The following is a 109545-nucleotide window of genomic DNA, read 5'->3' as shown; positions in this document are numbered from 1 at the left end:
GCTCAAGGGAAACGGTTACGCGGTGTTGCTGTAAACTGCTCTGAAATAAAGAGGGGTAAAAAATGCCTTGTGGGCCACAACCGTGATTGTGCTGGATGACTTAATAGGTCCTTTCCATTTTTAGCTTTCCTAGCTGTGTATTTTCAAACGGCTTTTACAAATACTTCTTTCAGAGAGTCACACACTGACAGGTGAAATTCAAATAATCCTAATCTCAGCCTAATGAGCGACACACTGCAGAGAGGAAACGAAGCTATGGAAGAATAAATCCTCAGGAAGAAAGAAAAAAGCCTGCATGGGAGAACACTCTCAATCAAGATAGTCACCTTGCATCTTAACTTGTGCCTGTCAGCCCGACCGAGGCACAAGCAGCGCGGTCCACAAGACAGGGCGCTGGTGAGTGGCATGAGACCCAACCTCTGGTCCTGTGTCTGCCATTGCCAAGCATACGATGCCAGCAAACTGCAGCATTCATCTTGCTCCTCTCTTTCCCACCCCATCTCTCCCGCTCTGTATTCAAAGCAGAGACTTTTCAGGACAGGGACTCCTACTAACCAAGCCTGCGGATGGGGCCCAGCACCAGGGCCCTCGGGCGTTTCGGTAACGACGATCATTCGTCAGACCAAAACCTCCTTCCCTCTCACCCTTCCCTCTGCGTTATCTTGGCTCGCTTGGGAAAAGACTCTGGCGTGCAGAACAGGCAACACCCAGGCCAGAACTGGAGTATTTGAAATGGTACCAAAACTAACTTCCAGTTAGTGAGATCAGGTACCTCTGGAAGCCTAGCCCGGGGCTACTTCACCCTCCACAAGCCTCTGCCATCTCTGCCTCCCACCTCACATACAGCTACTTTGGGCTACCGGCTGCAGTACGGCCCTACCTTTCAACAAAGCTCCAATTAAAGTCCCTCTGTGAAGCCTCCCTGAGTTTTTGCGTCTTTGCTAGCTCAGCTCTAATAGCAGCTTTGAATGCAAGAATTGCTGGCCCATTTCGGGTGTAGTATTGCCCCTCTCTTTCCCCACAGGTTTGTTCCTCTCCCCTCCTGCAGTTTTCCCTCCTTTAGCCTTGCCTCAGTCTTGGACAGGCCTTATGCTAATCTCTAAGCTTGGTTCAGACTTCTCCCCTCTCCTCTAAGTCTTCTGTAAGCCAACTTCTTTCTAGATTTCTTCTCATTTTTAGGTCTTCTTCAAACATCTCCACATCTTTGCTTCCTGCCCCCTGCTCTATTATTTTTCCACTTTTCATACTTGCATAAAACTTTGCTTTTTGAGGCAGACCATCTCTTAAATGGTTTCTACTCTATTCAGACCTTCTACCTCAAGTTCATTAACTTAATGAGATAAAAATAATCGAACAGAGAAGGCTATCAGACTTTGAATAATTGGCTTTTTAAATTTATTGCTCTTGTGGACAAGCACAGACTAAGGCTCTATTGTGTGAGATGCAGCAGAAGCACAGCAACATAAAAAGATGCTTTCTTCTTCCAAGAGACGGTGTAAATGGGCTGATTGGAAGGGGAAGAGTTCCTCTCCAAAGGGAATTGGAAGTGACAGATGAGGAGGGGATAAGCCATAAAGAGCCTTGGAAATGAAGACCAAGAGGCTTGTGTGTAACACAAATGACACAGGAAAACTTCAAGTCCCTGCTCTGCAACAGATTTCCTGTGCGATCTTGGTCACATCACTTAGTTTTCCTGTGTCATAGCTCTCCACTGGAAATAGTGCCTCACTGTCTGGTAGAGGTATGACGAGAATAAATCCACCATGAACTGTGAGATGGATTTACAGGCACCGCAGTGTCAGGAACCAGGTGAGAACCAAACATGAAAATTACAATTTTGTTTACAATATTTTTTGCAAATAAAGAAGTCACAGTATAGGTTATATATAGTGACTATTAGAGGCACATATATTAATCTATTCAAATAATGTCCCTATTTCTCTATGTCATTAAAAACATAAAGTATTTTGTGATCATTTTGGTTTTACAAACAAAACCAAAAAAAACCCCAAACACTAAACAACAAACCACAAGCCAACTGGATTTAGGACTCCCAGTACGTTTTGCAGCAGTATCCAAGGCCACAGAGCAGACACGACATTCTACAAACCAGCCACCTCTTGTGAGTGCCGTCACCTGCTGGTTTAGCACAGCTAACCAGTTACCAGCTGCAACAGTACAGCATTCAGCAGCTACTCCCCCTTCACAAGGGGGACGCGAGGCAAATGAGCCCTGCAGTTTAAGAAAGGGCCATCAGGAATTAATCATGACCAAGCACTGAGTTTAATGAGAACACAAACTCACGGCACTCAAAACCTCTGCGCTCTGGAGCCTCATTCACGCAAAGGGGAGTGCCGCTGACGGATTCCGTATTTCGCCCCAGCCACGGGTACCCTCAGTCCTCCTCCTCTTTGCAAATCCCCCGGCAAGAGCTGAGCCCTCCCCTGCCCTCGTTCCATCCTCCTTCAGGAATTGGGAAGAGGCCTGTCCTTGCTTGTCTCTCCCCCAAGTGCAGCCCTGCTCCCTCCTTCGTCCCCCAAACCCCACAGCTCCAGGTGCAGGTGGACCCAGCCACAGCACGGGACCCCCCCCCGACTCGGGACACATGTGAGAGTGAGGTGGGAGAAGGGCTGGGGGAAGGAGTAAGTGGGGGGTCGGGTTGAGGACTGGTCCCCTTGCAGCCAGCCTGCCTCCCACTCCAAGCACTGCCCCGAACCCCAGACACCCCGATGGCCCCAGGGAACCAGCCAGGGTCTGGAGTGATGCTGTCAGAAAAATAAAGTTATCTATTGGAATTGAAAATAAAACAAGCAAAATGTTGCCAGCATGTAAAGGAGAAAAAAAAGCCCAGATGAAAAACAGTTTCCTTAATAGCTGCCCATTAGTAAACATTTTTCCAGCCATATTTGCAACCTGAAATTTGCACAATTCTGCTTATGCATGAGAGGCTGGCAGTAAAATAGGCTAGAGACGAAAAAGCCTGCAAGTCCCTAAATCCTCCCTACATTTCACTTGAGGGACGCTAAGCAGCACTAACAGCAAAAAGAAATGTGTATCTGCAACGCTTCCACTAATTTAAGATATTTTATCTGTATGGCAGGAAAGAGATTAATTATTTTCAACCAGCATTCGCTTATTGCAATGTGGGATTAGGCAGCTATTGAAGTGTTACCACCTGCTGGGAATTTCAGAACTTCCCATATAATCCTCCCCCTTTGACATTAAAGGGGGAGCACCTCAGGTGTGCATCACATTTTATCAAAATCTAATCACTGCTGACCAGTCAGAGTGGTCAGGACCAAAAATATGCCACTTCTTGGAAGACGAGTTTAGCAAGGAAAGTATATATGTGATGTCTGCCACAGCAGGGGGCTAGAGCTGACATCCTCAAAGGCATCTTTCATTCTTATTTACACATCAGACAATTTTACATTGTTATCAGATAATGGCATTATTAAAATTATGCATCTAAATTCACGAGGCTGAAACTGGCACACTGGATTCTCTGTGTGCAAGAAAAAAACCCCAATAATTAGCTGGTAGAGCTTATTTTCATCAACATTTGGGGTCTGCTCTCACAAAATCCTGGGATTTCTCAGCTCCTTTTCATATCAAAACAGCAATTCAAGAGCTAGCTGGCCAGCAACATCAGTCCTTTGAAACCTAAGGGCTGCAACAGACTGAATGAATGGATGAGATTTACTTTGGAAAATGTACAGTGAAAATAAGTTTACTAAGCATAAGAAGATTTGAGAAAATGTCCAAGCAATAATAAATAATGAATGCAAAGAATGAAATACATTAGATCACCCCTTATGGCATAAGGGATGGAATGCAGTCATCCATTCTTTCCTTTCTTCTCTAGATTTTTTTAAAAATATATATATTTTTCATTGTTTCTGGAATTCCCCTTTTGGTGAAGTTTACGTTAAAGACCATAATATGGAGAATAGGTGTCGCACAGCTGAAATAATTAGAAATATGTTTGAGAAGCAGGTCTGAAATACCATGAAGCATCAGTATTGAAAAGAAAATTGGGAAACTGTCTCCTATACTCCACGCTGATTTTGTCATATCCTCACACGGTTTCGTCTGGTCTAGCGACCGATACAAAGTAGAACTCACTAAACATACTGAAAAACGCTAAAATTAATCCTATTTATCATAGACTCGGAGTGAGAAAAAAACACTGCAATTCCTTTAACGTGTCAGTGCTACCTGCGCTTCGGGAGTGCTAAAACACCAGGCGGGACGGTCCCTGCCTCAAGGGGAGAGGCGATCACAGGGAAAACCTAGGCAGAGGGCAGGCACAAAACCAGAACCTGAAGTCACACGGGTGTTTTTTAAACACCTGAAGAACCAAGCGTGACGGCGAACACAGCACGGTCCTGTCAGCACCCCGCCAAGGCGACCTGCCGGCTGTCCCCTGCCTCTGCCCACTGCGGTCCGTGCCCATAGACGCCACCCGAGACCGGGGCTGCCCGGTCTCCCCCACGGCCCCAGCCCCTCCGCACCCGCGGCGAGGCGAGGCGAGGCAGCCGCCGCCGCCGCCGCCGGGGGGAACCCACCCGCGCCCCGCGGACGGCGCCTCAGCGAGGCCCGGGATCCCCCGCGCCCGCCCCGCCGCCAGGGAAAGGTCCGGCCGGGCCGCGGGGCAGGAGAGGCGGTTCCCCCTCCGCCCGGCCCGCGCTCACCTCCGCTCCGCCGCCCGGAGTGGCTGCCGCACCGGCGGGACGGACGCGCAGGGACGGGGCTGAAGCGCGATCCTTCCCGCGGAGGAAACGCCACCTTGGCTGCCCCTCGGAGGCGGGCGGGCGCTCACTCACCTCCGGCTCCGGCGGCGGCCGGCCCGGCCCGGCCGGCGGCGGGGGGAGGGTTAAATGGCGGCGCGGCGCGGCTGTCAGGGCGGCTGTCAGCGGGGCGCGGGGCGGCGGCGGGCGCCGTGCGAGGGGAGCCCGCGCCCCTGGCGGCCGGGCCCGGCGAGCCGCGGCGCTGCCCTGCCCAGCCCTGCCCCGCCGGGGCCGCGCCGCCCTCACACGCCCTCCCGCCCGCCGCCGGGGTGTGGCGGCCCCTGTGGGAGAGGGCCCTGCGGGAGAGACGCGGCCACGGCAGCCGGCCGAGGGAGCCTTGGCTTTCTGCGCCTCGGGATCGGCCGCCGGCCCCGGTGAGGGCCCTGCCGGCCCCAGGCCTCCAACAGTTCTCTTCACGGTGCGGTGTGGTCTGCATGGCCCCAGGGTGAATGGTCGTGGTCTTAGCTTCAGTGATGTTGAAGCTGGAGAGCCGCAATGCGAGTTGAGGTGACACTCGAGAGGCAGGCCAGGCTTTCAGAGCTGCCCATGCCACCATTTCAACACAGATGTGTGGCTGTCTGCATCTCTTGCATGTCTCCGCAAGCTTCCTTTCTGGTCAGTAGAGAGTCCTCATCAAAGAATCAGTCCCCTCCTGCTGGGAGTTGGTAAAGGCATCAGTCCATGCACAAGCTTGCACATCGGAGCTGGCCATCAGTGTTGGTCATTGTCTTGTGAAGAAAGCAGCGGGCAGACAGGGGGCTGCTTTCCAGAGCCAACTTGCAGTAGTGAAGACGGAGCATCAAACAATCTCATCAGTGGGGAAGAGCAGCCCTGGCTCCCTAACGTGCCCATCTGCAGCTGAAGTTCGTGTATGCATGGATATTTGTCATGCTCAGTGTTTACAGATAATGTTCAGGGACTATTGTGACAGGATAAAACTATCCTCTTGCAGAATGACTTCTTTAACAGAAAAGTTTCCATCTGGTTTTATGCAACAGACTTATCCATTTATCTCAAACCACGGCTAAATTTATTTCCCTGTCGTGGAGTCTGTGATTTCAATACAGACCAATGGATACCCACACGCCCACAAAGCTACAAAAGGATGTCAAGGGGCATTTAAATTGACTGATGTTACGAGTAAAGAATCTTCCCGCTTTCCCTAATTCATCTACAATAAGCGTGGGCACGATGTAAAGGCCTGACAAAGTAATTGTCAACTTTTGGTGTCCAAAATTAAAAACAAACCAAAGTTTTTTCCCTAGTTAACTTTAATCATCTATATGACCAAGAAAAGACAACTTCCACAGAACATCAGTACAGTATCTCTGCCCCACGTGAATGCTGAGCCTGAGTAGCCGATTAGGGTTGCCGCTCTTGCCAGCCCCCCTCCCGTCATCCCCTGCCTTCCCGCTTTCACTCGAAAACTGATCACCCGATCAACCTGTGCTAAACCCCTTTTCCATATGCTCGCTGGGGTCTGCAGTGGTTAACTCTTCACAGGCACACTGCCATCTGGAGTACTGTTAAAAACCTTCAGGAAGGCAAGATAAACGCTTGCTGAGGAACTCAGACTGTATTCTGGACAACAAAAAGTGAAGTATTCATGTATCACAAAGATTTTCTCAGCTGTTTGTTAACATTTTAATTTGAACAGTCTGAATTCCTAATATCTCCTGTTTTGTTTTAGTACAGGTATGTACAGACTCGGCTATCTTTTTGGTGTCTGTAAGATTTTGTTCAATGTTTGATGTTTCCTAGGAGAAGGGATACATGTTTGTCCAGTTTAATAAGTGAAGGCCACTGCATTTTGCTGTCAGACACTTACTGCGGAAGATGCAGCTATACGACCTGTTCCGTGTTGTGCGGTGACGTAGCTCAGCTCTTCCTTTCAATACATAAAGGGGGCTTATAGGAAGATCAGAGAGAGGCTTTTTACCAGGGCCTGTAGTGACAGGACAAGGGCCAATGGTTTTAAACTGAAAGAGGGTAGATTTAGACTGGACATAAGGAAGACATTTTTTACAATGAGGGTGGTGAAACACTGGAACAGGTTGCCCAGAGAAGCTGTGGATGTCCCATGATTGGATGTGTTCAAGGTCAGGTTGGACGGGGCTCTGAGCAACCTGATCTAGTGGAAGATGTCTCTGCTCACGGCAGGGGGGGTGGACTAGATGATCTTTAAAGGTCCCTTCCGATCCAAACCATTCTGTGATTTCTTTGAATGCCGAGGAGCTTCCCATGCCTGGTCCTGCTCTGCGCGACTCATCTGGCAGCAAGAATTCGGCTCCAGGCAGCACCACTGTGGAGGGAGGGGCAAAGGTGCACAGGTGCACAGTCGTGCCAGAAGCTCCTTTCGTACTGACCCCGCAAGGTGCCAGCTGACACAAGCGGATGCGCCGTGGTACTGGGTTTGGTTTGAATGAAACAGGTAACAATGAGAACAATACGGTAAGGAGATTACAGGTGATGGGGAAGCACAGAGGAGAGGAAGCGTGCAGCACATGGCTCCCTGCTCCAAAAGGTCTGCTGAAGTCCCAGGCCTGAAACTCCGGTCTCTCTTGCTGCCTATATGTAACATCTGAAAAATCTTATATTGGTGAGTGTTTTGCCAGGCGTTTTTTCCTCTATGAACACAACTTCTTAAAAATTGATCTCTGAGAAAAAAAAGTCATTCCTTCATTGTAATGCAGAGGAGAAAGTAAAGAAATCCACACAGCAGGAAAGAGTTTGGCACATGTGGCAAGACATTTTACTCATATTGCAGTATTTTGCACTTATTATAGTGCCTTTGATCCAATGGCCTTGGAGTATTTTCTGAGTTATGAGTGATCTTTGGTCTTCTTGTTTCCCACTCCTGATGAAAAAGGCTTTGTCTTAATTTTTCTGCCAAACTGATTCGCTGAGATTATGTTCAAATTCTAAAGCCAGAAACAAAACCAAGACTGTGGCTCAGGTCACTGTGCTCCCCCTCCATGCCTTCTTTTAGACTCATCTTGCCTTTGTGTCAACATTTCCAAAAAGGGACACAGTCCAAAAAACAGTGATTAAAAACCACAAGTCGGCCCCTATGATTACATGTTAGAAATTGTAAAGACCCCAGATAACAGGAGGATGGGCACGGGATAAATACACAGGCTACAGTATTAAGCCCTTTGAAGCACACTGGATTATGTTTGTACATAACACCTGCTGTGATGCTAAGGACTAAGATCTGTCTTTGTTAACGTGCCATCCAAATTTCATCAGGAACCTATTTTTCATTAAAATACTTCAGTGGAGCTGGTCTCTGAGGCATCTGGCTAGCGACGGATGAAATGCCGGGTTCCTTGCCATTAAAGTTGGTCTCCCTGGGGAGTGAGAAGCTAACAACAGAAGGGACAGGAGAAAGAAGGAACAGATGAATACTCATTTAGTCCACAACCATAGTGTTGAGAACAAAATGAATTTAGGCAATGCGGGATACAAAGAGAGGGTGACCTTTAATTGCCGATCTGTAGTGCCAGCTGCCGGTGCGATAACCAAGCGGGGGGCGTGCAGACGGAGCCCACCTGAGCACAGACCCCAGCTAGCCGCTGTGCTGAGGTGGCTCGCATGGCTGAAACGTTAAAGGCAGCCGTGACAGGAAGGTCAGGCAGGGAAAAGCATCCTGGCCTGTAAAAATGGGATCACCTGTTTTCCAGCTGCTGACAGCTGTGCAGGAAACACTTCCACGTGTAGTGATGGGCAGTGTCGGAGGCTGCGGGCAGCTGCCCGTTGCTTAACCAGGCCAGCGCAGCCACGTGGACTCCAGCCACGAGCCTGATTTTACCCCAGCCAAATTAAGGGTATTTATATGAAGGTCACCACCACCAGATCGGCTGTGTTGGTGGTTTTCAGTGGGCATAAGGTGGTGTGTTGGTTTGTGGCCCTCTCCTCTGCCAGCACAGTTGGGTTGGGAAAAAAATGTCTTTTTTTTCCATTGGCATAAAACCAAGATCGTGTCGTAGCACATATTGTCTACAGACCACCAGGTGTGAAAGCAGAATGGCTGGCTACCAAATTCCCTCTCTGCTCTGCTTAGGGGGGAAGAAATGCGACATTGCATTTGATTTCTCTCTGTGCAAAATATGCTAAAAGTCTCCTGTTGCTGATATTAAAATGACCTCAAGCTTCCTAACAGGAGCAGTAATAATATCCTGACTCAGGAAGAGAAATGTACAAGCAAGAGAAATCTCTATTTGTCCTCATCTGCACTGGCAAAGAAGAATTAATTGTGAAACCCCCAAAGTAGTGCTGGCTGGGATACAAGCTAGTCATCTGTTATGGATGAACAAGGTAAGGGCCAAAACAGTAATGTAAATATTTGGTGGTTTAGAGGGAAACTTCAGAAAGCTGGAAACAGGGAGAAACTGAAACATGTCCTTTTAGAAATGATACCTCTGCATTGTTCAAGAAAATTTCTCAAGCTATAAAAAAAAAAGGTTGCACTGGCTGAAAAAACTACAGTCTTGATTGGAGAACTAACAAGAATATTAATACTTGAACTACAGAAGGCATTTAAATAAATAAAAATAAGTAGAAAAATGTAAAATTGTCAGTATTTGGTAGAAATCAGAAGAATAATACTGGTAAAGAAATAAAAAGAAGATGAGATCTGCAGCCAGTAATGTGAACTGATGAAGATTTTTCTGACTTTAATATATATTAGAAAAAAAAGGTAGCTATCCTACTGATGTACTGCTGTGTGAAAAAATTGACTTGTCAATTGGAATGCAAAAGAAGGACTGATGTTTAGTAAGTATTTCTGTTCTGTTTTGGAGTGGAAAACAGATGATAGAGCCATATTCCAGGATGGTAACAAAATACATTCTATTCCAATGGAAGCCTGAAAATGTAAAATAAGAGCAGCTCCAGTTAAACAACCTAAAATCAGCAGCTCTGTATAAACTTGCATGCAACAATTTGTAACGTTATTTTTTTTCAATCTGTTAGTCTGGAAATGCTGCGGAAGTTTCAGACCACTGGACAGATACTCATGTGCAGAGTATTGGTGGTTTGGTTGGCTTGGAAAGTGCAAGCAGCCCCAGCTGATACAGACCTGTCAGCCTTATCCTGATTCCAGACACAGGGATGGAAAAGCTGATAATGAAAAGGGAGAGTATCATCACCAATGCCACTTGATGAAGGTTGGTGGAAAATGTATTTCAAATAAAGTTACAAGTTTGGTGAGTAAAGGTAGCAATGTTATAACATAATAATACTTTACATTTCTGTAGAACATTTGGTTTGGTAACCCCTGACATTTCCACAAAGGACACTTCTGCAAAATTAGTACAGCGTGCATTAAAAGGATTAGATGTTAACTAATTGATCTCAAAATGTCTTTTTAATGTCATCTTCATGCAGGATGTATTTACCTAAAGATTTAAGCACGGATTAGGCTTTAGCAATTTAAAACTTTCATCAGAGACCTAAAAGAGGGTGTAACACTATCACAGCTGAAGTTTTCAAATACCACACAAATTGGGAGAATGGTAAGTCCTGAAGACAGGTCACTACCGCTGAGCAAATTCTGAGTAAGCTGGGCTTCAGCAAACAATACACATTTTAATATAGCTCCCATGAAATTACATATCTGAGAACAAAGACTGCAGGACATGCTTTATAGGATGTGCAGCTCCCTCCTGGGTACTCATTACTTTACAAAGATTTGGGGATCATACTGAATTGTTGGTTAATCCTGAGCTCTCACTGTCACATCAGTTAGTTCGTGCTGCTACCCACAGGTTTTGAGCAGAGAGAGGTGTCACCTTACTTTTACAAGTCTTTTGCCACTATCTCACCTGAAAGCATTATGACCAAGTGCAAGAGATATGACCTGGATCAAATTGCTACGAGGAAACACAAAACTTGAGGAAAATTGGTGAGAGAATAGTTACCATTGGTATCTTATCAAAATAAAGAGATGATCAAGTGAAATTCGTCTGTCGCTATGAGAAATAATCGCACAACCATAGCACGAAGGACAGTCCCTGAGGAAGCAAATCTGCAGGAAAGCATCTGTAAGCTGCCGGGGAAGCTGCAGGGCAGGCTTAATCAGATGAAGCCCTGAGCTTTTCCATCAACACTGTTGGTTAATAGCCCCACTGTGGTTCAGGCTCATAGTTTTTATACTGTGCTTAGGAAAAGTCTAGCTTTGGACTCCCACCAGGAAACCAGGCTGCAGTGCACTTAGTCTGATGCGGTTTTACAGGACACCACCCTCAAACCCCAATTTCCTTCTTTCTTAAGATACCCAAAGGAATGAGACTCTAGCAGAAGTCTGACATCTAAGTCACACCTGAGCTACATGGATGGGGAGTAAACCGAGCACAAACATAGGTTCAAGCACGTGTGTGATAGCGTGGGCATGCAGTCTATGTACGATGGCTGGGAGTATAAATATTAGAGAAACAAATTACCTCTGCAATTAGTACTTTTGCAACAGGTGTTCTTGGTCCAGTGCTGGTGTTCACAATTTAAGGTGGTTATTAGGTAACTATGGAAAACCTTGGGAAGAGAGAAAATAGGACAATGTGGTGGGCAGAATGACTCCCAACGATTTCTCTGCTTAAGAAACAGTTTCATTCCAGGACACCTAGCACAAAAGGAACTCACACTTAATAGAGGATTTACTAAGTATAAGGTCCAGTGGCTAGAAGCTGAAGCTAAACAAACTCTGATTACATACACTGAAAACATTTTTACAACAGGTAAACAGTCACTGGAATAATTTGCCAAGAGCTATGGTGGGGTTTCCCAGAAGTTGCAATTTCTTGTTGTTCCTAAAAGAGGAGTTCTACTTCAAACACAACTTAATTAAGGGAAGTCCTACAGCCTCTGTGACCCAAGAGGTCAAGCGAGATGGTCATAATATTCTCTTCTGGCCTTGTAACCTATAAATAGATTAGAGTCCCGGTGGAAAAAAAAAATCATTTTTATCTCAGGCTTTCCCAAAACACTGTGGAAAAAACAATAGGAAAGCAGAAAGATCAGAAATAGTCACTTTGCAACAGTTGTGCTTAGTTTGGTATTTCTACTGAAGACACCAAAACATTTTGTGATCTGATCCCAGAACACCTTTTAAGCTCTTCCTTCTTGCTGTCATAGCTCAGCCATACCGATTTTCAGAGCTGTTAACTAGTCAACGTTTGGTAATTGTAACAAAGGTTGGGTTTGAAGTTGGTGGGAGTTTTGCCATTCTCATTTAATGGGTGGATCAAACTGGAGTATTTTTGCAATTTAAGGACACGCCTCAAATTCTCCATCCGATGTGAAGTGAAACTCGGCGGAATTATGCCACACAACTACCGAGTCTGGCTGAAAGAACAGACGTTTCTCACACACCATGTCAAATACTGTTATATTTAGGCAACATTTGAAAAGAAGTCTACCTACATTAAGTGAATCGTTAAATAGTCACAGTACAAATGCCATACCAGCAACAGATACAAATTTATTCTGTGCAATTGTGTTGCCTTTATTGTTCTTTGCAAAAAGAGAGTACTTCACACAGCATGTATCCTCCTGCAAATTTTTTGGCTAAAAGAAAATAACAAGTCCTGTCTTTGAGTTTCTGGGAGGGTTCTGCATATATGAAGCAAGGAATACAGGAGCACTGATTTGTTTGACTGTTGAATTCAAAAATACAGTGAAACAGCATTTAGATTGTATCAGTCCCCTCCTTTACTTACTCCCCGAGATCATTTTGATGGTAATTCATCATCAGCAAAGTGAAATCCTCCAAGTACATAAGATATTTTGAATTGAACAAAATAATACAAAATGCATAGGGCCTAAGCCTTATGCTCACAGCAGGACTAGATCCACAGAAGTGCTGCGACTATTCCAGCATTACCAGCCCCTTTTACCTTGAACTTGCTGTCTATCATTGCTGTGAGCATGGCAGAGCAGGGTTTAATGTGCTCTTTCATCAGTGGGAATTGGAAGTCATGGAATTCAGAGTCCAGTGGGAAAGCAGGAGACCCAAGATCCTACCTGGTCTTTGGCCTGGAGCAGGGCTATGAAGCAGGGTGGTTCCCATCAGGTCTACCTCTCACAAGCGTGTGCTAACTAGTAGGCTGTGTGGTTTTCTGAAACTTAGGTTTCCTCAGTCACTACTGAAGTTTTTGTGTTTTGGTTTTTTTTTTTTAATATTTGCATAATACTTTAATTCTAAACCACAAAGAAAAATTACTCTCAAGCCTGCTGGCCAGGACAGCTACCTGGAAGGTATGACACTTGGGCCTCTGCTCCAAAAAGTATTAAGTATTCCCTTAAAATAAAGATGTTGCCAACAGACATGCCCAGAATACCCTCTTCGCATGAGCACTTGCGGCTCATTCTTGGGAAAAGAAAATGATAGTTGAAGTCTTCCCAGAAGATGAAGACCCGGAAGTAGAGTGTCGTGCATTTCACGTGAATGCCTGAAACACTGAGAATTAGGATGAAGTGGGAACTGCTAGAATAGGAGAAGCAACATAATTGTCAGATTTGTGAATATAGCTTAGTAAAAAAAAAAAAAAAACAAACCACTGGAGAGGGGGTTCCTCCCAAAGAAAACAATTATTTCATATCAAATCCACAAATAATTTTGAATTGGCCATTCCTGCCTTTTCAGCATGTATTTTGAAAGAACTGTCCCGTTGCAAATGAGAGTCTCCCAGGCTTGAGGAAGCAGGAACTTCTGCTGTCGGCAACAGGCTCCTGCTGTCTCCCACTACTGTCCTCAGAATTTGGTGACAATATTTCCACTAATGTTACAAGAAGCACAGTCAGATCCTTTGGACAAACTGTAAAAGTCATTTTTGAAGAACAGAGCATCAAAGAGTTTAGCTAATCAATATGCAACCAGTAGTGATTATTAAAGACACACATCTAAAGACTTCCAAATACACACACATACATATATATCTTTCAGACGAAAAAAAAAATGTTTGCACTTCAGCAATATAGTTCAGATTAGATCTATGTTTCCATAGACTGAATATAATATTCCTGAAAACAAGGGCAAAGGAGAAACGGAAAAGATGTACAGATTCCTGAGCGGCGTTCTTTTCCTGTCAGAGGTATAAAAAGGTCCGTTTTTTCAAATGAAGAACATAATCATCACTTAAGACTGCTCCATAAAAAGACAAGCACTTTTTGAACAGACCTCTGAATCAAGCCTCTGTTCAAAGGACTGTATAACTGGGCAGCCCTGGCAAAATGAGATAATGTTCATTTATCATGGTACAAATATTCCAGGAATAATCAAAACATTAAAGGAAATTAGGTTCATTTAAGGCACCTTCTTGTATTAAACTGGAATGACCTGTGAGAATGTCAACTCCTATTTTCCTCTCTTATAATCCTCCTTAAATAAATAGATTTTTTTTTTTTTTGCTGGTATTGCCAATGGAAACAGGACTGGGCAATGACAGCTTAGGACAGTGTGACGTACCACCATGATACCACACACCCATAAACATGTCACTCCATTTGTTCTCCTGACAGCTGGCGCTCACTGTGGTATCAGAAACATGATTTGTTTTCTTTTCAGCTGGGAAAACACATTTGGATGTGTCAAATGCCTTTCCAATGCTAGCACAGGATAGATGCTTGGCTTGGACTCAGACTGGCTCCCTCATGCAACTGGTGCTTGAGGAGACATCTGTAGTTTTGCGATTCTGGCCTGGGATGGGTCACAGGCTACTCACCAACAGAACCAGAGCATTCTAATTACATTTAATTCTGCCTTTTAATTTAAAATCAAAACTGTTTTGCACTCTTTTGGGTCCACAATGAGACAGCAAAAATACGATGTACTTTAAAAACCTGCCCCATGGAACCACAAGATTTTGATGTGTAAAGATTTTAAAGCTGCCCAAAACATTTAGGAAATAAAAAACCAAAACAAAACAGAGCAGTCTATTTAAGAAAATCTTTTCATTTTTATTATGTTCTAGTAGTAATTGTCTCATTTTCTCACATATGTTTAAATTCTAAACCAGCTCTACAATTTACCCTATAGGTTTCTCCCCTGTAGGGAAAAAAAAGTCAAGGAAAAACCTTGAGAAAGAAAAGCTCGAGAAGGTACCATCATTCTAAATAGACTGTATTGTTATTGCTTAATTAATGAAATTGCTTAATAATGAGATTCTCAGGATTGGAGGAACGGACGCTGGGAGATTACACTTGGCATTTCCTTTCTGGTTTTGTTCTTTCTGCAGAAGACATGCCACCTTGTGAGGAGAGGTTCAGGCCCATAAACCACCGGTCTCCCTTGACAGATTTGGGTATTGGGCAAAAGAAACAGTTGTCACAAATCAGCTTTTTGATTCTGAATTTCTCACTTTTCAGTCCCTCCTTAGATGCATGATGCTTGGTGTACCTCACGTAGATCTCTTCTGTGGGTTGTGGAAAGGATGAAGAAAAGCAGCAAGCCTAAGGCTCCTGATGAGATGATACAAGGTGGTTAAGAGAGCAAGAATAGTGTGGAACCAGTTCCTTCAGCTGTGTCAAATACATTAGTTTTAGCACCTTCATGAAACAGAGGAAAACTGTCCTAAAGAAAGCACTGCATAGAAGTTTGCTCGTGACAAGGATAAGAGGACATAATTCCCTGGATCTAAATGAGCATCCTATGAACCAAAAGCATCATCACGGTAGGAATCTCTGTGCTGAAATCCTTATTGGCAGGCTCTTAACCCTTGTCTAACCTATGGTAACGCTGAAAATAGTTATGAAAATATTTCTGGGCTCTAAAAAGCCTTTTTCTTCTTCTTTGTAATGTTGATTTGGCCATTACAACCACAACACAGTTACCTATATGTTGTTCTTGCCCATACCTTGAACGAGTTTTGTTATTTGTTAAAACTGGTCATTTCAAAATGCCAAAAATTTAAGTGATGTGGATTGTAAACATCCACTTACTTACCATTATTACCACGACAACAGATCTTCAAGTAATGTAACAACTCCACTGGAGTTATGAAAGCTGAGACTATCAAATTGCACTCAGTGTGAACACAGGGTGAGGAATACCAAACATTAAAATAGCTCGTGACTATTAAGTACAGGGAGATAGTCTTCTTCCTCCCTTCACTATTGAAAGCACATTAATTTTCACATACGAGATATAAGCAAACGAACTGTCTCTCCAAAACAGATAACAGGCTGATGAAGCGAACAAATGATCTTCCGTTAGAAGTACAAGATGAAAACCAAGCACATTAAAGCACAGTGTCTGGTAGAGTGTCAGGAGGCTACTACACTCTGCTACGTAAAGAAAGGACAGAGAAAGGGCACCCAAAGTGCAACACAATGAGACAGGAAGGAAGATGGCAAGGAAAGAGAAGGGAGGAAGTCTGTGCTAACAACGCTTCTATCTGAGATATTAGCATGAGACATGACAAAATAAACACCCTTTTTTCTAGATTCACATAACATATGTTAATCTCTCCTGCAGCAGGTTCTTTCTGTCTGAAAGTAGAAGAACCCCAAGATCCTCTCTTGGAAAACGGTTCATCACTTCAGGGCAAAGGGGTTATTCTACACTGGTTTGTTTCTTGTACCTCAGAACACACCAAAGTCACTTTTCTTATCGCTACGGATACATCTGTCTGCTTTGTTGCTTTAGACAAACTGAAATTGGAGTATGCAGCAACCTCTCTTCTGGGTGCCGACCCTCATGCCAGACTACAGGGATATTCTCTCCGCTTTCACTTGTGTGGAATCCTCATCAGACGTCTCTTGAAATGAGAAACTACAGAGCACATCAAATAAAACTTCAAACATGAGCTAGCCAGCTTGAGACAATTAACATGCTTCTGACTTCTGGTGATTCTTATTTCCTTTCAGTTCCACCGAAGAGGATTCAACACTTGAAATACCTGAGAACTGTAAAGCGTTGCAATGTTCATCACTGTTGCAGCTGACTAACAAAATAAAAATTCTAAAGTCCGTTGTTGGAAGGGTTCTGCTCTCTGCTCTCGTTTGACTGTTACATAACAAATTGTACATGAACTACATTAGCTTTGTGTCAGAAATAAATTTGGGTAGAATCTCAATCCTTCCACTGAATCATCTCTGCAAAGATGGCCCATCTTTTCAGCAAGAAGCAGCCTAGAGGAAGCAAAAGAAGATGTGCTGTATTACTTGAGAACAGTATTAGAAAGAAGATATTCTTAAAACCAACAATTATTACTTACCTTTCTTTGGCTAAGAGAACAGACATCCCCACCAGCTTAGCAAATTCATCAGCTGTGAGTGAACCCTTTTCAGACACCTGTCAAAAAACAAACACACAAATAAACTATGGCATTAAAAGAACAATGAAGTTCTCTCAGCTACTGACTCAGGTCTAGCCTTGTGAAGTGATAAATTGGTAGCAAATCCCTTGTGAAGACAACTAGTTTGTCTGCATTTTAAAAAAGTATGAATAATTATGACTATTTCCCCTTAAAAATGGAAGTAATGGAAGTCAGCTATACAATCTAATATGTGTATGGGTGATTAATTATCTTTCCTTCCCAAACCACTACTCTCATTAAGGGTGACTTCGGTTTCCTTTGACTTCCATGTCATTTCCTGTCTTCACCAGCCTTTCAAAACTGCATCTCCCTCCTGTCTGAAATCCTGTGATTTCCTTTCAATTCTGCTCAGAATTTTCATGTCATTGTACATTATACATTAAGTACAGGGTGCTTTTGGCCTCAAGTCTGATCTCACCTTCCCTTTCCCTTACAGGCTAGCCTTCGTCATTCAAAGCCTCTCCCTTAACATTTTTCTATGGAGTCAAAGTCTCATATTACGAAAATAAAAGAAAAAAAGGCACTTCAGTAATAAATCCACCATCTGTTGCTTTTTGTGGTTGACCTCATTTGTTATCAAGATAAGTTTTTTCCTTTCCTTTCAAAGAGATAAACACTCTTACTGAAAGCAACAAATTAATCAGAAATGAAAAATAATCAGGAAAAAAACACCTAAAATGGACTAGGTATTTTTCTGTAAATATAAGAAAATAAACTGAAAGGATTAACATAAATTGAAAGATTTAAGCATTTTAGTTTTGATAACTTAGGATGGTATCTTTTAGATCGCTATATACATTTCTCTTAGCTTAAAATCTTTTTGATGAGAAAGCTATACAGTAACAATCATACAAAACGCACTGAAGAGTCTACCTCATGTATCAACTGAGAAGGTGTTTGTGATAGCCCTACTTTTTCTTGATTGCCCAAGTCAAAGTCCTCTTTGATGTTTAACTTCAGATACACCAAATCAGCCTTTACTCAACTTTATGAAAAACAAAAAATTACATCCCACTGAAAAAGACACAGGAAAATGCATCAAATAACGGGATAGCAGGACTTTAAAGAGTCCAGAGGTAGAAAGACCATGAAGGTTTACCACACTGAGCAATTTATACTACTTTTTTTCCTGATGAAGCTAACTTAATTCTATATGCACTACTCTCCAACTGAGCGTTCTTCACAGCAGCAAACTCGGTACAAGATGCTACACATACAATGTGCTATTTTCTGAAATAAACCCAAATCAAACAACTGCCTATATCAACATTTAAGAGGTACTTTCACTGCCTTCAAGCACATTGTGTACAGTGTCTGAAGTCCTCTTCTGTTAAGTGCTTAATACATGCCAGGAATTTCATCCTATAGCGCAAAAGATTTGACGGTTGAAGGTTAATGAAGTTTGAAGAGAGATGGAAAAGTGATTTCTTCTTTAAAGAGAAAGCAATGACTAAGATTATTGCCTGCACAGCACTTCGAAGATGAAAACTGCTATTTAAGTATTACTGTTAGAAGATTTGGAAGTGGAATATTTTGTATTTCAAAACCTCAAAAGGAAATCCCATACCTCAAGTTTTTATACCTAATGTGTTTAAATTTCTCCAGCACAGTCAGAACACTGAAGGAAATGAAGTACACTTACTGTCTCTAAAGCAGAAGCTACCATTTCCTCTTCGTTATGAGACTGGAGTTCAATCACCATCACACCACTATCAAATATACGAAGCCTAAAATCAAGAGAGAGTCCCAAAGTAACTAAAAACCCTGTGCACATCACCTGTGGTCACACTTCTAATGCATCCACACCTAAAACCACATTACAAAACAAAAACAAACTCTGTAAAATGTAACATTAAAAGCATTTTCAAAACCTGAAGAGACTGAAAAGAGCAGGGCATATGTCTGGGCTAACTTAAACACTTTTCCCAGCCTGAAGAAAAATGTATTGGAAGTAAAAAGAATATTGTCTTCCTAGCAAAGTGAACCACGGCTAAAAATTCTTATTTTAATGTAGAGTGGATGTTGGTGCATACGGCAGCATCCTTTCAGCAAAGGATGACTTTGTTTAGAAAACCAAAAAAGTCTACTGCAGATAAAATATTAAGTCATTGAAGCACCATGGTCTGACTTCTGAGTGCCATGTTTTATAAATACATCTGTAAAGCTCTTACCTTAGTGGTAATTTCAGTGACTCTAGCATCTTACAAGCATTTACTAAATCTTCTGGTGACAGCAACTATTAAAATAGTAACACATATTTATTCACAGCTTGCATTTCAAGTATACAGCATAACACCAAAACAGTTTTAATAAGTACAGCTATAAAATACAGCAGGCTACACAATATTGTTAGTTTTCTTCCTTTCTATTGTCCAGGCTACTTTCTTGGCTTCTATGCTTCTTTCTGTTCCCTTACTATGTGTTCTATAATAATTCTTCTTGCCTTGTTTACAGAAAGAATTTATGTATTTTGTAAAAAAAAACAACCAACCAAACATACAAAAAAGCAAACAAACATTTACTGTTCTTTAGTATTCTCTGTCCTTTCAGTTTTCTTTCCAGATAAGGATGGATTTTCCCTTTTACATGGTATTATAAAAAGCAGCATACATTATGACAACTTATAGAGGATACATAAATATTACATGGAAGAAGGAGAAACGAAAAAGATAAAAAAAACTGATTTTAATAAAGGGCTGACCACTTCATGCTGTTAGACAGGTAGAGTGAGAAATTGGTAAGGAACATTTTTACCCTTTTTCATTAATTACCTTACCACTGAATACATTTTACAAAATATTTGATAGAACCAATTTCTCACCTCCAATCCTCGTGCACGATTTACCAGACAGTACACTTCTGTAAGTGACATGATCCCTCCTCGCTCCTGTGTTAAGCACAAGACTGGTAAGAGAAACAGCATTAATCTAGTAAACACAGTATCTCAACTTGAATTTAACTGATTAAACAGGTAAAACAGAAGAGCTAAATGGTGGGCTTTAATGGAAAAAAACCTACCCAGGCAATACCATGTATTTCTAGCATGAGAGATTAAGTTGTTATATCTTTCTCTAATAATTTTAAAATGCAAAACACTGGTAATACATCCAAAGACTGTGAATTACTTTGATTTTAAAGCAGATAATAAATCACAGGAACAAGGAATTTCAATATATTAAATCTATCAATCAATTTACCCCTTTTACTGTTCAGACACACTCAGTTTTCCATTCTGATCATAGTAGGTAGCATATAACTTTCACAAAAATACTGTAATATGTATGCTTTTTAGTAGACACATCGCCTACTAAGTTGCAACAATCTAACTTTTTGGTGAGAATACTGAATTCTGTAATAGCTTCAGATAAAATAAAATGAGAGATATTACTAAGGGGAGGTAATCTATGGAATAACTCTGTGCTATATAGGCAAAGTATGTAATTTTTAAGCAGTTTAAATACTGACTACTTTCAAAGTATTTTTTCAAATATTTGAAAAATATTTTTTCAAAGTCAGTGTTGTTCCACCCCTTCTCTACAGCAAGGGATGAATACAGGGCTCTTCAAATAGAAGAAAGACTGCTAGTATGAGTTTCTAAGTATCACTGATAATTTGCAAATTAGAAGTTGAGATGCCATTACTCCAAAGAAAAATTCTTACTTAAACTTTCTTATTCAGAAGGAGGATATATATTCTTTCCATAAACATTGAATATGAGGTTGTGCTGCTAAATCTGAGACTTTAAAAAGGAGCACGGTACTACAGCCAAAACACATTTACAACAAAATTCAGCAACACACGGAAAACACTGGTGCAAAATTAGGTATTTTACCTCTAATGGGGTCTGCAGTATTCCAGCTAGTTGCTTTGCCAGTTGCATGTGGTAATGTGTACCAGATCCGTATGTTTCCCTAGTAACGGGATTAGCTATACCCATACTCAGTAGATAGGACTTGAACCTAATAGTCTAAACAAACAAACAAACAAATAAATTTAGAAGTACATCAGCTAGTGACTGATTCTGGTTTTTAAAAGTCTTTGATTTATTACTATAAGACAATTTTGGTGAATAAATCCATCCAGTTCACTACCAATAAAGTCAGTTACTAGCAAAAAGAAGGTAAGACTTAATATAATTTATTTTTGACTAGCAGAGGTCAAAAATACAAAAGTTTACACAAAGGCAGTAAAATCTTTGCTTTTAAGAAAGGGTGAAAAGAAAAGCTAACACTAAACAAGTAAGTCACTTTTGATTTATGTAGACTTCAAACAAAAAACCCAACCATGAAGTGTTCTTTTTAACATTACATGTATCAAATGGGTAGCTTTTTGCTTTGCATAGGAACATTTCTGTTGACTTTAAAAACAAAACTCATGTACCTCATCCTCAGTGATGTCACCTTGTTTTTCTTTAATTTTATTAGCTATTGACTTGGATAACTCCACCATTTCTTTAGCCTATCAAGAAAGACACATAGATCAGTCAACTGTCAGCTCAACAGAGAAAAGCATGCTTAAAAGTGAGAAAACAAGCATAAGTCTACTTATTGGATAAACGACACACACCATACCTTCTCCATTAGTTTGCTAAGATCCTCAAAAGCCTGAAATGAAAAGCAGACACTGCAGATCAGTATAATTACAGCATTCAGCTTCATGGATACAGTGAGTTGCCTTTGTCCACCCATCCAAGCTATTCGTAAGAGCTGCTATCCCTTTAGATTAGTATGTTACAATGTGAGATACTATATGTAATTGGCTGATATTATCTGTTTTACATCAGGTCTTAAAATCAAAATTATACAATCCATAAACAACAAAGAGTGAAGAAAAAATCAGTCACACGCTTTTCTAGTATGTGAACATTAGTTCAATATGATAGGAAGGAACAACGAGATACTGAGACCCAGAGAGATTAAACCATCCAAGTTTATTATGTTCTCATAAAAGCAGGGGCAACGTTTCTTGGTGGTGATGGTAGGTCTTCTTTCAGCAGTTAAGCCTCACTCAAGGAGATCTATTGTTTCTGGCCACCTACAAGCCAGCTGTAAAGCTACAGAAGTACTCCTCCTGACAAGACAATTTTACTTTAATCAGTAGATGTTACTAAGAAACAGGCATTTCAAATGGGCAAGGAAGAGGGTGTATGTTTTCTCATGTATGCTTAACTGAAGAGACAAAACCTCTGAAAATGTGTGGCAACATCACTTTATTTAGGTATCACACACATAGGAACAGTGGTGCTACCATAATAAACAAAAAACAGTTAAAAAAAATGAAATAAGGTCCATGAGACAAATGATCAGATTTATATAAATAAAGATAAAAACTCGACAAAAAGCATCGTCTGAAAACTCTCGTTGTTGAACCTAAAAACGAAAATACTTGCTAGAACAAGGGAAAAAAAAATATTTGTACATTTTTCTTTTCTAGTCTAAGAAACCTTTTATTTCCACAAAAAAAAAAAAAAGGTAATAAACTGGACATCCATCATAGGACTACGATTATATCACGTCTATTAAGTTTAGTAAACTGCTACAGTCTCAAATACAACTATTTTGCAACAACCCACAAAGGCATTTTTAGGCTTAAATAAAATATACTGTAAAAAAAGCTGAATGTATACTGAAATTCAAAAGTTTTAGTAATGACAACCAACTAGCACTAAAACATTAATGTAAAAAAAAAGTTAGCAACTATATTAATGCAACTGTATTAAAAAGCAACTCTAATTTCTCCCATCCTCAGCAACACACATTCAGCCTTCTGACCCGCTTCTCTCAAATACATGACAACATGCCCAGGTGGTCAACATTTTAAAACAACGCTTTTTGAACAACTGGTGTGAGAAAAAATCCTAAACTTTTTCAGCTAAAGCTTGCCTGACAGCAGCACCCAACCCCTCCAGCCACAAGTAAAGAAGGTTGTTCAGTTAGACTATGTCAAATGACCAGACACACATCTTGCCTATGGCTTCTAGCTACTGCTTCTATGCGATCCCTACCTTATTCTGACTATTACCCCACTAAGAAAGACACATTTCAACAGAATTTGCGCACGAACACACAACAGTTCCCATCTACATTTAGGCATCTGAGAAGCTTATTGGTCTGACATTTGACATGCAAAGATGACAAAGAGATGCCTCCAGGAAGGGACAGGGTTTGCTTTTCATCTGAATCCCTCCAAATGGCACCAGTGTTTCTCCACTGACTGGCGAAGTCTAGCCTCTAACACTTGGTATGTAAGTATCCAAAATTAAGTGGGACAAAGCTAGGTCCAAGGGGAGAAAAGAAACTATACCACTGTATAACAATAATCTACCAGATAATCTATCAGAACAAAAGCTTCTCTTTGGAATATTTCTTCTTACTTCCTACTCTGCCAAATTCAATAATTTACAATAGATTTCCCAATCTCTAGTGTAAATCAAAGTCCTTCTACTGTACTTGAATATGATATCAACAAAAAGTTGTCTAACAAGGCTTTTCCCAGCTTATTTCTAATCTCTATAACCTGCATGAAAACATCATTCATCAAAAGAACCCCTGATTTAGCTAAATAAACAGCATGCTGTGTCTAACTCCTCCTCTGCCTGACTCACCGAGGGCAGGCCTGGAAACAAAGGGGAATGTGCACACACCTAACAGGAACTTCCTCAGATAAACAAAAGGCTAAAGAACTGGATTCTTATCAGCAGTGAACAGCAGATGCAGGAAGCCTTTTCCTGGAAGCCAGGGCACCATTTTTTAAATTAAGTCATTTATAACATTTAAAGCTGGAGGAAGGCAGGATTTTACAAGTCACGGTTTTCCTCCGTTCATACAACACATATAAATGGATTTATTTTACTCTCTGACAAAGCTACTAAAGGAAAAAATAACCAGACAATACCTTTTGAACTATATACACATGCATGTAACCACAATACCTTTTGAACTACACACAGAGCTTCATTCATTACATTCCTCATGAACAGAAAGGAAAAAGTTTAATGCTACCAGTATCTTGAAACAGCACGCAGCCTGCAAAGGTACTATAATTTCCTTATGTGTCAGAGCAGTGAATGCCTTTTTTATTGTGGCACACCGAATCCCATAAAGCTTTGCCACAAGAACGAATCTGTTGCATGTAGTTTATGAGTACCTCTGTATTAATCTCTACTACCAAGGCAGAACCAGACTATTTTTGAGGATATTGCTCCCAGGTATATATGAAGAAATTAAGTGCCTCTATTGTCCATCAGTATTAATACTTGGAATTCAACTATTGTGCTGTTTCTGGGGAAAAGGATGGTCTCCAGTTAGCCCAGGTATTTCGCAAAGATCCTTGTAACACCTTGCTGATGCCTGGACTGCAGGACACTTTACTGTAATTGTAAGTCTAAATCTGACATTTAAAAACTGAATATTTGTAAGATGAAAACCTAACCACCACAGTTATGTGCAGACACTTGGATCAGCGTATTCTTCTTAATATATATTACATTTTAAATTGAAACCAAAATTAGCTGTTAAAAAAAAAAAAGAGGACAGAAAAAAACCCTGAACTTGTAATAGCCTCTTTCTGCAGATAGCTGCCTTTGTGTTCTGCTTCCCCCGATGAAAATCCACTGAACTCAGGTTTCTAATCCTATCATAATTAATTTTATAAACACACACAGTTAATTTCAAAGAACAGTTTTCTTGAAAGGAACTATTTATTAATGAAGTACCTTTACACATACTGGTCAGTTAAACAAAGTAAATAACTATAAATTATACACTCTTAATCAATTCAGAGTTCTCAACAAAAACAATAAATAGTCTCAGCTGCCCCTAAAAGAAAGTGTGAATGAATGTAAATGGCTCAGACAGGTGGTTGACCTTGAAACTTCAGTAGTATTTACCTCGGAAATGTTTTTGTCAGTCTCTTTTCTTTTTTCCTCTAATTTCCTTTCGATCCCTACAATTCCTACAGCCCTTATTCTTCCTGCCTGCAAAAGAAAATAATGGAAGAAATCAAAATAGGAAATGCTAACTTTTCTCATCCGCCTCACTGTGAAAAACCGTACATTGGAAGACAGGAAACGTTGCCCCAAAGAGCTGGTACCATGCACACAATATTTCATATATTTCTTTAAAGTATTTTTTAAACCAGTGTAAAAAAATAAAAGTGTAAAGCATTTGCTGTAGTAGACAGATAATGAGATTATTATATTGAAGCTATTAATATGAAGATGCATAATAGCCTGATCCAGACTGAACATTCCAGCTCATCTCAATTAAAGCCTCCCAAGTTCCTGTGAACATATGTACTAGAGCTGTGGAAATGCGTGAGTGTATCTAAACACGATTACCTGAAGAAATCTAGCCTGAAGAAACATAGCCACAGCAACGCAACGCTAAGTGCAGTCTAATTTACCTTGCTGAGAAATATCAGAATTGACGTAATGGTGAACCTTTCATTTGATGCCAAATGTGTTTTAGAAAGGCTGGTACCTAAGTGGCAGTGGTGCCAGCCCTCAAATCTCTGACTGCAAAGCTTAGTGCTAGTGTTAATGATTTGCTATGACTTAAGAAAAAGAACAGGAGGTAAGGTATTTTCATGAAGTGATTCTTGACGAACGGTACAGGCTTCCACATAAGTCCAAATGTACCTATGTTTATAGGTACTACATTTACAAAGGAGGACATATGTGATTTGACGTTGAACAATCTTTAAATCATCCTATTTCATTCATATAGTACTACATGTTCAATATATCCATATATTCAACATATTCATATATAGAAACAAATATACAGAAACATGTTTATCAGTTTCTAACCTTGAAGTATGTAGACAGATAAAGAAGGCAATGTAGCACATGACAAAGAGATTTTCTCCATAACAACTGTCCATTTAGAATATGAATTTAAATCAAACATTTATATAAATCTTTGGAAACTATGTAAGTTACACATTATATATTTGACTTCCAGCCACAAAAAATAAAACAGAAATTACAATTAAGACCAAAAAAATCTTTCAGTTTCGTTAGATCTCTCACGCTGAATAAAATTATACGCAAATACATATATAATATTTACATAATTCTGTGTGTGACTACCTTAAAAAAATTGAGCTCATTATCAACTATTCAAGTCTAAACACACCCAAGGAAGAGAGGACACTGTTCTATATCAGGTGCAAACTGCAAAGGAGAAACTAGTTTATGCCAGTGAAGAAACAGGCAGAGCACAGTTGAATTCCCACATGTGCCCATGGTGTTGGTTAGAGAGGCACGACAGATGCAGTATACAGGGGCAGCAAGAAGTGGAAACAAGAGATTATATACAGATGCTGCTCAGAAGCTCTGCACATACCTGTGGATCCTTGTTAACCTGAATGGGCTGACCAGTAGGCATGTTCTCCCATCTCCTTTGTGTGATTTCTTCTGATAATCGTCTATAGAACTGCAAACATTAGAAGAGTTACAACAGACATTTCACAAACTGAAATACCTCTGGGTATTTTTAGCATATTGGTGGCAGATGAAATAAATGCCACTGTAAGACAAAGCATGGTAACACCTACACATCCACAGTACAACATCCATTATCTGGAAATTCTTAACATACAATCTTCAAAAATATACATGTTAGAGGAAAGGCCAGGTAGTTACTAGTTAAATTCACGAGTGAAGTATTTTTTCAGATATTCAAAATGTTCCAAAACATGCTAAAGTTAAAAATGTTGAGGTTTGCTCAAAGACATGCTTTTAAAAGGAAGGAAAATTGAATGATGCAATTACTATTGATCTGTTAATTCAACAATATAAAGACAACCACACAGATCAATTACACTTATTTGTTTGCTAATACCAGAAGGTGGCATTAGTTAATTAGTTAACAGTAAGTGTATCCCACTGACCAAAATACAGAACGAAAATCTATTCCATTCTTATGGTTGTTCAGAGTCCACAGGAAAGCATTCTGAAGTCATAAAGAAAAGATCTGGAGTGTAACTGATATGCCAGGTAACCACTACACATAGTAAGTTTGATTTTCAGACATGAACATTAACATTAAAATAAATAAGGTTAGGATTAGGCAAAACACAAATACGATTATAACTAGGCATAAATCTACACTCGTTCTAAGCTGAAAACTGCTCACAAAGAAATGGAAGTGAGTCTGATCAAGCACATGCATTTATAAGACATTTATAACTCATTCAAGTTGAAAATCTGGTTTTCTGCAGTGAACAGGTATGGCTTTTTTTATTGTTCAAAGTTAAAGTTCTCAGTCTCTTCAAGTGAGGATCTTACATACTGTGAAATTTCTTGACTGAGTGTAGTTTCTTTGTTTAGAAAAGAAAGTTTAGGATAAGCCGCCTTTTAAAAATGTATTTTACATTTATATTACATTTTTTTTAGAATGCTCAAAGACTTTGAGATTTGGTGTAGGGAAAAAAAAAAAAGATTTAAAAAACATAAAATGAAACAAAGCTCTGAGGCAAAAGAAAATGCTCAGCAATAAAATTAGAGAGACTATTAGGCATAAATTGTTTGATTCCTGTTCAGTAGAGGGTTAGCTACAAAGAAACATCTTTTACTCTGTTAAACATTTAACTGATTTCAGAAATGTCACTTTGGAAAATCCTGTGTTCCATTTAAAAACTAAAAAAGGAAGTATAAGATTATATTAAAACTACTAAAATAAGGACAAAGCCTAATAACGCCTCTTGACATTTTTTGAACTCTATTGGCATTATTTAACCAAAGTATAGAACTTTGAAGGCTCATGGTGTTTGTCTTCAAAAAGGATGTAGTGAAAAAGCTCCACCTCAAAAGTAAACATGGAAAGATCATGGAAAATTATCACTACCGCAGCAACAGAAGAAAAGCATGTCCAAAGATCTGATGTGCTGGGCTTGCATGGCACAAAACCTACCTCAATCTGCCCATGTTCTTTGAAAGAAAGTTTGATGTAGGAGTATTTGCTGCTTTGGAATGGACCAGGCTCTTTGTTTGAAGAAGCAGGATGAAGATGAACTACTATTTTGGCACTAAGAAAAAGTTAAAGGAAAGAAAAGAGGCAGCTTTCTGTAATATCTAAAAAAATTATTTCAACAAAGCTAATAATTTAATCAAAACCTCTATTAAATTTATCTCACATAAGAGCTAAAGTACATCAAATAATGCTTTACATTTGTGCATCAACATTTAAGTATTTTGACTCAATATTATAGTGGATCCTGCATAAAAACTACTATAACCTCTAAACCAGCAGCATCTCACAAATTCCATCAATTCTCAAGAAATAAACCTAACAAATTCTAATATTTCAAGCAATAATTTCTGAAAAATCTTTTAGTTAAGATAAAAACTAATCATCAAGTAGTCACTTGCAAGGCTTTTGACTTGCAATAACTACTGCCAAAATACACTATCTTTGTCGCAGGAAAACAAAAGGTCTCAATATTATGTTTAATCTATCCCACTTGTATATGTCACTTGCGAACACTGTATGTTAATTTGTCCAAAACCAACATTCAAAGGTAACATGCATGGAAATAACAGTCTAAAATGACACCTATCACCAAAACAAACCTTGAGATAGCTTTATTTTAGGAACATAACAGACTGCTATCACAGCATGACTGCAAGTTTGCCATTCCCATCTCATTTTACTGATACTTTTTTCATGTGTCTTTATTTACTGACTTCTCCAGCATTAGTGAATTACCCGATTTCTTCTGGATACCCCCAGCATATTACCTTACCCACCTGACTGTAGGCAGCAAGCAGATGTCAATTACCTATATATTTTTCCAGTTAATTTTTTTTCTCTTTTTCCTTGAGAAACTTCTTCATACACATATCATAATACTAAAGTAGTTATTCAAGTAAGTGGAAACACTTGAGTTCCTTCTAACTATTGCTAGCATTTCCATGCTCAAAATCAATCATATGGTCATGAAAAGTTATATAACGTGGCATCTGGCAGAGTTTCTATCCCCAACCAGTTCTGTGGCACAAAAGACTAAAATTAGCTTTCAAATTTAGATTTAGCAAATCACTGTTGTCATTTATGACTCATCAAATGAAAATGGCAAGCTAGAACACATGCTTGCGATTACAAGACAGTTATTTAATAAATCACCTCAAACACTGCTTTGTCATGACTCTCTTACACATTTGATCTCAAGTGAATAATGCAAGTCCTTGTGGCTGTCAATCTGGAAACGTGGACTGCAAATGAAACCTACCATGAATTAATATATTCATCTCGGGTTCCTCACATAACATGCATGGGCAAGCTATCCACCTAAAAAAGACAATGACTATCACCTTACCTTTTTCCTACCCCAGCTGCTTGCTCTTCAATAAAGACGATCTGAGACAGAGGTATAGCAATGCAGCACTCCTGGAATAATCAGTGCAAACACAAGTGAAACTGAAGCCATATCCTGACTATTCATTCTCTAAAACGAAGTGTTCTCTTTCTCCATTTCACAAACAGTACAGTTTTCTACAGATGCTGCCTGAGGTGCTCCATATGAAATATGATGGCAACAATAGAAACAATCTATTAAAGAGAAATATAAGTAGAAAACTCAACACAAAGTTGAAACTGAGTTCCAGATAACCAAAAAAGCAAACTTAAGTGTCAATGCATTTTCTTTAGGCATCTCAAGCTAGATTCATAGGACTTGAGAATTTAACAAATCTTTAGTATCTAAGTTCAAAATTTAAACACTAAAATTTCCACACTACTGCAGCTTCTCCCTGTAGGTGCACAATGCTCACAGGTTCTTAACATTTTTGCACTGATGTTACTTTGGGAGCTAAAACAATATCCAAAAGCACCAGTCTTTCAAGTGTTCAACATCAAAAAAACTAGACTATCCTCTGAGTGGAACAGGAATTTCTCCATCTGTCCCACACCCAAGGACTTAATCCAGCAGTTGATGCATCTCAACACACATTTATTGAACTCTGCTTTAGAAAAAACAAAGCAGAGCAAGAAACAAGACTGTATCCATCTGTGGGAGACTAACCTACCCAGGCTAAACGCTTTCTACCTGCATTTGAAACAGAAATTGCTCAAGGGAGCTATTCAAAGCATCTAATTAGGTTCCTGGTCTTGTTTTGGTGAGTGTCCTTTGGTGAATGTTGTCTTCCACACAATAGCTTGGAGATAGGCACAGTCACCCAGCATACAGAAAACACAGGCTGAACCTCTCTTCCATCTGCCATGAGGGTGTGTTAACTCCAGGTTACAATGAACACTGTTACGGGGCCCTCTCAGTCCCTACTACCAAAATGGTTCCTCTTTGCATGAAATTATTAAATACTCACTAAATTGGAGATTAGGGAAGTATACCTACAGGAACTCTGACTAATTTTCTCATTGGGAAAAAACATGGATTGTACTTCCTGTTCTAAAAACTCTTAATACAAGCTATTTAGATTCTTCTATGGCTTCAGATTCTACAGCCGTTACATAGAACAAGTTACTGTTTGTAAAATGCCCACATAGCCCTGGGACACTTTAAATCCAGGCAAAATGATACTTCCGTTAAAAGAAAAAGTTTTTGAAAATGACAGAAGAGTCCAACTATATATAGTATGTACACTGTCAAAATGATTGATTCATTTAGTTCACAGTTAGAAAGTTATGAACTTATTGTAAGCACAAGGACTTAGAATGACCCCTTCCTGGTGAGAGAAACAAGAGGAAGGGACACAAAGAGAGATGTGTTGAAAATGCCATGAGTTTATTTGGATATTTTTTTCCTAATGTCTCATGCTCACATTATGCATCACTTTCTGATTTAAAGTGTTGTACAAATCTAGCTATGTAACAAACTTAAAAGAATTATTTTTTTGTCTTTTGTAAGTCACTGTATTTTCTATCCCGTTCAACTGCAGATGGTGTGTAACAGCAGCAGCTATAAAACACATCTGTCTGTTTTCATAAAAAGGTTTGCTATGTTAACCTAATGACAAGTGCCCCATTTATTACTAAAGTTTGCTGACATCATAGAAAGGGACTCTCTCAACAAGTTTATTCTAGGTAAGCTAGCTAAGGTTTCTAAGGCTTATGTTATATCACAGCTGAGTTTAGACAACGACTCACCATGAAAATAAAAGGGCACCGTGCTCCTCGTGTTTCAATCCTAAGAGCTTGAGAAGACTCAGCCTCATTTACTGCACTAACAAAGTTATTTGTGTACCACAGATTTAAAATCAAAAAACAAACCTGGCTCTACTGAGACAGAACTGGTCTGTATTAGATCAGAACTGGGTAATTTTTACCCATCTCCTGGCCATGTTTCTGCCCCTTCTCTTAATCAAGTCTGGAGCTTGTCAGAATCTTTGCTGAGTTAAATTAATTTGTTAAAAGAAAACTTTTTTATTATTCTCCAAGTTTATTCTCTGCTGATTTAGAAAATTCAATGATCTTGATACAAGGAATCATGCAGCCTAAGAGCAGGGGAAGTTAGGGACAAGAGATGAATGTCACCCTTTTGTTGGGAAGGAGAGAATGGGAATATGGACAGTTGTTAGCCTTGCTGAAGCCGTAACACTTAATGTTACTCCAAGCAAGTAAAATGTCCAAGTGAGAAGACCAGAAGCAGTGCACATTGCAGTACATGCCCACCTGTAAAGAAGAGATGCTGATGAAGAAATAAGAGATGAATTACACAGATAGTTTAGCACAACTGAATTATCCCATGCTGACTGTGCCAAAAAAAAAAAAAAAAAAAAAAGCTAATTTATACAAAATAGTTCATGATCTGGAAAATCACCCCCTTGTCTTCTTTAACAGTAAACGCACCCTGGGGAACACTTCTCAAAACATTTTGAAAAATTTGTACTAAAAATAGTTCTGCTGTTCCTGCAAACAATCCCTAAGGAAAAAATACATTGCTTTGCCAAATTAAGAACATCCTTGGTGACCTTACAAGACTCTAAGTAGCTCCCTGCTTTGGAGCAAGGATGTGATATTTGGTAGGGAATGGCCTTTGGGTGCAAGAGGTGCTTCACCTATGCTTGCACAAAACTAATCCAATGGAATAAAATACGCCTTTGAAGAGTTGTCATCTGAATGTGCTCGATGTCAACTTTGGCTTCCAGGGCTAAAATTCTAAAAGATTGTGTCCAAAACAAGCATAATCCAATCTGGTTCTGAGAAGGACTTCTCTTTCAATTGCAGCTGCAAAGTGGAACACATTGTCACAGTCTATGCTTAGAGCTTCGTATGTGTTTGTAGTCTTTCTCACCCATTTCTAGCTTGCACTCTCAGGCTGTGGCTTGATGATACAAAGCATTCAGTAGCAGTATTACACTGTAGTTCTGCCACTAAACCTCTGAGTTAAATCTCCACAGCAGTACAGACAAATGTTCTGGCTTATTGATGGGATGGTTCAGCACAAGAACAGGCAGTTGGAAGGGTAAGACCCGTGCAAAATAATACTGCCACCAAACACATCCTATTATCAAATCATGGTCCGGGACTATATGGTGGGAGCAGAAGACAGGGAAATTTGGACTTGAAAACAATGAGGAAGAAAACATTTTGCTAGACAAGAAGCATGGGAGAGGAGTTCACATTATGATTTGCCAAAAACCTCACCTTCAGTCTCAAACCAGTGTTTTTTTAATGCATGATACCACACTCTTTTCTCCTCTGTTTTTGTGCCATAGAAAAGGAAAATTTATATGATTCATTCCCATCCCTCCTCATCTCCCCATAATTATTTTATTAAAGCAGAATTGGGTGAAAGAACATTCCTGAACATAATTTTCTTTCCACTCTTGAGGCAAAAATGGACTATGCTTTTAAAACAAAATACACATAAAGGAAAGAAAATTCTCTCCGTGTGCAGTCTTTTAATTGCAAGCTACCTGTTGCTTGTTAAGGAATTTAGAATTGAATGACATAAAAGAGACAAAAGTAGGACTTACATGATTCTTCTGATCCCTCCAGATTAGTCTGTGTGTGCTAAGCAGTAATACTCCACTATCAAATTTCACCTACATGGGAAAAAGAAAACAGATCAACAACGAATTTAACCAGTAAGTTGCATAAATACTGATCTTGGAAACATTACACATTACTGTAGCATATCAATGAGATTAAACAAGACAATATTTTGAGAACACTCTCTTTTTTCAGAAAACATAATACATGAAGTTTAGGAAACAATGGAGAAAATTAGTATAAAAGGATTAGATGGATATACAAAAACTTCCTTTTTCAACTGTATAAACTTTCCCCCAGGAAATCCTGAAGGATCCTCCCTCCATATGCTGTGTGAGATATACAAGCATTCCTAAATACCATATTTTAAACAGCGCTATTGGCTTTCGAACACTATTTGCTGGCAAAGAAAGTAAAAGTTGGGCAAAAAAAGCAAAGCAACCCGGTAAGAAGATGCTATGCACAGTCTGGAATCTTCCGGCCTATCACATAGAAGTATTGCTTCTATCCATTTTATTGCTGAAAAGTTCTTTATCAGACAGCTATCAGTATTTGGAAAAATCCGTGTTAGCAAAATTGCTTCCTATTTCTAAAACGGAAGGCATGTGTTTACAGCTTTTTATGAGGGTATGCACCTACTCCGGTGAGGAAAAACGAGAAATCAAGAGTTACCCCAGCCGCAATGCAAAACAATAACTGAGTAGGCTCAGATGAAAACAGAGGGCAAGAGAGCACCGTTCACGACCAGAGCTAAAGAGCACTTTGCAGCTACTAGCATGACCCGGGTGTGAATTGTATGGCACTCCCCGTACATGACGTCAAAGCCAAAGAACACAGCTTGCTCTGCGGAGCAACACGGGGGAGGGCTTAGCCCCTGACACGGAAGGGACAGCCCCAGCAGCGGACATCAAGTTTCATGTCAGTGGCACCAGCCACACACGCCCTGTAAGGACGACCACCTCCCTCCATGTGGCACCCACCGTCCAAAGCCTTCCTCCCACAAAGCCTGGACCTCCCCCCTAACAATCTTCTCACAGAGCCAAACCCTGCCAGTCCCTGGAGCAAAACGTACTGGTCCTCCCACACCTCCGATCGATGCTTCTCTTGCAGCTCAGGCCTCCTTGCACCCCTTGTGCCATACCACCCATAGTCACCTCCCCCACCGCCCCCTTGGCTGGGGCCTACGGCCGTGCCCTTCCCCCGCCCCCTTCGCTCCGGGTTCCGCCGCGCCGCCAGGCCACGCGCAGGGCCGCTCCCATCACCTTCTCATCCCCGTCGCACAGGCGCACGCCGCGCTGCTGGACCACCAGCGTCTCCCCCAGCTCCAGCAACCCGCTGGTCCACGCGAACCTGTCCATGGCGGGCGCGCAACTCCTTCCCTCCCCTCCCTCGCCGCCGCCGGCAGAGCAGGCCTCAGCCGCCGCGCGCCCCCTAGCGGGGGCCTGAAGTACGGCCGCCATCTTCCCACCGCAGCAGGGGACACCGCCCCGCTCTTCCCACGGCCTCTCCCTCCTCCGCCAGCCCCGCCCACCCAACGGCGACCCCCACGCGCCCCCTGCCGGCCCGGCCGCCGCCGCTGCAGCAGCAGAAGGCGCAAGCACGCAGCGCCCTCCCGCTAGCCATTGGCCAGTTCAAGTCCAGCGGCCGGCCCAATAAGGGAGGCGCCGTGCGGCGGGTGATTCAAACGGTTCTGGTAACCCCGCTTCGTGTTGTGGGCGGCCATGGCGGCGCGCTCCCCTCCCCAGCTCCCGGCCAGCCGCAGGTTCGAGCCGGCGTACCGAGGTAAGGCCGCGGGGAGGGCACCGGGAGACAAAGCCTCGAGGGGCTGAGCGGCCCTCCGCTCCCGGCCGCGCGGAGCCGAGGCGCTCGCTGCAGGGGCTGGCTGTCGTTACCGTCGCGCGCGAGGGCAGGCGCCTCAGGCGGGGTCGGAGACCGGGCAGGTCTTGGCAACAGTGCCCGTTATCGTGGCCTTAGAGCTTTTGACCGGTGCGAGCGCGCCGATGGAACTTCACCCTCCCCTCGCGGGGCTGGGGTTGGTGCCCAAACCTCGGCGTGAAGTCTTTCTTCATGATAAAGGCACGCCTTAACTTAAGCAAATCCTATGAAAACAAGCAAATGCTCCCATCCAAACCTGCACTCTTCTGCTTACTCCTTTCTGACTGGTTTGGCTTCTGCAAGTCAAAGGAACTGAATTGCCTTGATGGGGCTTTGGTGTTTGGAGTCTGCGAGACCCGAGTTCCTGGAGCAGAAGGTGCCCGGGAGGCTCTGGGATGCACGCCGAGCTCGCTGCTGTGCAGCCTCTCCTGGCAGGTACGCTGCTAGTGTACTAGCTGGTGTACACCTCTTCAGAAGCAGGTGATGGACACTGGCTTCATTCAGCGTGGGCTTGGTCAGCTGTGCTAAAAAAGCACTATATCCTAAATGAAACGCAGCTTTGCAGCAAGTCTAAGCCTCATTCTACTCCGCTATCTGTCTCTTTTGGGCTTTGGTGTGTCAATGCATGAGAAAGAACTTGGCTTTTTCAGCTCTCCCATACTAGGAGGAGGTTCGAGGGTAATTACCCCATTCTGTGGGATGACAACTTTTTACAATGGAGGGTGCACAATCAAGTGCTTAATCCATTTCAGGATTAACGTTCAGGTACTCAAAGGCAATTTAGCGATTTTACATTTTAGCAATTTCTACAGTCTGAACTTCAGTAATATAGAAATATCTCAGCATTGAGGGAACATGTTGATGGACCTTGCAGAGATTTCTGAAGTGTGAATGAAGAACAATGGGCAAGATGAAATATGGAAGAGAAAGAACACGTGCAAAGAGATTCAAAAGGGGGCTTGTGCCTACCTACGAGGGGCAGAGGTTGGGTTTTATATGTGAGTTCATTGCAGACTTCCACTGCTGAATGAGCCTGTCTGTGATGTAGGATGGTGCGATGCCATGAGTTCCTGAATGCCATGAGTTCCTGAATGCCATAAAGGAATTCTTGTTCTGAGTCAAGCTTTAACTTCTTTCTCTTACATCCCATGGCATGTGAAATGGTTGTGAGACTTGGAGTCTTAACTGCCTAGACTGGCTGTGTGTATGCTTGAGCTTGCTTTGGGTGGCAGGACCATCTTATCCCAGCTGCTCAGGGTCACTAGCTCTCTACAGGAATTAAGGAAAGCTGTCTGGAAAAGATCAACCATGTAGTCCTATGAAAGACATAAGTCTCTGGTGTGCAGTCAACCAGCAAAAACATGGGAAATACTATTCTGTTCTGGAATGACTTTCTGTATTAAGACAGTGACAGCAAGCTTAAGACCTCCTCAGGATCATTTTGTGCTGTTATTAACAATCCCATTGGTCCAACATTTGTACAGATGACAACAGAAGAGAAACAAATGATTTTACAGATGGTCAGTTGGGTGTGTTTGTGTGTGGTGTTTTTCATGTGTGCTATACTTACCTCACTACTGTCACAAGTAAAAAATATGCTTTCACTTATATGTGAAAAGTATGTGAAATATGTATGTGTAAGTATATGAAATACTGTACAGACATCCAGAAGGTAAGAGTGAGCCTGACTTCTTCCCATCACAAAATCATGTTTCTTTTAGATTAATGCAGCAAAATAGCCATCTTGTACAGCTGTGAAATTACATTCAAAAGTCCCTTGAATATAGCCTTCTCAAGAAATGAGAGGATGTGTAAGCCATCATAAGATGTGGACATTAAACTAAACACTTTCTGAATCCATGATGTCTATGTTTCAGAATGTCTTTATGCTTTTCTAATTGTACTTCCTTTTTTCTAAGAGACAAAGTTTGGTGTTACTATTTTAGCTGAAAAAGTAAGAAGTCTTTTTTTTTTTTAAACCCACTAGAACAAAGACGACAAAAAGTTGAAGAATATCTATCACGAAAAAAGATCTTTTCTGGTGTGCCCATTCAAGAAGACCAGGCATCGATCAGGTAGTATTTCTGCTATAGCTTACACACCTTTAGAAAGGTCCATGGTTGGTGGGAAAGATGTAAATAGCAGTTCTTGCAGAGAACCTCAACTAAAAGTTGAGACCATGCAACGAGACTGGTGACCACATGGATTTTCTAAAGTCCTTTCATTATCAGCAAACACTAGAACTTTTTGTTAACCAAATGCATAACAGATGCAATTCATGAAGTGTATTATTTCTTCCTCTAGAGACTGAGGCAGGACAGGAAGACTTCATGGCAGAACTCTTATTTCAGATGCCACTTTGCTGTTTGTCTCTATAACCTTCCTTCTACAAATAACTTTTTTCCCCTCTTTCTACTCAGGCTATGTTGTGTGTGTTCGCAACCCACTTGATCAACCTTAATTTTTTTTTATAGTTACTAATTCACTATTTTCTGCTAAAAGCATATATACTGTAATAAAACCCAGCCTATGTGATGGCCAGCAGCTAGGCATAATGTTCTGTAAACAGAATGTGGGTACCTATCACCAATTAGTAGTGCTTCGTTTTATTAACTTGTATTTAAATCTTCTTCTTGTTGTCTAAAGTCTGGACATTTAGTATAAGACCTTCTAATAAGCAAGAAGTTTCTCTAGAGAAGACAGTGGTGTGAAGGAATACAGAGAGTTTTAGCTGTAACATTAGTTCATGATGTGGCAATATTTTTGCAAGTGGTAAACCAGTCTGAAATTTGCTCCCATCTAAATGGGAAGTCTTGCTTGACCTTTTGTATACTCAAGGTGCCATGGTCCCATGTTCAACAGTACAGAACTTAGTAGTACAAATATAACTGAACAATGACCTTTGAATGTAAAATACACATAAATGACAAGAATAAGTATAAGCCGCTAAAGATTTGCTCTGTGTAGCAGGAAAAGATAGGTGCTTTCATATTGTAGAAAGCTATCGTGTTAGAAAATCAATGCCAGCTACTTTCATTGTAGCAATACTCTTAATTTAGCATTTGATCTACTTTACTTTTCCTTGTCTTCAGTTTCTTCTCTGGCTATTAAATTCAAGGGCTTTTCATAGTCTTCAGTTAACTCATTGTTTAAAGACATCATGTTCCCCCTGTATTTGGCACTGGTGAGGCCACACCTCTTAATCCTGTGTTCAGTTTTGGGCCCCTTACTACAAGAAGGACATTGAGGTGCTGGAGTGTGTCCAAAGAAGGACAATGAAGCTGGTGAGGGGTCTAGAGTGCAAGTCTTATGAGGAGTGGCTGAGGGAACTGGGGTTGTTTAGCCTGGAGTAAAGGAGGCTGAGGGAAGACCTTATCACTCTCTACAATTACTTGAAAAGAAGTTGTAGTCAGGTGGGTGTTGGTCCCTTCCACAAATAACAAGTGACAGGACAAGACGAAATGGCCTCAAGTTGTGTCAGGGGAGGTTTAGATTGGATATTAGGAAAAACGTCTTTACTGGAAGAGTAGTCAAGCATGGGAACAGGCTGCCCAGAGAAGTAGTTGAGTCGCCATCCCTGGAGGTATCCGTAGATGTGGTGCTTGGGGACATGGTTTAGTGGTGGACTTGGCAGGGCTAGGTTAACGATTGGACTCAATGATCTTAAAGGTCTTTTCCAAACTAAAAGAGTCTATGATTCTGACATCTGATCAGTTCCCTTAACATGTATTTTTTTATCATATGTGACACAGAGGTGATAGGATGATGCAGACTATTCTCAGTGGCATTTCAAAGCCACTAATTATCTTTATTTTCACTAATGTACCTTCATTTTCAACTGGCTGGTTTCCAGAAAGACATCAGTTGCTAACTGGAATGTTACTTTTCCGTCACATGCAATAGTGCCACATGTTTCATATAATGTATTGTGAAGCGTTTGAGCAAGAATTTGACTTTGTAACTTTAAACTGAGGTGTTTTTCTTCAGAGCTGTCAATATATTTTCATAGTTGCTAGGAGACAATACTGGTCTTGGTGGTTTTGTTACTCACTGGGTAGTCTGATGACAGCTCTGGTGCCTGACTGCAGGTTTTGGAACCTGTCAGTGTAGTAGGAGCTATGTATCCTTATTCAGACTCCAAATGGCATGGCCTCTGACGATTGCAGCAGATGAGCTTCAATTCCCTGCGCTGCTCTGCCTTCCCCCTCAACTGCAGCATTTAGAAACTTGACCTTCTGTAGCAGATGCATCAGGCCAGACAGGTTGGTGCTAAACCTTAAACATGAGAATTGCCCCTGCTCTTTTCTTCCCCTCTGTTAGCCAGCTCTTTATGGGGTAGGAAGGGATGTTTTGCAGCCTGGGCCCTGATCAGTGGTTGCTTAGTCATTTATTTTTTCTGGAAGAAGAGTACAAGCTGAACAGCAATGCTTCAACATGAATTCAGCCTGCAGACTGCCACCTGGATCATACGAACTTACTCTAAAAATACATTCCTATGTTATGTTGCAGGATGGTTTAGGATGTTGTCTTTTTTTTTTTTAAACAGTAGCAGAACTAGGAGAGCAACTAGCAATAAACTGCGAGACAAAATACAGCTCTCAACATCTCCAAAGCCAGAAATGGTAAGTTTTTGACAGATACGCAAATACTGATGGCACTCTGTTTCTGTGTCTACAACATTCCACTCACTTAAACTGATTAAGGTTATATGATTTCCAGAGTGTAAGAAGTTTGCAGGTGCAGTTTGTTAAAACTTTATTCAGTGACTGCTTATTATATGCTTTTTGGAGAGCTGTTGCATTACTGTATATAGTGGATCATATTGATATTCAGTTTGTACCTGCCTGGAGAGGGGATTAAAGAGGATACTATTATTGCTGAAATAATGATTAGACTTTAACAACTTTTCTGGAGACTCTCAGAACTGTTTGGATATATTTGTAGTCTTCAGGGAAGTTTTTTAAAATCTGAGCAAGGTCTTCTGTCAGTGTAGAGAATTCTTCTATTGTACTCTGTTACTTGGGAAAAAAACAAACTACTAACAAAACTTATGGTTGAATGTGTGTGGCTTTTCAGTTGTGATGCTTACAAATCTAATGTAAACAGAAGTAGATGCTAATACCTAATCAGACTTCAAAGGAATGTTTTCTTTATATCATGTTGTGTCACTTTTCCAGTAACACAAGATGCACATGGTTGTACTACTTAAAAATTGAAAAATGCAGGTTCTTCTCCAGATCTGTTCTAAGGGAAAGGTGAGGAAAAACTGACACAAAGCCTGTGTTCATGTTAGATGGTTTTGAGTTTGGATTCCGAAAGATTTGAGACCTGGGGTTATTTAGGAGGAAAGCAAAAACCTTAAATCCTCAAAACTGAGTGTTGAGGGGAAAAATTCCAAAAGTGAGAACAAAGGTTTTTTTAGAAATTTCCTGAAGGGAGATATTTTGGTCTGTGTTAATGTCGCATGTGATTTTAAAGTTGAGTTAAACTACACAGATTCCTGAAAAAACAGCCCTTGTACTCAAGCTCTATTTATTGGTTTGGTCAAATCTAAGTTCTAAGCCTGAAGGACAGACCATGAAATGAGACGTTGTGTAGTTCTCTTACAATTCATGGGCATCTTCCTTAAAGGAGAAAAGCATCAGCTTCTGCAGATTTCCATGTGTCATTTACTTTTTTTTTTTTCCTTGCCTTTGTATCTTTCACTCTTCCATAAGCTGCTACTTGAGCAATGCTGAAATAGTTGCTGTAGAGCATCTTTTTTGGAGGAAAAGACTAGGTCCCACTTCTCCAGCCCATGGCCTCCGGGCTAGGGTTATGCTGAGAACATATCATTGAGAGTTTCAGGGGGTCATAAGGCCATATAAAACTTGCATGTCTATTCTTAACTACAGCATCCTACACCTCGTTAGTAAGAAACATTCTCCCTATTCTAATAACGTATCATAGTGCCGTATTTAAAGGCTTTACTTACTACTTTGTGTTAGTACGCTATCCACACTAAGTGGACAAATGGTGCTGCCATTAAGTGATGGGCTATGTAAACTGAGATACTGCTTTTGACTATACACAGCCTAAAGCAAGTTTCTACTTTATGACTCTCCTTTGAAGGTGATTTTGGCAGTTAAAAGCCAGTAGTTGCTTTGAGAGTTTTATTTCTGTAAAAAAAGCCTAGCTCTCAAGTTAGGCTACCTTATTTCCAAGGCAGAGTTTAAACAATCCTTAGGCAGAGTTTAAACAATTATTACTTGATTTTTTTTTATGTGAATTCTGCAATAATAGTTGACAAATATTCTACTCAGTGTATATTAATCACTTTAGTCTTGTAAATCAGTGAAACCCTCTTTGGAGACGGGTAACATGTAGTATGAATGTACTTCTAAGATGTCCATGGATGTGCTTTTGATTTCAGGAAAACAAAGAGAATGCTAATAAACTGTCATGGGACCAATCAAGTGGAACCTCAGCAAAAAATGTTATTTTAAACTCTTCCACAATCACACTGACAAATTCCATATCGGGAACAAATGATAATCCTGAGGATCATGCTTCCAAGGATGGAGTTGCTGAAATAAAATCTCAGCATATGTCACTTAGCAAGACCTTCTTGCAAATAAGAAGCATAAAAGAGAAGCAATTGATTGCAGAAAAAAAAAATTCAAGTATTAGCCTACCAAAGAAACAGGTGCTGGGTACATATCGTGGCAAAGTTATCCAATCCAAGATAAATTCCTTCCGAAAAGCACCAAAAAGTAAGGGAGAAAAGAGTTCTTTGCCAGAAAAGAAGATTCCTCCTTCTGTCACCAAACCAGCAGCAAGTTCTTTGCCCACAAGCAGCTGTAGTGTAGTTCTGAAGACCATCAAAGTCACAAAGAGCCCTAATTCTGTAAAACCAAATGGTGTCCTCCCATTCCAGAGCAAACCATCTGACAAAGCTGCTATTAACTCACAATCCAGTCTGAAGAAAAAGAAACTGACATCTGCTGTAGTGCCAAAGAAAGTAACAGCCCAAAAGATGATTGGTGGGAGGGGATCACAACCACCGAAGGCTGCTTCTAACAATTCTGACCACAGAGTACCAGGAGTGAAGAAATGTGTGGATTTTTGTGAAGATGCAAGACCAGAAGCTCTAGCAAAACCAATTTCTGTTGCTCCTGGTACAAAGTCGGGACAGAATTCTAAAACTAATGGCAACAGAAAATCTGTTCTGCCAAAAGAGTCAGCAGAAGAGAGAAGGTAACTGTATTGCTGTTATAGCTTGGTCTTGGGAGGTATTTAGACCTTCTTTCCAAGAATATCTGTTTTGATCTATTTCTTGCTGTAGATGTGCTGAAAAAGAAGAACTGAGTGTTTGAACTTGATTCCCAAGGGCAGCAGACTAAAACTGTAGACTTAATACTGAGAAATCAGGATTCAGACTAATTGCAGCAGCTCTTCAAGCTTACAGCTTGTCCTGTGCAGTTATAAATAGAAAATGTATATTATTCAAGCGCTCTGTTTTTTTAGGCTAAGTGTTGTGACGGCCTTAAGCATGACAGATAATAATGTAAGTGAAGTGCATGTGCATGCCACTACTTAAAAAAAAAAAAAAGATTACTGATACAGGATGTATATAGAAGTGAGCATGTTTATGAACTGAAGGAGGGGAAAACTTCTACCCTCTCTTGGAAAAAAAGGGTCTGTAGCCTAAGTCTCTTGTTGCTGCTGGAAAGGGAGAGATGAAAGTGTTCTGACCAGACAGATACCTAAAGCAATGATAATCCATGGTTCTGAAATTTGCATGCAGGCCTAAATGGCAGCTGTATTCCCTTTAGGATTAAAGGGAGAGGACTCAAGGACTAACTGGAAAGTACATCTTTGGGTTACTTACCCTAGTTAGTGTCAGTCAATGTAAAAAATTATTAAAATATCTGTCACTTCAGCTAATAATATTCTTAAATGCAGAGCTCGTCTGGATCAATGGAGGGCATCTAGAGGAAAAGTGATGAGGAGACCTCCTATGTCTGTGCTTCTGGGACCCCAGTCGAAAAGTGAAGAACAAGAATTCTCTTCTGGTGATTCTTTAGAGCATGTATTACATAGTGAAAAGGTCAACAAGACTCTCGCAGAATGTCTGCAGTTAACAGAACAGGTATTCAGTCCCTTGCTGACCAAGTTCTAATCATACAGATCTCTACAACATGCAAGTCCTATGGGTGTGCTGGACCTGTGAATCAGATGCAGGGGACTAATTGCTCCCCAAGTTAAGCAGTATCACAGCTTTTTGCTGGCACCAGAAGAAATTAGTTCTCACTGAGTTTTATTAACTTGCTGAAATACCCAATAAGATTAGGCAATAATGGTAACATTGTAAAGTAGAAAAGCTATAATGTAATGAGAGTAGCTATGAAGTAATTAATCTGAAACACTTTGCATTTGCAGAAATTTACCTTGACTTCCAAAAAAGTCTAAGTAGTTCTGAAGATGTCTATGCACTCTACTATCCCTTCTACTTAGAGTACTGTATAAATAATTCTCACTTGGAAGAATAGGTGAATGACAATTCTTCTACTCAAGTTCACAGCTCAGTCTTGGAAATACTTTCCATTTCCAACTTTCAGAGTTGCTCTCCAAAGAAAGAAAAAATACTTGGTTTCTAGTTCAAAACCAGCTAAAATACAGCACCTCAAAATGTTCACTGCATTTAAATCTCTGCTCTTGTGTTGACTTTAGGGATGTCAAGGCGATGATGTACGTGCCATGTTGGAAGATCTGTCACAGACCATTCCTGGGGCTAAAAAGCTTGCAAAATATTGGATCTGCTATATGCGTCTTGAACAGATGGACACTCTTGAAAAGCTTATTGCTGTCTATGAGGAGGCCATTTTGGCAGGAGCAATGGTGAGCAGCTTGTCTTGAAGTTTTAGATTATCAAATATAAACACATGAAAGTATGGTATATAAAATACAACTACTTCTGATTTTAATAAATCCTTTTATAGTAGGAGAGCCATGTGACCTACTTAAACATAAAAAATTGGATTTGGTTTGCTCTGTAACCACTGTAAATACTACTTTTAAGAAGAAAGGTTTAGGATCATCATATACTGTACAGTCTTCCACCTAGAAGAAATTAAGGGCTGAGACTTCTTGTATCACTGGAAACCCAAAACAGAACTTAATTTTGCATTTAGTGATGGACTTAATTCCTGAGCTTTGATTTCAGGGCATCAAATACAGCCTTAGTGCACCAAATACAGAAAACACAGGATTCCCTTGCATTCTGACTTATGTCCGAATGTCAATAAATAAAGGACTTGTAACATAAATACCATGTGGTCTGTACCACTTTCCCTGTGACTGTTATACCAAATAAGCTCAAATGATGATTAATTTTGGAATTGTTTTTCTAAAAAATACAACTCTTTTCTAGCCTAAAGATGAACTACGACACACACTAATAGACACTATGAAAAATACTGAAGGCCTTTTTAAGTCTGAGGATGGTAAGTCTAAGTATTCTACTGTTAAATGTCTGGCCTGACAGGCAATATAAGGTAACTGTTTAAACTATTTGTGCCTATATTAAATTCTATTTCATGGAAACTTCTTTGTGATTGTTTTGTGCTCAGTTGTCTTTGAAAGCAACCTTGGCTAAACTAATGTTTTTCAATTGTGGGCATGTTAAAATCAGTAGTGGAGATGCTTTCATATTTAAACTTTCTGCTTAAACGCTATCAAAGCAATATTCTCCAGCTATTTTAACCTGATAATCAAAGAGTAAATAAACACATTCTTCTGAGCTAAAAATCAGTTGCACCTTTGACACAAACTCCTTCAGTAGCAGATGCATGGTCATGTTATGGCATATTGTCAATCAAAGGTGGAAGCAAAGTAGCCATGTAAATTCCTGTTAAGTATAACATAACATGACAAGTATTTGATCCCATAAACTGACTGAAATACTTGTTCAGAGCTGCTGCACTTGGGAAGGAAGAGAATGACTTCTCGGGATGTATTTAGCCTGAGTTTTCAGGTTGTAGGTTCTTGAAGGTGACTAAAATTATTAGTAACTTAAATTGCTATGTCTCAGACTCAACACATACTTAACTTTCTTATGTAAAGCCTCAGGGTTTCGGAGATCTCCAAAACATTATATTTCTCTTTAGTTGTAACTAATCACAGCTGGACTTTCTCCAACATTGCAATTTTAGGGGGAATTGTGATAGAAGCTCACTTAAATGAGGTAGCAGAAGCCAGCAAGGAACCAAATTCTTCTGCAGAGCAGGTTCAGGAGGCCTTCAAGGATCTCGGCTCTGATGACCAAGATACAGAGAGTGATGACAGGAAGGCAGAGATGAGCTGTGAAGTGATCAAAAAGGAAGAAATGGATTTAGACTTGAAATCAAGAGAAGAGATCTTGCCAAAAAAGAATAAAAAGCACAAGACTAAAGAACGTACAAATAAGAAAGGAAAAGGTGAAACGGAAGAGCATATTGAGAATGGGGTAAAAGATATAGCCCAAGCAGTTAATTCTCCTGAGAAGGAGAATGACACATCTTATTTAATGAGATACAATCCATCTATCACACCATACTTGGAAAGGTAAGATTATTTCAGGTAACCATGGAAAGTTTGCAGTGTCTGGGGTAACAGTATAGTTTGTGTCCTGTTGAAACAGGGAGGATCACATTTGTGAACACCTAGTCAGAAGCTCTCAAGAACTTAGTTTTTTAGGATTGCTTCCTCTTCCTTCAGAATGAGCTAGGTAAAGACAAAGTAGGTGTCTCCAGTCCTCCCCTTTTCAAATGTAGATGTGGTTGTATGTCATACAATACAGAAGTGAATAAGATGTAACCGTCCTATAAGAACTATCTTAATTGTATCTTGGGGCAAAAACCTGGGTAGTAATCTCAGGACAAAACAGATAACATGTAAATTTTTTTTTTGTCACAAGGTTTCTTCTAAAATAGCAGACTTGGGAAAGATGTGCTTAGCTTTGGCATCTGATGAAGCTGGACTCCTGGCAGCTGTCCTCTATCCTTCATAGCAGGAAGAACAGTTTCCCCCTGATGGAATGAGGAGGAATCTTCCTTTGAAAACTCTTAGTCTAGAGAACCTCCTGAGAAAATATTTTGCCCAAGAAAAGAGTTGTACATCTAGTTTTAACTGTATGAATGGGAAAGGGCCTGTTTCCCATTTCATTTAGCTATGGGAATGGGGAAGAGTTGAATAGGAATCGACTTGCTGTTTCTGCTAGATGCTACAGAGGTAATTTGTATGATGGTGTGCCTATGTTTAATGATTTTTTTTTTTTCTTTTCCTAAGCGTGAAGATGCACCATGAGGCAAATGACTCCAGTGCTAAAGACCTGAAAATTGTAACCCCTTTGCGATATTCTCAACGCATTCGGGAGAAAATGTGCAAGCTGACGGATACTGTTAAAGATCAAGATCCATGTGTTTCTTCATTTGAACAACTGGGAGAATTGGAATCAAAAGCCACTGCATTTATCCACAAACAGAGCAATGCACTCCAAGAAACAAGTGCTGAAGTAGAAGAGTAAAAAGTAGCATTAATGCTACATGGGGGTTAAAGATTGGATCTTTCTTAAGGAGAGTTTAGGGGTGTTTGTTTTTAGTAGCTTTGAGAGAGGAGCTATCTCAAACTTGTGTGGATGGCTTAAGATGAAATCTGACTGCCCGAGTCACTAAAATTCTGAATTTTATAAGCTTCTGCCTTTTCAAAATTGTGGCAAATCTGATATGTTTTAATACTTATAAGCATCAGTGTCTTCATGTTAAATATGATTCATTACATATTGAATTAAAGACTAGGTTTAACACTTCATGTAACAGTTTGATTGCAGTATATTGCTTATATCTACTGTTTTCCTGTTGCAATTCCTATAAATTCTATAGAATTGCACAATGTTTTAGTTTAAGAAACAAAAATAACAGGCATTCCAATAGGGCAATGTCTACTACAGCAACATTTAGTTTTGAAAACTGAAACCAGCTAGTAAGATGTATACTATGTTTAAACTGTTGTATCCATTTTTAGGGGCTATTTCAAGAAAACTGAGCTTAATCCCTTTAGTTACCGGGATTATTCATGATCAAGTAATCCTAGTTACTGGGATTATTCATGATCAAGTAATCTCCCTTAGATGAGGGATTACTATGTGACTGTTCTAATGTTGGTTTGCATTAGTTTGTAATACGGGAAACTTATTAAACTAATCAACTGAGTTGTATTTGTTTTTTATTTATGGACTTTAGGCTGGGAGCTAATAGTAGAACATGCCTAGAGGTCTGAGACTGAAATTTTGAAAATTATTTTAGTCTGTTCTTGGAAGTGAACTGTCAGAGTAGAACATTGTGAAATTTTTCCCATTCAGCAGAAGCTGAGTGTTTCCATATCTTCAGTATGCACAGTTTACATGAACTGTAAATTAAACTTTAGCTGAGCACTCATATTTCAGTGCTAAACAGGCCTTGGTCCTCAGGGCTAGCTGGAATCTTCTGTTTTCAGATGGGACCTGGTCTTTGCATTTAACAAGAAACCAAACTTTGTGTACTATTGCACTATGTTTTCTCAAGAGAACCCTCCTGATCACTGGTGTGCAGCAAGTCCCAGCATCCACTTGTCCTACAAGGAGTAACACAGGATTGAATGTTCCAGTCAGGACATGGTCTAGGCAGGCAAGTCTGGTTGTCTGTTGTGGAGAAATTAACCCTGCTGCATCTCGTGGTTTATGTGCTGACCCAGGGCATCTGTGTTGTGACAGTTCTGCTCTATCATGGGTAGTGATGGGGACTGCATGGCACCAGGCTCAGGATAATATTTTTAATTTTTTTTTTTCCAATGTGGAAGTATGTGAAATGGAAATGTTTTTTCCAGCATGGAAAGCAAAATCATGGAAATCAATCTGCCAACAGAACTGCCCAAGACTTCCATGATTTGCAAGCAGCTGTAGCTGGTTTTGTCTTGTGTCTTGAGACATTTCCATAGCTTTTGTTACAAAATATCCCGTAGTTAAAGTTTTAGTTGCCCTTCTTTACCTACTGCTTATATTTCCATAGATAAAAAACAAGGTTAAAGTACATATCAAGCCACCTAAGGCTTCATTTACTTCAGTCACTAGTGCTACGCTCTGGCACAAAATAGGAACTTGCTATAGTAGAGAAACTGTGAAACTGTTAATGGGGATTTGAGCCTCGGCTTTTGTGGAACTTGGAGCCTAAAGAGCCTCTTGAGGTATTAACAGGCCTCCTACTGAGGTGCTGGGCATGGCGGGGGGAGGGGGGATGCTCTTTGGTGTTGGTAACTACGGGGAATAAGCCCCATTCGCATGTTCTCAGGAACAGAAGCGGGAAACCCTTCCTGAAGGGCCGGGCCGCCATGGCCGCACTCGGCGCTGTCTCGGAGGCCGGGCGGGGCGGGCGCTCCCGCCCGGTCTCTGAGGCAGCACCGCCCTCCTTTCTCGACCCTCCGCCCCCAGCCCAGCCCGCTGTGGGGAGGCCGGCGGTGCTGCCCGTCTCGCCTGTGGAGAAAGCTCCGGGCGTGCCCGAGAGCCTTTGCTGAGGCGCCGGCGGTTTGCGCGGCCATCTGAGGTGAGTACTCCCTCCGCGCCTCACGCGTTGAGGGCCCGGAGGGGCCTAAGGGGCTCGGGGTGGTTTTCGGCTTCCCCTTCTCGGGGCGAGGAAGCCGTAGTTACCAGCTGTAACTGCTATTAACGTGAAGCACACACCCAGTGCGCCCGTTCCCCTGAAAAACACCATCTTTAGTCACCACTCAGGAGTCTTCAGAGTTTTCAGGTAGCTTAATCCACACTTATTTTTCAGCCTCTGAGTAAATCGGTATTTTATCCTTTCAGAAACAATCAAGCCCTGAGATGCCTTCTAAAAACAAGTTATCAGCCCACTAAAACATCGTGTGCACACAGGTATATACATAACGTGATGTTTGACTCGTGGATAACTAACTTAAAAGTACCGTTGTTTTGAAGAAAGCATATAGTCTGTAAATCCAGCAAGTGTGTGGGAACGGTTCAAAGCTGTGCCAAGGGGATGTTTAGACTGGACATAATTAGGAAGCATTTCTTTACCAAGAGGGCAGTCAAACACTGGAAGAGGCTTCCTAGAGAGGTGGTTGATGCCCCAAGCCTGTCAGTGTTTAAGTGGCATTTGGGCAGTGCCCTTAATAACATGCTTTAACTTTTGGTCAGCCCTGAAATAGTCAGGCAGTTGGACTAGATAATCATTGTAGATCCCTTTCAACTGAACTATTCTATTCTATTCTATTCTAAATCTGCCAGTCATTGAGGCCTTTGCACATGGATATTGGTAACTTTTTCCATTTTCATCCTGCTTATGGTGTTTTAGGTTAGAATTGTCACTGGAAGCTTGAAGTTTATTGTTTATGTTATTTCGCCTGTGAGTTTTGTTTAGTGCTATGAAACCACTTGCAAAAGTGCAGGTAACAAAGAGAAGATGCGAAGTTGTAGGTTTATAATTTACATTTTCAAAGAGCTTCAGCATTTAAAATAAAAAAATGCAGAGATACACTGCACAATACTTTGAATTGAATTTTCTGAATGCCTCATTTTCAGCAAAATTACTATAACAGTGGTTGGAATTGTATTTACGGTAATGCTGAACAGTTGCAGGTACCCACATTTCTCAGCCATTCTCATTATTTTGCGGGTTTTTTTCTCATGCAGATTATGTTAACAAATTTCAAAAAATGAATTGAGGTCATGACAAAGCTTAGAAAATCATCCTGTGAGAGTGTTTGAAGAGAGTGTGGGGCCTAGGCTTATAAAGAATGGATGAATACAAAGTGTTGAAAGTACTAGGAGAGGGATCCTTTGGCAGAGCTCTCCTAGTTCACCACAGAATGAGTGACCAGAAGTATGCAATGAAGGAAATAAGACTTCCCATGGTAAGTGTGACATGTATATCACCTCACCCACCACTTTAAAAAAAAAAAAAAAAAATCATAATTCTGGATATATTTTTTGAAATGATGAACACTTTTGCTGAGAGTTTTGTGTATTAGAGAGTTTCATTGTATGCCTACTATATAACTATGTCTGATCTATGTTGTTGATAATAAGTAAAGTAGCAAAATCTGATCTGTTTCAGGAAGTGTGTGGTTACATTTTGGGAGGTGTAGCATACAGGAAGACACTTAGAATGAAACCTCTGTTCCCCTGGTGCCCTTGTCTGGATTCCTGTTGATTTCACTAGAACGCAGATTTCATCTGCAACACCTGATGAGGAAACTAGCCTCATATTATTGGTGGTAATCAGTAATTCAGGTTACCTTCTCTGCACTTAGCTAAGCAAAAAAATCACAAAATGGGAGGCACTGGCTTTATCGAGGCTGAAGCTCAGTTAATACCTGGGCAGTTGGCTTAATACCAAGTTCATGCAGTGTAGATTGTCAGCTTTTCCAAAGTCAGTGTGTGCTGCTTTGTTACATCACTCTGCATTTTGAAAATAGAAAAAGTCATCAGCTGAAGTAGGAAAATATCCTCTCAAATTAAAAAAAGAACCCAACCCCCCCCCCCAAACCTGAAGTCTTCAGCTCATAATAAGCCATAGATTAAAAAATGATGGGGTTTTCAAGTTTCTAAATGACTTCTTAAAATAACTGAAGAACAGTTCTTTAAAATATTTTTCATTTGGAAAGTGAGGTGCATCATGTATATTTGAAAATCTGTTAGTGCAAAATTTATATGAATACTTACATTTTCAGTCTTCATCTGACGTAGAGAACTCAAGGAAGGAAGCAGTTCTTCTGGCTAAAATGAAACATCCAAATATCGTTGCCTATAAAGAATCATTTGAAGGTGAATATAAAAAACTTAAAATACCTTTATTTGTTTAAAGTTGCATACTCTTGAGGGATCACAATTACTTTTTTTGTTGTTTATAATACATGTTACAAAAAATACATGGTTATTGTAATATATAATACATAGCATGTAGTCAGAGCTTTATAGTAAAAATAATATACTTACCCTGCTAATGAAAATACTAATTATTCTTAAATTACCTAAAATTTAGCTGATGGACATCTGTATATAGTGATGGAATATTGTGATGATGGAGATCTAATGCAAAAGATTAAACACCAAAGAGGGAAGTTGTTCCCTGAAGATACGGTAAGAAAAGACAGCATTTGGAACCAAGGACCTAGGAATCCTTCTTCACGTAAACTGAAGCACCCTGCATCACATAAAACAAGTTATGGATATACAAACACCTTGAAGTACCTTAAATGAAACAAAGGCGCTTATAGATAGAATAGGAGCATTATTTCTGTGATAATTTCCATCAGAACAGGATGAGAATTGGACTGAAAGGAATAAAAAACAAATTGTTGTCTTTATCTGAGAAATGTGCAGGCAATGTGAAAAAGAGTCAGGTTTGCATGCATAAATTTCTGCAATTAACTAAGAATTTAACACAAACTTCAGACAGAATTTAAAGCACAGTAAGAGGTTCTTCAAATGAAAAGTAAATAAAGCACTCTGGTAAGATAAATTAAACTAGTCAGGAGACTAAATGCTTGCATTTTATGCAGCGATTAAATGTTTAAACCATACAGCATGCATTAACTCCTTTTATCAGAGAGGCTATAAAATTACTTAGCAGAAGGTCCAAAGTGACATTGTAGTGATTGAAAATTACTCCTTGCCACAGTTAGAAGCATCATCTTAGTTAAAATGAAATGACCAGAATCCTCACCTAATCTAATAGTTAGATTGGCCAAGCACCTCTAAGAACTTTATTTTGTACTTTTTAAAAGAATATATTTCCTTAGAAACAGTATGTTATCTCAGTGTGGTTTTTCGTATGTTTTTTCTTTTTAATTTGCTAATTTACTATGAAATTGTAATTGGCATGCTTATGTAATTGGCAAGCATTCCTAGCTTCACTGTTGTTATGTATTATTAGGGTTTTCTAGACACAGGTAGCAAACATTCCTTCTGCTATGTTAAAATATACTTTGTCTTAAAGAATTCAGTCTTTCATGCTGACTGGAGGCCATTATGCTAGAGTTTAACTCTCAGATATTCTGAACATGGGGGCATTGAGCTGTTATAACTCTTAGTTAATCTTTTCAGATCCTTCACTGGTTTGTGCAGATGTGCCTGGGTGTGAAGCATATTCATGATAAACGTGTGTTGCACAGGGATATCAAATCCAAGGTGAACAGAGCAAGCTTGTTGCTGTTAATAAACTCTCTTCTGCATGCAAAAGTTCAACTCCCTTTTTCATGATTTCCTGTTACTGCTGCATGCTGTGTTCTTCATTTAGGCTTAGGTAAATGACATTGTTGAGTGAATGGGATGAGGTAATATTGTGGGAGTAAACATCATCTAAGTATAGCTACACCCTTCATATACTCACTGCTGATAGTGCCAATTGCTTGTGACAGCATATAATTTAAAACGATAACAGAAGTATAATAAGTGTATGGAGTATGCAGTTTGTAAATGTCTCGCCTCTCATTTTCTCTTTTTGTCTCTTTCCTAGCAGAAAGAAATTCAGAAGAAAGTGTGACCTTAGTAGTTTGAGTACAACATAGAGATTAAGGCATTGCTAAGCTCTGATTCTTCTTCTGCTACTGATGTTGGGGCTTTAGGCCCATATAATCTCTCTATTTCCCTGTAAACTCAACATAGTTCTTAACTTTTTTTTGGCAGAAATATTAGGAGAAGCAAGTACAAGGAAATACAAAGATAAAATATCAGAAGTGGTTGTCACTGTGTTTTCTGTATATACAAACCACAGAAATGTTTCCTAGATGGATATTTATGTAAATCTGTCCTTCCCTTGAAATGCAGAATGTCTTCCTCACTCAAAATGGAAAGGTCAAACTGGGAGATTTTGGATCTGCACGCCTTCTTGCACAGTATGTGGATATCCCCACTGATCTCAGCAGGTGTAAAGTTTTATTTTGCCATTGATAAATAGTACAGATGTCTTAAATAATTACTTTTTATCTGGCATTTCTTCTTTGTCTTTTCAATAGTCCAGTGTCATATGCTTGCACATATGTGGGAACTCCTTATTACGTACCTCCAGAAATATGGGAAAACATGCCATACAACAACAAAAGGTATTTGTGTTTTCAGTGGTCACAAATAATGCCTGACTGATGTGCATCTTTTTGTTGTTGTCTCAATCTGGCTTTGTAGCTTGGAGAAGATATTGAACTAAGGAATATTTAGAAAAAGGTAATTACAGGTTTTTAAGATGAAAAGGCCTAAATTCCTGTCTACTTAGGTAATTGAGTGTACAATATCTTTAGTCTTAAAAGACTGAAAACTAGTGTGCAGACCTCTTTGCATTTGGGAGAGTAAATATATACATACACACATATGTATATATGTATGTACATATGTGTTTGTGTCTTTTGGCTGGTCTTATTTTTTAAGCTCTTCTTGCCAGTCACAATAATGTAGGGATGATGGCTACTGAACTGACGACTTAAATTTATAGAGCCCAGTTATTCTAATCCTTATGCAAGGACTTCTGAAAGTATCTTGATAGTATGATGTTTATAGCTTCCTCCCTCTCCAAAATACTAAGTCTTTTTATATCCCCTCCCCTAGATCTGTTCTGTGACCCTAGTTGTACCTGAACCAAGTGACTCATTTTCCACAGGAGAGAAGAAACCTTCTAGTGGTTAAGTTTTTGCAAGAAAGGCATCAGTTGCTTCTTGTGTAGACGGTAGAACTCACTTCGGGTGGAAGATGATTTTTTCTTTCTCAGTAGGAGAATTCTCATTGGCAAGGACAGAATTCCAACTCTCAGAATTAGGATCATCTGTCTGCCATCTGATGCTAAGGGCCATCGAATACAAAGGCTTTAAAGTGTGGAAGGATAAATATTGTTGCAGCAAATTGCTCAGGAGACATTCTGGAAATAAAAAATGTATGACAGTCATCCTTTTTTACGTTAGGGTGGGATAAAATAACCATTTCCACTGGAGACGTTAAACACATAATTTTATTGTCTTTTATGGTTACCTTTATTTTTAGCTTATCAATTCTTTTATGTACACATAAATAATTTCACTTTTTCTAGGCAGGATATCAAATGGTAATTTTTGGCTCAAAATTTCTGATCTTTCTCTATACCTACAGTGATATATGGTCTCTGGGATGTATTCTGTATGAACTGTGCACTCTTAGACATCCAGTAAGTATAGCTTTATTGTTATCAGAAAAGTTTTGGAATTCCTTAAAATATAATTAGCAGTTAGCTATAGTTTGATGGGTTCATGGTCAATTATATATTTGACTGATGTGTTTGCTGCTGCTTCTGAAAGAGTGAAGTACTTCTCCACCCTTCCCACCCCTCTTTCATTATATGCCTTCTGTTTTTCAGCAGTTTTTGGACCTGTTGGACCCTTCTCTGAAACACTCAACTTTCTAAACTGTTAGAAAGCAATTCTTTTTTTTTTATTTTCTTGATTCATTTTCCTCAATATCAGTGAGGTGATCTGGACCTTATTAAGGAATCCAGCAGGTGCCAGACTGGTTCCAGATATCTGTAGGGATGTTGCAATGAGCATTGTGTTTTACACGATCAAGATGATCACTAAAGATGGAGACAAGGACACTCAAAATCTTTGCTAATAAGCATATATTGTATGCACGTATAACAAAATATAGTAAACAATAAGTGGTGTTGTACCTTGCATCAGTGATATACTTGTTTGCTTCTTCTCCAAATTAAACAAGTCCAAGCAGTGTCCTATTGGGAACCTTGATGGAAGGTTCTGTCTCTCTGTTATTTCTGGGACACTGCCTTTTACAGTGTTGATTCTATGCTTCCTATGTGTTACCATCATCTGGCTTCTACATACAGACTCATGGCTAACATGAGACCCCTTATCAGGATATGTTTGCTTTGGAAGAAAATTAGATCACCCTAATTTAAGGTCGTTTTGTCTTAGTTTTTTATAAGCAGCAGTTTCCTTTCATTGATCTAATACTATACCTTGAAATCCTATGTATCGGCAAAAGATTCTCTACAGCTGCGACTGCTAGCAGTACAAGAGTTTAGAAGTTTATACTGTACGTGACTGAGTGATAAAGTCTGTGCATAGGCCTGTGTTAGCCTAAGTAGGTCTGTGGCAAGGCTTCAGCAGTGTCACAGCTATTCAGGCAGCGCTCAGATCTGGGATACCAAGGAATGGACCATCCTCTTTTTAGCAGCAGTGAAAAACTATGTATCTGCTTTTATGTGATGGTCACATATGCTCTTGCATAATCTATCAGGTGATATAAAAGGATGCCGCATGCCGCGGATGCTTGGCACTCTGCAGCCAAGCCAGCGGGCTGTACTGTAAGAAAACGTTCTGCATGGTGATAGTAGTTCTCAGCCATTTTTGCTCAGGCTGTTGCCATCCATGATTATAGTTGTCCCCGCTGACATTGCAGTCTCCGACGACTTGTACTTGGAAGCTGTAATTCCTGACTGAAGATTGGTTAACAGTTAGCTGAGAAAAACAACAACTGAAGCCTTCATGTAGATTTTGAAGAGGATACTTGTGCCTTGATAGGCTACCCTTGATGATTATTCTTTTTTAAAAATCAAAGTCTGCATCTTTCCTGGCTTACAGTTTCAATCCTGCAGTTTAATTCTGATCTCAAGTATATGAAGTAAAGGACGCTATAAAGATCCAAATTTTCGCAGTGCTATATTCCTACAAAAATAAAATCTGAACAATCCTAAATTTATAGGGGTAACTCCCACCTGGTTTCCAGTTGTACAGGTTATTGTTTGCAATGTCCATTATGATCTGGTTTTAGTCAAACTTTGTTTTCAAACTGTGATGTTTTCATTCTCAGTGAATTATATTTCTGTCATTGTTAACATAAATAAACATAATAGTCCTAAAAAATGTACAGGAAAATTACCGATGTGTTCACTCAGGGTCATTATTCCACACCTCTGAATTACAGCCCTGAAACTGTCAAACTGGGAACCAAATCAGCATGGTAATAGGGGCCCTACACAGATACAATGCCATGGTGTACAGTTGCTCTTAAATTATGTCAGCTTCTTTCTACCTCATGCTTAAACTCTGTCCTCTGATGCGAATTTATTTTTAATGCAGTTTCAAGCCAACAGCTGGAAACATCTCATTCTTAAGATATGCAAAGGGTCCTACAAGCCACTACCATCTCACTATTCCTATGAACTTCATTACTTAACAAAACTGATGTTTAAGAGAAATCCCCAGAATCGTCCATCAGCCAGTACTATTCTTGCAAGAGGTTGCTTAACCAAACTTATAAAAAATTGTTTGCCTTCTGAGGTATGGTATATTCCTTGTCTCTAGATCTAAACAATAGTATGTACATTTTAGATGCTAAATCAGTTTCTATTGTAGTTTGTTAGTGTATAACAGTATGAAATGTAGTGTTGTGTAGGTCGTACTCTAAAAGCCACAAACACAGTTGTAGACTTCTCAGACAACTGAGTTTTTAGAAGCGTTTGTTTTGAAAATAAAAGCTGAATATTGACATGATGCTGCTAAAATTAGATATTGTTAGCTGTAACAGTGCTTTTGTATAGTAAGTTTATTTTTAACCAATAGCATATACAGTAATTTGAGGAAGATTAATATGGTACTGTAGTTGCATCTCTTCATACACATTCCAGATGACAACTGAGTTTGCACAGGTATTAAAGAAAACCAAGAAACATGAAAGCAATGCAGCAAGACCAAAGGGTAAGTGAGCAACATTTTTCTTGATTTAAGGAATGACAAAATGACTAGGAGTTGTAAGAACTTAAATACAGCTATAAAACTTTAGTATTATATGTTCAAATCTACTTTTAATTATTTCAAAATCTAGTATTATTGAACTTGTATGGAAAAATGCTTGAAGGGCATAAATTATATTCCAACATGAGAAATACAGTGCAGAGCTGCAATATATACACTGTCAGTCTTAAGACTTGTGCTAGAATTAAACTTTTCAATTTTAAAATAAGCAAAACTTTTAGCTGTTGCATATATTTTAAATATGACAGTGCTTTCTTTCACATACTATGGTGAAGCAAGTTATTTTCATTATTTAATTTTTAGAGAGAATGTTGGATTTTTTCTTCTGCATAAATTTAGCTACACCAAAATTCGTACACATTTGGAACTCAGGAGTAGAGGGACTCCCTGTTTAAAATAAGCTATGTTGACAGGACTGTGAAGAAACTTTCACATAAATTTCATTGCTTGGTTCAGTGGTGTTGCTGTCATACCTCTGGAATACCACTTTACCACAAATGTTTGCCAAAGATATTAATTCTTGAACCTGTTCCTTAATGTATCAGGTAATGTCATGGCTGGTGGAAGCTCAAATAATAAGAAAGAAAATAGGGTAAGTATTCAAATATAAATATAATATTTGTATTTTAGTAATTTAGAATGTTCTGTATTCTAGAAAAGTTCATATGGAAAATTATTAGTATGCTAAACCATAGATCAGCCTACTAGGTCAGCTATCATTTGTACTCAAATTGCAGTTTTCCTGTGCATTTCCCACCACTCTAACATTTTGGTGCTTCTCACATTTAGTTTAGTTCCAAAATGGATTTCCTTATAGCTCTGTCAAAAAAAACCAAACCAAAAACCCCTCTCCTGTTTTTCTAAGTTTTGGGATACTGCAAAAATTGATGCATTTTCTTTGCTTTAGGGACATATTTTGAACAGGCTGCCATGAAAACAGTCTAGTCTGGACATAATTCTCACTAGGTTTTAGGGCCCATGTGAGATTTCAGGTGAGGAGAGTTAAGCCACAGGTGGCTGAGAAGTTACCTGTGGGTACATTATAGCATAGCCTGGCTCAGCCATATTGGGTATGTGTTTCAAAACACATTGCTAGTAGGGTGTTTTTTTTTCTTTTAATAGACCTGTCAATCTGAGAAGCTTAATATTTGGGTGTATCTTGTTTTCCCTGGGAACATGGCTCATTTTTCCTTATATTGCTACTGTTCTTAAATGCAAAAAAATAAAACCACAAATTGTGTCAAGTAACTACATATGTGCTTAGCTTCAAAAACTGAGATTGTCAGTTAAAAAAGGGCATTCTGTGTGAAATGCAGTGCAATAATAGATGCAGTATAATTACAGCTGCCTTCATGGTGTCAGTGGTTTAGTTTTCAGATCTTTAGACCAGCCATTTTGCAGCAAAAGTAAAATAATTAGCACCGTGTTAATATTACTGCTTTGTTTTTCTGGACAACAAGGATAATGGTTAATACAGTCTTTATTCTTTTAAAGCAAAGTAAAGACGAAGGTAGCAAGCATAGCCCCTTAGAATGGAAAAATATTAATAAGGATTTGAGTGACAACAAAAAGGAACAAAGGAAATCTGATGAAGAGGGTAAGCATTACAGTTTTAAGGCTTGTGCATTTCATACTATGTAGTGATATCTAAATGTCAATGATCAGTCATTTAAACGGGTAGAGCGTACAAGTCTGCACCGATCGAAAACCATGCCACTGTCTGTTACTTCTGCAATTACATTGATTCTTACCACTCATCCGAGATTTAAAAAAAATATATAAAAATCTTGGCAAAATATTATGTTTGAAAAACATTTGGTATAGAGTAAATGTATGGGGAACTCTTCTACCAAGTGCAGACTTGTACCCACAGAATCAAACATTGCTGTTAGTGAGGTGCTGTATGCTTAATACTAGTTTACATGGACAGAGAATTGAGTTAGATGCTGGTTATCATGCTTTTTTTTTTTGTTGCAATTACAGCAGAAACTTCTGACATCCTCCCAGGAATTCCTGATCTGTCACACTCCCATAGGAAGCAATGGGAAAAGAGGATATCCAATACTGTAGTGGATGTCCTGGAAAATGCACCCTTGCTTTCTTCCAGTTTTACGTCTGAAGAGGCTAAAAGTAAGATTTAATTAAATGTGGTTTTAATTCAAGTAATGTCAGTGGTTGTTTACAGGTTTTAAAAGCCAAAACTTTACAGGGCATATTTAAAATTATGTAAACATATTTGAAAGTATTTTATTAAGAAACACTCAAAAGGTCCACTGTGCTGAAGAGAATTTCTTAGTGGTCTTGTGTGACAGGAGGGTTGCAAGGAGCGATGAAAGCCACAGATAACACTAGCAACTATAAAATTACAATCTTTGCTAAGAAGTTAGCCTACCAACCCTCTCTTACTATGCTGTTTGTGTGGGTAACACTGAGGAATTCATTTGAAGCAGAATGCAGCTGCCTGTCTTTCACATACAGCATACTATTGGGAGCATGCAACATCTGTACCTCTACTTCTGTTGTCATTTAACTTACAGGTAATGCCAAAGACAAGAACTACTAATGATGTACCTCAGATGTGAGGCAGAGATTCTTCCTTCTTCTACATCACTTAATGTGGGGTTTCTTCTGAAAAATGTGTCAATTTTAAAATGCCCCACACTGTACATGATTGTTGTAATTATTTCATGTGATTACGGATATGTATTCTAAGTAAATGTGAATAGATGCTATTGAAATAAATAATCAAGATAGGAGTAGTAAGAAAATTCCCAAGCTGTGGTAGGAAAGTTACATGATAATTATAGGCAGTGCAGTGGAAGAGGACAGAAGAATGCATGTATTTAGGTGTTCTGCTATTAAAAGGCACAAAAATGGCCACAGGCTCCATTTTGTGAGATTTATAGAGCCACTAAATAAGCTTGCGGAGATTCTGACTCCTCACAGCCCTCAGGCAGTTTCTGCTGACTCCCCGACAGCGGAAGGCTCCACTGTGGCCTTCTGTAATTTTCTTTCCCCTTAATGCTGATAGTGTCAACCTCAGCATGTGGAGAGGTCAGCAGCGCTACAGCTGAAAAAACCTAGACTTTTTTCTTCCTGTATTTCTCTCTTGAATGTGATCTTTGTAATATACACTGCTAATGCAATTTTATCTAAGCAGTATTTATTAATGATTTTATACCTAGGTGGCTGTGTTATAAACTACAGTGAAAGTAAGCCACGTAAACAATGGAACAAGGAAACTCCTCAGACCCTGATGAATATTCTCAGTAATGCAGATGTCAGCTTAGCATTTAAAACATACACAATTTATAAACCAGGTAAATCCCCAGTTTGTGGGCAAACATTTTTGCAAACAGGTTTATTAATAAAGACTTTCTTTTTTTTACATACTTAGCCCCTATGTCTAGAGATTGTGCACTTGAGTTCATGTCACAACAGGCTGTTTTGTTTGGGTTTTTTTAAGTTTACCAAATGAAATGTGGACTTAGAAAAATCCAAGCTGAGAATTCATAAGTGACTGTACATCTCCACTACATTTCTTTATGAAGAACTTTCACTTGCAGCTCAATAGCCGAATGAGGTTGTGACATGAACGCAGTGATGTCAGAGCCATGCGGTTTCCAGCCTGCTAAGCGGTGTGGTGTATGCGTTAGGCAGGTGCAATAAATAGGCTGTAGCCCTATCAGGTAAATCCACCTTCACTAAATCAGTATTTTGAAGACAGGATAGTAAGATGGCATGTCAATAGATAACCGTAGTCTACAGAAGTAAGACGGCATGTCAATAGATAACCATAGTCTATAGATGTGCACAGCCGCAGTCCTAACTACTTGTTCTGCCCTTCAGTTGCATTGTTAGTTTATCTCCTCACTTAAAATAGGTAACAGCTTGTACTGGGTTCTGCTAAGAACTGGGCACAAATTAGAGGGACTATATTGTATTTATGTTCTTAATAATTTTATTTTTTAAAACAAAGGATTTTGGTGACATTTTCATTTTTTTCCTCTCAAAGCTTCTGAAAATATATTCAGAGGCCCACTTTCCGATCAAACTGAAGCATCTGATGAAGTAGATGGTGAACATGAAGCTGTTGTCATAGATTCTGAGAGACTTGAGCCTAGATCTGATGAAGATGACACGTATGTCCAAATGACATCCTTGTGTTTTTGTTTTCTTTGGTTCCTCAAAGTGATTTTTCCAAAACAAGATTCCCCTGAAAAAAAAATCAGTATATTTCTCAGCATCTAAATTCATCCCCCTCTTACCTAATGATATTCAAATTTAGTAGCATTTGATATCTTACAGGTTTTCTTTGCTATATTTATAGTTATTGGTGGCACTGAGATTAAACAGGTCACTTGTTATTAGCAGATATGCTAATAATTTGCTGATGACTTTGGAAAAATGAAAGCATGAGATGAAATTAGGTCCACAGTAAAGTGCAAAATCTTCTTCCATGAAGCATCTTTGTAGTCTGACCTTGAAATCAGATAATCGGTGGCAAATCTGCTTGCCTAGTGATGTGTTTGCTGTATTTGTGTATTATTCTTCTTACTCTTTCATGCATAGTGCAATAAAATCACCTTGGTACCTACTTATTGAGACATATTTGTAGAAATCTTTTAACCTCTATGTTAGTGACCCACTTCTCTTGTTTTTGAAAGTGCAGAGTGTATATCAACACACTCTGAACAGAAATACTGTATTTAAGAGACGTGTATGTTTGGGGGGGCATGTCTTGGATTCTCAGAATCTCAGTTTATGTATTTTTTTATTTTTGCGTCACTTGAAGATGAACTACTTAGGCATGTATTACTGCAGTTCAGCTGCAAGCTGTTAATATCAACGCATTTGCAGTCTCTTAGTATGTGCATTTGGTTTTGCTTTTGATGAAACTTATTTGGGTAAATTCAGAAGAGAACATCTATGGGTTCCTTAATCACAACGGTGCAGGAAGGAAGTCTCTCGTGTTGATATTTTTAATATAATCTCTCCTAATGCTACAATAATTTTAGGGAAAGAAAAGGAAATAAAGATTAATAAAGTTGTATTTTGCTTTGCAATGTAACCTTTTAAAATCTATTTTTAGGGACTTTGAGGAAGATGACCCAGACTGGGTGTCAGAATTGAAAATGATGTTGAAACACAGTGACTGAAAACCTGAATTTACCTACAATAACTGAAGTTAGGCTTGCCAGTATTTATAATCTAAATCATTGTTGTTAATAGTCGTAGTTATTAATAAAATTCTTTCAGTCAAAAAATTCTGAGTGGCCATGTTTTCTATACCACAAAACAGGGTGGAAAATGCATAACAAACTTTTTTAGCTAGAACACTTGCAAATAATTAAACAAATCGAGATATTAAATGTATTTGGAGTTGGTAATAGGTTTGCATAAATGTTCAGTCTAAAGCATTAGTGCCAATAGCATTGTTCAAACTGCCCCCTTGTCGTATTTCAAAAAGATGGTGTAGCACTGTGAGAGTGTGTAAAGTTTCTTTTCCTGACTCCACAGTGAAACACTACGCAGTAGGAACAGCTGATCTTGTCTGAAGGACATATTATGGAAAACATTTAGCTATGCTAAATATTTGAAGCTTTAGTTCATGCAATTATCAGTCCTCTGAAAACTCCTGAGGCTGAGCTTTTGCCTTAATTACTTTAAGGAAAAGGTTTTTATATGTGCCATTGTATGTGTGGAAGGAAGCTAACTTGTTCATAAATAAGGACGAATTTTCTAATTTTGACAAGGAGACGCACTTCTGCTACAGGAGAGCATTGTGGGCAATGCCATGTGCAGCCTCTGTCCTGGCTAGTGGGTACTAAATATTCATTTCACAGGAGAAGCAAGGCGGGGAGAGCAGAAACACTCTGCAGACGAATTCTGGGGAAGCTGTTCTGGACTGTGTCCATGTAATAATATAAAAGAACAATAAATATGAAAAGCTTTAGGAAATCGGTAGATTTGGTACAGAGCACCTCATGTGTTGCACATCGGCAGGTACTCGAGGCTTTGCCAAGGACTTAAGAACTTGAGGCAGTCGAGATTTTCTTTCGGGCCACCCTAGTCCCGTTACTGACCACTCAAAGCAAAAGACGCTCGTCGTGGGAGGAAGGTGCGATCTGCGTGAGGGAAATAAGGCTCCTGCTGCGCCCGACTGGCCCTCGCCCTTCCCCGACGCTGCTCCGGGCCTGGCTGCAGGCCTTGCCGCCGCTTCAAACGCCACACCTCCGTCGGGGGGGCGCGGAGGCTGGGGAGGGCTCCTCCCCCTGGCCGGGGGCGCTCCGGACACGGCTGGGCGCACGCAGGTACCGCGTACCCCGGCGGCGGGCCGGGCCTGGCCGAGACGGGCCGGGCCGGGCCGGAGGGGAGGGAGACCCCGGCAAGGGCTGCCCGCCCTGCGCGCCCCGTCGCTATGGCGACAGCAGCACAACTGGGGCGGGAAGGGCGGCGGGGAGCGATTCCCCAGCGCGGCGAGCACACCGGCACCCTTGCCATCTTCCACACCGGCACCCCTGGCAGGTGGTGGCGGTCGAGCCCCACCACCCTGCCCGAGCTCCGGCCCTGCCGCCGTCGCCTCCCCAGCGCCCCACTTCCATCGAGCTGCCCGCAGAGGCAAGGCCTTGGGCGGTGAGAGGCCTGGGTGTACCGCAGGGCGAGGGGGCCGGCCCTGGCGGGCAGCGCCCCCGCCCCGCCCGGGGCAGCTCCTCATACCAGTGTGAGAGGCCCACTCGTCCCGAGTGGCTGCTTCTCACCGGTGGCTACGAACAGCAGTTGGCTTTGACCCAGATGCCAGCATTATAAACGCCCGAAGGGTACCCTGCCTGTGCTGTCGGAAGGGGTCCTCAGAAACTGCCCGTCACGGAGCCCGCACAGGCTCCCGAGGTAGTCTGTTACAGAGCTTGTTACAGAACTGCTAAGAACAGTTTTATAATGTTTGCTCCTATTTAGCTGTGTACGTTCGCTTACGGATACGTTGCAAGTACCCAGTGACATTACCCTTTCTGCCAGAGGTTTCCAAATGTCTGCTAAGGCCCAGCTGCACTTGGCTGCAGTCTCCTGCAAAATGCAGTGGCTTTTCTTTTTGCTGCTGACATTAGATCACATTAGTTTAAACTAAATCGACATGAAATAGATAACTTCATTTTTTCCATTAAAAGAACAAGTCTGCAGTATTGTTAACTTGAGGAAATAATGAGTCAGAGTATTCAGAAAACATAATCTTACATAGCACTGTCTGCTGCCTTTTCATGTTTTTAACTTCAGGGTGTACTAGGACTAAGTTTCAGGCTTTTCTTTGAAACTCATGAACTTGCTGCTTATTGAAAGTTCAGATCCGCAATAATTTGCAGACTTCCAAGAGATGACATTTTGAGGAAGAATCATCAGCAGTAATAAAACTGTGATAAAATGTGACAAAAATGACAGAAAAGGTAGTGTATTGGGTTTTTAGTACAAACTCAGATGTTACAGCACTGACTACATGCAATACTAATTTGGGAACTTTTTTTATTTTAGACACTGCTTTAAGAGGAAGACATCATGGATAAATACGAAATCATTAAAAAAATTGGAGAAGGATCTTTTGGCAAAATATTCTTGGCAAAAGGAAAAGTGGAAAATGAGCAGTGTGTTATCAAAGAGATCAATTTAACTAAGGTAAAACAACAAAACCTGGATGATAACGGTGGTTATTTACCCAACTGGGCTAGTTGCATTTAGCTAGGGTATGAATTTGGGTTATGTTTTATCTCCTTTGTAGTTGTATCTCGATTACATAGAGTTAAACTTTCCAAAGACTGTACTCTTTGCTAATTTAGTGATTTTACAAGCATAGACTAAATATATATTTTGATACTAACAGTGTTTACCTTTCACTGCATTTTTGTTCTTTTCAAAACTTCTCTCTACCTGCAACACTACCTAACTCAAATTTTGTAATAGATGATTCAACTACAACAAAACTATTGCCACCTAAGTAACAAATCACAATTTTGTGAAATATTTCTCTAAACTTTTTCAGTTCCTTTTTCCCCCCACATTCCATATTTTCAGACGTGAGTAATTCACAGTGGAGTCTTTCCCATTCTCATTTATCTTTCTGGCAGTTTGATTAATCTCATCTAAATTTAAATGTCCATTCTGTAGCTGTCAACATCTGAGCTGCTTGGCTAGACTCCCTTTCTGTAAGAACAAGAGAAATATGTATTTTTAGGATGCTGTTGATCATGTGTGTTTTTAAATGAGCTGAATTGGACCATAAAAGTGTTCTTTTTCTTTCTGTTGACTGCAGAGGCAGGTTAGGGTCACTAGCTCAGATATCTGAGCAATGCCACTCCTATATCTAGTTCCAGAAAGACAGGCAATTAAAGTCCCTGTGATTTCAATACAGGGGTTTCAATAGTCAATCTCAATGAGTGCCTACATGCTTTCGACAGGTCTTTTGCTATTATGGGCCACACTAGTGAATTTCTAATATATTAGAGAATTACAATAGAAGAATGAATTTTTATACATAATTTCTAGAAAAAGCTGTATAACTTCCAGATTCAAACTCAGAAAAATTGATATGCTAGTAATGACAGCTAAATAAAGAATAGTTTCTCTCTATGCTCATGACCAATAAAAACCATGCATTTCTAATCTTAGATTTTGATGTATGCAAAATGGAAAAGTGGAAGATAATAAAATATTATTGCGGATCGCACTCGTTCAAAAATCAGGAGCTGGATACAGAAAATTATTACTTTGAAGTCATAAGATTTTTTTATATGGTAGAGTGTGTTTCATACACTTTCTGATTTTTGAGGATTGCATTTCAAAACTATTTCTTAAGAATGAGGGTCAGAGACTTTTTATAAATACAAGAGGACATTTTAATGGACGGATATTCAGAGACATTAATTTTTAAGAAGTAATATTGATGGAAGTGTGGTCACAATGAACCAAATAGAAGTTTTCCATTTAATGTAAGAGGGCAAAGAGTTTGCCTGAAATGTTGCAAGAACTCATAACACCAATAAAACAGAACGACTATTTTTTGTGTTACTTTATTCTTTTGAGATCACCCATATTAAGAGTACAGAATCATCTAGACCCTTGTTCTTCAAATACTTAAGGGAAGTTTAACTTTAGAGTTTAACTCTGTTCATCAGGTAGCTTAGCAATAGAATTTGTGTAAACAGTTTAAAGGTATACATTTGTTTGTTTGTAAAATGTCATAATTTGGTTTGACTTTGGTAACGTCCCAATATATTTCCAACCATACACTGAAAATTGGTATTTTACATTATATATACATCATATTTTATAATAGTTCTGCATTACCTTGGTACACATTTTTTTTGTATTTGTGGGAAGGGTTTGATAATGATGTAACTATTTTTGAAAATAATTAAATATATCATTGCTAGCATATAGTTTCTTAATTCTTTGTAGATGCCTGTGAAAGAAAAAGAAGCCTCTCAGAAAGAAGTCATTCTTCTGGCCAAGATGAAGCATGCAAATATCGTAACTTTCTATGCTTCTTTGCAAGGTTTACTTTTAACATTTCTGGTTTATTTGTGATTATAGGAGTGGAAGGCAGTAAAACTTAGCTTGTGCCCAACCTTAAGCCTGTCCCCAACACCTTACTTATCACTGGGGACAGGTCCCAACTCCTAAAAATGAACATGAGGTATCAGATTCAGTCATCACTTGCCCTCTTCATGTGTATGGGTGGGACCTAAGGTACTGTGGCATGAATGCTAGATGTTGGGGTGAATGCATTGCTTAAATTGAACTTTAGTTTTGACCTTCAATAGGAGTCCAGAGTTTTATGAGACTTTTCCAGGCATTTCAATAGAAGATGACAGCTTTTGAGTATAGCAGGAAATACGTCCCATTGGCCTGTTGTCTTGAGACATATTTTGAGGTGTCACTCAAGGATACAGGATTCTTCAGGACCCAAAAGAGGTAGAAGGAAGTGTCTTCTCCATAAAAGCTAATTTCCTACATTTATTTTTCCTGATCATCTGACATCTGTCATAAGAAATGCCTTATATAATGAATGCTATAGTTACAGCCTGTGTTCAAATTGTTTTCTGTGGTCAGGACTGTAAATGTTTTAAGTGACACTAAATCTGATAGTCTTCTGGACCCCAGAGAGGTAAGAATGGAATGAGTTGCCATGTGAAGTAGTCCATGCAGTTTATTTGTACTGTTGGACAGTGTCTACTTTGAACCTTTTCCCTAACCCTAACAGTATACTTAGTTATTATTGGGGAACAGTCCCAGCTATGAAGTGTTCTGCTAAGCGTTGCCTGTAAGAGCATCTGTCTTCTTTCTATCAGTGTGGTCTCTTGAGGGTTTTCTCATGTATTTAATATTTTGGTGAATCTCCATTTAAATATATTTCCATGTTCTAGTTTTGCATCAGGTTTCAGTGGAAATATCCATTTTTTCTAAGTTACTCTTTGAAGCGGAGGAGTACCTAGAGGATTAACTACTCCCTTTTAAAAGAAAGACCATGTAAAATAAAAAGAATTTACTGCTGTATTAATGAGTAATAAATGAATAAAGGAAAAATTATACTTCTCCTTTCAGAAAAGAACAAGCTATATATTGTGATGGAATACTGTGATGGTGGAGATTTAATGAAGCGGATAAATATGCAGCATGGAGTGCTGTTTGACGAGGACCAGGTGAAAGAAGTTATCCTTAGAGGAAATGACATATTATATATAATGTGTGGTTTGAATTATCCAGGACAAGCTAGTGTTTCTTTTCTGACCTATTGCAAAAATTGAACACTTTTAAGAAACTTTGGTAATTTTAGTGGGAGCTTAGAGTTTGCTTTTTACACTGGTTTAAGATCTTTAATTAATTAATTGGCAGTATTTTGATGCCATTTTTATCCCCCCTCCCTCCCATCGCTCCTTCCGTTGTCGATACCCTTTTTCTTTGAATTAGTAGTACATCTACTTAGCCATAAAGACTTTATTTTAAACGGTGTTTTAGAATTATGTGGGGATATATTATATATGAGTTCTTCATTTGTTTATGCTGTTTGCATTATGGCGTATCCTGCTTTATACTGAAGTCAATGGTAAATCAAGGGTCAAGACTTCTCTGATGCCGTTTAAATTGTTAAACCAGCACAGAGAAATATGCCCAGAGTTCTGACTGCTTTTGAAGTGTGTTCACATATATTTTAATTTGTAAATAGGTGAGTATGATAGATATTTCAATTCATGGAAACAGAATTCCCACTATTCCTTACTTATTCTGTTATTTTTTTACTAACACTCAGCTTTCTGAAGGATATTTTCTCTTATATGTTGAACTTAGTGTACTGAGCTCTGAAGTTATTTAGTTGTGCATAGTGTTTCACTTTTGCAGGTGCAATGAAAATTTACATAGAAATTCGACAGATAGTATCCAACCTGCCAGGGGAAATATACTCTAAAGCATAAAAGTGGAAAAAAAAGTATTGTGACTTTTCTTTTTGCTTTAGTGGTAACAGAGGAACTCCTTAGTCTAGAAGTCAGTTGGAACTGAATTGCTGGTTCAGGTAATAATGAATTTTAAGATCCTGTTGGGAGTCATATTAGTGACAGAGAGAACATGGGAGAAAATAAAGAGAGGACAAAAGCACAGATCATGAAAACACAAAAGAGAGAACCAACACACACAAACCCCTTGACAATGAGGCAGAATAATACATATCCAAAGAAAGGCAAAGTAAGTACAAATAGAAGAATGAATTGTAGAAACTAAAGATACATCTGCCAATCACAAAAGGAAAGCAAATTGCCCAATTTAACATAATGCTGTTAAAATATCTTCACATTTTCAAATGTATACCTAAAAAAGTCTTGTTTGTGGCATCAGCCCTATTCAGGAAATCATATGCTTATGTGAAGCATTACTAAGTAGAAGATCATTACTTGGATCAAAGTCTTTCATGACCATCAATTTTCCTAAATAGAGAAACATATAAGCACTTTGTAGGTTTGTTTCTGAATTAAGGTCAAAGGCTTTTATTCAATAAAACACATGTATATTTGAAGTTAAATATATGTTTAAGAGCTGTATTGGGTCAAGGATAAAGGACAAACCAATGTGCTTACTTATTATGCAAGTTTCTTCATAGCTTCCTTCTTTCAGCATATTTCAGTCCTTCATCCTTTGTTTCTGTTTTTTTCTGGACCCCTTGGTAAGACTACAAATATTATAATTGGGTGGTATGCCTTCCACCACTGAGGATTAAGAAGACACTTCCCAAATCTGTCTTAGTTGTTATTTGAACTCACTCATTTCTAAATAAAGGCCTAGTATTCTTACTGTCCTTTGATGTGATTCTTCAGTCCTTGTTCAAGTATTCTTCCTGTCACAGTCAGTGAAAGCTTGATGGGGATAAGGAAAGTGGAGCAGGTACATATTTCCATTTAGTTTTGTGATAGCACTAAAAAAGGAAAGGAAAAGTCTATGGTGTTAATTTTAAAACTATTATTTCTCACTATTGTATATGGTATATGCTCTACATATACTAGATTTTGTTGTTATCTGTATTTTATATATTTCAGTAAGATGCCTCATTGGACATTAGAGTCGAACAAATTTACAGATACCTGTTCCCTTTAACTTTTACTGCAGATTCTGAGTTGGTTTGTGCAGATCTCCTTGGGCTTGAAGCATATTCACGACAAGAAGATTTTACACAGAGATGTAAAAGCACAGGTAGTAAAACTGGTACCAGAGAGGGGCTAAATTTGTCTTCTAAAAAATATGCTTAAGAAGCTCTGCTATGTTTCATTTTTACATACCAGTTTTGTTTTTATTTGCAGAACATTTTTCTTAGCCATAATGGAAAGGTAGCAAAGCTTGGGGACTTTGGCATAGCAAGACAGTTGAACAGGTAAGCACCTTTTTTAATTAGTCTGTGACCTACAACAAACAGGACTGTTTCTGAATGTTCAGAATGCAACTTGAATGTGCAAATTGTTTGTGTATTGTGCTTGTTCAGGAAGTCTGGGATACAAAGGATCTGACACTACATTTTGTTCTGTTATCGTAGAACATGCCATCCTGCATGAAACCACAGATGTATCTAGCCTAGTAACTGGACTTCTGTTATCTATAGGACATAGGGTGGGGAATCCTCTATCTTTCCCTGTTGTCTGTGGAACTGACATAAAGAGATTCTGGAGGCACAGCTTCTGCTCTTGCAGATGTTGATAATCACTTCTGGTGCCTCATAAGAAAGAAAGAAAGTGAAGAGTGTTAAAAACTTAGGAAAGAGTATAAGAAAAGAGTTTGTACAGATTTTTTTTGCACGTCCTCCAAGACTGTGCCGATACTGATTTTCAAAAAAGGGCCAGAACCCAGTCACTGGGCCTGAGAATACATGGCATGGCATGGCTTGCATCCATATGGCTAAACTCTGCTCTCCCAAAGAGGGTGGCCTTATCTTTACCGACTTTGGGGACAAGGTTGGCCTATCCTGCATAGTGGTCAGGTGTTGTCTAGGGGAGTGCTTTTTGTTGTGGCCAAAACATGCTGGGGGGCATGCTAACAAGAGGTCAACACTTGAATTTCATCTCTTTTTGAGCTGCTTGATTATCTTTGACCATGGCAAGATATTGTGGCAAAGAAATTCCACAATTTAATTAGGCATTGTGTGGAAAGGTAATTTCCTCTGTTAATCATTTTGCAGATTGTCTCTCTAAGTATCAGTCCTTCTCAGTTCCTTTGTACTACAACTGCTGCAACTCACTTGTTAAAACTTTTCATATCCCTAAATTAAGTCAGTGTAAGTCTAACCACATTTCTGTCTACACAGCAACAGTGAAGAGAAGAGATAACTCTAACCAACATAGACAATTTGCTCATTCTCTTCAGATGTACTTAACCGTGTACATGTATTATGTACCTTTATGCATTCCTTAGATGGACATACAGCCCATGTAATTTCTGTCAGGGCCCCATCAGATTGGCTTTGGATTTAGACCCACATAACCATGCCAGTTCAGTGGTACATTAGAGCTAGGAAGTCTTGCTGAGAGTTGCAGTATATCGCATGTTTGGGTAGTATCTTGATCCAAGCGTGCTCATCTCCAGGGATATGCTGTGTTGCTGTTCTAGCTGCAGTCTTTGCCAGCTCTTGTACCTTTGTGGTGTGTTCATTTGTGAAGCTTAAACCTACTGTCAGTGCCTCAACTCTCCACATATGAACTACTTATGCAGAAAGTGCCTACCTTCAAAAGTGTTCTGGGGATAACTGCTTTAAGGATTGCTCCTACAAAGCAGAATAGTACACAGCAGATAGGAAGTAAACCTCAGAATTTGAATGTCCAAGTACAGACATTTTAAAGAATATTTAATAGACTTATACAACAAAATAATTGGAGCTTGGTAGAACTTTTCCTCATCTAACGAGTTAAGTTTCTCAGGCTGTCTTTTCCTCCTCTCCTGGGGTATACAAAGGCATTTTCATCTCCATTCTCCACTTCAAAATGCAAGATAGTGTCCAATATTTTTATTTGCAGTTAGGTGTCTGTGGCATCTCTGGCACTCAGACTTCATATACTCAATATATGTTACTATATACTATATACTACTCTATACTGTAACAATTTTTACTGACATCTAGCATGGAGTGGGAGGAAACACACTCTGTGAATACCTGTTTCTTTCTACTGACTTCCCAGTGACACCTGATGACATCCACAGAGTAGATATCTAAAAGCAAGTGAGATGAATCCAACTGGTGCTGTTTGGCTACACCTTCACAAGTCAGCACCAAAGATGGATTCACTTACTCCTCCTTTAGTTTCTGGACAGCACTTCCTCCTTCCACTGCTTCTGGCATGCGTGACCTCCCATACTCTTACTTCAGTGGGTGTGTTGGAGACTTCTCATATTTTGCAACGTCTTTGACAGCTTTCAGAATTCTGCATTAATTATAAACATTCCTGGAAAATGTTGATTACAATGCTGGAGGGAAGTGGGGAAAAGAGAATTCTTGGGCTTTGTGTTGAGGTGCAAACACTCTCCACTATTAAAATAGTTGGACATTTTTACGCAGAACTGGGAAATACTTTAGTTTTTCTTGGGGTGTTGTGTTATGCAATTATTTGGAGAGCAGAAATAATGTCCCCTGTGGGCTTTTCACCTGGGTCAGAGAAGCCTCTTGTTCAATTGCTTGTAAACTTTTTCAGCATGTAAGCCTTTTTGTTCGTTGTGTTTCATTAGCACCATGGAGTTTGCCCATACCTGTGTAGGGACCCCGTATTATCTGTCACCTGAGATCTGTGAAAATCGACCATATAACAATAAAACGTAAGTCGCTGTCTTTCCTTCGTATGCTTGTGCATGAGGGCATGGAGGCACAAAAGAACCTATTTTAGTAATATCGTGGTTTAAATCAGTATTTCTGCAGGACACCAGGGATTCCATGTGTCACCCTTTGTGAAGCTTTTTATTATTGTGTAAAATAATTAGGTGCATCAATCATATACAACAAGTATGTTATACTATACAACACTGTCAGTTGTATTTGACTCAGAGCGTCCAGAGAATAGCAGTCATGAATTTGTTGTGATTCATCTACAGGCTTAACATAATTATATTTTTTGTTTTTATAAAATTACTTGTACTTAAACGTTTAATCTCATCCTCTTTTAATATTCCTTTTTAGTAGTGGCATGAAATGTAAAATCTTTGCTTTATCTAGTTCTCCATCACATACTAAATTTCTCTCCGTGTTTCCAACATGTAATAACCAGTGCTAAAGATGCAAGTATGCATCTTTTCAGTTCCCAGTTTGTGGATTTTTGATTACACTCATTTGTGATTTATAAAAATACATTAAAAAGAAAGCTGCCAGGTTGGCAATTCTGGAACTATGCAGTAGCCACCTCCAAGAAAGACAAATCGGTCTGAGAATTGTAAAGGCTTACTCAGGCTTAACACAAAATACCAGATGAGAAGCACTGAAAAGTCAGGAGCTGAGTGGGCTAGACCCCCTCCTTTGTGTATGGGATGTGATCAATACCAAATGTTCTGGAGCCCAGACTAGCATCTCAGCTCTACGGTGCTATTCACACAAATTTACTCCCTTACTGTCTCCTTAACTATCAAGTCAGCCAGAGATAGCTTTGCCCTTCATCCTGTTAGGAATATTAAGCAGGCATTCTTTACATCATGTGCCTTTTCCAATGATAATGATGTTACCTAATTAGGTATAATAGAAACATTGGTACCACAACTAAAAAGAGATTTCTAGTTGTTTTTTTCAGTGCATCTTAAGAAAAATTAGAAGTTGCACGAATATTAATCTGTGATGGAATAATGTTAATACATTGGAAAGCTGAGAAGAGGTACTGATTACATGTATGAAAATACTATAGTCTTTTCCCTGAAACTTTATTTACATTTCATTCACAGAGATATTTGGTCTCTTGGCTGTGTGCTTTATGAGCTATGTGCACTAAAGCATCCTGTAAGTACTGTAGAATCAGATGATTATCATATTATTAAAAAAGATAATGGTCAGCCTGGAAAAACTATAGTAATAATAGTATTCATAGTCAGATGCTAGAATTATTTTCAGCTTATTTATTGATATTAAAGAATGGCTGCTAGTGTTTAATTTTTCATATTGTGTTTGTTTTGTGCATACTAAAATGCAATGTATTATGTTGTATTTCTACAACTTATGTGTGTATACACATATTGAACATATATTTACTCTTTAATAAGTACTAAACTTTTGCAAAAGGCAGATGAACAATGGAAAGAACTAAAGCCAAACTTCAAGGTTAGGCTTTGGGCATATAATTTTACCCATTTCTACACTTACTGAAGAGTTTGAAACCCACATTACCCCAGAAAGCAGTTTAAGTCCCAGATGCATTTTCCTAAAGGTTTCATTGGAAGCACATTCATGTCAGAAGATGACAGCATCTTCAGGGAGCTGTGCTGTCCTCAGCCTGATCTGAGCCTCAGATAATCCTCAGCCTGTATTATGTGGAGAAGGGAACGCAGCAGAGACTAATCCAAACACGAAAAGGATCATATTCCTGTGCCCAGCAAGTAGTTGACCTTTTGCTGAGCTTGCATGTGGAAGAAGGTAGAGCAGCACTGGTAGGGAGAGCAGTTGTGCTAAGCTGAGAGCAAGGGACTACTGCTGAGGAAAATTTCAGATTTCACAAAGTGAGAAAATATTAATATTACTTCTTATGAATATTAGGTGTTTTATTCTGTATTGCTGCCCATTTATTTTAATTTGAAGACAGGGGCTAGGTGCTGATGTAGACAGGAAATGCAAGTGAAGCTAAGGCAAATTTTGGTTACATCATCTTCAAAATAGCCATGTAAATAAAATGGTAATTTTAGAAAGAACTTGCTTTCAAAATTATTTTTGCCTGTCTAAGGCCCTAAAAACCATATTGAGGCTGACCTATTAAGAGATCTGCTGAACTGAGAGGGCTGATCTATCTGAGTGGCACCAGTTGTTAAAAATCAGGATTGTATCTTGGTTCCTGAGAGAACACAGAATGCAGAGGCTAAGTCGTGTGGAGTGAGGTTTTGAAGGTGAACGTTGTGAAGACAGTATGTATGCAGGTCTCTGTTGAACAGCTTTTGGCAAAATAAACCATGTTTCATTCTGGAAAAATTGCTTCTCTGTTACTGTATGACAGCAGAGTATGAATAAAACTCTTCCAGGTACAAAAGCTATCGTACCTCCTACATCATGCAGCAGAAACAAGGAGAATGTAACTAGAAAATACAGTCAGAGAGTGGTTATATTAATTTTCCACACAAACTATGGTTAGCAAGAAGGGATTTGTGAAGAGCTTGCACAGCACAGAGCTCCTGTCAGCAAGTACTTTTTTTCAAGCTGAGGTGTCTAGTCCATCATTTCCAACCAGTCGTACTTATGGGCCTCTTTTTACTGTTTTCGTTGATTAAGTTTGAAGGCAATAGTTTGCACCAGCTGGTGCTGAAGATCTGCAGAGGACGTTTTCACCCAGTGTCTCCCAACTATTCATATGATCTGAGGATATTAATTTCTCAATTGTTTAAAATATCCCCAAGAGATCGACCATCTATCAATTCTATTCTGAGGAAGCCCTTCTTGCAGAAGCTCATTCTCAGGTTTTTGCCCCCCGAGGTAAGTGCCTGTACTGCTGCTTGCTGAGAGAAAAATGGTTATCAAAGTAGTATAAACAGTTCCATCAGATACCTTTTTTCTTATAGATAACACCGGAAGAACTCAGTCACAGTGTGATACACAGAAAAAGTCCTTCAGCACCGCAGTCTGGAGCCAAGTTGATACAAGGTAATAATAATATTATTTAACATTAGTTCTACACTAATGTTTGTTAGTTATGATGTATGTGATAGCTATAACTTTATCCAGCAGTCTTTATTGCACATTTGGATACAAAAGTTTCACACAAAGTTAAAAATGAAAAAATAAGAGAACTACAACAGCAGAAACATTCACCCCAGACAGTGCATTGGCGTCCTGTTCAGGAAAAGACAACTTTAAGACCAGTTCATTAGCAATGTTCATCTGGAAAAGCTGCCATAGGAGAGTACTGAAATGTTAATCTTAGTTATTTTAAGAATGGAATTTACAAACTTTGGCTTTGGAGAGAGAGGCTTTGGTCTAGATGCAGCTTAGGTCCATCACATGAAAAACATCCGTACTTCGTTTTGCCAAGCTATGTGCAAAAATGCAAAAATCTTGCAAAATATGCTCCATGGTATTTTACAAAATAATAAAAATGTATTTTACAAAATGTTATAAATTAGATTAAATTGTGAGAGACTGTGAACTCTATTTGGATTTAGTGCTCATTGGTAGATCAGACTGTGTATGCACATTCTTAGAAAACATGAATGAGACTAAATGGTGTCTCTGTATGACCTGCTGAACATCTGGCACGTTTCTGGCAGCATAGCCTTTTCCTAATTCCATATTCTTCAGTATATAATAATTATTCCTCAAATTTATCTTTGGAAATATTAAAGTAGTTTAAACAGATTTGTGAAAATAAACTTACATACTTACTTAACTACACTATGAACTTTTTTTCCTCAGAAAAGTTCTTCAGTAGCATAGGAACCCATGTTATTTTGGAAATGACTTTCAGTGAGATTTATCTGCCTTCAGGTCTATTGCAATTTGGACAGATGGACCTGAACACCTAAGTCAATTAGACATTTTAAAAAATATCTATGGCCACATACTTCTAATTTTCAAATATTTTACCTCCCAGACATGATACTCTCACAGTCATTACTCAGGAAAGATTTAAAACTCACTTAGAAACTACCTAATCCTAGCAAAGACACTACTTTTCATTATTGCAGCTAAGGTATTTGCAAAACACTGACTGACCAAATTGGAATGGTGTGTACTTTTATTCTTCTACATGGGTAACTGGTATTTTTTACTTTTCAGCCCTTCTTTCCAAATTCCACAAGTACTACAACATTGTCTAGAGATTTGTAGAAAACCAAAGGGCTTTCAAAAGAGAATGCCTAAGCAGGTAGACACCTAGCCTCCAATGAAATCTGAGCCTAAGAATCAGACCTCCTATTTTCTGTTCTTGGTACTAGTATCAAATCAGCATTCTAGTTTATAGAGGTCTGTCTTTTATTCAGTGTGCTTCTTTGCAAAACTAATCAATAAGATCCACTTTACAAATCATAACATATTCAAAGGCATGTCATTCTAAGAAAGAAAGGCAGAATGCCTAGAAAGTGTGGAGTATGGTGACGATGATGAGGATGAAAGGACATAAGGAGTGTTTGTTAGCCCAACCTGTCAGTGTTTGGTGTATGCACCCTACTGTGGTTTGCAACTACATGATTATTAATCACGTAGAGAGGACAGAAGGTAACCTTTTAATCTTTTATTGTTAAAAAGCACATAAACTTCAAAAAAGGGGAGTCCAAGACCAAGTTTCTCCAGAATCTGGAATGGTAGTACCTGTCAAGAAACAGGAATTACTTCAAAGGAATCAATGGAAGCCTCCTTCAAGAAGGCAACAGCCTATTTTTCAGGTACTGTGCATCCACATTCTCATAATATTTAATCATTTTCAGAAGGCAAATTCCTGCTCTTAGAAAAGACCCTTTAAAAGGCATCATTAAGATGTATTAAATTCTACACTAAGTCAGTAAAGACACTTAAGCACTCATGAAACCTCAGAAGAGGTGTTTTAGAAAGCCTCAGTGGGAAATACTGAATTTAGGCTGCTTCAATATGTTCCTTTGTAACAAAGGAGTCAGACATGCTTTGCATTTACATTTGCACAGAGGCAAATAAACTGTGTTTGTATTTTTGCTATAGAAGCAAATACACTGATCCTCTTACCTCAAACCTTCTGAGAGACCATTCATCATCAAAACCACTGGCACCCACTGCCCTTGTCTCAGATCCTTGTCGTGGTTTAGCCCCAGCCAGCAACTACGCACCACGCAGCCGCTCGCTCACTCCCCCACGGTGGCACGGGGGAGAGAATTGGACGAGTAAAAGTGAGGAAACTCATGGTTTGAGATAAAGACAGTTTAATAAGTAAAGAAAAAGCCGCGCACGCAAGCAAAGCAAAACAAGGAATTTGTTCACCACTCCCCATGGGCAGGCAGGTGTTCAGCCATCTCCAGGGAAGCAGGGCTCCGTCACGCATAATGGTTTCTTGGGAAGACAGACGCCATAACTCCGAACGTCCCTCCACCCCTTCCTTCTTCCTCCCAGCTTTATATACCGAGCATGACGTTATATGGTAGGGAATATCTCTTTGGCCAGCCTGGGTCAGCTGTCCCAGCTGTGTCCCCTCCCAGCTTCCCGTGCACCCCCAGCCTGCTCGCTGCAGGCCAGCATGAGAAGCTGGACCATCCTTGACTACTTAGCAACAACTCAAAACATCAGCACCTTATCAACATTTTTTCATCCCAAATCCAAAACATAGCCTCACGCTAGCTTCTATGAAGAAAATTAACTCTACCCTGGCTGAAACCAGGACAATACTATTACAACAAACTGGGATCAAACCCTACAGCAGAAAGCCCCAGTTCTTTACAACCATTTGTGTCCCTCACTCGTTTTCCACCTCCTTTCCTCAGACTGGATATCAGCTGTATGCTGTCTCCAGCCTCTTACTTGGCATCACTTCATACCTTTATGTTTGTCTTCAAAAGGATATAATACTGCCTGGGGTGCTGGTGAACACAGAGCAAAGCACATTTAGGATCTGGGAGCTCCCAGCAGTAATTGCACAATGCAGTTATGTTGGATTAACTGATGGTGGGGAATTGTGGAGTTCTCAGAACTGCAACCCTCAAGCAATCACTTATGCTACCTATGGATAATACTGGCCCTGTGCAGAATATAGGACTTAGTTTTCCTCACAGTTACATTTGTGTATATCCAGTGCAAATCCAGAGATGGAGTGTTAGGAAGGTTAAGTTTCCTTTCACCGTGCACTGCTGAAATCAAAGGCAGAATTTTGTCCACAGTTATTTGATCTATGAGACATGCTCTAATAGTAATGCTGGGTAAGTTCCCACATTCTTTCAGCATCCAAATGAAGCAACCAGTTTACAGGGTTGCAGGGATACTTGCATAGTGTCATACTTTGAATATGTTGCTTCAGGATTTGCAGAATCACAGAATGTTTGAGTTTGGAAGCGACCTGTGGAGGTCACCTTGTCCAGCACCCTGCTCAAGCAAGGTTACCTAGAGCTGATTGCCCAGGACTATGTCCAGATGAGTTTTGAATACCTCCAAGGATAGAAACTTCACAACCTTCGTGAGCAACCTGTGCTGGTGCTCAGTCACTCGCGCAGAGAAAAAGTGTTTCCTCATAGTCAGAGGCAACCTCCTGTGTTTCAGGTTGTGCCTGTTGCCTCTGGTCCTGTCACTGGGCACCTCTGAAAAGAGCCTGGCTCTGTCCTCTTTGCACCCTGCCTTCAGGTATTTATGTACATTAAAGAGATCCCCCTGAGCCTTCTCTGGACCCAATGGTCCCAGCTCTCAACCTTTCCTCATAGGAGAGAGGCTCCAGTCCCTTCATCATTTTAATGGCCCTTTGTTGGACTTTCTACACTATGTCCATGTCTCTCTTGTACTGAGAAGCTCAGAACTGCACCTGGCACTCCAGGTGTGGCCACCAGTGCTGAGTAGAGGGGAAGGGTCACCTCCTTCTACCTGCTGGCAATACTTTATCTAATGCAGCCCAGGATACTGTTCTTTGCCACAAGGGCATATTGTTGACTCATGTTCAGCTTGTCCACCAGGACCCCCAGGTCCTTTTCTGCAAAGCTGCTTTTCAGTCAGTTGGTCCCCAGCATGTACTGGTGCAAGGGATTATTACTCCCTAGATGCAGGACTTTGCATTTCCCCTTGTTGAACTTCATGAGGTCCCTGTCAGCCTATTTCTCCAGCCTGTCAAGGTCCCTCTGGATGGCAGCACAACCCTCTGGTCTTATCAGCCACTCCTCCCAGTTTGGTGTCATCAGCAAACTTGAAGAGAGTGCACTCTGCACCATCATCCAGATTATTAATGAAGATGTTAAACAGGAGTCGACCCAGTATTGACCCCTGAGGTACACCACAAGTCACTGTCCTCTAACTAGACTTTGTACTATGATCACCACTCTGCATGCAGCATTCAGCCAGTTTTCAGTCCACTGTCTGCTAATTCAGCCCATACTTCATCAGCCTTACTGTGAGGATCTTATGGAAGACAGTGACAAAACCTTCACTGAAGTCAAGGTAGACAATATCTTCTGCTTTCCTTTTGTCGACCAAGCCAATCATTTCATTGTAGAAGGTTACCGGCTTGGTCAAGCATGACCTCCCCTTGGTGAATCCATGCTCACTACTTCAGATCACCTTCTTGTCCTTCATGTGCCTGGAAATGGTTTCCAGGATTAGTTGTTCTATCCCCTTCCTAGGTATTAAGGTGAGGCTGACCCGGTCCTCCTTCCTGCCCTTTTTGAAGAGAGGAGTACATTTGCTTTCCTCCAGTCCTCGGGCACTTCTCTCAGTCACCATGATCAATCACAGGTAATAGAGGGTGGCTTCACAATGACATCTGCCAGCTCCCTCAGTACTTATGGGTGCATCCCATAAGGGCCCATGGACTTTGTTTGTCCAGTCTGTTTATGTATTCTCTAACCTGATCCATTTCCACTAAAGGTACGTCTTCCTTGCTCCAGACTTTCCCCACCCCCCGCTTGCAGGGGCCTGGACAACTGGGGAATAGTTAATGTATTTACCATCTAAGGAAGGGATACTTAGATGCTTTTTCATTTATGTAAGAAAATAAGCAAAATTAATCATTTTTCTCATATACCATATAGTGGCTTTTAGTCTCCCACCACGGAAAAGTTTGTGAAAGTCTTACCACATTTCTTTTATATCATGCAATGGCAGCTAAGACAATCACCTCTGTCCATTGTTCTTACAAGAAATGGAAAAGACAGTCTTGTCATAAACTAGAAATATGGGGATGTTTCATCACAATAAGGACTTTGAGAAATGAAAAGCAAGCTCCCACAGGCACATAATCAAAGAGATGATGACATGAAGTAGCACAGTGCTCCCCGAAAGCAGAAATCATTGTGTATACTGCCCAAAACTACATCCCAGATTCCCCTTACTCTCACATGTCAAAATAAGACTCTCCTGGAATTAATTCAGTGCTTTAGGCTTCAGAACAATGGAGTAGCTCTAGGACAATGACACTACAGGGTAAAAAGCCCCATGCTGATCGACTCGCACAACAATATGGGCTGCTGCTTAATGACAGGAGCTGATGGAACAGAGGAAAAGAAAAAGGCAATGGTAAGATTACATATGCCGTGAGAAGTTAGGAAGTTTCTGGGTTATACATGAAAGGATTTGGAAAACTTACACTAACTGTAAGTAGACAGCCTGTATTACCATGCAACTCAGACTGGGGAGAAGGACAGGAAATTAATTCAAACTTGTACTGATACAAATGAGAATAGGTAGATTAACATCCTTTATTGTATTTTCAGCCACAGAGCTCCAGATTCAAGATGGCAGAAAGGCCAGAAAGTATTAGAGTACATGGCCATTATGGTCATTACTATGATAAGCTTGACAACTTGCAGAGGAAAACGAATGCACATTATGACCTTTCTCATATTAGCCAAAGAGTTGAGGAATACTATAAACTAAAAGGACAAGTTGCACGTCCACCCCCACCACCCGACTGGTAAACTTTTCTCACTCTATTTGTTAATAGTGAACTGCCATGCATGTTTTGGGTTATCAGCCTTCCTGAGTGCGTGACACTGGACATGGCTCATTCAGTATAATTCCTTCTCTGCTTGGTCTTTGGTAATGGTTTTTTTTGCACAAGTTCATTGTACAGTGTAGCTCTGGCTCCTGTCTATCCAGAAATTTGTCCTGACGTTTGACATGTCATTGTCAAAATGTCTCCCAAATCTCAGCTTTTTATTGGGTGAGATGTAAAACACAGGCTTTTTGTAGGCTTTCTGATTGTATCAAGGATAAACACTGCCCTTCTTTCGCACCAGGATCAGAACGATATAAAGACCAAAAGCATTTCTCCACTTCAGGGAACAGAGTGAGAGACAGGCCATGAAAATGTTTTTTTTTCCTTGCTGCAGAGTTTATGTTTTGGCTTAAGGTATAAATACCCTTTCTCCAGCAGTTTGATTACTTCAAAGGCTTTCTCTTACAAAGCAGAGGTACAACCTTTTTGTTACTTTAGAGATTGCCTGTCCATTTCACGATTGGCCATTTTAGGTGTGGATGAGCTTTGAAAACCTTGAGAAAGGAAGGTAAGGAATTTTTAATACTGCCTACTTCCGGATCCTTTCTTTAAGGTTGACTGAATCATTAATTTTCATTCAATGACAACAGTATTTAGAATGTTTCAGTTAGGGTTTAGAACATCTTGTCTGAGCTGAGTTTCTAGTGCCTTATTTAAGGACAAAGTCAATTCAGTTTGGCTTCATGGGGCACAAGTGGATTCTGAAGGTAGGAAATTAAATAACTAGAAATCAGGGAGCTTACAAGTGACTGCTGGTTATTTTATACCAAAAAAAGAGGTAAATGTATAGAAACCACAAAACTACACAAATAAAAATTAGTCTTATAGAATTAGGCACAGAGGAGAAAGGAAATAGAAAAGTTGTTGAATATATAACCTCCCTTCTGACCATTTTCACTTGTTTTGTAGATCAGGAAAAACAACTTTATTTTCATTAACACTTTCATGTACCATTTATCAAATAAAAAGTGGAAAAGGACCTTGCTGCACTCTTCAGAGGCTAATGTAACCGAAGTAATAGGAAGGGGAATGCCTGAAGTGGATATGATTTCTTTTTGTTATTTTACTATTGTTCCATATTTATAAATATTTTATCCATATTTATATATTCATGTAATACAAAGAGAGCTCTGTTTGTCATATGTGATAGAAATCATAGAGAATTATTTGTGCAGAAGATAGCAGAATCTGTGAAATACAATGTAGTATATGAACATCACTTTCTTCTCTCAGGTGTGCAGAATATCTTCAAAGGTGCTTTGAAGCCCAACAGTACAAGATTAAAGTGGAAAAACAGCTGGTAAGTAAATACTGAATTATAGAATAAAATCTGTAAAAGAAACTGAATGAAAATCCAAAAGATGATCTGATGTCTTTCTAAGAGCAAACTGTAACAACGACAGGTAGAAATTTCTGATCTAGCAAATTCATTATCTGCTCTGCAATGCTCATCTTGAGGTTTTATTTTCTAATACAAAACTATAGCAGTGTAAAATTCTACTATAACTTTTTCCTCAAAAAATATACACTTGCCTTACTGCACTCTTCAGCGGAACAGGGAGAATGAATTGAGTGAGCACTGAAGGAAAGGATTCTAAATGAAAATTCCTTTGCTCTGTATTTGTACATCCGTAGGGACTGCGACCATCCTCTGCTGACCCATATCATGACCAAATACAGCAGCAGAAAATAAAGGAAGAGCATCTCAAAAATCAGCAGCAGGACATATCTAGAAAGAATGAAGTGAAAGAACAGGTAAATGAAATATCTTCCTCAGCTGCTTAAAGCTGTCTTCTTACACTCCTTGACAATAGTATTCTTTCCGTAAGAATTGATTCTTTTCCACCTGACCACTAGGAAAATATAAGCTGTTTTCATCTGGTTCCATCTTACATAAACTGTTGAAGACTTGCACAAAAGCTCATGTCCATAATAATTTCATAAACCATGGCCTTGATTTTGATTTCACTTCTACTGAGGTTAGAGGAGTTATATCACTGAACAAACTAATGTTGAAGGACAATAGATCCTCACATTTACAAATCAGAGAAAATAGTCATACATGCATTATTCACGTTTGTATAGTCATTTTTCGTAAGTCCTACTATGACATTTGGAATGTGATATAATAGTACATGATGCATACTACTTCCCTGGTATGTTACAACTTTTGGAGATTATTTTATACAGAAACAATATACTTTTCTGGTTTTTCTTTTGGGTGACAGAGAAAACAAACTGGTACTTCTTTCTTACCTGAACACATGTAAATACATCCAATCTTTCTATGTTTGGTTTATTAAAAAATTCCAGAATAGACATGACTATATTAACTTTTCCATAATGGTCAGACTTTGGAATAAGAACATAGTCATCATGTACACATTGTTCAGAGACTGTTGCTATTCAGTTCCTCGAAGTCCGTACTAAATATGCCAAAAAATGAAATTTTACATATTTGTCCATTTGTCTATTGGAATGGGTTCTCATATAAATAGTAACAGAGATGTTCTAAACACAAAAATTATCTTTTGGACAAATTTGAAGTTTTTGCTTCAAAGCATAGGAATGTTGACACTTCTCCAGGAAAAGGTTACCAGGTTTTGCTTTGTTTTGGGGAGCAAGTTGCCATACAATAAATATTACATAATTTTTTTTGTCCTCCTAATTTCCAGTCCTCTCTTTTTGGATTGCAACCTTAGCATTATTACTCAGACAGACCTTAGGTTATTCTTGGAATTAGCTGTTTTATATATAATTATATGGAAAATCTAGCATGAAACAGTCTGGAAAACTTCAGAAAGCTTAAAGTCTGGAAGAGTTATATCTCCAAAATGCCCTGTAATAGGAAGCATCAAGCGTTCTTTAAAATTGGCAGTAAAGGACACTGATCCCTTTTGATATCAATAGAATACTTTGTTTAGCTTATTTCTGTATATATTTCTAATACATACATATTCTTACTGTTCTTTGATAGGAGTACCTGAAACAATTGCAGAAAATTCGGGAAGAATACCACAGCAATATAAAAGAATTCAGATTCAGAGCAGGAGTGCTCCAGGTAACAAAGCTCCAACATACAGAGAGTCATATTTCCTTTTTCTTTTTTAAGCTAGTACACTTAATTAGAAATTGCAATGAACATTTTATGAAAATGTTCCCTAGGAGAATCAAAAAATACAAGATAAAACCTATCTTGTGAAGCAAGGGAAAGCTGAGGATCAAGCTGAAACCAAGGATACAGCTGGAACAAGACAGGAATCACTTCAGGTATCAGTACCATCTGCTAGTCTAAACAGAACTTTTAATGCAAGTCCTGCATGGTCTTTGATTAACTCTCTGTGAGAAATCTGAAAAACAGTAAAGCTTAAATCTCACCTGATGCTTGCACCATACATGAAAGTCTCCTTAGGTTCCCTTCATGAATAGGCTGGAAAGTTTCTTTGGCTGTGTCCTGACTTGTTTAGGTAATTCTTTTTCATCTGTAAATGTTAGGATATACTTTTACTTTTTGTGCTATGTTTCTTTTCTTTGCTTTCTGAGTGAAGTAAGAAGCAGCCACTCACGGTGCAAATCTTCATGAGAATTCTGTGCAGAAGATATAGCAATTCATGAGAGCCCAGATTAGCACTGTGTGGAAAGTGAGAATCTAGTTTTATGTGGAGTCCTTGCTTAAACAAAAATTTGGGAAAAGTGGGAGGAAGAGGTAGAGCCGAAGCTTTCCATCTGGTGACTCCTTCACTTCTTTCTCATCAAATACTACCAAAGCAGCCACTGGAATGAAGTTTCAGAATTGTTCCACTTCTACTTTGCAATACTGGCATCGTGAACAGCAGATGAGGTTTTCGGAGCACATGGAATTCTGCAGCAAAAAGTCCACTTTTCTTCTAGTGCAATGAATGAAAGCCTCAATTTACGAAAATTAATCTCAGTCTGCAAATTCCCGGTCTGTTCTGAAGGGAAAACAGCCCTGATCTAGCAACTAAGATTACTCAGTTAGGATTTGCCTTGTATGGTGTAGGACTTCCCGCGCTGTTCAGTAGCAAGGGGCAGACTTCCACATAAACTGGTGACAGATATTGCTACCCTGTTGCAGCTGGAACTTGGTCCAAACCTGCCAATATTAGTAGGATTCTCTTCAGTGATTTTCACAGATCCTGGATCAGGCTTTTACTAAAATGAATTCACACATTACTTGATGGGATAAAGTAGGCTATAGACAGCCAGAGCCATGATAGGACAGAAATTATATTCCCAGTGAATTAATGGGAAATGCATGATAACAAAAAAGAAACACTAGATTTTGCACCTGCTTGATGTCACCTTAGTTCACGCACGCTTCATGTACTGGAGAAACTGGACAGATATTTTAAAAAAGTAAAACCTGTGAATTGTTGTGGTTTCACCTGAGGTTGAGCATGTGCCCTAATTGCAGCACATCACTGAAGGAGCTGCGTACAATTATTTACTTTGCGTTTATCTGACAGGTTCTAATATAGGACACAGGAATATGAAAAGAGGTAATTAAATAATTTTTAGGTGTTACCAGAAAACAAGATACTATGAAACATGGCTATACTTTCTACAGGCTTATGTTTCCATCATAATCTTGATTTTCATCACTCACAAAGTTTTCCAGAATGAAATCAGCCTGAGTCGTCTTGCATATCATCATAAAAAATAAAATATGTATTATTTATTTATTGACACAGTACTGTATCCTCCAAACATAGTTTTTGAGCAGAGGTTTGCACTTTATGCAAGGTTTCCTATTTTTCTTTTTGCCAGATAAGCCAGAATTATAATGTCTTTTAGTATTAAAGTCTAAATATGGCAATGAATGGAATATTCTTACAGATATATATACAAGGAAATCAGTCACTACATTTACTACTTAAACAAGTCTTTTTTTACAGGTTATACACATATTCTGGTTCCAAAGAGTATATTTTAAAGTTGGGGTTTTTTTTCTCCTTCCAGAATATGGAAGAAAACTTTAAACAAGTCAGACTCCAGGATAGGCAAGACAAAAAAATATTAGAAAGGCAACATAACACAAAGGTATCCATCCTCATTGTTGTATTTTTTTCTATTTTCTTCTTACATCTGTACATTTCAAATGACTGTGTTATCACAGTAGCTCTGGAAATCAAGTTATCTGAGAGACAGTTAAAGAGTGCTGGGCTACTGTTTGTTAAAAGTTTTTGTGAGAAGATAGAATCACTAAGAAAATAAATGAGCTTTTCTGATCATTTGAAGGAGACTCCCTTTAGATATTCCCAGATAGTAATCAATCCCTACCTACTCATCTCACTATCAAATTGCATTAGTAGTGTATGAGAACTCATGTTTACTCGAAGTCTAAGTGAAGTCAAGTCAGGCTGCTAATTCTTCAACATTTTGTTATAAAATGTTATTCTCTATAGTGCTTTTTAAATTGTAGAAGGAGATGGGAATTGAATGGAAATGCCCATAAGATATCAAGAAGGTTTCTGACCATAAGATCATTGTGAAATGGACTAAAGGTCTTCTGTGAAATATTGCACAGAAGTAGTACAGTATTCAAATTTTAATACTGGTTGAGAACCAGCTGTAAGAACCAACTCTGTGTATTGCAAGGATTTGAATTAAATGATTATCAAAGACACCTTTCCTTAAAATCAAAAGTGGATGCAATCATTTTAAAACATCCACAAACAATATTTAGAGAATTCTATTTTTGTCCTATTTGTTCAACCTTGATCTTGTTAAATAGAAGAAAAATATTGTTAAATAAAAGTTATTTTCAATAGAAGAATAATTTTCAAGTTTGTAGTTCCATATAAACTGTGTATATTTAATTAAATTCTTATATTTAATAAAATAAAGTAACAAAGTGTGTGAATTTTCTTTAGGGAGGAGTAAAGTTTGAAATTAATTTAGATGTATGTGTTCCTGAGGAAGACAGCATTCAAGAAGCAGAGGTACATTGTAGTTATGTTCAAAGCACTTACATGAGTAATCTGAAACCATGACAGTAGCTTCGTGATCTAAGGTTTGTTTCCATCACCATAATCCTCTACCTCTGTTATAATGGAGCTTCCTATTGAGGATTTGTTGACATATTGCATATATCTGACCTTCTTCAAGAGGATAATTGATTAGAAGAAAATTGGATGAAATCTGGGTCAATCTTTCACATAGTAAAAGATGAAAGAGCGCAGATATTTAAATTTTGTAAATCGGGCTTGAGGGGAAGAACTCATCTCACAATTGAGTTAGTCTGCAAATGCCAAATTTGATTTGTAAATTATTTTAGTACATTTCTGTTTCTTTTCACTAGTATTGTATCACAAAGCAAGAATAATGTGATGAACCAGCTGTTATTTAGAAAAAGCAGAAGTGAGACTACAGATAACATTACGTGATTTCATTTATTAAAATGACATTGTGGCTGATCAACATGTAATAGCTACCTATTAAGATTTTTATTAGTATATTAGAATTTTAAAAAATATTTGTAACAGCAACATCAAAAATATAATTTCTTTCTAGTATATATATTCTTAATTTATAAAGCACTATTTTGTCATTCTGTTGTTTCACATCTCTGCAGAGCCCCATGCAGCCCCCTGATATACAATGTCACTTTGTTCTGCTGCTTCACTTTTTGTTACATGATTTTCCTGTGCATACATGAGAACGGCTGGCAAAGACAGTAAAAAGATTATTGTCCCATATGTGTTTTCTCTTCCCAGAGTAACCTATTGTTTTTTCAGGTACTAGGTAAACTCAGTGAAACATTAACTTTTGTGGATGGTGAGAATCTTAAGGAGAAACTGGTGGAAGCTTCTGAAGATCATATGGACAGAGCTTTGGAAGAACTATCGGGATACCCAACAGGTATTTCTTGGGCAAATGCAATGCTGAGTATTAATTCTGAAAATTACATAGGTGTTAGGTAAATCCAGTAACTCCAGGCTACAGCAAGTTTATCTATCTGATGAGCTCTCTCTTTGTATCACATAATATTATAATCTCATTGAAATCTACTTTCAAAAAATGAAATAACTTTGCCTCCTCTTCTTCTTCCCTGTAGAATCTGATGACATAGATGATACAAAAAAACCCAGAAAACATTGGCAAGCTGGAGCCCCTCAGACACTACTGAATTTTTTAGCTGATGCTACTGTCACATCTGTATGTCCTACTATGGCTGAAAATGAACTTGGTAAGAAAGTTTTGTTTTTCAGTGAAAGTAGGGAGCTGCTAAAATTCAGCCAGACCACTTACAGACCTTTGTCAAAACCATTCCATACCAGAACGATCACATGATCTGACAGGCTTTTAATTGCAAGACATTATAGTAACTAAGGTTATTGTATGTGTTAAACCATAGAATGCAGTCATCGTTTTCCCCGCTGTCTAATGCTGCAATCATGTTGTGCTGCTCATACATATTGAGGGCTGCATTTTATGAAGCACTCTGTGGCCTGAGTAACAAAGGCTAACCATGACAGTCTATGCAACTAATCAACACCACTTTCTTGGGCCTTGAGTTGATGACACACTACGGCAGTCAGTTGCCAACGCCACCCTTGAGTGTGGCAGAGTTCTGGTTTTCTGCTCCACACACCAGTGCGGCTACACAGTCACAACTGCACGCTCACACAGGTGGGGCTGTGGTGATGCTCCATTTCAAAAGAGGCAAGTTGCTAGGTTCCTTACAGTACCAGTGCATATATTCCCAGGCAGCCAGGCTTCTCCAGTGACTGTTGCTGCAAACAAGGAGCTCTTCCAGCATGCTCCCAACACCCCAGATGATAGATACACAGAAATAACCTGAAGAGACAGTGAAGACAAGGCAGAGTCTTGTTGATCTACCACTTCTTGTTCATTCTGCCTTAGATGAAAGAGCATAGGGTGCAAGAGAAACAGGAACTTCTCTGAAGCTTTTTCAGCCCCAAGAAGCCAAGCAAGGACTGCTCAAATGAAGCTGCACCTGACTGTTCCAGGCCTAATAAGCAGTTACTTGAGCATTAAAACTGGTTTTAAAAATTTTCAGTGACAAATAGCCCAAACTATTTTTTCGCTACAGTATCAATCAGGTTAAATAACTATAAAAAATTCAGGAGTATTCCACAAAGGAAAAAAAACCAAACAGGTTCCAGCATTACACAAAAGGAAGACATCAGTGTCAAGACTAGAAAGTCTGAATCTGATAAAAGACAGTGCCAAGCGACAGTCATGCTTTAGTGGCTGGAGAACTTTCCTGTTCTTCAGCTGACCTCACTATTCTGCCTGTAGACATCCCAAAAAACAGGAAGCAGTGGAAACAAACACCAGCAGGGACACTTCTGAATGTCTTAGCAAAAGCAGAGCTGTCTAATGACTCCTTCAGTGGGCTTGAAGAGGAGATAGGTAGGATGTTTTCTACTGTAAATTCTTCAAGTTTTTCTTTAGTGTATTATTTCTTCTACCATTGGCAGAGGATCTGTGATGAGAACCAACATTTTGAAGAAGTTGGCAAACTAGAAAAAACATGGGCAGCCTGTCCCAGCAGCCACTGCTCTGTCCTGTAGCAGTGAAAGGCCTCTTTCAGGACGTTTCTGTTTTCAATAGCAGGGAAAAGGGCAAGCCCTACTTACCAGCTATTACTTCCTGTATAATTCTTTCATTTGCTTGGGTAGGCTAAGGTAAGCCACTACTGCCAGCAAGTTGTCAGATACCACAAACCTGGATCTAACCCCTGCAACTGTTGAAGAACCCTGTAAAAAACTTTATGCAAATATATTTCTATAAAACAGCTGTAAATCGTAGTACATGATGGCCTAAACTACAGTGGTGACTTTACAACATGGTCTGTGCTGATACAGCGGACACTGAAATTGATTCGAACTTACACTGCAGCACACTTTCCTAAAGTAATAGACTTTTAAAAATGACATTTACTTTGCATCAAAGTTGTTAGCTAAAAAGCCAGAGTATTTTCCCTAGAAAGACACTGTGGGGGTTTTTTGCAGTTGCCAATCTACTAGATGTATAATTGGATGACAGGCCGCCTAGACCAGCTAAATTGTACATGCCAAGTTTCAACAATTTTAATGGATCGTGAGAAGCATCTTTCATTTGGAGCTGTGCAGTCAGCACTCTCCTGCTAATTATGCCTCACATACTTGTTTTCTCATAGCATAACATGCTCTTTTAAAACAGCCCCATTCTGAAGGCTAAACCAGCTAAATGTACCAGCTAAATTTTCCTCCTAAGACTAGCTTTATAGCTTACACATAAAAAAAAGAAAATTCAAACCACTTTGCAGTAATGTCAGCACTTCATAAGGCCAGAGCAAGAATAAGTCACACAGGTACTCTAACTGCTGTTGCTTTTATCGGTTACATTTATTAAAACACGGCACTGTCAATACCCGGTTCTGCCCTGCTGCTCAAGCTGACATTGTGGAGTACAGTGTTACCCAAACTGACAAGATTTCTGTTGGATCACATGCAGAATTTAGTCTTTATACTAAAACAACAACTCTTAGCATTGTTCTCCCACCTTCAGATTTGGGTTCCCCTTCAGTCTTTGAAAGCGAGCATTTTTAGGGAACCATAGCTACATCTAAGCAGTAATTTTCAGTCTTTCCCAAACAGTAATCCCCTAAATTTTCCACTGAAAATGCAGACTCCTGTATCGGGAGCTTAAACTGACTAACATCAGATCACCTTTCTTACCTACGTTTTATAGTCCTTTGGTTATGGCCTGCAAACACAGCAGGTTCCACTGCGCAAGTTACAAACCACTGACTAAAACATACGATCAAGAATAACAGAAACATGGTATTTACATTGTTGTAATTTGCACAACAAAAAAAATCAAGCATTTACTTATTTGCTATTACTTTACATACATTTGTATAGTTAGCTAACATACATACAAGTAAATGTTTCTTTTCCTTTCAAGCAGGGAGATTAACTACATTGCTTCCAAAAGAAAACAAGGAAGAGAATTCAGAAACATGCTCTGCTGTTGCTGTTGCTGAAGGCAGACTTGAGCCAAGATCAGATGATGAAGACACGTAAGTCAAGCACCTAAGAAGACAAATCCACACAACTGAACAGTTTTCATGAAATGACAGGTTGCGTTGCCTAAAGCTTTTCTTCTTTTAAATTCACAAATGAAGAAAACTTACTTGTTCTACAGACCCTGCTAATTTAACCTTTAATTCTGTAACTTAAGATGTCACATACCAACGCTGTCATTAAAAATGTTATGCAGAAGTATTAATATGGCTTTGCAGGTCCTGTTCCCTTACCTTATAAATACAGGTAAACAATCTCACAGAGAAAGAAGAAACAGTTTACATTACGTGTGTTGCTTGTATATTCTTGACAAAGTGTTTAAAAAAACCCTCAAAGACCTTGAAAGGAGAATGGCTTGTAACAAAGATATATTTAATTAACATAATTATCTTATTTTACTTTACAGAAATTTTGAAGATTCTGAAGATGAACTCAGACATGAGCTGGAGAAATCTCTGGAAAAAGTGGCCACTTCTCCAGCAGAGAGAATCGTGGAGTCTCCCATCCTTTCAATAAATAAAGGTCAAACAGATGAAGAAAAGATGAGTTTACCTTGCAAACTACTTGGAAAATCTGATGATGATTTAGAAAATAACCATGGGCCATTTAATGTTGATACACATAATGAAAAAGGCAAGCAGGAGCTAAGAGCTACCTAGAACACCAGCACAGTTACTGTTTCAAAATTTTAACTTGCTTGCAGTTTCAGCCACATCAGTAACAAAATTTACAGATAGCTGACATTAAATGCCAAGTAAATGAACTGCTTTTCAACAGTGCTAAACTGTCAATTAAAAGTAATAGAAGGTTGTTACTATTTTGTTTAAAATGAAAAAAAAGTCAGGCTACTTTTCATGTGTCTATATGTTGAGAAATCCTCATCCAGACTGAAATGCACTTTCATCTTTGTTATTCTAAACTACCTGGGACATCTCTGACAACACTTCCTTGAGCAGATTTCTGATGGCATACCCTTTTTAACCATTTCTGTATCGTGTAAGAAAGTCTCCTAGTCAGTATATTGTATTTCCCTAGCTCAATCAACTCCTTGTTTTAAGGAGCTCTTCGAGTTTCTGTAATCTCTGTGTACTGCCAATACAGCTTTGTAATCCACAGCTTCACTGACCTACATGGTTATCACCACCTGCTCAGCAGTTTTGTATAGTAGCAGTAAAAGGGTTTATTAGCACCTAAGGATTGTGCTTTCCCCCATTCCTAATAAAACATGGAACAGTCAGTCCTTCCATCTTATTTCACATATAAAATTTCATATAATCCAGGTGAAGCTTAAATAGAGGGAAAACCACATTCTAAAGTCTGATTTCAGTAGCTTTTCACACTTCTCTTCCTTTTCTAAAATACAAAATACTGCTTTGATGGCTCAAAAAAGGACTTACATGTTTTTCCAATTTTGATATAAAAGCAGATGTCCAATTTTTGAACATTTATGTTCACCGAGTTCTCAGTTTTATAACAGCTAGTAGTTCAGGGCTTTAATGTTCATGTTTGTATAGCATTTACTTATGCCCTCTAATCTAGACCCTGCTATTCCCTAGGAACAGAAAACCTTTCAATAGAGCATGGTTGGAAAAATACCATTAAGTTGTCATACTGTGAAAGGGAATGAGGAAGTAGCTAATATAAAAATCATACAGAAGTACAATTACTACACTTATTAAAAAGCAAGCTAGCCAAACCACCACATGATTAACCTAAAGGAATCACTGTAGGTAATGAAATCTCCAGAACCATAATTAAAATCTCACATAATAGAGTTTTGCCACACAATGGGGGCCAGCAAATTGAAAACATGCTACGGATTCTGGAAAAAAAAATCCTCTGGATACAAAAGCTATCAAACAGAAGTGTTGACTTTAAAAAGTGTGACTGTGGGTGAAGAGTCATGAAATGGATGGAGACTGAAAGGAAGGTATTCAATGAATAAAACACCTTCCAGATGCAGTTGTTACCAAGGAAATACAATGGTTCTGTGAATCCAGAGGGTTTTGCACTGCACCGTACTGTCATGTGGTCCACACAGAACATTTTCAGGAGCATTTATTTCTCAGTTAAAAATTCTCAATTACATAAAGCAGATACACTGACAGAAAGAAGAAGAATCTCTTTATTGCAATGGGACCAAGGGATCATAGATTACATATATTTACAGGTGACACATAGTCAAATATAAAATGTTAATTTTATTCATATACATTTTTATTAATATACATTTATTTAAATAATGGCTCCACAGATAACAGGAATGTCTCTTCAAAATGCTGGTCAGAAAACCTGTGCACGGAATGACGAGCGTTTTCTCTGATCTCTAACCTTTTTTCAGGAGACAAAGAAAGAATATAAGCCATTGTCTCAGCATAACTGTCCTCGTTCTCCGCTAGGAAGCCTGTGATATGTCCTTCATAGGGTACCACAATATCTAATTTGGGGCCGCCAGAATTGTGAGCCAGGATAACTGTGCCAGCTGCCATACATTCAACTACTCCTGTAAAAGACAGAAAACATGCTGATATGAATGTGTACATCGTGTACTTTGGCTTTCTATAAGGCACTGGAAAGTTAAAACCGCAGTAAAATTCACCCAGAGTTATAAGTTCCTGTAGACTGCTGTTCTAGGTCAGTTTGAAAAAAGCAGAGTAAATGGTCTCGTAAGACAAACAAATTTAAGTTTTTCAGTTGTAAGGACTGAAATGATAGTTTCTCTTAAACACATAAAATTGAAATTAGAAATCGGGTATAATTGGTTAAGTTGTGGTTCTTGTAACATATTCGATTTACCTGAGATAGATTATATTACCAGTATATATTGTGAAAAAAAGCCAGATATTAAAACAAATATAAACATGGAAGGTAGCTCTGTGACAGAATACTGCATAGTTCTGTGCTGCTCTGTAACAGAACACTGCAACACTGGTTTTATGGTATGGTGGCAGCTGCAAAAAATAATTAAAAATTAGAGCTGAACATAACTCTATTCATTCTCTCATTCACAGTGAAGATTTTTAACACTTGGAAAGACATGGAGGGAAAAGTTGACTATGCACGTTTCAATCAGATGATATTCAGAAGTTCAGTATTTTGCAGATTAACAAATCTTTATAGCTTTTGACAGCTCAGCAAGACAAACTCGTAAAAATTGTTATCGCTACATCCGTGTATGTGATGGAAGAAGTTTTAATGAAACGGGAATCTGATAGTAAGCTTGCCTCAGCCAAAAGCAGTGGGATGGGAATAGCATATAATGTATACATCAGCTTCAGTTCTCCTCCATGATTCCAGAACAGACCTCAGAAATCCCTTTAATTGACTATTCTCAGTTCTGATTTGATTTTTTAAAAGTTCCCCTACGTCAAAAATCACCAAAGTTTAGGAACATGTTTTTTAGAGGTAGAAAGCCATTAGAGATGAAGGTGAAATAATGCCGAAATTCAAAATCAGTGTGATTGTAGCACTTTTTTTAAAAAAAATTTACTTCATTAAATTGTTTTGTGGGAAAAAAATATGAGAAACCATTATTTCCATTTTGTGGCAGTTGCTTCTGGGAGACACTTCAGAGTACATTTCTTTTGTACAAAGTTCCTACAGACTATAAACTACTACTCCTGATACTTACTTAACCTGTATTCTAATAAAGCCTGATGACATTAACTGCAGTTTAGCCACATTACAGCCAAGTATGGCATCCATCTGCTTGGCTGCTAACTTACCCTGTGTTAGATTTATGGCAGATGGACAATCCTACATTCCCTTTCAAGGTCAGGACTCAACTAATCCAAATAAACTGAGCCCAATACTTTAATTCTGTATGACAGCACCCTGTAAACCAGGTCCCAGCTCTTCTTTGGCATTCTGCTCCATGCTACAGCAACTGAATTAAGGACTTGATTTAATTGCCTCGGCACACAATGAGATGACCAAGGGTACCTGGTGGCATCTACATGGGGGTAGTTGGGGCCGTCTGCATGGGCTACTGTTACAAATAAGAGACATACTGTTACAAATAATCTATGGGAGAGTCACACCCCTGAAACAGCAGCTAGAGCCCCACAGCATATACCAGACATTTCAAATGGCAGTTGAGGCAGCTGAAACATGCTCAGAACCTCTACACATGGATGTCTACACATGAACTGTGTCTAAGCTCCTGAGCTGTGTCCCCAGCTGGGGAAAATGGGAAAAACTGAGGAGATACTGACCGATCCCAAAGTGCTCGTTCCACATTGTATGCAGGCCAATGGTGGCCTCGGCCAGGTGTCTCTTTAGCTCCTCAAAGGAAATGTTTATTCTGAACTTCACGTTGTTACTAACTCCCAGGTCTTCACAAAGACGTTTAAGGTTATTTACACGCTCTTCATCTTGCCAGTTACGACAGCCTCCAATTAAGATAAGCTTCAGTGATGGCTGCTGCCCCAGTCTCTTCCCATTGAGCAATTTAGCAAAGGCTCTGATTTGCAAACGATGATCTTTTTCAGGCCTGAACTGGCTGACGGAAACAATGGAATATTCAGTGGTGCTCTTTTTCTCTTCCAGTGGAATATCCAGGAAGGCCTGAACATCGCATGGTGGATACACAATGCTAGTGCAAGCCTCAGCTCTCCAGAGGGAAAGGATGTGATTTAGCGTCCAAGAAGAATTAACCATAATCACATCACTGCAGGAACCAACCAATCCGTACATGAAAGCAAAGAAGTAGTAGTAGACAAGTTTAAATTTGCTGAAAAGAGGATTGTTTGTAATGAAGGCTGCGTTGTTAAACCTGGTATCCTGATTCCTAACGACAGAAAGCATATCGGTGCTGATTGTGGGATAATGGACATAGCATCCAACGCGACAACCTCCTAAGTATTTAAAGAGGGGAAGCGTGAAGGCATAACCCATTGAGTCAATATAAATATCAGGAACACACTTTAGAAGAGCTTCCCAGCCGAGAAACACCGATCCTACACTTTGTCCCAGCAAAGTGAAGTGAGGGTAAAGAGAAGCTTCCACAAGGTAGCGTTTTTCTAGAAACACAAACTTCACAGGATGAGTTAATTTAATACTGAATCTTCTGAAAGCACCTTCTACTATTTCTTCTCCACTGGCATCTCTATCACCAGTGTAAACAACACACATTATATTTCTGTACCTGCAAGAGTAAACAAAAAGAATTTCATACATTCTTCTCTTCCAATTTTGTAACATGAAACTAAAATATTATCCACTCAAAATTACTCAAAAAGTATGTGAGAATAAATGTCTGGCCTAGTTCTGAAATGATTTTAACTAAAGTATACTTTTCCTTATACTTCCACAGTTTTTTCTGATCTGCAGAAAAACATATGGCTGAGGACTTGGGGAATATCTTTTTTGAGTAAAACATGGAAGGAGCTCAGTATTATTCTACAGACTTAAGAATGCCTTGCCCTACATTAGGAGACATCTGTCTAGTGCATAGCATGAGTAAAATGCAGAAGACTGCAAGCCGGTGGATGTTAAATCTACTTTAGATATTAATTTGTTTTGCCTCCTGCACCAAGAGGCAAGTATTAAGATTATCCATTATCTACTGATGAGTTATGCCTATACAAAGGTCCATACCAGTAGTGGAAAACTGATGAAGGAGGATGGGTTCTCCCAAGGAGAGAAAGAAAAAGTGAGAGATGCCACAGCACAAAAGATCAAAATCTGGGTAAAGGTATGAAGTGGAATGGTGCAACCAGGTCAAACTCAGATGTAAAAAAAAAATGGATAAGACCAGCTGATTAACAATACCTATTTAACTATGTAAAATGCCAAAATGTGCGTAAATAAGACCATCAGTAGCTGAGAATGAAACACAGTATTCGATAAACATATATGCTTACTTTTTCTGGAGTGTTCTTATGGCACACCATAAGACTCTCTCCCCTCCACCACCTGCATTGCAATATGGGTGAAAAAATGCAACCAGCAATGGCCGCTTCCCATCTCTTCCTGCCGAAGTCAACTGTTTTTTCCTTTGTTGTATCCAGAGCCGTATTCCCCACAGCAGTACCACCAAGCAGACACACAAAATTCCACTTAGAAATAATGCAGGGGTTAACAATGAGCACAGCAACCTGAAACAAGCCGGAAATTTTAAAATATAAAATTGCTTTAAAGAAATCCTATGTATAAAATTGAGAGAGAAGGGCTTACGGGTAGAGCTACAGGGAGTTCTAATCTCAGAAATCATCAGTATCTATGTAACATTTCAACAATTACGGGGAAAAAAAAATCACTATTCCACATTGTTTAGCCAAAGATTTTTTTTCCTACTGTTACCTTGCAATCATTTATTATTGTTTATTCATGCCATATATCTATATCTACCTCCATGTACTGTATAGACTATAAAGGTTGCATGCCCTCAGCTATCTGGCAAAACACCACTAGTGAAGTGGTTTCTAAATTCATTTTTAAAGAGTTTTCTTCAGTCCAAGCTCCTGTTTGGCCTGCCTTACTGTGAACTGCTTTGGTGCTCAGCTACTCGCACAGTCTGTAGTGTATGACCCAGAACCTGCATTTTCCCTTCCCCCTGAGACGTGAAGAGCTATGTCGATTGCCCAGAAAAGCACCGCGCGGCTTCTCTAAAGAGAGTGTCCCGTTTCCTCAAGTCTCTGAAGCACTCCCCGACAGGGGCATTCCCTTTGCTCACCGCCGCCTCCCTGCACAGCTCTCCCGACCCAGGAACGGGAATTTTCTCACAGGAGACTCTTCTTGGCCTACAGAGCTTCACAGGCGCCAGAGCCTGGATTCTGATGCTGTGCTACGCGTTGTAAGCAACATCATTTACTCGACATTACAGGGATTGCCCACAGCGAGTCACGCGTCACGACTGACGCGTCAGGTAAGAAAACACTTTCATTTTCGGGATGAAAAAGTACATTATCCCATTCGAGGCCGGCGGCAGAGCGAGGAAGAACCCGTCAGGGACCCGTCCCACCTCGCCCTGCCCGTCGGCCTCCTCCCCTCAGGCGGGGCACGAGGCGGCGGGGCGGGTGCGTGGCACCCGAGGAGGCTCCGAGGAGATGGGGGAGCACGGCCACAGCTTGGCAAGGGGCCATGGAGGCGCAGGCTCCTTCTCCCCTCCCTCTCCGCCGCCAGGACGCGCCACTCCCACACATAACCACCCTGACACCCCCAATACCTGATCAGCCCACACAGACACAACCCTCCCGCCACCATCTTGGGCAAACGCCGCGACGCCTTTCCGCCGGAAGAGGTGGCTCCTGGCTGGGCGGAGGCGGGACCAACCGGGTACTGGTTCTCTCTCATTGGTTCCCGATGGAGATAGGCGGAGGGGAGGAGAAAGGGGCGGGGCTGGGAGCTGTGCGCGGCACTGCCGAGTGGGCGGGAGCGTCGAGTGGGTCGTGGCCGTAGCTGAGGTGGGTGGGGCGGGCGGTTGCGCGAGCTGGCAGCGCCCCCTGAGGGGCGGGAGCAGCGCCGCCGTCGCTGAAGCAGTTGCAGCCTCCTCCTCCTCCTCCTCCTCCTCGGGTCTCCTCAGGGAACAGCGCTTCCCGACCGTCCCTCCGGGCAGAGCCCGGGCCCTGGGCACCGCTGTTCCTGCCGCGGGGGATATACAGTGAGGTGTGTGAGGAGGCAGAGGCTTCCCTGGGACAGGGGGGTTCATCTCCTGCATCCACCACACGCAACTCTTGTCTCTGTAAATACTGGCCCTTCTCTTCGGCCAGAAGAGGATGGTATTCGATGTCCTGTCTTCCAGCTCTGCCTTAATCTCCTGCTTGTAAGTGAACCCCTTTTTATAGAGAGGTACCTGTCTGTTCTCTGCCAATGTGTGCAAGTTAACTCTGTGAGGCCGAGGACAGGATGTCCAAAATACCCTGTGCCTGATGCTGTCTCAAAGAATCCCCATGAACATGCTCGCTGGGGACAATTTCCACTGGAGGATGGCCAGGCTGTCTCTGGCTAATACACTTTGTCTCCTGTTTTGTCTTGATTGGGGAGTATATGCACAGACCAGAGGATTACTGTAGAGATAAGACTGAACAGTGCTGTTTTGTAAAATACTACTAATGACATGTCAGTAAACAGCAAGACTTTGTATTTCTAAAATGGCTTCCCTTGGAACAATGTAAGAAACTCATCCTACTATCCTGGATGCTGGGAATTGTTGAGGGAAACTACCAGACTGTAGGTGAGGAGAGGCTTATGCAGAACAGGCCAAAATGTTTCTGATCTCCTGTCACGTTGCTAGGTGCTTTTTTTCTCTACTGCATTCTCTATTTAAAAATAAAATACCTTATGTGGCAAATTTGAACCACATAACTCAGTCTCCAGTGTTTTGCAGAGTTGAGTTTGTCCAAAATTTGATGGCATTTCAAGCCCTGTTTCTTTGAACGGGACATTTCCAGAACCTGTGATCTTTCAGTCTGAGGTCAGTGTGATCTCTTTCATGTCGTAGCCACCTGTGCATTTTGAGGTCTTGAAGCTGTTAGGGATGTTTATGAACATTATGTTATGTCCTGTGTCTTCTTCATCAGAAGAGTGCTGGTTGGAAAATGCAGAATCATTAGTTTATTTGGCCATTGCTATAGCCCCAAGCAGAAAGATGAAGTCTCTGCTGTAGTGGGCGTTGGAAGAGTTCAGTTTAAGTAATGGTTATTTGATTCTGACCTGCCTGGATTGAGTTTTCCACCTATGAGGACTCAGGATGTGGGAATGGAACTAGAAGTGTGTCAGGCCCTCACAGAGTTTTATTGGTTATTTTACTGGTGTTTTTATTTAAATGTCTTTACTGTCCTAAATACCACTGACTATAGGTTTTACCAGGGCATCCCTGCCTTTTTGTAAGCAGGTAAATTGGAAGAGTTCTGTTGGGAGGTCCAGCAAGCATGACCTAACATTTCATTTCTGAACCAACGTCTCTCATAAGTAGGGTGCCACAGGCATTGGTTTCTCTCCCTTAATCTTTTTCCTCTTCCCTGACAGAGCAGTTGCCTGAGAAGCGTGTGGATTGTTTGCAGAAGAGACCTTTGCTGGTTTCACATCTCTCAACTCAAACCACACCTCTTGGTATCTCTTCAACATTTGAAGATAATTGCTTGTGTTCAGAGAAGAGTCACGGTTCTTCTAGAGAACAAGAAATCTGGTCTGGTTTAGATGATGAAATTTGTGTGTCTCCCCACTGACTTGAAAAGGAGCTTATGGCCACTGCCTTGGAAGGTATGAATCTTAGATTGAGTGTCTTTATGAAGCTGAAGGATCACAGGTTTGCCGTGGCTTAATATCTTAATTAAGATGAGATTTAAGTAATGCTGGAGACTTCCAGGAAGCAAGAAGAATAAATAATGAGGGAGACACCTACATACCTTGCTTTTAAGTTGCCTGGGCCATAAATGACAGGTGCAGTATTTTGGGTTTAGAGTCAGCGCTCTGTTCAGTAAATCATACGGCAAAAGTACTCGGAAAAGCCTTTGGCTTCATGTGTCTAGAAGAGTACAACTTTTTCTTTCCCGTCAAGGCTCATTGTAAGGTTAGCTGTACTGAAATCAGGATTTAACCCACAAAGCTTCCAGCACGAGTCCTGAACTTTCTTCAGGGTTTCAGTCCTAAGCGTCAGAAGCATGTTTTAGCTTGAGCCCAGCAAAATAGCTTGCTTCTCCTGATCAATTTCTTGGAAGTTCCCCAAATCTCCTATCAATGAATGCATATGTCTGTGCATTTGGCAGCTGGAAAAAAAGGACTGATTTGTACCATCACAATGGAAACGGCTGCCTCATGGCAGCATACTGTATTTGCAGTGCATGAACTTGCCATCAGGGTGAGCCTCAGACTTGATTCAACTAGCTGTACAGCCAGACATGCTCTGCATGCACAGCATAGCCAGTGTGAGACGTAGATCTGGCACTTCCCTGAAGTATTGAAATTTTTGCGTGAATGCAGATTGACTGTCCAGCATTAGTGTTACACAGCATGTAAGTCAGGTAATCTTCCTGGTGACAGCAAGCTGGAGGAGTTGTTCTGGGGAGAACAATTAATACATAGATACTGTTCTTGTCTTGCTTTCACTCCCATGGCAAACAACAGATAGACTAGAGGAAATGTTTTTGTAGGAGCAGCCATCCCTGATTTACATTCCTTTTGTTTTTTTAAGCTTCATGGCTCTTTCCATGTGCACTCATTTATTGAGTGGAGTAAGCCAAGAAACATGATGTCCTTGCAGGCTGCTTATGGCCTGTAAGTTGTAGCTCAGGCACTTTGTAATAAAGCATCTATATAAACAAATAGATACTCTGTGTCTGGGTAACTTTTCCAGATCCTTACCAATGCTGAAGGGGGGAGAAGAAAGGTTCTTCACAAGACAACCAGACTAGATAGAAAAGGATGTGAAGAAAAGCTGCAGTGCATCTGCTTGTACTCTCTGCCTGGTTTAGATGTGTCTTTTTTTTTTTTTTTCCCCCAAAACTACACGAGTTGCTACAGACATAGACTGTCACACAAGTTCAAATGATAATTTTGAAACCTCTGCCAGTCCTGGCACAAATTCCTAAGACCTGACTTTGCAGTAAGAAGATGTTTTGTTTGATGACTCCTGTTCTGCAGTTCTGTGTTTTGTAGTCACCTCAGACTGCCTTCCTTTTCATGGAAGGCAACTTTTATTTTGGAAGCAGTGTTCACTTGCTTGTTGTAGGGAGAAATCTGCATGATGATGAGAGTATTAAATAGTTTTATCAGCTTTACTAATTTATAGTTCACAGAGTCACAGAATGGTTGAGGTTGGCAGGGACCTCTGGAGTTCATCTTGTCCAACCCCCTTGCCCAAGCTGGGTCATCAAAAGCCAGTTGCCCAGCACTGTGTCCAAATGAATCTTGAATACTTGCAAGGATGGAGACTCCACAACCTCCCTGGGAAACCTGTGCCAGTGCTTGGTCACCCCCACAGTGAAAAAGTGTTTCCTGGTGTTCAGAGGGAACCTCCTGTGTTTCAGGTTGTGCCAACTGCCTCTGGTCCTGTCACTGGGCACCACTGAAAAGAGCCTGGCTCCGTCCTCTTTGCATCCTCCCTTCAGGTATTCATACACATTAATGAGATCCTCCCTGAGCCTTCTCCAGGCTTAACAGTCCCAGCTCTCTCAGCCATTCCTCATAGGAGAGATGCTCCAGTACCTTGATCATCTTAATTGTTTTATTTTTTCTTAGTCCCTGTAGTGGTAATTAAAAAACAGATGTATTAATACTTACAAAGTTCTTTTCTTAACTTTCCTTTAATCACAGAGTATTCAGCTTCTGACATGAGCAATATGAAAACTGTGTGGCTGACAACCTTAAAGACTGCAAGGTATATCTTTAATGTGTGAACGTCCAACACGGACTGAGTTGTCACCACTTAACTTCTCCACATTAATGCATATGTAGCAGATGATATTGTATGCATGCGTTTAGGGTATTGGCAATAACTTCCACGCTGAGCTCTCTGTGTTCCCACTCCAGCCATGAGAATACTATTAAAAACCTTGCCTGTAAAAATTCCATGTGGCTGACATGCCAATTAAATTAAACTAATCTTGTATTGAAGTTGGCTTTGTTTTCACCTTCCCAGAGATGTACTAAGTTTTTAATCTTTTGCTGCCTCTGTAAGTGTTTTTGTCCTGTTTTAATTGCTTTCCTTACTAAGGTCCGTACTCTGAAGGAAAATCCACACAAATAAGCCTTCTGAAGTGAGTGGTATTCAGAACAAATAGCAGAATCCACTCACAGTGTGTTCTCCACAAGACTGCAAGGCATTTGAGACAGTTTTACAGTATATTTTTGTAACTCTCATTCTTGTTGAGTGCTCCACACTGAGTAGCTTGGTAAGATAAAACCACTGACAAATAATAACACAAAGAAACTGGATTAATTTTGTGTAAGGATATTCATATGACAGTCATGTGGTCTTTTATACTTTCTTGTACAGTTGGTTACTTCCTTCAGAAACATGCACTGTGTAGCACTGAGTCTCTCATTCAGGGCTGCTGTCTTAGCTACCAAAATGCGTGGGGCTGTTTTTAGCAGAAGGAATCTTAGATCATTCATGTACACAGTAAGTTTTTCCTTTTTGCACGTGTCTTGTGATAGGCTGTTAAATGTTACAGTACATTTGTTCTTCATTGCATCGTAACAGGAGGCAGAAATAAAGTTGCACCAGTTATGTGCGAAATATTTGCAAAGCAAAAAACAAGCATTGGAAATAAATTGTGGTACTAATGTATCTAGGGCAAAACACTATGGGGTTGTTTTTACTGATATGTTGTAACATTAAATTTGCTAAATGTAAGCAATTCTAGTAAAAAAATTTTTCAACATCGTCTTTACTTTTGAGCTAGATGTTCTAGGGCATGGGTGCTCACACCATGTATCTGTGAGCAAAAGCTGCCCTTTTTTTTGTCAAAAGCAATGAAAAATTAAGCAGCTTGGATCTACACAGAATTTTTGCAAGAGGTCCTATAAACCATGTTTTTTTGTATAACTAGGCAATTTAAGCAGGTTGAACCCATAGCTTTTGATTAACAAAAGATTATTTTCACACAAATTGTCCCAGTTGGGCAAGGACCATGTAGGAAAACAAATCAGTTCCACCATTGGAGTTTAATCCTGTAGATTGTGTCAGTGTTTTAACCTCCCATAGACTCTTCTGTCAGTTCTCCTAAACAATCATCAGCAGGAAAAATCAAAATGTCTGCCATTTTTTAGAGTGGGTGAAGGAAATGTATTCAGGTGGCTCAGAGCACATGCAGAAATGAGATGGCAAATTATCTAGCCCTACTGGTAATATCACTGAGCTCGCAAAATAACATGTAGACTCACCTTGTGATTCTTGAGGGGCTGGGACATTTCTGAGGGTCTGTGATAGCAGATCCAAGCCCTTCTTGGTTTTCTTTCTCCCTTCTGCAGATACTAATGTCTCTGTGGCCATCTGCACCTAATCGGGACATGAAGGGGATCATGAAGGACCACCTCTTTCACAGTTGTACCTTAACATCTGTTTAAATCAACTATGAAACTGCTCAGGAAGCTGCAAAACATCTCAGTGGGAAATTTTTACTGAGTTAGGCACCTCCATCATCAAACATTAAAGGGTTCACATATTGAAAAAGAAACACCCTGCACTAACTTGTTCAAGGTGTATTTGTGCACATGTGTTAGTGCGTGCTTCTCTTTGCCTGTTTCAGGAAGCAAGGGAGAGTGCTATTTGGATGAAAATCCAAATTGTTTCACATGAAGCCAGGACACGGCAGGATTTGCATTCTGTGCTCATGTCTGGCTCCTTGGCAGTGAGCAAGAAATAGAAAGGAGCCAGAAACTGGCTGTGGAGCAGGACAGAAGGGAGTTACAATTATTTGAGGAGACTGTTTGGCTAGTACAGACATGAGAGATGCAGACGCTGTGCCTCATCACCTCCTCTGACCTATTTCTATTCTGGGGATGAAGAAAGCTTGGAAAGGTCTGTGATTTTCCCATGGGGTAGTTTCTATCAAAGATTCTCTTCTGGGGGTGAACTAGGGCTGCTTAGAAGTACTTCTCTGCCACACTACCTTTTATTTCAACAAGCAGAGGAACCAGGAGGGAATGAACTGAGCCTGAATTTCCATGGATGAACATCTCTGCTTCCCAGGAATTGAGGGCAGTTAATAAATCTCATAAGGTTGCTCAGCAACTCTCAGGATGGTTACCTTCTTTTATACTGAGCTGCAGAATGCATCGGTTTTGACTAAACGTGTCCTTGGAAGAAACATTCTTTGTCTGGAGAACAGACTGAGGTGAACTCTGGAAATGGCAGAATGCCAAGAGCTGAAAAAACCCCTCCATTTCACTGTTGGAAAGCTTTTTTGTATTTTCCTTTTCTCACAACTGCAGGCTCCCAGGAACTCTTTCTTTAGGAGTCAAATGTCTCCAGTTTCATCTGTGTGCTCATGCAACAAACAAACACTACTTTTACAGTGAGTTTGAGTTGTGATGAGCCAGTATGCATGCCATAGAAAACAACCTGAGAAAACCTGTCTGCATTTGAAAGGAGGATTTTAACTGCATATTTCAATCCAGCTGTTAAATATTTTAGATAAAAATACTTGTAAACAGAAAGAGGTTTACTGTGTATTGCCACTTCCCTTAGATTTTTTTCAAAGCATCTGTTTGTATGGAAAAGATTGCATAAAATTAGTGGCAGAGTTTCCTGTGTTGATACTTTCATCCCTGACTGTCGCTTTAGTTCTGACATTTCCACCTGAATTCTTCCGCACTACTTGTTGTAGGCTGGCGGTGTTATTTGGTGTAATAGGGGATTATCATCAGGTATTCCAGCAGAAAAAAATAACAGCAAATATGTTTTCATCTGTATTTTTTATTTCTCCATCTAGTTTCTATAAGCCTCTGCAGTGAATCAGTATGGCCCTATCCAGGCAAGCTCCATGTATTTTCATGGTAATTTGGAAGTATGTTTTGTCCACTGATAGAAACTGGCACCTCCCTGCCTGTGGCTCTTGCCTGAGGGTTGACTGTAAGTTCATGTGAGATATTAGACCTGGACAGGGCAGTGCTGTAATAGTTCCTAGCTCTGAAGAGCAAATAATTAATAGGATTTTTGTAGAAAAATAAGTTAGCTCAACAGCAGCTCACATACATTACAGTTTGGATCTCTGACATCTGGGAACAGCAAAGCCTCTATCTATCCCATGTGCCTGTACTGTTCTCATCAGAGGCTTCCCTTCTCACTTCTTGCCTACTGTGGCAGAGGGAGTCAGCCAGAGAGCTGGCAGATCTTCATCCATCTCCAAATCGGGAAGAAAAACCCGCCTAAGGGCAGCACTGTAGTTAGGCAGTCCCCTGCCGCTGCCTTTCCTGTCCCTTCGGTCCCAGCTGATGCCGAGGTCAGTGGTGTGTGAACAGTGTCCCTGTTTGTTTGCTCATGGGAGGGCAGTAGCCTTGTCTTGGCAGAATGTGGCAGAGTCCAAAAGGGCAAGTAGTGGAGGACAGGTGAGAAGGGCCTTCGTGCCAGCCTGGCCAGGCTGTGTCCGAGCCCCTGTGGCCATAGGGGCGCCTAGGAGCTTACCCTCTCTGCAAGGGTGAGATCACAGAGAGCGCCCTAACGCCATCATGCCACCTTCTATCCAGTAGCTGCAACCAGTCCACAGGGAGAGGAGAGAAAAAAGGAGTAAAAGAACCAAACGAATGATGTAGAAAGCGGAAACCCTTCTTCCCAGGCAGAGTTTTGCCTGGAACATCGAGAAAGGAGATAGGACTTTGCTCAGAACTCTGTGTTGGAGGAGCTCAGATGCTGTGGTGAGGAGTGCTGCTCTCAACCTTTCTTAGGGATTTGGGAATTGCTGGAAACTCCCCTCATTCTGTATAGAAGTGGTTTCTGCCAGGATAAGATAGCTAGAAACAACTATTAAGAGAAACTGAATTTGGGCTTGCCTTTACGTATCTAGCCTGTCCTTACAAAGGCAGTATGTTTGTATTTTAGACATGGCATCTGTAATGCAAACACAAGAAGCTGTTTTGTCTTTTTTTCTTGAAGTGAAGATGCTCTTCAGAGGCCGAGCAGTTTGGCTTGGGATTAAACACTGGCCAGGGAACCAGAAATACAGGCTTAAATCAGAGTTACATTTCTTTTCTTTTCTTGGGGTATTTTTTCTTTTTTTGCATGCTTTACAAATATTATGTGATTTATGTTATTTACATAGCATCAGGTGTCTCATCAAAGTAAAATCTCTGTCTCTGGCTGTCAGACATGACCACAAGAATGATTTGAAACAAGTGCTGGCAAGGAACTAATAGTAAACCAAAGTGGTGTGGACTCTACAGTTTATAGGGTATCTGTTATATATGGAGGTCACTTAAGACATAGGTTTACACTCCTGATTTATATAGGGGAAAATTTAATTGCAGATTTGGCAGGGCATCTAGGGTCTGCTATTAGTTGGCCTGCTGCAGCATAAATTGCTGCTTACTTTGGAAAATAACATAAAAAAAAAAGTCTTTCCATTTACTTGAATCACAGTTCAGAGACTAACCATTTTGCTTATTCAAAACAAGTGTAAAAGATGTTTTTAAACCCCCACAACAAATACTGAGGAATTTACATAATAAAACTGGAATTAAGAACTTGAGTCTTATTTCTAAATGTGGATAGCAAATGTAGGTGGCAAAAGCTATGATCTTTAGCAATGACTGATATAATTCACAAGTAGTAGTTTTTTCTGTCTTCTCAAATTAGCCTTTAAAAATAGTTACTTTTATAATATTACTCATTCTCAAGTTATATTTGAAATATTGCAGTTAAGATGGATAAAATGTGCGTCCTTTTTGGTCTGTATGGGATTCAAAAAAACTTTTGTTCAAAATTCACAAGCCAAAACCAGCTCTGAGCAAGAGCAAATCGTGGACAACATCAGTAAATTAAGTTGGAAACACAGAAGTGAAAATACTGGTTTCGTTGTGGCACTGCTGGACGAGTTCAGCCAGCCTTATTTATCTGCTAAGTGAATGAACGTTACTGGAAATATGGACTCAAATTAATTAACGCAGATTGCAATTGTTCTTTGCACTTAAACCCTGACCCAAAAGGTGTGCCTTTTGCTGTGGTAATATGATCAGCCTGGTAGTTTCCAGGCACTTGAGAACAAATTTCAGCAGTATAAATAGACAGATAACAGAAATTATCATAATGAAATCAACACTGCTAAAAGCAGACAAAGTACCAAGTCCACACAATTTGCAATCGTATTAGAAGTGGAATGAAAAAAAATTAGTACGCGTTTTGAGGCCCTGTTACAAAAGAGATACTCTGTTGAGTTTTGCTGGTTTAGAGCAAACAAATCTTTTTTAAATATTTAGAGAAGATTGAGTCTGCTTCCTGAAAAACCGAAGACAAAGTCTGAGCTGATTTGATTTGAAATGAGGCCATCAACTCTTAAGCAATTTTATTCATGGCAGGTAGGAATTCAATTCCTTGTATTTCAGACTTACGTCCGGTTTTCTTTTTTCTTACAGTGTAAGAAATAATGTTACTTACGATCATGCTGCTTCATCTGTTGAAAGAAGAATGTATACCATTCATGCTATAGAAACGCTTGTGTATCTGATGGCTGCCAGTTTTCTTAGGACTGTAGCCAAAGAGTTATGTTTCTGATTTCATGGCTCAAAACTGGGAGCAAATGTAGATAAAGAAGGAGTTTTCTTGCCTTTTCAATGCTAAAAAGGTGTGGCCTTTTTTTATTTTCTCTAGTAAGTGTGTCAGTTTGGAGAAGTCAGAGACGTAGTTATGTACCATGAATCTGACCAAGCTTCCACTGAACTTTCAGCAGATTGACTTCAGGGGGGAAATGTGAGGCTTGTGTTGGTCAGTAGGACTGAAAAATGACTGCTGAGCAAGCATGGGGAGTTGCTTGAAGAAAAAGTGGACACCTTTACTAACTGCTTCTCTTTTGGTTTAAAGAGGACATTGACAGAGGAGAAGTAGTTATTTCACACAAGGGCTGAGTGTTTCACGGGTTTACCCCCCAAGCAATGTTGTTAACAACTTGTTGGTAATTGTGAGTTAGCAGCACTGTTGTTTGTGATGTTACTAGGAGCTTTGCAATACTTTGCTTTTCTCCCTTTTTTTTTTCTTAAAGCTCTAGTTCCTGCAGTTGCATTATATATGTAAAAAAAAAAGTCAATCTAACTCTGTTGTGATGGCGAAAAAAATTCAAAAATTTTAGCTGACTGCATCCTGAAGACAAATTAAAAAGAACTCAAAATACTTTCAAATGTGAAATTGCTTGGGTTTTAGCCTCATATCATTGTTTGTATGCCTCAGGATGGATTGTATTTCAGTGGTTTAATATTATGTCTGGTCGGAGCAGAGTAGGAAAACTATTAACATTCAAACATTAATACTAATACATCCCTCTTTGCATTGACATGATGTGCATGTATCTGAACCGGTTTCTCTTGTCTGTCAGTCAGATTAAGGCAATATACCCCCTTACCTCCAGGCCCACAGTTTTTTCCTTGAACCCAAGTGTCTCATCTTTCAAGGTATTGTTAAGACCATTTTAAGGCGAGGAGCCAGAGGGATTAGACTCAGGCCAGAACATCCTATAAAGCCAGGTATGAATGCACCCTGGAAGCATAATTTTCCTGAAGACACATAGTTCTTGTGTGTTTATCATATTCTTGGATAGTAGTGGGTAATGTAAAGGGGAAAGCTCGTGTCTTATCAGCTCTTGAGGCTTTAAGTCAAAGGGATTTAATTTTCTTGGCATGTTCTGCGTTTCCTGACACGAAAATGAAAACATCTCTGCCCAGCACTAGCAGAGAGCTGCGAAGGCAGTAAGCATATTTTCTATTAGTGATCTAAACCTCACACTACCAAACCTGAGTGACTCTTCCTGGTGAAACTCCTAAGC

General features: G+C 39.7%; 5 protein-coding genes across 6 annotated transcripts; 3 read left to right on the top strand and 2 right to left on the bottom strand.

Moving 5' to 3' along the window:
- Positions 1-16822: 16822 nt before the first annotated feature.
- On the bottom strand, positions 16823-34418 carry VPS36 (vacuolar protein sorting 36 homolog; the record flags this gene model as incomplete). Of its 2 annotated transcripts, none has more annotated exons than XM_082004160.1 (14): positions 16823-16916; positions 17003-17079; positions 18747-18831; positions 19276-19340; positions 19926-19991; positions 20937-21071; positions 21485-21562; positions 21676-21708; positions 24993-25079; positions 26452-26541; positions 28021-28135; positions 29426-29496; positions 33045-33113; positions 34323-34418. In XM_082004160.1, the coding sequence occupies 14 exons, from the start codon at positions 34416-34418 to the stop codon at positions 16823-16825; spliced, it is 1161 nt and encodes a 386-aa protein (XP_081860286.1). The 2 variants fall into 2 exon arrangements, with proteins under 2 accessions (XP_081860286.1, XP_081860287.1); XM_082004161.1 differs by having other exon boundaries at positions 34350-34418.
- A 363-nt stretch (positions 34419-34781) lies between these two features.
- CKAP2 (cytoskeleton associated protein 2) lies at positions 34782-46787 on the top strand (the record flags this gene model as incomplete). The annotated part of the gene is made up of 9 exons (XM_082010363.1): positions 34782-34842; positions 36923-37010; positions 39482-39557; positions 41348-42171; positions 42880-43066; positions 43648-43815; positions 44348-44420; positions 45129-45519; positions 46243-46787. 9 exons carry the CDS (start codon positions 34782-34784, stop codon positions 46478-46480), a joined length of 2106 nt encoding a protein of 701 aa, XP_081866489.1. The 3' UTR covers positions 46481-46787.
- Positions 46788-49601: 2814 nt separating this feature from the next.
- NEK3 (NIMA related kinase 3) lies at positions 49602-61898 on the top strand (the record flags this gene model as incomplete). The annotated part of the gene is made up of 15 exons (XM_082008244.1): positions 49602-49860; positions 50680-50773; positions 50991-51088; positions 52055-52138; positions 52778-52845; positions 52966-53052; positions 54083-54137; positions 56065-56265; positions 56613-56682; positions 57285-57331; positions 58234-58336; positions 58723-58869; positions 59925-60059; positions 60755-60881; positions 61832-61898. Exons 1-15 carry the CDS (start codon positions 49744-49746, stop codon positions 61896-61898), a joined length of 1500 nt encoding a protein of 499 aa, XP_081864370.1. The 5' UTR covers positions 49602-49743.
- Positions 61899-64287: 2389 nt separating this feature from the next.
- NEK5 (NIMA related kinase 5) lies at positions 64288-91791 on the top strand (the record flags this gene model as incomplete). Its single annotated transcript, XM_082014663.1, has 22 exons — positions 64288-64404; positions 66184-66280; positions 67330-67427; positions 69382-69465; positions 69573-69643; positions 71980-72066; positions 73174-73228; positions 74702-74902; positions 74989-75070; positions 76670-76806; positions 80791-80990; positions 82308-82374; positions 82710-82829; positions 84052-84135; positions 84240-84344; positions 86055-86135; positions 86969-87037; positions 87833-87956; positions 88153-88284; positions 89337-89453; positions 90975-91128; positions 91539-91791. The coding sequence occupies 22 exons, from the start codon at positions 64288-64290 to the stop codon at positions 91789-91791; spliced, it is 2535 nt and encodes an 844-aa protein (XP_081870789.1).
- A 1572-nt stretch (positions 91792-93363) lies between these two features.
- On the bottom strand, positions 93364-98338 carry ALG11 (ALG11 alpha-1,2-mannosyltransferase; the record flags this gene model as incomplete). The annotated part of the gene is made up of 4 exons (XM_082002760.1): positions 93364-93635; positions 95347-96278; positions 96997-97230; positions 98301-98338. The coding sequence occupies 4 exons, from the start codon at positions 98336-98338 to the stop codon at positions 93364-93366; spliced, it is 1476 nt and encodes a 491-aa protein (XP_081858886.1).
- Between the last annotated feature and the right edge of the window lie 11207 nt (positions 98339-109545).

Source organism: Phaethon aethereus (genome assembly GCF_964289735.1).
Source record: "Phaethon aethereus genome assembly, chromosome: 1".
NCBI lineage: Eukaryota > Metazoa > Chordata > Aves > Phaethontiformes > Phaethontidae > Phaethon > Phaethon aethereus.
The sequence above is the reverse complement of the archived record's forward strand: the minus strand, read 5'-3'. Positions and strand labels throughout refer to the sequence as shown.